The sequence below is a fragment of the Nilaparvata lugens genome, chromosome 5 (assembly GCF_014356525.2).
Source record: "Nilaparvata lugens isolate BPH chromosome 5, ASM1435652v1, whole genome shotgun sequence".
Classification (NCBI taxonomy): Eukaryota; Metazoa; Arthropoda; class Insecta; order Hemiptera; family Delphacidae; genus Nilaparvata; species Nilaparvata lugens.
The window spans coordinates 20,834,162-20,949,046 of NC_052508.1; the positions used below are offsets into that span (position 1 = coordinate 20,834,162).

At 34.0% G+C, this 114,885-nt stretch overlaps 5 protein-coding genes and 1 non-coding gene across 10 annotated transcripts; 3 read left to right on the plus strand and 3 right to left on the minus strand.

Annotated features, from left to right (window-relative positions):
• Positions 1-539: 539 nt before the first annotated feature.
• Positions 540-611, plus strand: Trnad-guc. The gene has a single exon. It is a non-coding gene; the product is annotated as a tRNA-Asp (tRNA).
• Positions 612-5,262: 4,651 nt separating this feature from the next.
• LOC111045499 (cilia- and flagella-associated protein 100-like) lies at positions 5,263-50,092 on the minus strand. Of its 3 annotated transcripts, none has more exons than XM_022330935.2 (4): positions 49,929-50,092; positions 10,080-10,770; positions 8,590-9,231; positions 5,263-7,615 (listed from the first exon to the last, which is right to left on the minus strand). In XM_022330935.2, exons 2-4 carry the CDS (start codon positions 10,764-10,766, stop codon positions 7,196-7,198), a joined length of 1,749 nt encoding a protein of 582 aa, XP_022186627.2. In that variant the 5' UTR covers positions 10,767-10,770; positions 49,929-50,092; the 3' UTR covers positions 5,263-7,195. The 3 variants fall into 3 exon arrangements, with proteins under 3 accessions (XP_022186627.2, XP_039283842.1, XP_039283843.1); XM_039427908.1 differs by having other exon boundaries at positions 10,080-10,774; XM_039427909.1 differs by lacking the exon at positions 49,929-50,092 and adding an exon at positions 11,146-11,430 and having other exon boundaries at positions 10,080-10,774.
• Positions 12,165-23,595, plus strand: LOC111045504 (PI-actitoxin-Axm2b-like). Of its 3 annotated transcripts, none has more exons than XM_039427913.1 (3): positions 12,165-12,430; positions 13,606-13,672; positions 14,608-14,865. In XM_039427913.1, exons 2-3 carry the CDS (start codon positions 13,606-13,608, stop codon positions 14,796-14,798), a joined length of 258 nt encoding a protein of 85 aa, XP_039283847.1. In that variant the 5' UTR covers positions 12,165-12,430; the 3' UTR covers positions 14,799-14,865. The 3 variants fall into 3 exon arrangements, with proteins under 3 accessions (XP_039283847.1, XP_039283844.1, XP_039283845.1); XM_039427910.1 differs by lacking the exon at positions 14,608-14,865 and adding an exon at positions 23,244-23,589 and having other exon boundaries at positions 12,285-12,430; XM_039427911.1 differs by lacking the exons at positions 13,606-13,672; positions 14,608-14,865 and adding exons at positions 22,241-22,307; positions 23,244-23,595 and having other exon boundaries at positions 12,364-12,430.
• A 3,340-nt stretch (positions 50,093-53,432) lies between the features above and the next one.
• LOC111045507 (probable RNA 3'-terminal phosphate cyclase-like protein) lies at positions 53,433-63,667 on the minus strand. Its single transcript, XM_039427914.1, has 6 exons — positions 63,367-63,667; positions 60,992-61,227; positions 59,992-60,162; positions 58,133-58,307; positions 56,354-56,603; positions 53,433-53,666 (listed from the first exon to the last, which is right to left on the minus strand). Exons 1-6 carry the CDS (start codon positions 63,497-63,499, stop codon positions 53,498-53,500), a joined length of 1,134 nt encoding a protein of 377 aa, XP_039283848.1. The 5' UTR covers positions 63,500-63,667; the 3' UTR covers positions 53,433-53,497.
• Positions 63,668-63,904: 237 nt separating this feature from the next.
• Positions 63,905-90,697, plus strand: LOC111045505 (transmembrane protein 62). The gene is given in 18 exon segments (XM_039427915.1): positions 63,905-64,539; positions 67,342-67,366; positions 67,369-67,452; positions 69,822-69,959; positions 71,098-71,215; positions 71,750-71,942; positions 73,988-74,130; positions 76,552-76,707; positions 77,456-77,603; positions 78,253-78,375; positions 80,861-80,942; positions 81,299-81,427; positions 82,243-82,361; positions 83,455-83,510; positions 84,283-84,379; positions 84,981-85,114; positions 86,877-86,974; positions 87,792-90,697. Coding segments are annotated over 18 exon segments (2,049 nt in total). The 5' UTR covers positions 63,905-64,341; the 3' UTR covers positions 87,800-90,697.
• Positions 90,698-93,940: 3,243 nt separating this feature from the next.
• Positions 93,941-97,883, minus strand: LOC111045500 (kunitz-type serine protease inhibitor HCRG2-like). The gene is made up of 3 exons (XM_022330936.2): positions 97,765-97,883; positions 94,904-94,970; positions 93,941-94,270 (listed from the first exon to the last, which is right to left on the minus strand). The coding sequence occupies exons 2-3, from the start codon at positions 94,968-94,970 to the stop codon at positions 94,080-94,082; spliced, it is 258 nt and encodes an 85-aa protein (XP_022186628.2). The 5' UTR covers positions 97,765-97,883; the 3' UTR covers positions 93,941-94,079.
• Positions 97,884-114,885: the final 17,002 nt, after the last annotated feature.

Sequence of the window (114,885 nt, forward strand, 5' to 3'; positions counted from 1 at the left end):
AAAGCTTTAAATATCAAGCTTTGTGTATCAAGATGAATACAATTGATCATAACATAATATGGAAATAAAATTGTATTTAGGAAATGAATAAACAAACTCTTAAGGGATAGGGTAAGGTATAATTAATAAATATAAAGATGGCATATAATTAATAAGCCTCAATTCATATCATTTTAGTGGGGTGTTTTAGTAATAAAAAATTATCTATTTTTGGAAGAGTATGACATTATTTTACTTTAAATATTTTATTATCGCTGTAGAAAAATAATTACCACTTTATATTCTGTATTGTGAATTATATTTTTGATATTTTGATGAATAAACTTTCATTGATTAAGTTTAATTAGCATTTCTATAATATGCTCAATAAATGGGATTGGACTAGAAAATAGGATACCAGTTTGTAGTAGGAGTACAAGTGAGATGCTCTTATCAGTAACTGCTTCATAAGAGGAGATTCATTGCATTAGTAATAAAATTCACCCCCTCCCCCCATTGCAACAATTTTTGAGAATATAAATTGGAATTGTCTAACGTAATCCTCGGTAGTATAGTGGTCAGTATCCCCGCCTGTCACGCGGGAGACCGGGGTTCGATTCCCCGCCGGGGAGGATTTTTTTGCAGCATTCTCCGCCCATTAACATAGTAACAAAGATGTTATAGTGACAGCCTTAATATGATTATGACGATTCCTTTTAACCACTCCTGACGCTTGATGAATCAAATGACCATTTGAAAATTTTTATTCCGACAAAAAGAGTCTTTAGCCATAAACTTTGTGTGCTGCTTTCATAGTAGAATGATAAATTCCAGTAATTCACAATCCATAAATATGAATTTTTAACAAAATTATTATCATATATTGTATTCTTTGACATTTTCATATATTCATTCTCGTCTATTTCTTCAGTGAAAAATTGAATTTTATTATTCACATATTATTTTAAACTTTGAATCTAATGCTCCAATAAACAAGTTTCAACAAAATCCATCTCTAGTTAAAATTTTACCAGTAGCCTGAGGTGATGAAAAACATTACCATTTCAATTAAGACATGAGTGTACAGAGAAATATATTACAACATGAAGAGAGCTTATCTTTCTGATGGAAAGAGTATTGAGGTCGGTGATGAAGAATTCATGAGCGATTTGTTGCTGGCGTTTGAATTGCAATCATCTGATTGAAAAGTTGGCCATGTCCGACGGAAGAGAAGAGAAAAGCTAGTTATGGGGGAGGCGGGTTGAAGCTGTAAAAGAGTGCGAGCAGATGGGTGGGTGCAGTTATGTGGCATTCGGAAGCATTGGCAAATTGAATATTCCTGTGAATATGACAGCCGCGGCCATGAAACCAGCTAGCTGCCTTTGTCGATGCGGATAAATTGTCCGCCAAAATAATAACTTGCCTGGACTTGCTGTCTGACGCAGCACATCGCATCAGTTGGGATGAGAGCGAGCTGAAATATCACTCGCGATTCTTCACCTGTCTCTCGCACGTCAAAAATTAATGTATCTCTCACTCGTGTCAGCCTCAATTTCTGCAGGAGGAAGATTTGTTCCCACAGGCTATTAGCTCAGTAATGTTTTGAATTTGAGTGCAATTGAAACGTCGATTCACATTATTTCGAAACATCAAATTGCTGAATGAAGTTCATGATTAAATCATCTACGATTTTTTTCAATCTTCAACTCCTGTTTTAAAAATATAAATCAAAACTACACCCTAAAAGCTTTTAATTGATCCTCAACTAATTCTGTTGATCAATGTAAATTATGATAATTAGGTTGTATACGCGTACTTATTACTTTCTTAATTACATCTCCTATATACTTACTGTAAGCGATTACTAGTGAAATAAAATATAAATCTTACTACCCTTTTTTTAGTAGACCTAAAGAAAAAAGTGCCGTTTCCCAAATCATCAAAATCATCTTTAAAGAAATAATAATGATCAACTGACACTATCGATAACCGATTAATCCCTTTGATCGTATTTTGTATTTGTAAAATATAATGCTCAAGCTACTTTTCTACTAATCAATAATTCCTTGAATCCTTGAAGTTTGGATAATTGCTTGAAGTTACAAGAAACTCTATAAAAATGATTCTTCCTTTTTTCAAATAAATTGAGAGATGTGTGAACCTCTACTTGCACAAGACAGTTAAAATGCCTATTGACTATGATGTTGTGTATAGAAAATATTACATTTTACTATTGTGTATGTGGAATACACGCTAAAACAGGAAAAAGTTACATGAAAAAGAGGGTTGAAAAGAGTGTGTTCGATGGAGATGAAGGTGCAAGGTTGGAAGGTCATCTGCAGAACTAATTCATCACAGATCTGATACTGGTACATGGTTTTTTCAGGAAAGTCTTGAATCTTTCCCTTTTACATTCACTCTTCCCTTTCACAAGACAAACCCCCCAACAGACTTGGGCTCGAGTTGTGAGTTTTACTTAATGAAAAATACTCATGTTGACGAGGAAGGCCAATTAAGACTATTTTTTAGTTTGTTTATTGTTTCAAAGAATATTCAATGGAGGAAGTGGTGGAATGAAACTTGAGTTAGTACCTTACTAGTGATTTTGGGAGGGTTGGACTGCGTGCGATGTATAATAAATCTTTAGCACCCCTTGTAACGAACTGTAGATTATCACCCTTCTCCCTGCAGTCAGCTCCACGTGCTGGCCAAAGGTATTGCAAAAGCTGAGAAATATGGAACTGGCTCCAAAAGTTCCAAGATATCGAACCGTTCAACCTTCCAATAATTACTTGGATTATTTTATTCATCCAAGTAATAAGCATTTTGGTATATGTGTTCTCCTGATCATTATATCTCCTAATAACCATGTTCTATGTAGAGAGATATCAGAACAAGGTTTCCAAATTCCAAAGTAATTTCTCAAACAGGTTGAGAGAATTACGAATTATTGGAGAATTACTCTGATACAGAAGGAAGTTCAATGATTTTTCCAGTCCAAATATATTTTGATGTTACAATTGAAACTGGAATGCATCCATAATACATTTACGTAATACATTCGTGATTGGTTTCCTAATAAAAGATAATATATTATGTATTATAATGTAATTTGTAATTCACTGCATTACATATCAAGTTCTGTCAGGTTATTCCAATATAATCACATTGCATCTCGTCAGCTTCAAATCTTACATTAATATACCTGATATTATTATTTAATTTTCCCCTAAAAAATGTACGATGAGCATCGCACAAAGTTCTGTATGAATTCAATCCAATTCTAATTTGAAATCTTCTCGTCTAGTCCAATTTCATGAGAGCTAATTTGGTCTGCGAATTCAGTATAATTATGGGCGAAATTGGTTTCCAGTTCATTGACCAGAATAGCAATTTTCTCTCCACTCCCACGCAGACAGAAATATTGAATGAATCACTTGGTGTCATGTTTGGAAGCTGGACGAAATGGCCAAACGTTTCAAGACAATCTACTTTTGAATAAAATAGTGCTAAAATTAAAGGTACTATTCGTCAAAGTTGGAAGAATAAATTATTTACGACGAAGGAGTGGCGGGTATATTCCTATATGGTAACCATATTTCATTGTAATCTGTTTTTCAATTGTTATTTGGTGATATAAAATAAATTGTCTTCATCCAGTAATTCTATTCCATGATGACATAAGAGAATTGCTAAAAAAATGGGGTACTACAACGGCAATTATAGCAAGATGTTGTTTCTATAATGTTCCACTATCGCCTTTTTAACTCCATGTACCTCCTAATTGGTTGTCAAATTGTGATTTAAATGGACGGTTGAGAATCTTCTATCATTGGTCGAGACTAGACACGTCCAAGTTCTCCATTCCCAGTTTATATATCCCAATGTCTAGTCTCGGCCACCAATGACAGTAGAACTCAGCCTTCATTGGTCAACAGATAATGGCCAATCGTAGTGCTTCTCCCTTCTTTCATACTAATTATACCCTGCTGATCAATGTTTAAACTTTCAGTTTACTTGATATTGATAATGGTGGTAATTGATAATACCAAAACTAGTATTTCTTACTGTTTTAATAAATAAGTGGTTTTGAAAATATGAAGTCGTTCTCATTTAATATCTACAACATCATCTTCACACAACACAGAAAATTTGTGATACAGTATAACATATCAGAATCAATGATTATACAGTAATTGATATTCTTAATAGCTTCCTCTGAAAATCTGGAACCTTTCCTGATAAGTTTGGAGAGTTAGGTAAGTTGTATCATTCTCGATTCACTGGAAAATTACTCGTTTCAGAAATAGAGAGTTGTATTTCAGAGATTTTCCTTCACTTGTACATCACCATTTATTATATCGGGCACCACCTTATCTACTGCCACAATCTGGTCATTCTAATCAATCTCACTCCTCGGTATGCATGGATACAACACTTTCAACTATGTTCTGAATTGAACCACACCCACCCTTTAATAATGTGATGTGACACCAACTGCAATCTTCAATCTTGAATCATTATCTTATAGCATACACAATATACCTACCATTCAGCTAATTGAAATGAAGTTTCCGTTTGCAATACTGTGCTCATTGATAATTTTTTCACAGTGTTAATTTGGAGACATAGATCAATTTACGAAATTTTCTATTACAAAATGAAATATTTTTTGAGGTCTTATGACTTTGATTATTCACTCTATTCTTCGCATGATTCTGCCAACAGTTCACATGACATAGCAGCAACAGTGATCTATATTACTGGTTTCCAAAGCAATTAAAAAAGTTTATTAAAAAAATCAAATGGTGTAAAATATTATGTGGATAACGTTATTCAAGATCTTACAAAACTCCTACATGGATAACTCTTTTTTGCTGCTGCAGAGCTGAGAAATGCGGTAATGATCATGAATCAGGATGAACGTATACCTGTATACTCACTAGTAGAATGCAAGGATCTAGGATGAGCATTTGAAATGAGCATAACTGTGTAAACCTAATAGCCTTGTAGAATACAAGGTATCATCCTCACACTCGAATATGACGCAATAACTTGATTAATGTACTTGTGGCTTAATGTACAGAAAACCAGTTGCTCGAAGGAATAAATGAATTGTGGTATGAAGTCCAGACTAGAGAAGAGCTGTATTCTACTCATATCTGTATGAAACCTCGCTCAGTTACCAGTCTCTTCCTCCGCAAATCGAATTTTATGTAACTAATATTGTATGCTGATTTACTCAACTGTTGTAGCACAACCATCACAAGTAATATCTTGGAAGCAATCATCATGAAATTTGTATACCAATAGAATACAAGGATGAGCATTTGAAATTATGGACGCAACACTGAAATGAGTAGAAAATTATCCTTTATTCAAACACGATTTTGTAATGATTCTAGTCTTTAATATTGCTGAACTATTCAAATTTGAAGGTGAATGACGTCAGTTCTTAATTTATTAACTGTATAGTAATAGCTGCTGACTTAAAGCACCGTTTATAGTACTACTAAACGCATTAAAATGAATTTATTACCTTTGACAAGCACAATACAATACTCGAGGACTGTCATACGAGTCTAGTATACAATAAAATGATACAGCCTACAATGCATTGAAATTTCTAAATGATTTTTCAACTGAACGACTACGTTTATTATGTTATTCCTTGACGTCTCTTTATATTACTTTTTTCTAATGTCTTTGTTGGGAATCAACTAAACGACAAATATTAATTTATGTTGAATGCTCAAAGTTTATATGGAAATTAGTGGCAAGAGGCCTTAATAATCTAAATTCTAAAAACTGTAATCTATAATCTATTATTCTAAAATCTGTAATCTATAATCTATATTATTGTTTTTTCTTACTCAGAAAGAACACACTTTGTTCAACAGAAAATTGTGCTCAACTAAGAAAATCTGAGAAATATCAATGCAAAAGAATAAATTTAAGTGAAACTACATTATAGCAGATGAGTTGCTCTTTTGAAAGTAGTATAAGGTTGAGCGCGAGTTTCTTACTTGACTCGCATTAACTAAGAATCGAACACGTTAATGCACCCTAATACGACTCGGAGAACTGAAGCCGTCGTCTTCTCAAGTGCCTTCCCGTCTCCCGACTCCTGTCTTTGGTTTAAGCCTCTCCAATAGGGACTCTAAGCCGCACCTTATGTTGTGTGTCTCAAAACTGATGCTCAACTTGAACAGAAGCCATTCCAAGATACTTTCACCTACTTGGAGACGTGTTTAGTGCTCAACTCAATCCTCAATGTGCCTGGGAAATTGGGTATTATGGAAATAGATCAGCTCCTGAACTTTGACTCGTACCAATCATGCCTTTTCATCTGAAATTCTTTTCTTTTTAGTCCTTCGCATTTCTTCCATGATTTTATGGCAGACTACAATAATTCATTATTTTTTCATTTTTTTGTCACAATATAATCAAAGTATAAAGTTTTTCTGTATTATATTTTTCTCTTATATTCGATTGCTCTTGACTCAATAAGAGGAGGAACAGTTCTAATATTATTGTAAATCTTCTCCTAGTAGTTTTGATGGACTTACTTCTTCAAGTTCTTTCTGATCAATCACTTTTTCCAGATTTCAGCATCCATTGTTTTCACCTTATTAAAAAAATCTATATTTGAATTTTTATATTATTATACAAATCACTAGTACTCTCTATATACATCTTTATCAAATACAACTGGTTCCAGCATTCATGCCTTTTCAAGTTTAGTTAAATCAATTCAAGTGATTTCTAAAATTTTTAAAGAGTTTAAGTACGGTAGTAGTAGTATTGGAAAACTTTATTAGAATATATTTGAATTGAATTGGATACAAATCTGAGCTATCATCAATTTACTGAAATTCATTAAAATGTTTTTAATTGAATTCATTTTCTAGATTTTTTATAATAATACTGAGGGTCATGCCCAGATAGGCTCTTAGACTTGTGCGCGGGTATGAGGAATGATGATGATGATGATGAGAGATGACAACTAGTTTTTAGGTAGTCGGAACAGTCGGATAATCGTCTCCTTCGAAAGACGATACTTTTACTTACATTGTTCTCTATTATGAAAAAAAATCGAATTGAATTGGATATAAATCGCAGCTATTGTCATAATCCATCTTTTGAAATAAAAGGACATGAATTTTGAGTATTACAATAAATGATACAATGAATGAAGATTGTTTCTTTGATGCATTCAGTAGCCAAGCGGGAAATAGAGTTTGATATCGTCGGCGTTGTCCCCCTGCTGCTTGTCGGTGAAGAAGTGCAGTTGCTCCAACTGCTGAGCAGTGAGCTCGCCGCGCTGCGGAGGCGGTTTGTAGGCGAGGGGCGGCGGCCGGGAGCGGAACATGAGGGTTCGGCGACGGTTGCGGACTGGCGGGTCTAGTGAACGCAACATGTTCCTAGTCAGCATGTCGAGGTAGTTGAGGCGTTGCCGGGCGGAGCGAGCCTGACCCAACTTGTAGTCGTGCTGCTTCCTGACCTGGCGCTGAGCCTCGGCGACACAGTCGACGGGCAGTGAGTCAAGCTCCAGCAGAAGTCGTTTGTATTCAGACTCGATGGCGGCCATCATTTCCATCGCTGTTAGGTCGGCGCCGTCGTTTGTGATGCATGCCTGCAAGTCATGCCAGAAAATATTACATCTAATATGATTACATGAAATCTAATCTAATTTAATAAAATTCAGTAGAACTAAAACAATCTCTTACTTGAAGGGATATGCGGAGAAGAGAAATGGGAGGAGATGAAGAACCAGATCAGCCTATTATAGTCAAAAAGTCATAGACAGAAGCGCGGTTGCCAAGTTGACCATCAGACTCAGTCGATCCAGCGCTTTCAGAGAGGAAACTAGTTGAATATTCACTAAAGACTATAGAACGCTGTTTGCTTAAGCACGACAACATCGCTGCTGCTGTATCCCTACTTTTCTCTACTCCATATATCCCTCCAAACCGAAAGTAGTTTTGATTCGACCACAGTGAAGCACACAATTTTGTGACTCATTCATAGAAACAACAAGAAATTTTAAAAATCGATGTTTTCAATGCTCATATGAGCGTAAATGACACTGGTTTGTGTAATATCGGGTGTGTAATAGTATATTATAGTATATTTATTTATATTCTTGATGATATGTCATATTATAAAGAGTTTTTTTCAAATTGGTAATGAATGAATTTAATTGAATATTTTCGAGTTACAATATAGCTGAACGAAATAATTAATTTTCTATTACAATCTTGGATTTGTCACATCTTCTCCAATAATGAAAAATGTAATGTTTCCGAATGCACGATTCCAACTTGACGAGAGGAAAGATTGAATGGTTTTATTATTGCTAAATACTTATTGAATAGATGTTTCAAACACACTAAATTGTTCCTTCAGTTCGAAAAACGTTACCTCGTATTTTAGTAGAATAATAAAACATTTTCCAAGTTAAAAGTTGGAAATTGAAAGTATTTCCCGGAAGTAGCATAGCTGCTTATCTTATCCACTTCTTTCATTCCCTACCTCTTTCTATCTCAGAATATTTGTGATGATAAATTCAATAATAACGAATTTGTAGTTTGATGCAAGAAGAATTACCTCATAGACGTTCTGGATGTGCGCATGAAGTAACAACCATTCCTCTCCTGAAACAATTCCCCGCAAATGGTTTCTGACAACGGAGCGTGTTTTCTGTTCGAGTTTGGAAGCGGTGGCCTCTTCCGCGCTGATGGCTCCCTCAAGCTCCTTGAGCTTTTCTTCCACCGCCTTCATCTCTTTGTCGTAGCGGTCGATCGTCGACACGAGCGCAGACTCGATGTCTTCGTTCGGCTTTTTGAAGTTTTCCGTGTGAAGGAGCGCGTTAAGATTCTGGAGTTCGAGGTCGCGGAACACGAGACTCAGCTGCCAGGGCTCGCTGAAAAACAGCGGCTTCTTCTCGTCTCTGGACTTCTCGGCGAGAAATGGTTCCAACAGCGATTCCAGAGAATTCGACAGACTCACAACCTCTTCTTTTCTCAAACCATTCTGCTCATCACAATCTTCCTCCCTTTCTCTATCATTCTCGATGTCGGGTTTCTTTTCCACGGTTTCCATTTCTTTAGCCATAGTTTTCTTCCAATTAGTAGGACTTATCTCGTAGAGAAACTCCTTACACTTATGACCTTTTGTCCACTGCTCTTCAAGACGATACATCTCACACTTGATCTTGGTCCACTCTTCCAGAGCCGAATCCAGTTCCACCTAAGTGAATGAAAGGGATGATATTGGAAAACATCATTCTAATCAATCATGTATTCAATTAATATTCCATAGTAATTGAATTGCGATGAATGAGACTCATGTTTTTTTTTTAATTTATAAAGTTTAATAACATAATATTGGTGCCCAAAAATTGTCACTACGATTAAATTAACACTGGTCATTCATAACAGACGATGATAGATAGAAAATAAATCTTTGCTTTAATATTCCATTTAATATTACGGAGGAAAATTGAGTTTGGATCGAAAATTAAAGTTTTGTTGGTGCAAGTTCGACTATACTATTTTATGTAGACCACGACTCATAGAAAAAATATGGGATATGAATTTCTGATTGATTCCGATTGATCAAAGAGAATACAATTGCTATAGAATTCGCTTCAATGTTTTGATAGAAGCTTTGAAGTAGACCAAGAAATACTTGAGAGTGATTATATGAGAGAAAATCAATGCAAAATATGGCGCACTCGAGAAATAATAAAATTGTATCAATTACAATTACAGTATGGTTGCACCCCCCTCCCCCAATAAGTCGATGAATGCACCCCCTGAAATTAGAATTTTCAGCTGCTTCCCCCCTTGAATGGAAGCCCCAAGAAATGGGTAGGTATTGGAACCCCCCTAGGTTCGATTTTGAAGTTCCCTAATAATTAATTTCAAGGATGCAGTCTGCGTCCGAACCCCCCGCCCTCTGTAGGCACCCTTGAGTACAATTTTGACAAAAAAAATTCATGTTCAAATTTAATTGATTCTATAACAAGAAGGTTAATAATATGATAGTTTAATAGATAAATGAAAGAGAATTTTTGAGATTATACTTCGGCTTACCTGCTTATTGACCTTTCCTGACACTTCGTCAGCTGCTTCTCTGAGCAGTGTCATGGACCTGTCATTGTCTCTGGCCAGGAACTCGTCGAACGACGCGTTGTACTCCTGCAGTCGACGCCTGATCTCATCCAGCGTCTCCTCCTCAGTTTCATGCTGTCTGTCTATACGGTACACCTCATCATAGATAATTCCGGTCTTCATATTCGCTATGAGTGCTTCTCGCAAGTGTTCGATGTATTTCTTGAGGTTGGGTGTTCCTTTAATTGGGCGTCCTTTAACGATTGTGAAGAACTGTTTGTCCATGTCCACGATTCCTCTCGGCGAGTCTTTGTCTCTGACGTCATCGACAACCAATCTTTCCGACAAATCCGTATCAAGACGTGATCGGTAGGTATGTTTTCTGTGCACCTTCAAACTCCTTTCAACCTTCCTAGAACTTTTCAAGAATTCCTCTTCTTCGCTGTCTTTCAATGTATCTCTCCCTCCAACCACCACATTGAAAGGATTTGTGTCCAGCTTTAAATCTTCTATCTTGTCCTTTCTGCACAATCGGCCTGACGTGAAATAGTAGATGGATCTCTTCTGTTTCGTCTTATGAAATAGCTGGTCAAGTAGTTTCGGTCTTTGGATTTTCACTCTTTTCTGAACAAGCTCTTTGGGTCGTTCATCTAAATTATTACTGTTCATCCTTCTATCTGAAACAAGTAAGATTATTTCAATCAATACAGTGATAAATCACAATACAAAAATATCTCTAAAAGTGGTCAGCCTCAAAACAGGAATAGCAGGCGATGAAGCTAAACTTATCTTATCGATAGCTTATCAGTACCATCACGAAGCCAATCGTTTCCAATTCAATATATATCCTGTAAGAGAGCATAAAAGCTATAAACTTTATAGTGAATTAGTACTAAATACAAATTTGAACAGAAATCCAATCAATAGCGGAAGACGTTCAATATCCCGTTATTGAGTTTATTTGTATGTTTCTACTGAATTATTCATATTGTGCTCTTCGCAAGTGCATTAAAGTTAAAAATAGTCAAGCTAAAGAAATCACTCCCACTCAGATCCGTCGCTCGTGTTTTGCGACGAGACAAATCCTTCTCCGGTGCTATTTTCGTCTGCAGCCGCCGTATTGTTGGAGGGTAACGTTCAATAATTGAGTGAAGCTCATCTCAGACGAGACAGTTTTGCGCATCATTTCATTTGTTGCCGCTTCGCGTGTATATACTGCTTGCTCCTCTACAAGTCAGCGCTTCATCTTGTCAGCTCAATCCGAATCTGCTCCATTATCAATGATGTTTCACTTCAAACTAGGCAGCTGAGTGTCAACTACAGTGCTGCCTTTGAATAATGTATTTGAATATTGGTCTAGATTTAAACATTGGTAAACTCAGCACGAGAAAGATTTCTTTGTTTTGTTAAGAATTAAGAGTAGATTGAGAGGGTCAACAGACTTTTTGTAACATTTAACTGATACATTCTCTTCTGAACAATTTTTCCTTTACATCTTTCAGAAGAATAGAGATTACGATATTGTTCATCAATGGCCAGGAAATACCCGGAACAATTTTTATATGTATCATAATTCCAAACATTCAATTTGAAATAGTTTTGATGATTAAAGAGCTGGAAAATTTAACATTTTGAATTTTAAGTGGCAGGTTTTGCTATGAAACCTGGGTAATGACATGTAAAGTGTTTTCTAAACATAATTAATACAGTGGTATTAACGATATCAAAGTAGTTCTATTTTTACTTTGGTGTGATTTATTCACAAAGTATGGAGTTATCAAGTATATATCATTTCTCATTTGAAAAAAACATCAATTGCATCAGCTTCTTCTTTGAACAGGCCTACTTATACACAATTATTTGTTTTTCAGATTGGTCCAACTCATAAGCATGTATGTCAATATCAAAATACTGTTGGCTACTGCAGCCTTCTATCAGAATGTGAATCACAGAGCAGGCAAAGAGCTCTCTTTGCAACCACCTGAAGAGGGAGACAGATGACTGTATAGAGCAGCTGTATAGAGCAAGACATGTTGAGGATAATCTACGGCACTGGATGCTTGCAATGTCTGGTCTTGCTTCGGAGACTCCCTTCAGGCGATTATTTTACTGAGAAACACATTCAACACTAGATCATTGAATTTTATATTTCCCTGTTCATTTTAATATTTTCTTGGAATGTTTGTCTTGCTTGAGAAGGAAAATGGAAGCAACTTACCCCACTTTTAACCTATATAAAAGGTACATCCAGCAAACCAAGATTCAAATCACTTTTGGAACGTTCATCTGATCTCAACTGCTCATTCCAGCTTCAGCTCCTCAAGTTATTCGAGGTTGGTGGTGAATTTTACATATTTATAGATTTCAAGCGTTTATACAGATTTTCAAATGTTCAAGTTTATTCAGAAACATTTCTAGCTCATTTTGAAAACTAAGAAGTTCAACAATTTAATGCTTACAATTAATTTCTAATGCATGTCTGAATCACAATAGAAGAAGAAAAAGATTTCTGCTATAGCAATATTAACTATTCTGGTTCCAGGTTCATTCTCATTTTTGTTAGTTTTTTATGTTCATTGCATAGCACTCATAAATTTGCAATTGAGAGAGGATATAGAAAGTATAGAGAATATAGGTGTTAAGAGACAATATAGAGAATATAGGTGTGGAGACTATGGAAGTAGATTAGATTAAGGAGTGTTGTAATGTGGGGTTTAAGCATAATTTTTTTGTGCGTGCTTCTCATCTATGATATGATAAAGGAAAGAATTAGCGGGTAATAAATAGTAAGTATTGATAAAGGAAAGAAACATGTATGGGAAGTTAAATTCACGAATTCACGCATCATGACGTCTGAAATAGTGGACTGATTAACTTAAAATTTTGCATATAGATTCTCAATACACCATGGATAGTGATTGGCCCATTTTAAATTTTTCAAGATTTCAGTAGGTCAAGTTTTCAAATAGACCCTTGCGGAGCACGAGTTACGTGCTAGTCTTCTCTAAGCGAAGTAATTCTCTAGCATTCATCATCATGCCTTTAGAGTTTCTTAGAACTCCATTTTGGACTATTTGGACTATTTCGATCTGCTCAGGGTGTCGAAATTGATTTTCATCTGAGCTGAGAAGAGCTTATATTAAATAATATTTACACAATTTCACCATACCACAGTCACACAGTTCCTTTATTGGACCGATCAATCACATTACCAGTGTGACCTGCTATTTCCACAACTTGCAATTTCAATTACTGTAGACTACACTTTTCATTCCAATTACATTGAATTTCAATTACTGTAGGATAGATTCATATCAAATTCCATATTAATAACTTTCAATGTAATGAATATTGGAAATTGCATGAATTCAACACCTGAAATCGATAAATTTATGCAATAGATTAGAGTTTGACATCCTGGCAAAATGAATTATGGATCGAATAGAATCGTGTTTTGATTACAAAGATTATTGGTATATATTAATTTAATTTTTTTTTTGCTTTGCAGATGGCCAGTTTCAGAGTTACTTGTTTGACAATCCTCATTGCATCTCTCGTAATCATGAGTGTATCTGGTGAGTAAATTGATCACTTCTGTATACTTGAAAATACATTACTTCATTCGTTTGAAATTATGATTAGTATCTCGCCACTCTATTATCAGATATTTTTACCTTTATGTTAATTTATTCATAAGTCTTTAATAAGAATACGTCTGTCTGGTTCTCTGGTATAAACTATAAAAATATACTTAAAGAAATTCTTTCGATCTTATCAGAGCATACCTTATCAGATTCCTATAGGCTTAAAAGAAAACTGACTAAGCATCATATAAAACTGAACAAATAATGGTTTCACGAATTATTTTTCAAAAATTCATTTAATTGTTATTGTAATTTTTCCAATTCCACTGAGTGTTTCAAATTCACTCTTGTAATGTGTTTCTCTTCACTCTCCTCAAATATGTATTTCTATAACCATGATTTAATGAAATCACGGTTGCAAATTTCAATCACAAAACACTCAATGTGAGCATTTGCAGCCTTCAAGAAATACATTTTTATATACTTGTTGAATTATCAGTAACTCACAATCACAAATGCCGTAAAAAGCGACTATATACCACAACACAGCACAGATATTGACCAATTGGATCTTAAATCACTTGAATATCATTATGATTACAATACCGTTATCAAGATATACTTTATACACAAATTCAGTCATGTCAATGGAAACTAGTTCTACTGGATGAGAACTTAATTATACAAGCACATTTCAAATTGATTCAGCTTTCTTTTCTGGATTTGAATTGCCTTGAACATGACATTATGATTACATATCGATCTGATTTGATAAAATGATTCAATGTACCCTAACTCAACTAAGTTCTCTCAGACTTCAAGTTTTGTATTGTGATACAGCAGAAACTATTCATCTATAATGCATTATGAATTAAGTGATGCTGAGATAGGGGTGATTGAATAAAAATGATTGTTAATTGTTGCAGCACATCACCCTCCTGGCTCCCCGTGCTGGGAAAAGGCTGAGAGAGGAAGCTGTAATGGCAAGGTGACCCGCTACTTCCACAACCATGATGATGACAAGTGTGAGCCGTTCGTCTACAGCGGCTGCGGTGGAAATGGAAACAACTTCAACTCATACCAAGATTGCCAGAAGGCATGTGCTCATGCTCACTAACCATCAATTCCTAGTCATCAATCAAAAATATTAATTAAAATTTTATTCTAATAAACTATATTGTATATAAAAAGTAAGTTGAAGTATTTAATTTAAAAAAATAGTATTAAAATTGAAGTATAAAGTAAAGTTATCCAATCTAAATAAATTTCAACGTAAAATATCTACTGCTTTCCTTTTTCCGTCCAATATCCAATTACTATTCCACTCACATTCATTTTGATACTCACCTCAAAGACTATGTCTGTTGCTGTATCTTACAGAGCCAGAGCCTCATTTTACAGCAAATGTTAACTGTGGAAAATTAACGCTGAGACTTTCAAATGAGGAAAAACAATAAGCAAAAACCAGAAGGTAGCCTAGAAGTAAGAATTGATTTCTATTTTGATTGATTCAAAAATAATAGGCTTTGTTGATAAAATCTTTTGATTGAAGTTTCACTTAATTAATTTCCCTAAATTATATTTTAACCTTAGTTTACGTACCTTAGCGGTTATTTGAAGAAACAATTATTCGTACATGATGAAGAAACACAATTAAACCTTTCAGGACATGGCACTACTAGTAAATTTAAACATTAATAAAAAATAAACTTGCTCCTACATTAACTACTGAAATAAACTTATAAACCTGCCCAAAAAGGGCGAAACATAATGACTACATCTTTACTCTCGTAGTGCTCCTAGCAAAGTGTCCTCCGAAACGTAATCTGGTCTCTCGACTGGGGAATCCCCACTACTGTATTTAGAAACAGGTCTCCTATTGGGCGAATGGAATCAATTTGACCAATCGTCGCGTGGCTTCTACAGCCTTTGGACCAAATAGTAACTGCAAAATCGGTAGTTTGTTATAATTTCAATGCTTGCTGTTTTCCAACTTATCGCATTTTATGTCGCGACAAGAAGGCTAAGTTTTAGAGATAATTCCATAATCTACATTCCTCGACGACTCGGAGCCACAATTTTTAAATATCTATCATGGGAAACTCGAAGTCATGGCCGTTCATAATAGAGAGAGAAAATAATTTATTTCGCTAACTCACTTACAATAATGGCTCTAGTCTATTGCGTATTAAATTTACTATTATAACTTGGGAAAAGGCCTAAATTAAAGACAGTGCCCGGCACACTCCCCTTCCTTCCGGTGTGAAACACGCAAAAAGAAATCTAATCAGGATATGTTACCATAGAGGCATTCTGTATGATTTGGAGAGTCGAATTTCTGGATTGATAGTAGGATCCAATTTGAAGCGGGCCCTCTTCAAAAGAAATCTCTTTAATCATTCCGAAATTCAGCAAAATGTATAACTAATTGAGATTCGTGGCAAGAGTCTTTAAAACTGTGGCAAGAGTCAGGACAAAACAATATGGACGTGTCCACCTTTTAAGTAGGCACTAAAGATGGACCGAGTATAATAATCTTGAATACTTCAATCACTTTATTGAGTCCCTGGTTATTTTCTTGGCAAACTCTAACAAGGGAAAACGTTTAAAAGACATCATAGTTTTAATTGGTTCTATGTTACTCTGCTGTTGTAAAATATGAAGTACGTTTGATCATAATAGTAAAGGATGAAACTTTTTCACTCTGCTGAAAGTATTGAAATCTAACTATCATTACTATAGAGTTGAGAGTGCAACATATTTTTAACAATATAAAGCAATTCAGTAGGCAATACTATTCTACATCGACTACGATTCAAAGATAATAATGGTTGAAATTGCATTATTAGATCAACGCGAGAGCTATATGACACAAGCGCGATTTTGCATTCCACAATCATGAGAAAAACACTTTTCATTATAATATTCTAGTAGGAAACCTCTACGACAGAACGCTAGTCAAAACAAAACAATGAGTGCTAGGTTTTAATCGACAATTATTTTATACTTCGCTTGTCACTAGAGTATTGTAATTTTCTCACTGCCTACAACTTCAACTGGATAAATTGACTCGACAGCGATCATGGTTATTTATCTCAAACTCAAAGTACGTGACATTTTCTCTAAACACTGGAAGAATAATTCTCAAGGCATGATTCAATAATATGAAAATTCAACTGGAACAACTATCTTAGCATTGGACTGCTACTGCTTGACTTCTGATTATCAACATTATTGAATTTACCAATACACTAACACATTAATAGACTACTATTACACTATTACTGATTCTCAAGTTCACTGACATTTTCAACCTTACTGTAGCCTCACATATTTCCCAACAATAAACTTCATATCAAACTAGTTTCAATTACTCTACTAGATCTCAAAATATCCCAACTTATTCACATGGAAAACTTGATTGCAATTTTACTATTCATCATTAAAAAATTTATCATTTCATTAAAGATTTTCCTATTTTTTTTTATTTATTAATTCTTTTGACTACTTATCTCTAAAGGGTCCTACTACTGTTAATTACCTCAATTTAATTTTCCCAACAAAAATTCTATTTCCTTTTTGACACGAATTTTCCTACATATTTCTACCTTATATCCCCATTTAAATTTTTAATCAACCTTTCAACTCTCAACTACAGAATAATTTAAACTCACGCTTAACTCAAGAGATTTTCCCTTTTCATTTCAAATTCAACTAGAAGAATCTCACTGTTAATTTTATTTTAATTTAACCTGTTCAGTTCTGTTCCAATATTTATTTCTACTTTCACTGATAACCATTTTAACATTACCTAGGTACTCGAAAAAGTTTCTCTGTTATTTTATTTGTATACCTTAACCAATCACTTTAAATATTCATTGTCTAAAACTTTCACTTTTCGTTACCATACCAAATTTCTAATCAACTTTAAACTCAATAATACCCCCTTTTTTTACCAATTATTACTTGTGTTTTTGCGGCTGACTTTCCTACCAAACATTAACGAACCTTTTGACTGGGCTTCCCTAAACTGCATTACGCTGATTGTTTTCCTTACAATCACTACGAAGACTCACTAAATATTCTAGATTTCGGTTTACGTTATTCTACTGACGAGCCCCATAACTCTCGAATGAACCAGACCGTTTACTAGATACAAAAAAAATCTTAGCTCACACCATCTTCGGTGCCTTTCGCTAAAATTATACAGTTCCACCGTACAAATTTGCAAGGTTAGTCACAGCTAGATTCCTTGATTTGTTACATGGACAACTATCGGGCAGTGCTCCGTTCTCTCTGGACACGGACCTACACTCGCGCCGATTACCTAAATTCAACAACAACACACACAGGCAGGACATCCCCGTGTCCTCCTCTAAATCTTGAGTCTCAACTAAACAAAAAAAAATTCCCCACAGTCTACAGGAAACGTTACCAACACAACGGATCTTTACACTATCACTACGCATGCCTACCGCAAAAATCACACCTAAAAAAAAATATCTCCAATAATAAAACTGATTCACCTTTTCGAGAATAAACATTACTGATAAAAGGACTTAACAACCTCATCTCAATCAACTTATTTTCATACAAATTCCCAAGGATTTGATTATTGTTTCAACTTTAATCTACAATATCTAATTATTTAGTTTAACATCTCAAGGCCAAAACTACTCATCAACTTTTCAAAACTACATATCAACAATAACTAATAAAACAGTTTCCTATTTATTCTCTGATGGCCTTCGATCTACCTAAACTTATCAAAAAAAATTTCCTATTTTCCTCAAACATTCTCCCATAATAATTTCCGAATTTTCCTAATTTACTTGGGTTGACCTTTAAAATCTCAATATTCACTTTCACTACTACTATAATGATATTCAACTACCAGACGTGAGACCAGAATACGTACGTTGACATTACAATAATTTCTATCATCATTCACGGAATTACAGAATACAAAAATTTTATTCAGCACTTAGAATCAGTTTTTTTTCGCCTATGCTAGTTTCTTCTACTAATTTTTATTCTACTGTTAAACCTTTAATTTCTCAAAACTCAATGATACCTAACTTTATCTTTAAGCACTTCAAAAGATTTTCATTTTAATGGATTTACTGAACTTAATAACTTCCCTATTTCATCTACAATTATTTAAACTTCAGAAAAATTGGAGTAGCAACAATAAATTATTCATTCAACTCCAAACCCAAAATATTGACAGTTAACACGTTCACAGAATGAATTATTAAGTATAGACTCAGAAAAATTGATCTAGTATGATTAGAGTAAGTTATGAAAAATTTAATTTTTTTTTTAGGAAATTTAAACTCCAGAGATTTAAATATCTCTAGACAGCAGAGTGGCCCAGTTGTGTGCCAAAGAAGATAATTTTGAATAAAATTTAGAATTTAGAAATAGGCCGACACATCTAGAAAATACCTGAGTCTATACCTAATTCATGCAGGTGAACGGGCTAGAGTCAAGAAAACTTCAATTAATCTTGCCATGCCTGATTTAATAGGTTTATCCTATAGAATAACACTACAATTTGAAATAATAGAAAAATACAAACAGCTTCAATAAACATTGGCAGCTAAAATCGAACAACAGAAACAACAATATCATGTTACTTTGTTGACATTCTTCATCTGATTCGGGGGCGCATTACTATCCCCGTTTAGATAGCAATACGTCACAAAACCAAACAAGATCAGTCATAAAATAACCAATCAATTTCAACATGAAATTACTCAAGAAAGAAAAAACCCGTTGAACCCAAATTTCGTCGATAGTAACCCATATAACCCATTTCATAATAATTTTGAATCCCCACTTTTGATTGACATTCTCGAATGAACCTTTGTTTCACTACACTGCACTTTCGTTGGTTTGTACGTTGCTTTATCGTCGGGGTTACAGTACCTTGTTTTTGGCGGTGAGCTTTTACCGGTTGAATTTGGCTTGACGGCGACGTCCTCTTACGTCCCTAGACCTGTCGTCTGAACGGGTGTCTTGAAGCGGTGTTACATAAAGTTGCGGAACCAAAGGGGTGGTAGTACAAGAAGTTGGTTTGGGACACACATGAACCGCTGTAAATAAATGTATTACAGCATTAATTTCTAACTCTTCCTACAATTCATCAAAAGCTAAAACAGGAGTTATCTATTGATTACAATTAATTAAATTCTCTCATTCTTTGAATCCTCATTTTATATAGATTTTTATCTTTAAACTACTGATTCTTTTTATCAGAATTAATGGATCTTCTTCACAAATAATTCAAATTGAAATGATGCTAACTTATATGATATTCTTCGTTTGGTTTGTGAAATCAAATATAATTTTTCATATAGTAGCTCGGCTAGTATTGTTGGAAACTTGTGCGCCAGCCAACTTTTATTTTATTTATTATTTATGAACTATAGGACACAATCCAAGTGTAAATAACGGGCATTCGCCAAAACTGCTCAGAACCTTAATTAAAAATGAACATTCCAGAGTTTATGATTTGATTTACCTACAAATACCAGTCCAAAAACTAGTATCAACTGAAATTATGAATTTATCACCTAATAAAACAAGACATTTTATAACACAATAAAAGAAAAAAATATTGAAAATTTCACTTTAAGGAAAGATAATGTTTGCCTTATAAGATTCACCTTTAATTAAATAAAATTAGTAGACACATAGAAAATAATTTAAATTGTATTAAAATTTGAACATTCATTAATATTAATTTCCTGGAGAAGAAAAACTTTCTTCTTCGTCTATTAAGATTTCTATCATAAAAAATTTACTAAATCATTCGACAGCCTTAATGACATAAGAAAACAGAGTCTGAAAAATATAAATTAAAAAATGTCATAAACTCAATATGAACATAATCTTAAAATTTTTATTCCAATTTAAAGGCTATCTTCCTGACTTTCAGCAATACTCTACGATAATATATCTCCAGGAACAATAACTCAAATGTAACGTAACTGAAAACTTTCTATACTTCTGTAGAAAAAAATTATAAGTATCTTCCATCACTAATAAAATCAAAAGGATTATTCTCAATCAATATTATTAACTTGAAAAATAACAGGCTTTGTTGATAAAATCTTTGATTGAAGTTTCACTTAATTAATTTCCCTAAATTATATTTTAACCTTAGTTTACGTACCTTAGCGGTTATTTGAAGAAACAATTATTCGTACATGATGAAGAAACACAATTAAACCTTTCAGGACATGGCACTACTAGTAAATTTAAACATTAATAAAAAATAAACTAGCTCCTACATTAACTACTGAAATAAACTTATAAACCTGCCCAAAAGGGCGAAACATAATGACTACATCTTTACTCTCGTAGTGCTCCTAGCAAAGTGTCCTCCGAAACGTAATCTGGTCTCTCGACTGGGGAATCCCCACTACTGTATTTAGAAACAGGTCTCCTATTGGGCGAATGGAATCAATTTGACCAATCGTCGCGTGGCTTCTACAGCCTTTGGACCAAATAGTAACTGCAAAATCGGTAGTTTGTTATAATTTCAATGCTTGCTGTTTTCCAACTTATCGCATTTTATGTCGCGACAAGAAGGCTAAGTTTTAGAGATAATTCCATAATCTACATTCCTCGACGACTCGGAGCCACAATTTTTAAATATCTATCATGGGAAACTCGAAGTCATGGCCGTTCATAATAGAGAGAGAAAATAATTTATTTCGCTAACTCACTTACAATAATGGCTCTAGTCTATTGCGTGTTAAATTTACTATTATAACTTGGGAAAAGGCCTAAATTAAAGACAGTGCCCGGCACAGCGGGTAATAAATAGTAAAGTATTGATAAAGGAAAGAAACGTGTATGGGAAGTTAAATTCACGAATTCACGCATCATGACGTCTGAAATAGTGGACTGATTAACTTAAAATTTTGCATATAGATTCTCAATTCACCATGGATAGTGATTGGCCCATTTTAAATTTTTCGAGATTTCAGTAGGTCAAGTTTTCAAATAGACCCTTGCGGAGCACGAGTTATGTGCTAGTTTTCTCTAAGCGAAGTAATTCTCTAGCATTCATCATCATGCCTTTAGAGTTTCTTAGAACTCCATTTTGGACTATTTGGACTATTTCGATCTGCTCAGGGTGTCGAAATTGATTTTCATCTGAGCTGAGAAGAGTTTATATTAAATAATATTCACACAATTTCACCATACCACAGTCACACAGTTCCTTTATTGGACCGATCAATCACATTACCAGTGTGACCTGCTATTTCCACAACTTGCAATTTCAATTACTGTAGACTACACTTTTCATTCCAATTACATTGAATTTCAATTACTGTAGGATAGATTCATATCAAATTCCATATTAATAACTTTCAATGTAATGAATATTGGAAATTGCATGAATTCAACACCTGAAATCGATAAATTTATGCAATAGATTAGAGTTTGACATCCTGGCAAAATGAATTATGGATCGAATAGAATCGTGTTTTGATTACAAAGATTATTGGTATATATTAATTTAATTTTTTTTTTGCTTTGCAGATGGCCAGTTTCAGAGTTACTTGTTTGACAATCCTCATTGCATCTCTCGTAATCATGAGTGTATCTGGTGAGTAAATTGATCACTTCTGTATACTTGAAAATACATTACTTCATTCGTTTGAAATTATGATTAGTATCTCGCCACTCTATCATCAGATATTTTTACCTTTATGTTAATTTATTCATAAGTCTTTAATAAGAATACGTCTGTCTGGTTCTCTGGTATAAACTATAAAAATATACTTAAAGAAATTCTTTCGATCTTATCAGAGCATACCTTATCAGATTCCTATAGGCTTAAAAGAAAACTGACTGAGCATCATATAAAACTGAACAAATAATGGTTTCACAAATTATTTTTCAAAAATTTATTTAATTGTTATTGTAATTTTTCCAATTCCACTGAGTGTTTCAAATTCACTCTTGTAATGTGTTTCTCTTCACTCTCCTCAAATATGTATTTCTATAACCATGATTTAATGAAATCACGGTTGCAAATTTCAATCACAAAACACTCAATGTGAGCATTTGCAGCCTTCAAGAAATACATTTTTATATACTTGTTGAATTATCAGTAACTCACAACTCACAAATGCCGTAAAAAGCGACTATATACCACAACACAGCATAGATATTGACCAATTGGATCTTAAGTCACTTAAATATCATTATGATTACAATACCGTTATCAAGATATACTTTATACACAAATTCAGTCATGTCAATGGAAACTAGTTCTTCTGGATGAGAACTTAATTATACAAGCACATTTCAAATTGATTCAGCTTTCTTTTCTGGATTTGAATTGCCTTGAACATGACATTATGATTACTTATCGATCTGATTTGATAAAATGATTCAATGTACCCTAACTCAACTAAGTTCTCTCAGACTTCAAGTTTTGTATTGTGATACAGCAGAAACTATTCATCTATAATGCATTATGAATTAAGTGATGCTGAGATAGGGGTGATTGAATAAAAATGATTGTTAATTGTTGCAGCGCATCACCCCCCTGGCTCCCCGTGCTGGGAAAAGGCTGAGAGAGGAAGCTGTAATGGCAAGGTGACCCGCTACTTCCACAACCATGATGATGACAAGTGTGAGCCGTTCGTCTACAGCGGCTGCGGTGGAAATGGAAACAACTTCAACTCATACCAAGATTGCCAGAAGGCATGTGCTCATGCTCACTAACCATCAATTCCTAGTCATCAATCAAATATAAATTAAAATTCTATTCTAATAAACTATATTGTATATAAAAAGTAAGTTGAAGTATTTAATTTAAAAAATAGTATTAAAATTGAAGTATAAAGTAAAGTTATCCAATCTAAATAAATTTCAATGTAAAATATCTACTGCTTTCCTTTTTCCGTCCAATATCCAATTACTATTTCACTCACATTCATTTTGATACTCACCTCAAAGACTATGTCTGTTGCTGTATCTTACAGAGCCAGAGCCTCATTTACAGCAAATGTTAACGGTGGAAAATTAACGCTGAGACTTTCAAATGAGGAAAAAACAATAAGCAGAATCCAGAAGGTAGCCTAGAATTAAGAATTGATTTCTATTATGATTGATTCGAAAATCATAGATTCTAGTCCAATTGATTTTATAAATTCTTCTTCTTCTTCTTCATGTGCCGTCTCCATGGCGGAGGTTGGCTATCATGATGGCAATTTTCACCCTGCTTACATCCATTTTATAAATAAAATGTTATAATCTTCAATACATCTTGATAGGTAGTAGGCCTATATTTCTAATTCTAATTAGAGAACTTCGAATTTAATGAGGACTGCTCTATTGCCCTATCGAGTTTTCAACAGTTCTCTTGATAAACGACTTTCATCATATTGTAGAATGAAATTTATGATTGAGGATCGGAATTTTCCTGGAAAAAATAATTTGATTTTGACGAGCTCTGGGACTCTTAATTATTTTGTTAGAAATTAACTTACTTGGTACTCAAAACTAAAGTTTTTAAGTTACGTATGAAAGTAGAGTACTTAAGTTAAGTATGAAAATAGCATATTATAGGAAAATAATCCGTTCAGGAGCAATATTGTAGCAGAATATAAATGAATGCAGTCAACTAACTAGTCTATATAATAAAATTACACAATTATATTTTGAATTAATTTTTCAATATTTATATATTGTTGACTATCATACGAGCAGTATTGTGACGTAAGCTTATATTAGCTTTTGAGAGCCTTTTATTATTGTATAGTCCAGGCGCTGGCTTACATTGAGCATACATGAGAGAGGCAGAGAATTTGACTTCGGATTATTGTTAGGGGGTCTTTAGTGTATATGAAACTCGATGTCGTCACGTCCCAGGGTGGTCGACAGATTGGGGGGGAGGGGGGAAAGTTGTAAAAAACGCGCGCTTATAAAATCACCTGTCCTGCAGTTACTATTCATAGTACAGCTTTGAATTTTTTCTCAATATTATGTACACATAACTGGCTTTTAATGTGGTCCTCTACATTTTTGCCATAAACCGCATAGTTTTTCCGTAAAAAAAATAAAATATCTCGAAAAATGTATTTTTTTATTATGGACTTTTTATTATTTCTCGAATATTTAAGTCGTTGGCCGACTTAGAGGAAAGGTTCTCAATAAACGTTGTAGGCCGTTTCTTCCTGAATCCAATGATATATATAGTTTGGGGGTTACGATCATAGATGCGGCGGTGGGAGGGGGATAAGTAGCACTGTTACGCTGCGGCGCGGTCCTCCCCCATGATTAATGCGCGTAGTGGACTGTCTATCACATCGCTCCTACTAGTCTATGCATTCAAATTATGTATTTCAGGAACGCTATCTTATGTATTTTCGGTCGCTGAACACGATTTTTCAACTCTCAAGCCTCAATAATTGATAATTCTCATCATAATATACAAATTATGGTCAAAATTACAAACTTCATCTCATTCTGCAAGGAAACTAAGAAATGACTGAAATAAACGAAACTTGGGTTTCAAGGAATATATTAAGATAGAATAATGAAAATATCAATATGTGTTTGTGTTTTATTGTTTTTATTTCAAATTCATTTATTGTGATGCGCTGCAGGCTAAATTATTAATTACACACTGGCCACGCTTACTTGATATAGTGTGGTCAGTTAATTTCCATAAAGTGTTTGTGGAATTTCTTAGTTCTTAAAGGTGGATATGGAATTCATCATTCATTTATTATCATAATAATAATTATGTTTAGTATGAAAGTTATTATCTTTCATGAATCTTCAGTTTGTCGTGAACTTTCGAGAATTATATCCAATATAATAATATATATGTGTCAAATCAAAATGAAATTAAAATTTTAATATTCATTCAAATTATTTCTAACAGTATTATTATAATGGTATTTCACTAACTTTTGATTGATTCATCCATTATGGTATTCCCGTTCAGACTGTTTTGAAATGGTAACAAGTTATTCAGTATCAAAAGTTGGGAATAGAATAGTTTTGGGCCATGCCTGTGATTCTTTCTCAAACATAATATTTATATGATTTGTAATTCAATCTACAAATGAATGAATGAATGTATTCCTGCACGTAGCTAACGTATGTTAAACGTATGTTAACGAGCAAATCTTTGCCACAGATTTAGAAATCAAGTCTCGATGGTTTGGAGAGCCTATTATTGGAGTGATTCTTTTACTTTGCTGCTTCTAGTACGTTCACTACTTTTGTTTGAATTTGGACCATAGACATGAAAAACAATGTCCACCTGTATCACTCCATCTTCATTGAGAATTTTCATGATTCTTCTCATCACAAAGTTTCTATAATCTTGCAGCGTATTGAAAGTTTTGAAAAGTGAAGTAGGAGTTGAATTCAGGAGAGCCATGTTATCATTATGAGAAGTTGTCAACGATATTTAGGGATTTAGTCAAATCCACAACTAGTTCCACTTACAATTTCATGGGCCAAGTGAGATTAATAGTTTTTTTTCAAATATCCATCAGATGTTGACAGAGATTGCGGTTATTGTAAAAATGCATGCTGCACTAAAACTTCAATGTTGAATTATCTTTAAACAGCTACCTAGTAAAAATACAGAGATCAGATCTTCTTGTTCTAGAATTAACTAAAACTAAGATTTTTTATTTAAGTGCATCGTGGAGAATGACAGAGCTCTGTTTTTCTTTTTTATAGGTGAGAATACACTTTTACAATTTGCCACAACTATGTTAAGATAAAAATCGTTGGATACCGAATAACTATTTCTTTTTACATTCAAAAGAGAATCACACATTTCTTCACTTGCTTCCAGACCATTGATAACATTATGCAGATTCTGTTTTCCATCAGAGTCTTGAAGAAAAATGTATGTTCTCGTGAGAAGGTTATGCTTCTGGAAATCATTCTCATCTCTCATTATTATTGTTTTACTTCCTTCGATGACTTTCTTCTCACCCTCCAGTGATATCCATAATGATGTCACATGTCAACATACTTGAACAGAATATCTTTGATGGAAGATTTATTTATATAGTAGCAGCCATTTTAGGAAAGCCTTTGAAGACTAGGTATTCCAATCACTCACCTATGAGTTTTAGATGATCGAATGAGGGTTTGTTCCAAAGCATGAACGGTTGTCACATTATTACATCTTCAAGGTTTCCTTTGACAGAGAGTCAATGTATTGAGTTAATGTTTCCTTATTGGAAATGATTTTCTACTTCTATGGGTATTTTTTCATATTTTCTAGATATAACACAGACTCCATTGCATAGTTTGTGTGATTGAATGAAAAAAGTATGGGATCTTTTCTCGACCAGTTTCTATGTGCAATACCAGAGTCCTTCCTCAAGAGCACGAATGCAATTGAAGATAATTCAAACTATGTTACAATAATCAGTCATAAATTTCAAGTAGTCATTGATTTTGCATTGTGATTCTAAAAAAAACTCCACAAATAGCTTCAGACTTCTTTCAAATATACGTTGACAATATCTCATATTTGAACCGTTCATGAGTCCTTCTTGTAGTTGTTTCATTGAATTGATTGCTTGCTCTCACACCTTGATTATACTGATCTCCCCTCAATAGATTTCTAACAGTATTCTCTCCAAAAATATTCCAGATTCAACAAAGCTATCTTCAATTCAACTTTCATTCAAGTACCATCCCAAGACAATCAGTCAAACTTAGACAGATGAAAAGTATCTATTCGTAGATATAAGTTAGAGCAAAGACCTTAAAGATGCATAGACTCACATGCAGCGCTAGTGTCGTACTTGGAATTGAAATCCGCCATTGAGGGGGCAACCCATAAGATTATTACATACCAATGCCACCTATGCCTTTGTGATCTATAGTATTACAAATAAATAATATATAATATCTCGTGCTAAAATGGCGGCCTTCAATTCAAGTAAGAGCTATCATGGGAAGGCATGGACATTGTGGGTCTATATCTCTTTAAGGTCTTTGAGTTAGAGAAATCAGTTGATAGAGAGTTGTATCTTCTTTGAAATCAAATATTTAGTTATATCACATGGGAGTAATAAGCATTATTTGTGATTCAACTATAAATTTATATGAAGAAAATACTTTACTCCTCTTACACGGTGCTCTATATGGGGTAGCCTATATAATTTGTTTAACTTACTCCATTAATTGACTTTCGCAATTCCAAAGTGATAATTGAACTAAATCGAATAATTATTGTCTCTTCATGAAATATTGGTTTTTTATCGACTGAGAAACACATATAGGATTCCTAAAAAGATGGTTCTTCATTACAATGTAATTACAAATAATAAAGTTTGTAATTTAGACCATAATTTGTATATTATGATGAGAATTATTAATTATTGAGGCTTGAGAGTTGAAAAATCGTGTTCAGCGACCGAAAATACATAAGATAGCGTTCCTGAAATACATAATTTGAATGCATAGACTAGTAGGAGCGATGTGATAGACAGTCCACTACGCGCATTAATCATGGGGGAGGACCGCGCCGCAGCGTAACAGTGCTACTTATCCCCCTCCCACCGCCGCATCTATGATCGTAACCCCCAAACTATATATATCATTGGATTCAGGAAGAAACGTCCTACAACGTTTATTGAGAACCTTTTCCTCTAAGTCGGCCAACGACTTAAATATTCGAGAAATAATAAAAAGTCCATAATAAAAAAATACATTTTTCGAGATATTTTATTTTTTTACGGAAAAACTATGCGGTTTATGGCAAAAATGTAGAGGACCACATTAAAAGCCAGTTATGTGTACATAATATTGAGAAAAAATTCAAAGCTGTACTATGAATAGTAACTGCAGGACAGGTGATTTTATAAGCGCGCGTTTTTTACAACTTTCCCCCCTCCCCCCCAATCTGTCGACCACCCTGGGACGTGACGACATCGAGTTTCATATACACTAAAGACCCCCTAACAATAATCCGAAGTCAAATTCTCTGCCTCTCTCATGTATGCTCAATGTAAGCCAGCGCCTGGACTAGTAGGCAATTTTTAGTAAAAAGCCAAAGTCATGAGATATAGCATGAAATTTATAAATACAAATATAAATTCCAGTACCCTTTCAAATTATTTTGTCTCAACATGTTTCAGACACTAATGCCATTTTCAAGTGATCCCGTGTTATCGGATGGGCACGTTAAACTGTCGGTCCCGGCTGAAGTATGACAGTCGTAAGGCCCATTGACGGCTCAAATTATATATTCAGGCGGTGGGACCTTCCCGCAAGGGACTCCCCACCAACAAAAGCCATACGAATTTACTTACTTCAAGTGATAAACAGAAAACAAAAAAATACATGAGATTTATGTAGTAGTGAGATATAGCATCTCCAATCAGGATTCAATATTATTAATCCTCCATATTCCAGATTGGATGAAAAGGGAATAATACAGTTCAAGTGGTGTTTTAACCTACTTTAAAAGTAGGTTCAAATATGCACCAGACTACATTTTTAAGAATTAATCGAGGTTTATGAGTGGAAGTGAATAATATGCAGCAGATGGGATGTACGTGCCCTAGATGAACAAGCCAGTTAGTAGATCAAGAATGGCTCACCATCAAATTATCTCGTAGAAAGTACATCTATCTAGAATAACCGCAGTAGTGCGCCAAAGTACAAGGCAGTAAAATACCCAGCAATTTCAACAGCAGTTTGTTCACCCTTCCAAGTCATTATAACTGTACTAGATTATCTTTCGATCATAAAAATAATTGAGATAGTTCAGGTGAATTCTATAAAAACGTTGAAAAGTAAGGGATTTCATGATGAGACGGCAACATTCGCTAATTTCATTGCGTGTCAATAATTTTGACTTTTAGTTGTGAGTAATTTCATCATTGGGAATTGGGAGTTATATCAAAGCAGCAGGAATTGATAACATTCAGTCATCGGTATACAACGTTAATCTTGTATATTGCATTTCTGAGTGAAATTTTCACATCTAAATAGTCATTCATATTGAAAAATGATCATTTCCTTCACCTCCTGTCAAAAGTGCTTACTTTACTCCCTGGAGCATGATACTAGAGTGTAACTTTTTCGCTCTCGGGAGGAAAAACCAGGAAAATCCCTAAAGCGTAAAAGTAACTCCATTTAAATAACATGGGAAGCATCTCTATTTTGAAAACGTACATTAGAAATAGGTTAGAAGGTCTAAGCTCAGATGAGGAAGCATTATATAGTAGTCATTAAGCCAACTAAATTCAATACCTCAACCAGACATTTGATCAATATATGAAATTTATGTTTGTATTCTAAAATTATTTACAAACTTCATATTACTATACTAAAAAAATGTAATAGTATATTTCGCACCTAGGGCCGAAAATGAGACTTTTCTGGCTCGAAATCGGTTTTCAAGTCCGAGGCCGTAGGCCGAGGACTAGAAAAGATTGAGCCGGAAAAACATTTTTGCCCATGGTGAGAACGTTATTTTTCGCCACACAGAAAAATAAACAATATATATATGAAATAATTTATTGTCTATTATAAGCACTTCCGAAAGCAAAAGTGGAAGGTCTATGTGGATTTGCTCTAGCAAATCTGAGGTAATCTGAATATCAGGAAATTGTCCAAGTATTTTTATTTTTTATTCTGATTTGTCTAAATAACCTAAAAGATTATGTTCAATTATGTAAGAGGTTGAGTTTAAACTTTTTATTCTTCCAATGACAATAAGATGATATTATTATAAATGTTTTAATTATTGAATGATAAACACAAATAATGAAAAGTTTTTGATCAGCTGTTTAGCACACTTGAAATTTGGCCAATCTGAATGTCAATGGAAGTTTAGGTTAGAAGTTCTATCCTACTCTGAAAATCGAATTATTTGAATAGTTTATAATAATATATATCTTATCTGTATTTTATTCATCCAAATAGAATGATAGTATATTATTGCAGAATACTTTATTGAATTCTAGAAGCATAAAATGATTCCGTTTATCCACTATGTTCCGTGATAAACGCAGTACTAGGAGGTTTGAGGTTAGATTCTATTATACTCTGAAAATTGAATTTGAATAGTTTATAATATCTCATTTGTATTTAATTCATCCAAATAAAATAATAGTATCTTATTGCAAAATACTTTATTCAATTCTAGAAGCATAAACTTATTCCGTTTCATAAACTATTTTGTAAACACGTTCACATCAAATCAGAATCAGCTGACTTCAAGGTTATTTTACAGCCCTAGGGCCATAAAAATTTTACCGGCCTGGCCAGAAAACAATCACTTTCGGCCTCCATATGACGCACGTAAACCAGCTCATTACATCCAAGTGGGGCGAAAAAATATTTTTTCCTCCACCTACTGTCTAAAGTACTTACTTTACTCCCTGAAACATAATACTAAAGTGTCACTTTTTCGCTCTAGGTAGTAAAAAACAGAAAAACTCCCTAGGGAGTAAAAGTGACTCCATTTAAATAACATGGGAAGCATCTCTATTTTGAAAACGTACATTTGAAATAGGTTAGAAGGTCTAAGCTCAGATGAGAAAGCATAATAGAGGTGTCTGTCATTGAGTCAACTGAATTCAATACCACAACCAGAAATTTGATCAACTCATGAAATATATGTTTGTATGATATTATATTCTTAATATTGGTAGACGATAAAAATTTATACAATTTTTAAAATATTTTATTCTATTCAAAATACCAGCCAACAAATATTTTTGATCTGCATTCTGCAATTCAAATTTGAACCGCGTGATCTGGAGTCAGCCATTTTTGGTAGCTCAGCTGATATGATTGTTACAACTTTGGCCGATAGATAGCGCAATCAGCAGTGCCTATCAGACGACCGGATTTAGGTTTTAGTTTTTAGGTTATGTTGTTAGGAAACATTGTCACCAATACGTAAGTTATTAGAATGATTTAATTTGCAGTTTCTATAAAAAATGTAGATGGAGGAAAAATGTTGTGTACATCACGAGCGAAAAATACTTTTTCTCCCTCAGGAAAATTGTTGCCCTCGGCTTCGCCTCGGGCTTCAAACTTTTTCCCTCAGGGAGAAAAAGTCGTACTTTTCACTCTAGATATACAAATAACTATTATATTCCATGTTATTCAAAATACCAGCCAACGAATATTCCTCATTAACTAATCAAATTTGAAACGGGAACTTCATCATAGTTTTAGTTATGGCGGCCATTGTTGTTACAACTTTTGCCGACAGATAGCGCATAGCACTGTTGGCGGAGAACTGTGATTACAAGCCAGCCCAGCTGTTTACTTTCTAGATTATGTTGTAGCACATTGTTTGGTCACGCACGTTTTTTAAATTTTTTATAAAAATGTAGATGGAGGAATAATGTTGTGTAGGCTATATCACGAGTGAAAAATGTTTTTTCTCACTCAGGAAAATTGTTGCCCTCGGCTACGCCTCGTGCTCCAAACTTTCCCTCAGGGTGAAAAAACAGTACTTTTCACTCTAGATATACAAATAACTATTTTTCTCCATGTAGTTGCAGTTCATCATGTAGCGGATTTTATAAAACAAATGAGATTTTCTCTATCAGGGTCATAAGTGACAAAGGAGTTGCTGCTATAGAGTCTAAATTTCTTTTATTACATAGTTGTCCTTTGTAAACAATATGCAATACTTGAGAGAGGAATTTTGAGGAGGATCGATAAGAGAGGGGTTTGAAAGTATCTTCTTTTCTTTTGAAGTTGACTCCAGTCATTTAAGTAGTGGTACTGTATTTCTACCACTAAGAGAGATATTTACCATGCTTATCAATCACTTTCCTTTTGAAGTTGACTCCAGTCATTTAAGTAGTGGTACTGTATTTCTAACACTAAGAGAGATATTTACCATGATTATCAATCACCACCAATAATGATGACTAATATGAACAATAATATTATTATTGATTTTGAAAAATGAATTTCTGCGACGTAAGAGACTCTTTACTTGTAAAATACTGTTTGTACACTTTATGCTTCCAACACATGCCAGGTTCTTAATAATTATAATTGAACGTGAATCCTTCTGCTATCACTCAGCAATATGAAAATAGTTTTATTAATTTTATCATAAATTTGATGTCATTTGGATAGTTCAATATTCCCTGATTTTTCATTCGTTCTAACATAGCAGGTTCAGTTTTAAAGAAACAGATGAGGGAAAAGTAGAAAACATATTTTAAAAATTAATGTTATTCAGTATTAATCACGGGCCACTCAATGGATATATCTTGGAAAATTGGAAAAATAGAAAAGTTAGTGAGAAAACAAATAGCTAATTTAAGAACATTCAACTTCAAGTGATTATCATCCTACCCTACGGTTTTCTCCCATTTATCAAGTGACAAAAAGAAACTAATGTTCAGAAAACTAGAACATTTGTGGATTGGGCATTGGGATAGGGTAACGTGATTGCAATCAGATCAACAAATCTTTCTACCACTCTGGAGTCCAGATTCAAAACTGCAGTAAATCGATCAGAAGTTCAATCCTCTAACTGAGGTGATAAATCTTGTCCACAGCTGTGGCCGTGGAGCGGTCCAACCGTCCAACTTGCATTCCACTAGGAAAGTACACACAATCTATCAGCTGTCAACAAGAATTACTACCGGTGCCGCGGATTTTTCCCTTCATCGATCACATTTCTCTACATTCTGTTTCGTTAACTTGTGAGTACCTTTTTGTAGTCTAGATAAAAGCTCTTATTTCATAATAGATTATGGAGAATACAAGAACTATAAAGAATAAAGGAAAAGTAAAATGATGAAGGAGACCAAATAATCTCCGGCACATATTGCACGTATATAATATTCGAAACTCTAAAGTAAAGAGAGTTCAAAGAGTTCATCTACAACTCATTAGTGAATAATATATTCAATAAATTCACAAAATCAATTGTAATTTTTTCCAAGGTAGTCGAATTTAGTATTATTTTTTCATTGGATTTCAATATCTAAGTATTATATTAGGTAACTATCATATAATTTAATACTGTTCAATTTTTATCTATACTCTACTTATTAGGAAATGAGTGGTGTCTGAGATACTACGAATCATATTTACAAATTAATCCGTATCAAGAACTTTGGTTTCCATCCTCAATCCTTTCATTAAGTCCCTCAATTTCCCATTTCCCAGATATAAATCACTCCTAGGTACAAACCCAGATATGAACCAAAGTTTTAAGCCAGATCACTCCCGTGCTATGGGATAGGCACGTTAAAGTGTCGGTCCCGGCTGAAGTATGACACTCGTAAGGCCCATTGAGAGCTTAACTTATAAAGTCAGGCAAAATTGAACTTCTGTCTGAGACTCACCACTAATAAAAATAAAAGCCTTACGAATGTTATACTATTCACTCCCATTTCCTCAGATCTTCAGATTTTTCATTGTTGTTGGAAACAGTAGTGCTCACATACTCCAATTGTTACAATTCATGATTACTTCCAAATTTTTATCCCAATCCGTACTCAGTAGGATTATAGCACAGAATACAATATGTATTCTGTGAATACAGCTGTATTTATTAAATTATAGTTATTTTAAAACCCGAGTAAACTTCTTCTATGTCCTTGATTCAGGGTTATTTTTGGGAATCTTTTCAACTATTTCTAGAGCCATTTCTAATGCGTCACTAATTAATAACTCACACCGTGCGCTCACAATCAGAGCAGTTGACTATGATGTCACTTGACCGCAGTGGCAGTATGTATTTCACTCCTCGACTGGCTTAAATAGAATGTCGTGGGGGGCGTAATGGTTGTTAAAGGGCGTCAAGTTAAGAGCATACCGGATATCCTGCTCTGGGTAAGAACTGAGTGCTGCAGCTGTTCTGTGTGCTGTGAGCAAAGGATGCAGGATTGACTCTAGGATTCAAATTTTCATCATATATCATAGCATTCTATTTAGAAACATTTAATAACATTTGACACGAGTTATTTATTAGAAATATGAAAATTCAGTTCTAGTTATAAGTTTCATGGAGTTGGATAAGTGCTGCAGAGTGTCACAGAGACAAGTTCTCACAGAGACAAGTAGTGTTTTTGAACGATATTAGTGTCATAGAGACAAAGTTCTGAAAAGACGAGCACTTCTGACACTCGAATTTTTATCGCAAACTCGATCCATTCATACTCAGGAGTCAGGACGTCTTCTTTTCAGTAAGTTTGACTCCTTACTTGGAAAAAGCAGAAAATTTACATTTCAATCATCAAAGAACAAGTTTGCAGAGCTTGAATCCTGATAAGTGACACAGTATATCATTCACTTTCTGGTCAGGTCTCACTAGAGTTCTTCAGAGCGTATCTGTTGATGTTTGAATGCTCCCATTCATATCCAAGCAATTGAGTGAGTGATACAGAGAGAGAATGGAGAGAATGCAGACTTCTACTTCTCATATTTCTCATCTGAGCCAATGATCCAAGTCTGTTATAGAGTAAGTTTGATAAAAGATGTTGGTTATCAGAATAAGTGACTTTAGACTGAATAAATATGGGTCTAGTTATAATATCGAATCGTTTCTATTAATATGCTGTTTATTATCTTCAACTTGAATTCTCTCACTTTACTACTACTTGTACGTACGTTCATATATTTTTTTCATTTCAAATAGATATTTATACATTGCAGAATCTCATTATTTGGTACTATTGATTCTTTGAAAAAATGAGGAATGAAATGGTGGACTGCTTGTCTAATTTCAATTATTTGATAACTCTGCCATTTACAAGTTGGCTCAACGATTGTTCAAGAACTTTTTGTGTAGTTGAGAAGTTGATATTGTGGTAATTATTCATATTGAATGAAAAAGACTAAGAAATTGTCAAAAAACCACTGATTTATTGATAATTAGAAAGACCGGTTTCGGTTATTACACCATTGTCAATCTCTGAGTTTATCAAAGACCGAAACCGGTCTTTCTAATTATAGATAAATCAGTGGTTTTTTGACAATTTCTTAGTCTTTTTCATTCAATTGTTCAAGAATTTTAAAAATATGAATCATAATCATGAATAATGTAATAGAAGTAGGAATATTTTCCTAGTAGTTTTCAGTTTCTTAAAGTTGAATCAATTCAAAGCCTTATTATTCATATTAGTGTTGATATGAATAGCATCTGTGATAATAGCCAGTTCATCCATGTGCTCTAAATCTCCGAGAATTGGGACCTCTCTGGATAAGTTTCGGGAAAGTTCGTCCCCGGAAAAAGGAAATTATTCCACTAACTCAAACCAAGCTGTTGAACTTGTGTTTTCTGCACAATCATTATAAGTTGGTTGCTTCCTGAAGACACACAAACACATGCACACACACTCAGCTTCCTTGATTGTGCCACGACTCACGAGCAAACTTTGTCATTTAATGTAATTCGTGTAGAATGAGATGTTCCGCTCTCAGCTCTTGTCACTAGCTTTGTTAGGGCCTACTACTTCTTGATAGATGTACTCAACTTTGTCACTACGAGTTGTTATTACTGAATTTTCCAGTAACTCAAGTACCGGTACAGTGAACAATAATTAATTAGTCGTCTCATGCCTACATGTTTCCATAATTTGCCAATATTCTATTCTAACTCACTGGATTCGAAGTTACATATTATTCAGTTCTACATTTTACAATGAAATTCAAACATTAATATTTTCCCTTTTCCAGTATTAAAATCCATTATTTTGTTGAGTGCTTCACTATAAACGGTTGGCCAGAAGGTGAATATGACTAAATATGTAGAGCGTACATAATAATGTCTCACCCATGAAAGAACCATTTTGAAAAGCTGAAACTGATGTAGTTAAATTGGTGTACTCGAAGCTTTTATTCAAGAATGAAGAAAATGTGATGAATCGGTCAACTTTCAGGTTTTTCATTTCTGGGATTGATTAGTTTTGAAAATTGGTTTCTCTCGTTATCAATAAATTAATATCGATGGTGATCCTATATATCGTGAATAATTATAATGCTGTGAAGATATAAATTCAACCAACGATCTATATATACTAACGTTATAAATAAATAGTATATATAGATCGTTGGATTCAACTCCACTCAAACATAGTTAGCGAAGACAGAATTGGAAAACTACTTTATAGTTGTGTGATGAGACTTATAACTAAAAAAGACAAGTGAGATTCATTTTTACGCCACTTCGCTATTTGAATCGTTGCTTGTTTGCCGCGTGCACGTGGAGTGGATATAAATTGAAGGAACTGTGGAGATGGATGAGTCCCCAAGGAAGACTACCTATTTCCGATATCATTATGGCTCACATCTCCTGATCAGGCACCGAGCAGCCTGTTTTTTTCATGAAACTTCGCTTTTACCAAGAAGCAGACGCTCTTACAAACAACATTCAATGAGGTAATGAGTGAAATATGCCAACAAATTTCCAGGTAGGGAATGATTCAGTCGTTGCAACCAACTATAAATTGAACAGTAACGTTGACTGATTACTCTATTAATTACTACGGTCCAATCACCGATGTCTCCGTTGATTACTGCAATATAATGGGGTGTGAGCCGGAAAGGGTGCTCGACTTCTCTGAGCTGCTGATTCAAATCCGTAGCATCAGCATCCAACTCTCACTGATTAGAAGTAATGAAATCAAATCGACGCATGCGCTTCGTCTGCGAGCTAGACCAGGTAAAGGATGATTCTATTATTCAGCAGCTGAAGACGGACCTGTTCAGCATTCAGCAGACATCGTCCCGCTTCTGAAAAGATGCCTGACTGCCACCGCCATAGACAAACAGCCCCATTTGCATAGCTGACAACCTCTCTAGGACGCAACCCCTTTCCACAATCCTCTACAATATTTCTCTTTACTCTTACTCGAGATATCCCTCTCTCTTCCATTCGAGGATTCACTGTAAAAGCCTTGCGAGTCCCAAATCCGCTCTATAAATTAAGAATACTAACACACACATATCTAGGTCAGAGAATAAATAGTGTTGCAGGCTTACATTGTAGAATTTATTGCCATGGATTTGAATTTATCTGTTGATGAATTGCACAATGTTGAAAATACTGATTGTCTATTCCTCCGGAGACAAAAAAAATTCAGTATTTGTACCTTAAATATTTGATGTGGATAATTCAGTACAGTATATAGAGCTCTTGGTTTCTATATGATTTAGATTTAATTGCTCTACAGACTAGACTAGAATGCAGAATTGAAATCACATATTTCCAGGAATATGTAAATTTCCAATTTGTTTGAGATCTGATGTAGTGTTTGGTCGGGAGAACATAAGTTTTTCTGACCGCCATTATTTGCTTGTCCATTTATTGTCGACCATTTGAAGGCGAACTATTTCTATCTATATATTGGAGCATGAACCATGTAAATTGACTCAAACCAGATAGATTGAGGAGATTTTGTGACTTGGAGGGAGAATAAGTTGAAGAGAGAGAGAGAGAGAGAGAGAGAGAGAGAGAGTGTGTGTGTGTGTGTGTGTGTGTGAGCAAGAGTGAGGAAAGATATATAGAGTGACAAACATAGTTATATGAATATATTAATATATCATACATAATACATAGATATAATCCTTTCCTTAGAATGGTGAGAATGAGAAGAGAGAGAGAGAGTGTGTGTGTGTAGAAAGAAAGAGAAGGGAGAGTGAAAGAGAGACAGTTGCTGCTTGAACTTCAATGTCAAAAGCGCTGACAGAAATATTCGAATATAACTTTGAACGTATGTGAGAATCTAACTAAACTTGATCCGTTTATTCGCACGTGCACCTAGAAATGCTGCTGCTTAGTACGAGAAAGCCAAGTTTGCTCTTGTCATGCCGCTCGAATTCTTGACAGAGTGTCAGCCGAATTTCGTCAAATAAGCTCACCACCTCCTCTGCTACTCCCTTGTGTGCCATGTATTTGATGGCTAGGGTAGGTTGTGAGGATAGCCCGAGTCGAGAAGAGCATACAACTTCAAAATGGCGGATGCATCAACACGATAGCAACTTGAGAGCAATATTCTCGGCTGTTATCAGAGAGAGGAAAAGAGAGAGGGAACCCTCCTTGCCTCATTAATATATTCACTATTCTCACGTGCAATACAGCTCAAACTGTCCCACTGGCTTCTTTTTTATGAATCTCACGAGAGGGCTAAGTAGCTTTAAAAGTTCAATACTGCATGCGCAATGTACGTGCAGATACAATTAGTTGAGCTAAAAATACAGTTCAAAGGACCTGGCAAGTAATTGAGAATTGTGTAGTAATTAGAATCATGTGAAGTTCGGTTAATCCAATGATCTGAGTACAATTTCACACAGAGTTCGGTAAGTACAGCTATTACTATTCCACATATGTTTTTTTGTGATTCCATATGAAAAATCTATATTTATTAGAAAATACCCCTTTTTCATTATGATTCACTTGTATAAGCTATCTCGAGGCTTCCCAATTATTTCGGTTTTCTATCTATCTTATCTATGGTAATGATTAGTATAATAACAATATAGAAAGCTGAACCATTGTGAACTAATTCTAAACTTCTTCTAGTCCTTCAAAAGTGAGAAAAATATAAAAGCAATTGGAAAGTGAGGGAAATAAAAAAGGTATTGGAATGTGAGGGAAACATGAATACTATTGAAAAGTGAAGGGAAATGTGAAATCCATTGAAAAGTGCTGAAAACATATAATTTTAAGCTTTCACCCTCTCATATTCTGAATCTGAAGCTTCATCCACTACAGTGATTCTAATTAGTTTGTCGAGAATGTCGCTTTTTTAATGGGACAAGCTGTAACACAGGCAAGCAGCCAATAGCAGCTGCTCTATTACAGTACTCAGCAAGCTACGAACTTGCCTAGCGCACATTGGTAATGTACAGCGGCTGTCGTTAATTATTGCGTTTAATTAAAACTCAGCAGGTGAGTGCCATTCGTGGACGAGGGTTGCAGGATGAGAGTGAATTTCAAAACAAACCATCCCCCGTGGGTGCCTTCCTGCTATCAGCGGTTCGCATCTTGCTAGTTTAATCTGAAAATATCCGCAACGAGTTCAAGCCTCAAGTTCTCGAGGCAAAGCGTAGAAATGAGATCAACCTTCCAGAATACTGAAAATTCCAGTTGATACTCGAGGCTGAAGACTCATTTTCATATGAATTAAGTCGGAATCAGAATGTTATCATGCTCCGATATTAATACTATGTCGAGAATCAATAATATTAATAGAGTTTATAATCTTATAGTGATCTCTACTTGGACATCAATATAAAATTAACAAGGAACCTTGGAGAATGTTCAAGACTTATAATAATTTAATTTTCAACATTTTACTGAGAGCTATTAAACTTCGATGCTCTGCAAACATTTGGAAGTAGTTTTTCCATCTTCTATCACGTCAATGCTAATAAAACTGTTTTCCAGTTGGCATTTTTGCAGGGGCTTTTGGCGTTTGTAGTAGCTATGATCGACAGTCTATTCTAATTCAAGCTCACAACACAATGACACAAAATTTGCAAAATTGAAGATTCGTTCGTGTGTAATATTCTGATTCACAGAAGTAGGGTTCCTACTGAATCCGTCTCCGAGAAGGAACATCTCAAGGAGCTCACAGAATCATAGCTCGTTCTTAAGCTGCCTTCAAGATAAAACAATCCGAGAGGAATAATTCCACAGGGATTGCTATCGAGAAAGGGAAACCCTTTCTGCTTTAAAAGTGACCTTTTCTATGCACTGCATTGGGCTCTTGATCTTGCTTATATCCGGTGTATCTTCTCCTTAACTAAGGCATTCCGCCGTTTACTTCTCTTAAGTATTCACCCCTAAGTCGGAATAATTGCTCGTATATCGTGGAGCTCTTAAGCCCTTCTTGCAGCCAGCGAATATTTAATTTGGAGGAGCTTGCGTGGAAGTCTCGTGTTAGAAATAGCAATGTATTTTAATCAGGAAATATACATTTACTGGGGCATGAAAAATATTGTTTACAAAAAATATTTTTACGGCTATATCTGTCCCAATTTCTTAATAAAAAGTCTCGCACTTGTTCCCAATTAAATTACAAAATAAGATGTCATCATTGATTCCAATGTAAAAATTTGAATCCACTCTAATTCACCACATGAATTTAAATTCATTGATCTTTTATAAGAATATACTCTTGTCAGGAATATAATTATGTACTTGGACTATTTAGTCAAGGCAATGAATGCTCAGAAAAGGGTATAGAGGGAAAATTTGGGAAGATAATTTTTGACCCCGAAGTTCTATTTAGGGTAGTAAGGAGTTGAATATATCAAAAGTTCCCACCCCTACCCACTGTGCTAAGGGGGTGGGGGTGGTTTAGAGGTACCATTTTTTGTTTCTCGCATAAAACTCAAAAACTATGTATCTTAAGGACTTGACTGTCATATAACAAATTGAAGCTTACATAATTTCCTACAATATTCATCGTACAATCGTCCTTTGTCAATTGGTCTATTGTTGCAAAAATGGAGATTTCACACTAAACACTAAAGCTGCTGAAAAAGATGTAGGGAAATTCATAAAAGTGTGAAATCATAGGCTACATCAAATTGATGAGAATTTAGTGCTCTATAAGCTTTTAATCAGTATGGATTTCTCCCATCTATTTTTGAAAAGTTATAAGGGCAAAAATGGAGAGAAAGTGGTGGCAAACGTGTTTTTTCAAAAATGTCACACCTTCAAGAGCGGATATCTCTAAATCTAGAGGAGATATAAAAACATTTGTACGATCAATTTGTTATATGTCAGTCAAGTCCTTGAGATACATTGTTTTTAAGTTTTATGCGAGAAACCAAAAAATGGTACCTTTAATTCACCTTTATTATTATTATTATTTTATTGATTTAATGATACAAAATTACTATGTAAAATAATTTGGGGAGAATCAACAGGCACAGCCATGGCTTACTTTAGATAAGTAGGCTGTGGCACAGCCCAAAACTGTTCCTCCCCCGAATTTTGATTCATTAAAATAGTCCAGAAAATAGGTTATGTTTTCTTCACTTTATAAAATTTTGTCTAATTTTCTCACCAAACACTTGAAACAATTATTTTTGAATTTAGAAAGATTAAGATCCGGATTGATAACAAAATGTCTTCTACTTAGCACTCAAAACGGTATCAAAAATAAATATTAATTTGAAATATTTTGTTCCGAAAATTAAAAAAATCTTCTCCACTAGAAGCACAGCTGTAAAATCTGAATTGGAATAATGTTTGTCAATCATCAGAGACAATATCTTTACTCTCTATGATATCACTGTGCATTGAGGAATATGAAAGAAATTCATAGTGTAATACCAGTTCATTTAATCTTTCCACCAATTACATATTATTTTCATTAACGCCTACTTTTTTTGATGAACCACTATAGATCGATCTCAGTTCTTTAATAATGGGATTGGATCCTCTTTTCACTCCCAAACCTACCCAAAAACACGCTCGTTAGTGAATTCTAGAACCTTATCGATACGTGTCCATTCTCAAAATAATGAGCTTTAATTTTTCAGAAAGAGAGTAAATTTCTTGTTTAATATTGAATTTATTTCATGTCTCTCTGAATCGTATTGGATGTATATGTGAATTCGAGTGGGAACTAAGATTAATTTGGGGACATTTAACTTATTAACTTCCACACGTTCCGTTGCGCCATCCAATTATTTGTCCTCTGTTTTTTTTGACGTTGGGAACTGTATCTTGATTGATGACACCTTAATTAAACTTCCATCTCTTTCCTCGCATCATCCATCCATTCACGCAAACAAACTTCAGACTTGACTCCTCTTAGTTTCTCATCATTCTTGCCTCAAGCCCTGATCTTACTTCTATTAGCAATTACGTTTCCAACACATGACAAATTTCGGACTGGACCAATCATTTATATATTATTTCCATCCAAAAAATACCAGAGAAGAAAATATATGCAATTCGCAATTATTACTCGTCTAGTGTGAAATATTTTATGAAGTATTCATACGTCTTCCCAAATCTGGAAAAACGTTTCTATAAGAAGAACGTTTAAATAAGAACTTAAATCATAATCACTAAATTCCTTTTGGACCTCAGTGACCGATATAGCCCATCAGATACTACTGTCAAAAATTGGAAATACTAATGAATAGGTATGATGATATTAAATACTAATGGGATGAATATAGTTATTTTCAAGTGTTATTAAACTACGAATTATGCTTTGTTATCTTTTAACAATGTCACACTTAAAAAAATGATTTACTCATGCACTGAACTGGATTGTTGTATTTGTGTTTATCGCTAGAATTGAAATAAAAAAAACTCCAATCAACATTAACTGATTCACAATAATCACAAATCAAAATTAAATGTATTTCATCTATTGTTAGAAAAAATTTCATCCTCTGTCGATAAAAACTGTTCAGTGGTGCCAACTATCAAGCTTGATTATTTATTTATAACTTGTCACCACTTTTATTGAAGACAATAATTGAAGTTCAGTAGGAAATGGATGATCAGTCGAGTAATCATTAATTGTAGACCTGTTACAATGTAGTAGGAAAGCAATGGATCATCGCTACAACAACAACCTTCCCATCTCCATCCATACAGTGAGTGAAGCGAAGTAGAAACAAGTAACAGTAAGTAAGGTATGCGACAATTATCGCTTGCAATAGGATAGAATTCTGTAATAGGCATGGCGCGGTCATTTGTAGTATCCATTCACAGATACCTGATACCCGGCTAGTCAATGATAATCTTCAAGAGCTCAATGATGGAGTCACATAGGTGGTGATGAGAGAGAAAGAGGGAGGATGGCAAAGTGGGTTTGAATGGCAACTGAGAGGAAGAGAGTGAGTGAGAGAGACAGAATGAGAGAGACAGAATGAGAGTGATAGAGTGAGATAGGTTGAGTGTGTGAGAGAGGTATAGTGTTTGAGAGAGAGAGAGAGTGTGAGAGTGACAGAGTGAGTGTGTTTGTGTATTAAAGAGGGGGGGAGCAAGAGTGAGAAGTCAGAATGAATGAAGAAGAAATCACAGTAGAGAAAAAGTGGAAGAGTAACAGAAGTCACCATAACTGGGAAGTCATAAAACAAGTCAAGCATGCTTTGAAGTATCAATCTCTCATTCAAGTACTCGCCTACATAAGTTTATCACCACCACTTGAAATCTATTAATGCTGCGGTGAAGATGAGAAAGAAATTTCAATAGATGTTTTACTGGTTGAGTAATATTTATAACATAGGTAGGATTATTACATAGTTTATGACTGATAAATTATTTACAAAATTGAAAAAATATAACAAAGGTTTAGGGTGCAGTACAAAATTTAGCTCATGTTAAACTACGATACATTTCCTTGAATATCAGTCAAGGAAATATATCAAGTATATTGATACTGTTGGTGATTTATCCAAGAGCGTTCCAATGATAGCCTACTAATCAGTAAGACGAGAAATTGAAAAGTCAGTGAAAACAAAAGTTCTTCCAATAAGATTCGAAAAGCATAACCCACTAGACTACAAATTTTCAGATATTTGAAAGCGGCTACTGATGACATAATGTCTTTTTTGGCGAGAGTGTACGCATCTTTACGTGCACATTTATTCATGCTAATGAATTCACCCCTGCATCTTCAATTGTGTAATATACGTACAAAGCTACAATTCAAGTAACATAGAATGATAATTCTATAAAGAATCAATTGCTACTCTTATCACTCTATACTTATATTATTGGATAACAGTTTTGACTAGAGGGTATCACAATCGATCTAAACCAACAGTGTAGTAATGATTTTCTTATTGGTCGTAACATTTCTGCTTTATTACTGATATCATGATAGCAAGAAGGAGCTTTGAGAAATGGCAAATTTATAGCATCAAGAAATTCTATTTCTCTATGTTTATAGTAAACAGTAAGCAGCGAGTTGTGATTCAACGCCAAATTACAAACTTGTAATAGATCGCCGACATAAATCGAAGCGATTCCAACTTCTAGGCGCTCACCTCTCTCGGAAAATTATTGCTTTTCTGATGACAAGAAGCAAGTTGGGCAACAACTTTATCGTAGCGCTTCATTGCTGGGCTGCAAGACAAGAGCTTCACGCAAAGTTGCATGCCAAACAACACTACGCATTCCTCTCATTGGAAAAGTCGATCCAAATTTTGAGCCTGGAGAAGAAGCCCAGTGTGATGGCTGAAAATAAAACTGGAAAAATAAAGAAATGATAATGAGCCGCGGAAGAAGACTACGAATTTTCCTGCTGAAAAAAGCTTCTTATCGCTTGTTGACCTAGATCCTTGAAAATATCAAGTTGAATGAGCTAGATGTTTCAACGTCAAAAAATCGTTTCCTTCTTCACTACACAAGTGATCTTGAATTAGGTGAAGATATCTAGAGGGAAAAAGGAATTAAACAAAAGCTTTTCTCTCACATACGTTTAAATGATACTATTTAAAAAATGTATTGATGAATTACACTAAGAATTAGTGTAAGAGGGAAGTGAAAAAGATGGGAGTTATTATGATGAACTGATGTTATTATGAGCAAGTATTATTACGAACTAGTATGATAAAAAGGTCTTATAATGTAAGCAAAATATGAAATGTTTGGGAGAGAGATAATGATGAAATCTGCATGTATATGTATTTTGCGGGAGGACGTTAACTCATTTTTTACATTTTGCTATGAACTAAACATTTCTATTCAGAAAACAAGCTGGGAAAATTTCTATTTAGGAAACAGGCTGTACTCCTTTAGTGAAATCGTACTTCGTAAGCTCTTATAGATACAGTCTAAATATCAATGGAACGAGTGTTCTCCAGGAAAGTTCCAGAAAAAAAACAAATTGAACAGATACGGTATTCTTCAACAATACGAATTTTCGTTATCACTAGCTTTTCAATTTCTCGTCTTTTGTGACAATGATATTTCATTACATTAAGAAATCAAAAATCTGAATCGAAGAATACCTTCAATCAGCCAGTTGCATGAAATCTATCGTGTCTCTAATCAATTGTGCAATAATCATGCAATTTAGTGATCAATCAGGACACTTGGTGGAAATTATTCTGATCAGAATCTGGATGCAAGTTCAGTTGAAATGTCCATTCCAATTGAGTGATGTATAATGAAATGCTTTCAAAAATAGTTCAACCGCAGTGCAGTACTTTTTATCGATGTATTTCTGTTCTCAGCTTAAGAATGGTGATGGCGAAACAATATTATTTAAATGAGAGTGGAAGCTCTCAGCAGGGTTAATTATTGGAAGAATGCGTGATAACTTTTAAAAATAGCTCTCGTTTCTGAATTTGATCGGCGAAAATTGTTGGAAAACATTTGGAGTGATATCGTGAGATAGGTATCATCCAGTTTGAATATCATTATTTTAAGGAATAGTATTTGTCTTACTTCGTTCTAAAGATTGCTATAACTTTCAACTTTAGCCGATTTCTCACCTATATTTTAAACACAGGTGTTTTGCCTACAAAATCTAGTTACTGTATATGTTTACCAAATCACTATCCTTCCTTCCTTCACTTTTATTTCAACTCAAAGGTTGGAATTACCTGGAATCTCTTAAAAACTATGTATACTCATGTGTAGTTTTAACCATATACTGTAATAATAATGATTCTTGCATGTGAAGTCTCACTTTTCTCCACAATATTGTGTCATTGTATGATACTGTGTCATTGAGTATGAGTATAAATGTGTCATTGAGTGTCATACTAAATGCTGGATATGAGCATAATTAATGAGAGCTGAAGCATCATCTGAATCTCAAGTTGTGTGCAATAATTAATCGGTTTTCATAAATTAGAATCGAGTCAGAATAGAATTTACTCCTCGAATTAATTTGTACCTTCAGCTAATGAGCTGTCACAGTTAATTATCGAAAATAATTGTGGTTTACTGAGTGAATATGATGGTGAACTAGTCAGTAATCGGATACAAACTCGATCAATATAATGGAAGCGAAGAGAGCTCGGACAACTGATTCTGTGGGGAGCTCAGCTGGTGGTTGGGGTCAGACTGGCTGGAGGCTGGAGGCGAGAATGGCCCAATTCTCGCTATTAATTCATTTCAGGCCACCCGTTGTGGCGGGGTAGGGAGGGTCATACTGACCATGGTGTCAGTTGATCAAAACTGGACATTGGCCAACCATGTACTCCCAGTGCTATTCCGTTGAATTAAAAGTGGCAATAAAATGAATGTAGAGATAACTTCAGAGCTTCCTCAAATCGATGTCTGATAGTGTTTTACTCTCCGTTTATTCTTTGCAGAGTTATCAATTTTCAAAGTTGTGGTATTCTTTTTGAATTACGGTGTATACTAATAAGAAATCACTTACCATGAGTCCGAATTAATTTGAATTTATTCAGCAAGTTTCAGTAAGTAAGTGAAAGAACTGCTTCCAATACAGGAACTGACATTTAAATCTGACAGTATATAGTATACTACATATACTAATCTCTACAATATTAAAATCTCACAGTTTATAGTATACTACATATACTATACAGTATATACAGTACTCTACTATACAGTAATCTCTACAGTAAGCTATAGTAAATAAATTGTGGAATTTGGCCAAAAACCGCCTACATTGGATGGTTGCAAAATTGTTGAAAAATGTTGAATTGTTTAATTGAAAAATGTTAGTAAGAATAATAATTAATTTGAGGAAAACTCGTGAATTTGATAATAAGAATCGAAGCGAATTGGGAACATCTCATATTGTTTCAACTGTAAGTATTTATTCCAATAATGCAAATTATTTGGATTTCCACACTTGAGAAATTTAACTTTTGAATGACAAATTTTGAACCTTCAAAAACGATTGCAACACTGTTCTAGAGACTGTGGTTTGTTATTATAATCCTCCATAAAAGTTATGGGTGGTATGGAATCGGAAGTTCCCACGAAATTTCATTCGGTTTATCTCCAAGTTGGTGCGATTACATGCTTGAAGTACTTTGAAGTTGGTAACGATACCTTGGAGATCTCTCGTATTTGCCCGAGCATGGAAGAACAACGATATTGCTCATGTGCTTTGACAATGTTGGGAGATGGGTCGCCTATAAACTAGAACTACTACCAGAAACTGAGCTCAAACTCACCGCTTCTGAACACACCATACACTGGGATGGCAGCTGGTAGGATGCTAGCCAGGGGTTAAGGGATCACAACCATCAAAGTACACTTTGTAGCATATTACACGCTGTCGTTTTGCATACAGAGAGGCTCAATTAATCACCAACTCCCTGATCATTACCACCAGCTTCAAAGCAAAATCCTCCCGACGTCAAACTATTCTGTCGATCTGAACATGATCACAATCATGCTGTAGGAATCTGTTGATCCCGAAGTAGATGACAAATTACTCAGAATGCACCGTATGAAACGCTATTCATTTTTAATGCAATTTCCATTCTTGCTGCAAAACGTCTGTTGTATTTACCAAGGTACCAAATACCCATGCATTCCGTATTCCGTATCAACGGAAAATTACTCCATCGGAGCGGATAATTGTTATCACGTACTCATAGATATTGTGATCCTCAATCTATAGTGAGACTCACGTTATAAAGTCAGCACCTGATTAACATTGGTTTGCTATCCTTACCTTTCATTAGACAAAGCATATAGCTCCATCCTTTTCTACTCCATGATTTTGCCAAATTGTTCGTTGACAATGAAAAACTATGTACCACAATTTTTCATCTCAATTAACTTATGAAAATTTATTATTAGATCATGAGAAGAGAAGAGATATATTTTCTTGACGAATAAAATATATTTGATCTTTATTATACAACAATAAATAATGATAATTATTATTAATGACTTGTATCACAGCTATCTACTATGGAAGGCGGTGGTAACAGAGAATTGGCAAATTGGTAGTCAACTGACTTTATTACGAGAATCTCACAATAGGTAGTTATTTAGTCATACAATTTAAATGAAGTCCCAAACCACGCCTACAAGTTGTCCCTTCTCCAGTCGGGGAACAGAGCAAAGGCAGCCAGGCGGCGGGCGAATCAATCAACCCTTTACTTCTACTCTTTTCAAGTCTAGTTGAAAGGCAGTGGCAGCCTCCCACGCTCTATCCTCATCCACTGATTGAAAGCAGTCAATCTGTCCCGTTGCCCACTCTCTGATTAACATTGATTTTACTTCTCTCTTCTTCAATTCTTCGCTGGTCGACTCCGTGTCCTTTTTCGTAATTATACAGCCATTCAAAGTGCTAGGCTCAACAGCTGGAGAATGCAGCTAATTAGAATGAAATGAATCCATTTCTTCCAATCAGCCTGGCTTTAAGGACTGGGTGGTAAACTACCGTACTGTACCCTACTCCTCAAATCTTGATGGAAATTTAGTCTGGAGCTCTCATTTTGATTTTTGAGTAGTTTTATCCCATTTCAGTAGAGAATTTTGTGGGATGATTGGTGTACCATTTTGGTTTTAGCACCACCGGCAACCAGAACCCTTCAAGCCTGCTGGAAGGAGGAAACTCAAAGAATAACAGTTTCTATTCCCTGAAAACAGCGGTTCAATAAGGATAAATACCTCTATCATTCCGAAAAAAATTTAGGATAAATTTTATAATTCTTAAAGAAAACTTGATTTAATTCACCACAATCAACATGCTTGTATTAATAGAATGGACAGACGTTAATGAAAAATGAAGATACTATGATTATTGAAGATATACTATTTTGAATTTCATTCGAATGAATAAATAATTAATAATAGTAATCACTTTGGATAGTTTATACATTCATGCGCGGAAGAAGTCAAGCGTGTTTGTACTCAAATTTATGTGTTTCTATGTTATTTCACATTATGTGAAATTTTAATATATAGATTAGCTAATACGAGCTTCAAATCTCCGAAGGTGGATGTGGCGTCATTCAACTTCTTGGTTTCTGCGCATATATGTCATCATCCCTTCTACAGTAGGTCTACATCCATGCGTCTGGAACGTGGAATTTTTAACAATAGATGAATATAGCCGGTGTAGCAAACGTGGGCAGTGAATCATGGTGTAGATTTATAGTGAGATTCATTTAAAATTGTCAGCATTCGTTATAAATATCAGCAATGACTCTAATCCAATTGATGCTGTCAGTTCAGAGTAAATCGAACCGTAGATTGGCCTAAATTACATTATCACAGTGATCAACAGTGTCAGTGATAAAAAACGATAGTGTGATATTAAACTTTAGGCGAAGTGAGATATTAGATGTCTGAATAACATACCGATTCCTTGGCCGGGCCTGGAATGAGATCGTCTTCACGGAAGTTCTCTGATGGGGTTGATTGGAATTATCACTGTAAATGAAATTTCTAAAGATAAAAAGAGCTTTTAAATGAGTGATTGAGATAGAACCAGTGAGCACGATCGCTATACTACGCAACTTTATTCATTTGGTTCCATGCCGTGCTATCGCCACTATGAAGGGGAATTGCTCACGGATCAATGAAACTTAGCTCTACTACAACTCTTGCTTCTCAGTACCTAGGAAACGAGAAGTCAGAGCTTACAGAATTACTGAGTTTTTGGGATGAATCATTTCAACAAAACAGTGATTCTATTTCTGGCTTCCATCAGTAGAATATCAATTACTATCACAAGTTCAAAGTTTTGAGCTCATTATAAACAGCTTCAACTGCGCAAAAGTCAAAGATTTAATTGGACATTGGAAAATACACCATGGAAAATGTGTAAGCTTGAATTAAAGATTAATAGATAGTTTCTTCTTGATAACTGAGATTTGGAAGATTTGTATCTCTTCTGCTGAGTATGTGTGTGCTGTAGCCTATTATAGTCCAAACAAAATTATTTCCGACTTGGAGGAATATGCGAAGCAGAAAATGGAGGGAGATCAGCCAATTACAGTGATGAATAGTCAAGGAAAGAAGCGCAGTTGCCAATTGGTCGATTAGACTCAGTCAACTTTTAGACTCAGAAACTACCTATGCGTATATACTGAGTGGGTGAAAGTCCGAGAACGGCTTAATATCTCATACACAAAGGTAATTTGACGGTGGGTGTGATTGGGGATCCTACTAAAATTGAAAATACTACTTTACTATGACTTCAAAAACCTGGTCCGCCATCTTCGATCCGCCATATTGAAAGCTTCTTTGTTTTTTTAAATAGGAAGGTGATCAGGCGATACATGATTTCGATAAGGAATTTTAAGAAAAAATGAATGGCGAAAACTGCGAATCGATATCTCAAACCGTTGCGAAGATATTCACATTATTAATCAATACTATTCAAAGCAGAAAGGGAAGAAAAAAGTACCTATGAGAACGGCTTAGTGTCTCATGTGAAATGTGATTTCGAGGTGGGTGTGGTTGGGGATCCAACTCGAATTAAAAATACTACTCTACTATGTCTTCAAAAATCTGGTCCGCCATATTGGATCCGCCATTTTGAATGCAACTATATTTTTTTAAATAGGAAGGTGGTCATGCGAGACATGATTTTAATACGGAATTTCAAGGCAAAACGAATGGCGAAAACCGCAAATCGATATCTCAAACAGTTTCGAAGATATTCACATTATTAATCAATACCATTACATCAGAAATGAAATAGAAAAGTGGTTGTCAAAGTTAATTTGATTAATAAAAGAAATCTGTTCATCATTTGTAAGCTTATATGTATCACTAATAATTTGAGATCAGAAAATGTGTAACAATTTTTTCCCAGCGATTTAAGGCTGCATTATGCAACTGCATTGTGCAACAGTTTGCAAAAGAGGTGAGGAATGCTGCTCAAAAGGATGTAGGCCTAATGAAAATTGTGGTTTAGATCATTTATTGTTGAATAGATTCAATTTTATTGTATTGTGATTTTCGATTAAAACGTTTTTATAAAAAACAATTACAACTGCTTATAAAATCATTGAAAATTAAGTGTTCGATATTTTTTCTTATTCTGTAATATTAAATTTAAAAAATATATAAACTAATTTTTTTGTAATGTAGTAGGTACTATTTATATTGTTATTTTTGATGTTTAGCATGAGATAATTAAAACTCATTCATCTTTTCCCAATACGCCTACAAAACTGTAACAAACTCACTTGCAATAGTTAGTTATTTACAGTGAATTGTGGCAAATTAACTGAGTCAACACAAGCACAACACATCCTCACAAAGAAGGGGCGACTAATTTATTTGTTGACCGCTACTCTGCCACCCACATCTCAAGTAATGGGGCTCTCAGATTCCAAGAATGAAGAAACGTAGTGCAGAGCAGCATGAAAGCATCCCTTACTAATGAAACAGGCACTCGCACTTTGTCACCCCTCTCGGCAGCAACCATAGAGTATGGACCCTCTCATGGTTGGACCATTACCATTGCCCGCACCTGGTCGGTCGGTCAACTCCACTAATGAGCTCCCTGCATCACAGTCCTCCGCTCTGCTCTCACCGCTAACAAAGCTACATAAAAATAAACAGCCCTTGCTGATACAGTAGCAACAATTCAAGCAGAATCATCAGCTATGTACTTTATGATGCTACTGTAATTCAAGCATGATAAATTGTGTAGAAATGTGTTCTGGTGGTAATGGTTTACTAAAATGGAAATCATTAGTTATTATTATTAGACGAGAATCCAAATAAATGCTGTAATTCACCCCGAAGACTTCTACTACTGCAAATATTGACAACAGGGTAGATGGAAATTCGATGAGCGCTACTATTCAAAAATGATATATTTCCATCTGCAAAGCATTAGTATTGTATGATACCCTTAGTACATGAACAGATTTTCATGAAATTAAAAATATTTGAAACCCTTAGAATTCATTCAATCAATCTTGCTTCAAATCTTATAAGTTCATAGATATGGAATTTTCCAGATCTCAATATTTAATTAAGTCCATATTTATTGTTGATTTAATAAATTTGCACTTGGAATTTTCTAAATAAGTGGTTACTCATGCTTTTTAATAAACAAGTTTTATTAATTGGAGTACAACTTCAAATGCTGTGCAATACCTAGTTTAAAAGTAATATCAAATTATAAGGCATAATTTAAAGTATCTTAATAATTTCGGAGCGAATTATTTGTGCTCAAATTAGTTATATTTCTAAATACACCATCACATAATTATAAAATCATTAATTTGAAGTTTTTAAATGAGTCAAATTTTGTTGAATTGCTTCCAATCCAGTAAGGATGAAAGTGAGACAAATCTGATACGGGATTTAACAAGGTGTTTTATTAATAGAACAAAGGTTTAAAGGTTTAGAACCTTGAAAGGCATGTCCATGTTTAGATTAGACTTATTTGATGAAGAATTAAATCATAAACGAATGAATAAGGATTGGTATGACTAGGAATTACAAGTCTTTAGTACAGTTCTCAGAGATACTTGGAAAGGCAGTAAAAGCCTATTTTTTCGTGAAATGGTACCGTATTAAAATTGTAGGGGTGTACAGAAGGGGGCTCCTAGTGAACAAAATTCCTTTTAAATAAATAAAAATATATAAATTTGCAAGATGATTATTATTTATAGATGGGGATTCAACAGCAATATTGTCCATGTTTCTAGTCGCACTTTAATGCTCTACAGTCTTATTCATATTGAAGGGCATTTCAAGTTTTGACAAAAAAATTAATTTTATAAAAACAACACAGTTGTTTTTCAATCAAAAACTTCAATCGAATTCAAGAATGATTATTTCATAACCGAGATGATCAAATTGAAGGGCAACCAACGAGAAAATAATAAAACCACATTGAAGAAATACTATTTTAATACAAAACATACAACAGAGCATAGTTTCCTCATTTTCAAGTTGTATCAGAGAATTTTCTGGTAACCAATACCAACGCAAGTCAGCTCAACTTTATTGACACCCAGCCTCAATTGATTGTCATCTTCGTCGAACTCATCTTTGGCTGCATCTCGATATGGCTCCAGTTGAAACATCAGACCAAAGAACTCTCTCAGATGCTGAAGAAACTTTATTCTGAAACAAATAAATAGAACAATTATTCAGAAATTCTAGTTGAGTTGTTTTATGATTCATGCATGAAACTACGAATGTCATGATTTTTACCGTATGCAAAACTAAGATGATTTAGTTTTTATTTTAAAATTTTTAAATATATTTTTGTTCATGTACTTATTTATTCAGTGAAAATACTTTTTATCCACCAGAACGATTTGAAATACAGAAAATAAATATTCAATTATCTCAAAATTATGATAAACTTTCTTTATAAATACAGAGATAAATTTTTGACTTTGAACATTTGTAGGATTTGGTACAGTTTCTACGAGAAAGATTTCATGGAGCAAACAATAATTATTATCACATTGATATTAAATTCAAACTAACAAACTATTAAACACAAAAACTTTCTTACTTATGTTGTTTGGTTGCACAAAGTGAAATTAGGTTAAATCACGAGTCACCTAAGCAAAAATGATACAGCCAACAATCCAACTTTGACTAGTTTAGGTCAAAAACCTATTGCTAAATAGCTAAATTTGTTCTAGATTGTAATTGGAATGATATAAGTACAGAAAAAATAATTACTTGACTAGCGTGCGTGAGATTGTTTTTAATATCAAAACAAAATTTTACAAGACTTAACCTATTTTGGACTATGTGTTACGTTATTTAAATTTGGGAGAGGAATAGCATGAGGTTACCTTATTTTTCCTCTCCCGATCATTTCGATAATGTACTTATTGTATAAATAAATAAAGAATATTAGGTGGAAAAAACTTGTCGACTTAAAGTGAATCAATTTTATGTTCTTCCAAGAACTTTATTATTTATTAATTCAATAACATAATAAAACTGACGGTAATCCTTGAAATTTCGCTTAACTAAACCAAGCTAAGAAGAATCAAGGAAGCTAAACTATAGAATAGCTAAAGCTATATAACAACTGGTTGATAAAATTGTGAGGACTAAAATACTAAACTGAAGCACCAAGAATGAGAATAAAACTATAAAATGCTCAACGTTTAACATAATTATTTTCACGTTGATCGTTTTCAATGTTTAACATATTTTTACTCACTCACTCAAACCATAGAGGTAAACAAAAGATAGGATAAGAAGGTATCCCATGGTATAGGACGTTTATGCTCCAAATTTCACTGTTAACTCATCCGATAGTCCTAGTTGTTTTTCGTGAAACTATGTGGCGCTAGTAGGCTAGCTACACACACATCGATTTTTGTTCGTACGATATTTTGCCGTTCTTATACATTTTATTAGATTAAGCAGATGATGTTTGTCAAGTTCCGTTTAATCTGATAGAATTCATAAGGACGGCAAAATATCGTACGAACAAAAATCGGTGTGTGTGTGCAGGGCTGTAGTCACTCATACTGTGCCGTTCTTACTACTCTCACCCCAACAAAACAGTAATAATATACAGTTTAGACGACGGTAATCGGCTTGAGTTAACAAAAATCGGCTTGAAAATTGAAACATAAACGACCTATACCATGGGACATCTTTTTACTTTCCTTGCCCTATTACCTACCATAGGTAAGGAAAGTATTGCTTTCCAAAAAAATTAAGGTACCCTAATTTCAAGTTTTCTATACGTTTCAAGGTCCCCTGAGTCCAAAAACATGATTTTTGGGTGTTGGTCTGTGTGTGTGTATGTGTGTATGTCTGTGAACACGATAACTCCATTCCTAATCAACCGATTGACTTGAAATTTTAAACTTAAGGTCCTTATACCATGAGGATCCGCCAATAAAAAATTCAATAAATTCAATTCAAGATGGCGGAAAAAAATGGCGAATAATCACAACAAAACCATGTTTTTCACGGTTTTCTCGAAAACGGCTCTAACGATTTTCTTCAAATTTATACCATAGATAGCTATTTATAAGCCCTATCAACTGACACGAGTCTCATTTCTGGGAAAATTGCAGGAGCTCCGTAATATTCTTGAGAAAAATGGCGGATAATCACTAAAAAACCATGTTTTTCACGGTTTCTCGAAAACGGCTCCAACGATATCCTTCAAATTTACACCATGGATAGCTATTTATAAGCCCTATCAACTGACATAAGTCTCATTTCTGGGAAAATTGCAGGAGCTCCATAATATTCTTGAGAAAAATGGCGGATGATTACTAAAAAACCATGTTTTTCACGATTTTCTCAAAAATGACTTGACCGATTTTTTTCAAATTCATACCCTGTACAGTTATTTATCAGCTATATCAACTGGCATGAGTCTCCTTTCTGGGAAACTAATGGGGGGTCCACCCCATCCTTGAGAAATGTACTTTGTAACCTCCTTCTCGTGCTGAGATAGGTAGGTAGAGCAGTTCATAAAAGGAACACATAGTCGAGATATTTCATCAGTAGAACAGCTGTTTTGACGACTTTTAGAAAAATCATCGAATTTCACAATTTACACAAAGGAAAAAGTACTCTGAAAACAATATTATATATACACATATACAGTTATTGTCTGATCGTAGTTTCAAATATGTTGCCGCAAATCGTCATTATGTTATTCCCCTAAATTATTCTCGTTTAAGAATGGGGCTTACAGTTCAATGAGCAAGGAAAGTTGTGTGAGTGTACCACACCAGATTTTTATGCTATCTTTTCTCTATACTCAAACTCTCTGATTGAAAGAAGACACTCGATTTGATTTGGATGATACTCACGTGTATGGTGTCAACGGGCCCATGACACACTTGGACACATCTTTGGATGTGAGCGCCATGTAGAGGCAGGCGAGTGATTGGAACGCCGAATCCACACAGCCGCCGCACGAGATCTCATCGAGCAGCGCATGCGCAGCACTGCGACCAATGTCCTCTGGCACCGAGTGACTTTGTGCCGCACTGTCCGACACTGAATCACTTGTGAAAATCACTCCGTCGGTCGTTTCTGCGTACAAACTGCCACCGAATCCTGTCCAACAAATTAGTGTTAGTACCGCTTTTTTAAATGTCTAAATAGAAGTAATATTGTTAAATCAAATCAAATTGTTCTTTATTCGCCATTGCATTTATACAGTATAAATAGTGTCATGGTGTCATGATCAAATTAAATAATAGTTCACAATAATCAATTGAGAAGTTCTTAAAATGAGTACGGGCTGATTGAAATTAAATGTCCTTCCAATTGTATTGTACAGCTTGTTGATAGTTTATTTATTGATTGACCAAAAAACAAGTTGCAAATATGTATCATAGCATTATAACAAAGATTAAAATATTATAACATATCTTAGTTGATTGTGATAAGATAATGTAAAAATTGTTAATTGTGGACCTTTCACATTTTTTCAAATGGGTTATTTTTTAGAATATGTTATTTATCAATATTAGAGAGAAAGGAACAGTTTTGGGCTGGAAACGGTTGATTCTAGGCCCTTCATATTATTTTTTTCACAGAATAAGTGATGGGTTATTTTTTGGAATATGTTATGTATCAATATTAAGGAGAGAAACAGTTTTGGGCTGAGCCTGACCCAAACATTTCATCACTTGTGCCTGTACCAATACTTGGATTAAAGCGTCACAAATGAAAATTTTCACTTCAAATGTTTCAATTAATAAATATGAAAATATCTTAAAATATATTTTTATTTTATTTAAGAAAATAAAAATATGTACACGTAATAGAAAATATGACATGTAAGTTTTAAAGATAATGTCTTCTGAATCATTTTCTGAAATGGGGGTGTTTCTGAAATAAGGCCTGAGTGTTCTGAAATATTGAAAAGGTTTCAACTTAAATAAAACGAAAGTTTAAAATAAGCAATAGGAGTCATAACATCAGTGAAAGCCATTATGATTTGAATATTATGTTTCAAATTATTCTATCAATACTGCATTAATCGATGTTATCGAAATTCACCCTTATTCAAAGCAATAGATTTTTCTGTAAAGTTATTCTCGTCCATATATTTAGGATTTGTTTTGTTAAACAAAATACGATGCTTTTAGTTTAATTTTGTACATTAAACAGTATTCACCATCATTCTTTTTTCACAACAGTTTACACTTTTTTCCTATTGAATTTAGAAAAATGAAATAGAATTGATTTAAATAAAGAGGAATAAATTTGAGTTTGAATAGGGCACAAAATGTGATAAAACAATAAAGTTGAAAATTTTATGAGATAGAAAGTTCATTTTCAAATAAAAATTGCGAAACCTCTTCAAAAATGTTGGTAAATATTTTTCTATTGAATTTAGAAAAATGAAATAGAATAGATTTAAATAAAGAGGAATAAATTTGAGTTTGAATAGGTCACAAAATGTGATGAAACAATAAAGTTAAATATTTTATGAGCTAGAAAGTTCATCTTCAAATAAAAATTGCGAAACCTCTTCAAAAATATTCATCAACATTTTGAGAAGAGTACAATGAAATATGATTTATGATTTTCTAATTCCTAATTCTAATGGTACATTTACTTGAATAGTTAGTCACCTGGCGATTTTCCAGCAGCCTGTCCCTTGAGATGGTCGACGGTGAAGAATACATCTGGAATGAAGTTGAGGAAGACTCCTTTGGCTGACTCGACCATCCTGTTGGCCAGAGCGGGGGAGACCCTCAATGCAAACATTGTTCCTCGAACCTTCTTCACCTTTCCCCAGTCCTTCAACTGAAAAATTTGACAGTATTTCCCAACATTATAAATCTATAGATTTGGCCCTTCAGGCGAGTTTTCATGGTAGGTTAGTCACATAAGATGCGTCAACCTTCGATAGACTAAGGTGGAAAAGTTGTGATTAGCATTAGACATGTGAATATGCATATAAAAAGTTATTAGCGATACAATAAAAACAATTAGCCTTGGCCCGGTTTCTTCAAGCTCGGTGAAGACGACATTTGTACATGGTCAAATAGGTGACATTTTACAACGAGTACATTAAAATATGATTTCTATGGCAATAGTGGCAAACCCTGCGATGTTTCGGAGGGGCAAAAAGAGAAAACCCAAGAGACCTGAGATGGGTGAAACTCCAGGCACAAATGTGGTCAAGAGGCTGAGTGAAGGGTGGCCGGGCGCCCTAGAGGTAACTTGGCCACCCCTTCCTCAGCGGTAGGACCTTCAAAGTAGGCCAGGAGTGGAACTCACGTAGGTCACGTTGACTAATCAGTCTGAAGAGACTGCCAAGCATATCACACTGGATTGTAACAAGCAACCGGGTGATGAATGGGATGTTAGTATAGGGAAAACTCCTTGTTCTTGTAAAGGACATAGGTATTGGTTTGCCTAACCAACATACTACTTGGGAGCACAATAAGCTTCGGTTGACGTGTGGGGTTCTTTGAACCTTTGGATTCTTGAATCCGTCCCTTCAAAAACAATAAACAATGATAGCTTATCTCTTTTCTGTCTAGGGCTACTTGTAATATAAATATAAAGAAAATGAGAATCTCAGTACCCTTTTCTTTAAAAAATATTTTATCACAACATGCCATTTTCAAGTGGCACTTGAAAATGGCATAAATGTCCGAAACATGTTGTGATAAAATATTTAAAAAAGGGTACTGAGATTTTCATTTTCTTTATATTTATAATGATAGCTTAGTCTGATAAGATGCGTCAAACTTTGATAGACTAAGGTGGAAAAGTTGTGATTAGCATTAGACATGTGAATATGCATATAAAAAGTTATTAGAGATACAATAAAAACAATTAGCCTTAGCCCGGTTTCTTCAAGCTCGGTCAAGACGACATTTGTGCATGGTCAAATAGGGGACATTTTACAATGAGTACATTAAAATATGATTTCTATGGCACTAGTAACTATCGATAACTCTAGTTCACTCCTGTAAAACGTACCCAGTTTGATCGTGTTTAAATGTCTTGACCGAGCTTGGTAAAACCGGACATTAGAATTTTAAACAAAAATTAATCAAATAACTCTTTGGTTTGCTTTCTTAGATGACGATATCATCCAGCTTATCTCTACTTTCTAAATTTATATTATTTCGAGAATATATTTTCAATTTCTGTAACCGGACTAACTTTGAATAAAAACGACGTCTTTTGAAAGCAATAGTTTTTAAAACAATTGGAGATAACATACTGTGGACTAACTTTATTCACAGTTTACAACAATCAAAAGGTGTGATATTTTTTAAACTTGAATTAAGATACTTGATTCATCAGAAGTCCATAATTTATTTATTTACAAAAATGCATACAGGTATTGGAACAACAGGTATTATAGCCCAAAACTGTTCCTGATTCAATTTTATATTCTATGCGATCATGGCATGATTCGATTATCCAAATTTAAACATATCTTAGGCTAATGAAATTAATATGAGCCTACCTGTATGGGTTTGAGCTGTTTTATTGAAGGACATACTAAGTGTATCTCTCCACCACCCAGTGGCTCGACGCCCCTCTTCTTAATAGTCAATTCAAGACCTGGATCGATTACCATGAACCTCCTGAGCACGGGTAAAGCGCCATGCTTAAATGAGTCCACCGAAGGATCTTTCTGTTGTAAAAACAAATATATTAGTACAAAGAATCTCTCTAGTTTTCACTCAAGACTCAGAATAATGCATTGATACCAATAATGATTATGACTAGTCATGCTAGGGAAAAATAAGATAATTTTAGTATTGGAGTAAAATTACAAGAAATAGTACGGATACTGCTGGAATTCAGTTGAGATTTCTTTGCCATTGATTTTGGGGCTTTCTATTTGTATGTATATTATACGAAAATATCACAGCACAAACTACTACTACGTACATCACAATATTTTGCTGCTGCACTACACATTATATTTGAGTTGTTCGAACCAAGTAGTTGAACCAAAATTGGGTATAATCGAGGAGACGTACTCACAATAATAAAACAAGAAACTTGGGCATTCAAAGATTATACCAAGATGAGAAAACCAGGGAAGTGTTACGAATCAAATGTACACATTGCAGCAAAAATTTTAAAGTTGGCATAATTGTAAGGTTTCGTTTTCCAACATCTCCTATTGTAGACAGTTGTAAATCTAAACATCCCGGTATTTCTGATACGAAATTGTTTTTTTTTTTTATCAAATACAACTCAATCATGTTATATTGACCAACAAAAATATATCTTTCCATGATTTAATAATACATTTTAGTAATTGATATGAGATATTCTGGTAGGTCATTATACTTCTACATAGTATACAAATTGTTGGCAACGGTGAAACATTGGCCTCTGAGCCATCGGCTTTGTCTAATGAAAGGATAGCGACCCAATGATAATTAGGTGCTGTCTTTATAACGTGCATCTTACTATAGAATTAAAGACTAAAACATTGTTGAAATGCTTGCCTGGTTGCAAGTGACGCCTCGAAGAACAATATTGAGAGGTTTTTTGCAGAAAGGTGCTAGCGCCATTAGTACTTCCAAATAGTAACCAATTCCCCGCAACTTGCAGCACTCGTGAGATAGAGTTCCTCCAATCAGAGCACCAGGAGAAAACGAGAATGCTGTTCCAGTTTCGCTAACTTCAAGCCAAGTGCCATTCGTTAGCTTGTCCAGCAAACGAAGAAGATTTGCTTCATATTCTGAAAAAAAGTTTCAAATCAAATGAAAACTAAAATATAGTGTCATAACTGATAACTTGATCCACATTTTCAACATCACTGATTTTGAGGAGAATAGCCTACTACAGTATTTCAGTCCAATCACTACCTCCGTAAACTTTGTTCACAGAGCAAGACGACTTTGTTCGGCTACAGAAGTACAAGTAGCTTAGTAATTTTAATAATTTCCAATATTTACATTGTTGGCCAGTACATTCATGGATGTTCGTGTCATTTTTATGTTAACATGAATAATTATATCAGGAGCTATAAAACAAATGTTCATAACAATGGTCAACAGACCACCCAATAAAATGATCAAATGATGGCAGTGTTGAAGATCATGAGTATTATGATTAAAGAAATCGTCTATTTAATGTAGACCACTGTCAATCAGCACGGGGAAACAGTCCCTCTCTCTTGACAGACGACAGCGTCGTTATTTTATATGATATCACGTAGTATCCTCTTCTGTAGCAGCAGAACGTCTCTGGCATTTGACGAATGGCCCCAGATCAGGATACAATACAGGGTTTGACTAGCAAAAACTGCATGGTATTGTATCAACAAGTGGAGATATATCACCCTTCATAGTTTCTTACACACTCCAAGGATGAGTGGCTCCCATGCCAACTTTGAACTGCCAAATCCAAGGAGAGTAACTGGAATATGATTATGATTTGTGCTGCCAAGAGTGCACATCAATTTGTGGGTTTCTTCTTCATTGAGAAGAAGCTTGATTGCAGCAAACCAGTCTCTTGCTTCCAAGAAGAGTGTCTGCGCTCTTGTCCTTGCTTCTGTGGGGCCACTACCTTTAGCAACAATGAACAATTAATTGTGGTATTGTTTGCAAAAAGCAGGATTGAATTCTGCTATATTATATCATTTATCATGATCAGAAAAAGCATAGGATCAAGCACCGGTCCTTTTGGTAAACCATGAGGCACATGCTTCTCTCTTGAGGTGACCCCCATTAACGTCGAGCGCTTAGCTCTAGGGACAAACTAATTCCGCTAGATCGCTCCAGCTGTACTATTCACTTGCTGCCCGAACATAGCAGGCGCAAAACCGTGCTTTAAAGGTACACATACCAGCGGCTATTATTGTGTCTATGAAAGAAGTTTAAGCATCAACTTTATTCATCAAGAACAGCGCTACAAGTTGCTATGAATTTGAAGTCTATAGAACAAACATTGAATGTGAAAAAGGAGTTTAAAATGCATAAAAATTTAATTTTTTTTTAGATTTTCAAAAACAAAGTTGACGTAATTTTTTCTATACTGAAGAGGAGACTTGCATATTTTTCTCATTTTTTTCTGACCAGTAGTTTTTGTAGGGTATGTGTACCATATGCCTCAAAAAAGTGACTTTTGAAGCCCTATTGTTAGCTAACAGAAACAGATAAAATTATTTCAATTGCATAGATTATGTTCTAAGAACCTGTCCAATAGATAAGAAAAAGAAAAAAAAATTGAAAAAAATTATTGAATGCACAACCTTAAATAAACAAATACGGTTCATCAGGTAATCAGCTGCCATGCCCCATGCTCTGCCCAGGAAGCCTATTTATAGACTTATACTTCCTGGTGATTTGGATACCACCTTTACAAGACTTTAATGAGTTCATACGTTTTTTAAATCTGACCAAATCCCAATATTACGTCTCATTTTATATTTGGAATTGAGTGATCCATGGTCTATTGGATAGAGTGCTTGCATAGCAGCATAGATATCCCGGGTTCAAACCCTCTCATTACCAAACGTTTTTTGACCAGATCACTCCCGTGTTATCGGATGAGCACGTTAAACTGTCAGTCTCAGCTGAAGTATGACAGTCGTAAGGCCCATTGACGGCTTAAATTATATATTCAGGCGGTGGGACCTTCCCGCAAGGGACTCCCCACCAACAAAAGCCATACAAATTTACATTTTCTCACTATATTTGGAATTTTTGAATACTGTATATGGATTCAGAATGATCATAATTATCTTGTATTTTATTTATGTATTGAGGTTGACCTTTTCTCTATTAATAGGCTTGATCCCAATGTTGGATGCAGAAGGATTCCAAGCATCATTTAAAATGGAAAGTTTTGCATGGAAAAAATGTAATAAACTCACCAGTTAAACCAGGATTATCTTCTTTTGCTCTAATCTGTGTTATTTTGATTGGTTTTCCGCTGACAACAGAAAGTATCAATCTCTGTCTCATATACTGACTACCTTTGAACTCAAGGACATTTTTACCAACCATTGTGATGATATCACTTAGTTTGCAAAATATCTAAATTTTAATTATTATATACTTGTAAATTAAACACACATTATTTACATCAAAGTAAAAGACAAGGCATTACAACATAACCAAAAAATGTACTTAACCTAAAAACCATGTGCATGTGCATGACTTTACTCCACTGCCATCATAATATTCACTTGTTTTGTAAAATTTATAAGTTGTAAAATTATTAACTCGATTAATTGAACTATTGCGATAAATATACTCTTGAATGACAAAAAAATATTAAAAAATATAATTCTAATTTAAATTTTGAAATATTTTTCAAAAACTAAATATAATATTGCAGCTGTTGCTATTATATTACAGCTGTTGTTGTAGCAGAATAAAAAGATGTACTCACTCAGCTGTTCGTGTTCATTGAGTTGAGAAGTCACAAGAAAGATTTTCCATTGCAGATTGCAGAATGATAACATTTTGAGACAACCTGACTTTACCACAAAGAGTGCAAGGAAGAACATTATAATTTGCTAGCCATGTTTCATTACATTCTTATTTAACATTTTAGTAGTTTACAATAGACAAACAAAGATTTTCCAGAGAATTTTTTTTCCCAACTTAATGATTTATAACTAACCAAGAATTATAACCTCTAAATGCTATGAAATTACAAATAGAAATTTTATAAAAGGAGTACTGAATCAAACATTATAAATTTTACTCCTTAGTCCTCGCCAGTGGTTTTTTTATTTTAACTAAATTCTGTGTAGTAGGCCTAATAAATATTGTATTACTATTGGTATATTTTACCCTACAGTTTAGTGCCGGTGGATAAATATGTGTGTGGTTATTAAATAATGAAGTTTTCAAAATTTGGAGTTTTTGCGTTGTTTATAATACTATTCATATCGATATTTATTGCAAAAGTTTCCAATATCATTACAATCAAAACTGACGCATGGAAAAAGTTTTTTTCAAAGAACAAAGGAAATGAAATATACAAGGACGAAATTAATATGGGTAGTACCATGGAACATCTTTTATGGTTTATTCAGGTAAGATAGCTTAATTTTCTCTTATTCTTGGCATCTAAAATCAAATTTTGCATAACTTAATACATTAAGAATGTGTGCCCACAGAGAGCAATCAGGCGTTCCAAGTTTCAGTGGTCTTGGAAGTATATAGTCTGTGATGACAATAATAAAAAGAAAGCGGGAAAGCTATTAATAGCTATTCACAACTTTAAAAAAAGTTAAATTATAAATTTACCAGCTTATAGAACTTACTGAGAGCTTACAATGGGTTCACCACTTGCAATACCTTCAGCGCCCTTTGAAATCGCCTTGCTAGCCGAAAGGTATCTTGATACTTACTTAATACTTGATATTCTCCCACTGGAAACGCGTTTGCGCCATGGTCGTCAGATTTTTCAACATAATGTAGAGCTCAATTTCCTGGTGTCGGTGTGGTGAGATTCTTTCCTCAAAGTATTCTTGTAAACTATAGTATGGTTTTGTTGTGAGGAATTTTTTTAGTTCATTTTTAAAGTGACTCAAATTTTCCAAAGTCTTCAATTCACTTGGCAAGCAGTTGTATATCCTAGCGCAGATATATTTGAGTCTATACTGGGTCAGTCTGGATCGTACCACTGTCACATGAGTGTCGTTTCTTCGTCTGGTGTTGTAGTGGTGATATTGCTGATTGCTCAAAAAAATATCTGGCTTCCTTCTAGTCATCAAACACGCCTCCAAAACAAACAGTGCAGGTAGTGTTAGAATGCTAGCCTCCACAAACAAGGGTCTACAATGGGCGAGGTATGATTGCCTGAAGATAGTCCTTATAATTCGTTTCTGCAGAAGTAAAATTCTTTCCATGTGTGGACTGTTTCCCCAGAATAGTACACCGTAATTTATTATACTATGAAAACAGCCGTAGTAAACATTCATGATTACTTCTTGATCTAGGAGTGGTTGAAGATGGCGCATCATATAGGTAGCAATTAGCTGTCAGTCTTGTTGAAAGGTTCTCAATGTGTAGTCGCCAGTCCAGGTTGTCTGATATGGATATGCCCAAGTATTTTGTACTCTCCACCACACTCACACTAGATCCCTCCAATCTCAGGAGAGGAGTACTTTCATATTTTTTCCTATTGTAGAACTGAAGAATTTTGGTTTTCCCTTTGTTTAGCAATAATTTATTTATATGACACCATTTACTCACTTCGTTTAAACCAGATTGTGCTTTAACTTGGAGGCTGTGTTTATTTTGGTCCTGTATTAAGTGGCTGAAATCGTCTGCAAAAAGCTATACATTTCCTGTAGTAACATTCTCAGGTGAATCATTTACATATAGCAGAAACAAGACTGGCCCCAAGTTCGACCCGTGCGGTGTTTATCGGTGTCGAAATAGTGGATTTATAAGCTCGAGTCATACCATCATGTCCTGAATGTCTTATACTGACAATTTGTTTTCTATTTTCCAGGTAAGTAGCTATCCATTTCAGAGGTTTTTCTTTAATTCCCTTTCTTGCTAATTTATTTAAAAGGTTTACATGACATAAAAGATCAAATGCCTTTGTCATGTCATAAAGTTACATATCTGTTCACCCACTTCGTCCAGATTTTCATATATTCGTATTAACAAGTCAAATATGGCACCGTTGTATTTTTGTTTTTCTGGAATCCATATTGTATGTTATTTAGTGATTTCCTTTTCTCCAGATATGGAATGAGTCGTTTTAAGAAGGCAATATCAAAGATCTTTGAGTAAACACTCTGTATTGATACTGGTCTAAAGTTTTCAACTTTACTTTTATCACCAGTCTTATATATTGGAACCACTTTAGATGTTTTAATTGCACTTGGAAAGACGCCCTGCTCAAATGATTTATTCAAAATACATGTCAATGGCTCTACTATAGTGTCTATACAGACACTCAACAAATTAAAAGGTATCTCATCCACCCCCGCACTAGTCTTTGAACCAATTTGAACAATTATGTTTGCAATCTCATCCTCAGTCACCGGCCACAAAGTAAAATCATTCCCCTGCATCTCACTGTCAATCACACTCAATTTCTCTCCACCCCGACAAGTCAATTTTTCAATTTCAGACATGAAATAATCATTAAACATATTAGCAACGATTGCTAATTCTATTCTGCTAAGAATAGTATTGATTAATGATGTGAATATTTCCGAAACGGTTTGAGATATCGATATGCGGTTTCCGCCATTCATTTTTTCTTGAAATTCCCTATCGAAATCATGTATCGCATGACCACCCTCCTATATAAAAAAATGAAGTTGTATTCAAAATGGCGGATCCTAGATGTCGGACCAGATTTTTAAAGTCATTGTAAAGTAGTTTTTTTCAATTTGAGTAGGATCCCCAATCACACCCACCGTCAAATTATCTTTGTGTATGAGATATTAATCCGTTCTCGGACTTTTCACCCATCCTGTATAGATTTCATGGTAATAAATTTCGCCTTTCATTATCTTGCGATAAGCAGTATCGAATACAATTTTTTGCTTCAGAAATTAAAAATGTAAATTAGTAAAATTCCGGCTCTCTTAACAACTGTATCAGTTTTTCTTTGAAACTGTTTGTTTGAAATACTTCTCTCCTTTTTTAAATTGAACATCATTTTTTCCTACAAGAATGGTCTCTATCAATTTCAGAGATAACTATGATATTGCTTGAATGTTTCATCTTCAATTTCAAATGTTTCTCATCCAAAAACGTAGCCAATTACAGTAATAAGTTTCTGAAAAGAATTATATTAAATATATGAAATTGAACATGAGATTTGTGTTTGAAATCTACTAAACCTTATAAACTATTCACTTTTTCAGGTATCCGATCTTCATATAAGCATTTTCACGACTCTTCAAGAATTTCCGAGCTTCAAGAATTTTGTGATCTAACTGTTGGAGTGATAAGGCCAACTGTTGTTCTTGCATCAGGTTTGTCTCATATTTAACCTTATTTCCTCATATGTTTGCCTCGAAAGTAACCTTATTAATAAATTGTAAAATATAATTATTTAACCTCTAACTTTATTATATTGTTTATTCAGAAAAAAACCATTTACTGTGTTGTTGAAAGCTGTTTCGTTTCCTCAATTATTGTTTAAACTGTTATCTGCTCAATTAATCTTTTCTTGATTAGCCTACTTATGATTCAATAGTCATGGATTCTCTAGAGTATATATGTTTACTCATGATTAACTTTCATATATTTAGGCTATATAAAAAATTAATTGTTTTGAATGAAGTGAATATAAATTTAACACATTTTCGGGTCGTTCGACTTTTCTTTCCTCTTATTTTTGTTGTTCTATTGTACGATTGTTATACGATGCACAATTGAACTTTGGAACCTTTCACTCATTGTTACTCCTTATTGTTGTTTGAAAAATAAAACTGCCTTTCAATATCGTAAACTATTGCATTGCATTGCATTGTTTGGACATGCTATCAAACAATAAAACAGATGAAAAAGAGTAATATTTGCGGAGTGACTATAAAATTCAAATGCTAGCTGCTTTTGTTCTTGTTGAAATATTAAACTTATATAGAGTTTCAATTGTCCATTTATTTAAAAAAAACTGTACGCTTTAGTATGTTGCGGACATCTATAGAACATGTCATATTTTTTTCTATGAATAGATTGTTATCAAAGAATGTTTTATCGTTATATCGTTGATTACTTAGTTAAAAGTAATTCAGGTTTAGATTTAATCAATATTTTTAAATTACATTCAAGAGCTGTACCATAAAACAGTATTTTATGTACAGGACAGACCTGCTTCCAAGCTATCAAGTCATAAAGATAGTTGACTCTTCTAATGTATGTTTTCTCTGTTATGATATTCGTGTGGAGTTATTGATTAAGACTGGTTGAGCAAATGAGAGTACAGTCAAGCGCAGAGTTAACCAGAGCATCGAACATTTAGTAGAACCGATTTTTCTACGATAAGGCTTTTCCAACTGGGTCTTGAGTCACGTTTTCAACACAGTATTCAACCTTCCAGATTTCAGGACGAATTTTATTGAAGAGATACTTGGTTGTATTATAAAGTTCTTGTTTTATGAATTGAAAGCTATTCTTGTTTTTATAATAAGGAAATAGAGATAATAGGTGCAACACTTTTACACTAGAATTTTAATTGAAATATATTTCGGGTTTATGAATATAATATAAGTATGATTATAAAGATTTTCCCATAAATTGTTTATCAAAAAATTATTGAAAATAATGCAATATTACATTAATAATAATAATTCTCTTGATATATTCAAAGGAACTTTAAGTTATGAAATGAAAAATTAAAGCTTTTTTATTCTTTATTATAACGAAAAGATCAAGGATCACGTAAATGGCATTCTTACAATTGTCTCTCTTTCTATTCAAATATGAAATATAAAAATTTTCAATGTTAATTTTTTTAACCTTGCTCAGAATTCTTGCTCTCAGTGTCAAATCCTCTGAACAGAATCAGCTCCTAATGATCAGTTTCAAATGTAAATGAGACTGTCATTTATCGTTATGTTTAATTACACAACATTAATAACCAGAAAGTCTCATTTCGGTTAGGATTAAATGGATGTATTCAATCACTCTCTCTATTGAAAATAAGTATTATTTTCTATATTCTTAATAAAAGTAATTCTTGACTCCTAATTCAAGTTAGATTACTTTTCAGTCTTCGAACTTCAATCTTGCTGATCTCCATTGATGTTACTCAATTCGGGCTATTGTATTAGAAGTAATCTATTAGATAGTAAGCTATCAAATTTTTATTGGAAATTTATTGTGAAAATTGATTAATGAACGTCCTAGTTTTTGAATGTAAATACCTCAAAAAACATAAGTATTACCATAGACAAGTATTATAATATATAATAATGTGGAGCTGTTATATTATAACAGTTCCACATTCATTGATTAAAGGCTGGATCTTTCAGTAGCCTTGTCAAATTGTCAACATTAAGTCTGATGATCCAACTGTACAAACTTGATTCATTGTTTGAATTCTGCTCTTTGATTACGTTTGAACAAATAAAGCCGCATCAATTTTCAACTTGCCTTACATTGTATGAAATTTCAAGTTGGAATTTTTCATCATACACTCCTGACCTGTTTGACACATCTCAAGTCCTTCCTTTTTATAAGTAGCTGTGAATTTCGAATCAACAAATGAAATATCCAGTATTTCCATCTCCAAATTACTTTGAAAATATTGAAAGGTGATTTTAGATACCTTACCTTCGTCTAAATGCATAGACAATTTTTCTATATCCGAATATATAAATCTCCTGATTTTTTTCAGGTGATCTCACTGATGCCAAGCAAGATAATAACATTGGCTCTAGTCAATTCGAAGGAGAATGGATTCATTATAAGAATATTCTTGATAAATGCAAGGTTGCTGAAAAAACAGTTTGGCTGGATGTGAGAGGCAATCATGGTAAGATTTATAAACCAATAACTCTCATATCTCATCCATAACTCTTGCATTAATAGAACATTTCATGAATATTATATATTTTAAATTTAATCATTTTAATCGGACAGGAATTTTTTTGATTGGAAAAAATTCTCTATGCACTTACCAAAACTATCAACTGATAGATTCCCCAAGTTGTAGGTGGATTTATCATTTATTGCGTTCTGTTTATCACTAGTGTGATAAACACCCTTATACAGAGTGTCCCACGAAAGGTGTAACAGCCGAAAACCATAGATTCTACATTGAATTTGCTACAAAAAATGACCAGTAAAATTTTGTTAGTTTTCGAGTTATTTAGATTTTTCGATATTATTGAAAAACGTCAATAACTAGAAAACTATCAGTCAAAATCGAATTCCAAGGACATGGTTGGGAAGAGGAAGAAATTTCCAATAAGATTCATATAATTTTTCCTTTGTTTGACGTTTTTGAACTTTTTATGAGTGTTCAAACTGTTTGAAATTTGGCTTTGAACTCGAAGAATGTACTTTTTTCAACTTTGAACGCTCATAAAAAGTTCAAAAACGTTAAACAAAGGAACAAATTATATGAATCTTATTGGAAATTTCTTCCTCTTTCCAACCATGTCCTTGGCATTATATTTTCACTCATAGTTTTCTTGTTTTTAACGTTTTACAAAAATATCGAAAAATCGATATAACTCGAAACTTGAGGTCGATATAAGAAAATTTTACTGGACATTTTTTGTTGCAAACTCAATGTAGAATCCATGGTCTTCGGCTGTTACACCTTTCGTGGGATACCCTGTATAAACTTGGAAATTCCCAGTAAATTTGTTGCAGTTTGAGCTGTCTGTCCAATTTGTTTTTTTGCTGATGATATTCAGTTATGTCGTTTGCAAGGGTGATGGGAGATTTACTTCTATTTTGAATGGAATAATGTTCAACTGAATTTCGCGAATGAAACGACATATTTTTTCTAAAATACAGTAATTTTTTCCAGTTTAATCAATGGTTAGTATATGATTGACTTCATTGTATTATACATTTGTTGGTTTATACATTCTACAGTTTCTCTTATGGTCTCCAAAAAATATTCTAGGGTGATATCTATTATTACCGTATACGTTTTTCAGACAATTTCAACGTGCGAGGTCCCAAAGCAAAAGAGAACTTCTTTCGAAACTACTCAGTGCAAGGTCCAACGAATCCTCACTCATACATTCATCAAATAACAACCAAGGACAATGATAAGCAAGTATATTTTACTACTATCAGTACCAAATACGAATTAAAATACCAATATTAGTAGTATATTATTAATGTCTATAATTAGAGATACCGATAAGCGGCAATTTCCCTATTTTGAATAAAGTATTCTGTAGGCTACCTACATACTTAGACTTCAGATTCAGTAGGCTCTCAATTCCAAAGAATTATATCCATTGAAGATTATAAACTTGGAAATAATGAAAATGAACTTTATTTACTTCAGAATTTATATTGCAGCACTACGGTATATTAAATAATAATTAATTAGGCGGAACCAACTAGTGCAGGAATGCGAAAATGGCAATGTCATGTACATTTAAGATCCAATTCCGTATTCCCGTAATAAGTGGCCGCTACTTATGTTCCTCTATGTAGCGTACTTTGAATAAAAGCAATTTCCACTCTTTATACAGAGAAGATTCTCAATTTTGATCACCATCACTGTCGACGTTGAAAATACTTATTTTGTTGTGGTAGCTACAAGTATTGATGTTGAAAATGTTTAATTGTGTGCAGGTATTCATTCATAGCGTTGGACGCTTGCTTGGAGCCGGGTCCGCGGCGGCCTTTCAATTTCATGGGTGTCGTTACGGCACCTGAATTCGAAAAAGTGAAAGCAATCAGCCGGCAGGCTGTTGGTAGCAACATGACTGTTTGGTTTGGCCATTACCCGACATCTTGCATTCTTTCGCCCAGTAAGGATGGAGGGGTGAGTTTTATAAATAGTTTCCTCACTTTTTTGTTCTGGATTATACGTACATAAGTCCCAGGCTTGTTCCTGGGTAATAGAAGGAAGATGATGAAACAATAAATGAACTGTTATATAATTTTAGGTGAGACTCATTCGAAAATCATTCGAACCTTGTACTCGAAGCAACAACAAGTGATTTTGAAGCTCATAAATGTAAATTAGTGTCACTAGACTCTTACATTGAGTAAGAAGAGCACGTGAATAAATACATGCCGGTTGCATAAGAGCCGGCTTCTGTGCAACCGGGCGGGCCTATGTATGATGCTAACTGCTGGGTTGCCCTCTGTGGGTTGGGGGAGCTTTGAGTCGATCATCGTACTCAAGAATGTGTTGAAAACCAGAATTCACCCACAGCATCCATGCTTGTCGTAGGAGGCGACTAAAATGGACCTCAAGGCAACTCCAGAAGTTGCCTTGCCTTCAAACCCACGGGATCTGCCCCATCAGGGCAGTTTCGGAGGGGCAAAAAGATAAACCCATGAGACCAGAGATGGGTGAAACTCCAGGCATAAATGTGGGTCAAGAGGCTGAGTCGAGGTTGACCGGGCGCCGGCGCCCTAGAGGCAGTTTGGCGTCCCCTCTCTCAGCGGAAGGACCTACAAAATGGCCAGGAGTGGAACTAACGTAGGTCTTGAGGACTAATCAGTCTGAAGAGACTGCCAAGCATATCACACTGGATTGCGACAAGGATTGCAACCAGGTGATGAATGGAATGTTAGTATAGGGAAAAACCCCTGGTTCTTGTAAAGGACATAGGTATTGGTGTGCCTAACTAACTTACTAATATTACTTGGGAACACAATAAGCTTCGAGTGACGTGTAGGGTTCTTTGAACCTTTGGATTCTTGAATCCGTCCCTTCAAAAACAATAAACATTAAACTGCTGAGCTAACAAACTTTCACAAGAGAAGAATAACTTGAAAAGCTGAGCGTATCACAAGATCTCCCAAAAAAGGTGCTTGCTGACCAATGGTTATAACTTTCATGTTTTTGTGGACTCACTGTTTGAAGTTTCTGTAAGAATAATGTGAACATCAGCGTGCGAATCGCATGACGGCTACAGGATCGGAAGAATTTTTAAGCCGTGGTTAAATGGTTCAAATCATCGCAGTTATGTGATTTTCAGTGGTATGCACAAGGCTTTAGCATGATATGTCGGGCTATGCTAGTTTACTAGCTTCATGTCGATGATTACATAAATCAGTGAGAATATGAGCATATTATATAAAGAAATATAATCTTGATCAATTTTCTTCACAAATTTCTATGAACTTTTTCGTAAGCTATTACATCAAATAAATTAAACTAAATTGTGTTTTGGCTTTCTAAAATCAAAAGAAACTTTTTCAAAATAAAATTTATGTTAAAATCAAGAATACGGTAACTATCAGAGTTTTCCGTGATGGGAGATTGTGGTCAAGTCGGCGAAGTGGAACTTCCTACGGGACTCTCCACAATCCAAGCCATACGCTAATCATAATGAAACTATCTTTTGCAATATCAAGAGCATAAAAAGCATGGCTTAAAATCGACTAAATCTTTATTGACAAAAATAAACCATTTTTTGAACTAATATGATAGAATAAAAAAACTATAATAAAAGATAATTTGTTGTCACATTGATTTGGAAAACCTCAAGTATTTCACATTTACTTTCTTTGCATGCTTTATGATTCACTGTTTTTTTTATTGATGGTTTAAATGTAAATATTCATGCCAGGAGGGAACCTCTCACCAGAGAATTCCTAATCAACAAATAATAGCCATTCTATATTTTGTACTATGCTTTATTCAAAAATTGACACATAACGTAACAACCTATATTGGGTCTGTAGTAGCATCAAAGGAGCAGGGACAGTTTTAGCTCCAGAGCTGTTCATTTCTCCGAATATAGTAATTGTACATGATGAAATAAATGAATGAATACATCAGTCATGCTGTTGAGTGTGCGTGCGAAAACGTGCTTTAGGTTAGTAACTAAGTGCAGGTGTGTTTGTGTTGAGGTGAGGTCCGTGATAGGCGAGACAGGAGTGGCCTACCTGTGCGGCCACCTGCACACTCTGGCGGGAGCAGTGCCAAACATGTATACGCTACAGCATGCCGGATTCCTCGAACTCGAGCTCGCTGACTGGAAAGATAATCGAATGTGAGTAGCATCTAGAACGCCATACTACCATAGAGAAAAGATAGCATGAGAAGATATCCCATGGTGTAGGGCGTTTATGTTACAAATTTCTCGAGCCGATAGTTCTATAGTGAGGTCCACGTTATAATGACAGTATTTGATCAACTTTAGTTTTGCTATCCTTGTCTATTATTCGACAAAGCCGGTGGTACTATCCTTTTCTAGGTCCAGAACTATGCCGATTACGTTTTTTACAGTGTAGAAATATAATTAATTAATGCAGAGAATCGGCATCGCTATTCTTCTACCTTTATCCACTGCCATTATAACGTGGACCTCACTATAGTATAAGAGTTCTACTATTCGAGTTCTAGTATTAGAAGCTATGTGACGCTGGTAGTCTCTCATACTGAGCCGTTCTTACACTCACCCGGTCAAAACAGTAATAATAGACAGTAATCGGCTTGAGTTAACAAAAAATGAATAATGAATGAATAATGATTGCCAAAAACAATAAATATTTTCATAATTAAAAATAGTCATTGAAATTCAATATTTTTTGGTGTGACTGGAAAAAGAAGCCTTGAGCTCCTGCCACGAGTTCTAAAAATAAGAAATACATTTTTTATCTAATAACATCAGTACAAATGAAACAACTCTGTTGATAAATGATAATCTATGGATGTTGAATTTTATCAATAATCCAAGTACTTGATAAACAAAATATAAATGCACAGACAAATAATATAATAATTTTCGAGTTTTAATAATTTTTACACAATAATAAATAATTGATATTGCCAAAATTGGCAAAGTGATTCAGCCAACTCAGTTCTCAATTTTAAAATAATAGTTTTGTTTTACCCAAGATTATATTAATCTCAATTTTGTTCTTGTTATGTTATCCTTAATAAAGTCTTCTGGAATTTTATTTATTAGTTTATTACTCTGATATTCAAATTGGTGTTTACTAGATGTTAATGAAGTAAAAAAATATTGAAAGCATTCACTGTAGTTGAACGTATATTATAAGGGATTGTGCGATGGGTGAATTGATGTGTATTTTTATTAATAAAAAGAATTAAATTTGTCACATAAGTTTGACGTAACGCTGGTAGATCTATCTCTTCAAATATTAGTCTGCTGGGATAGAGTCTGGGTCTTCTAAGCGCAGCTCTAATAATAAGCTTTTGTATTATAAAAATATTTTTAAAATCGGCTTGAAATTTGGAACATGAAAGACCTATACCATGGGATATCTACTTATGCTTTATTGTCTCTATGATACTTCCCTATAGTGAGATTAAAGTTATCAAGTCAATGGAAATGATAGGTCGGCAGAGTTTTCGATTCTCTTTTTCCACGGCCTTATTTTCACGGCCAGCTGTGAATCATCAATGAATTAGTAATTCTTTAAATCATTTCTATGATAAATAGTAAGTCATTCGTATATATCTGATACAATACCCATTGTTGATTCTTGCTAATATAGATCAATTATGTCTCAAATATTAATATAGTGCATTCACCAAGAAAAAATATCTTCTTTTCATTAATAATAATAATAAAGTCTATTTCCATTAATATACAAACAAGTAATCTAATAAATAAAATGTACATAATATTCAAAAATACAATGTATACAATTTACTACAAATATAAATAAATTGAATTTTTTTCGGAAATTAACCTCAACTATTGGAAACCCAGGTACTAGAGCAGGTGTAGTAGTAATACGTTAACTTTAGAGTGGGATCATGTAATCAAACATTTCCATAATTGAGATGGGATATTCTAAAGTGAATATTTTTATAGTTCATCACATTTTTATTCTTAGCCTACACACGATTTGTCAACGTGGTGGAGCTAGGAAATGGTAGAGCTATTTGCTTTGTGTAACATCAGATAAGAAGACAAACCAATATTAATGAGGTGCTGACTTTATAACGTGAATCTCACTACTGTATATACTTTGACAACTTGGCCAACAGGTCGATAAGCGATTTCGATGTCAGTTCTATTTTATTTTTATGAAGATAGTCGATAGTTTTTGAATTTTAAAAATTTGGGCTAATATCCTTCTGAAGTTTAATCCCGTTCATTGTATCTGGACTCTACTCTATTTGACTCTATTTGGATTCCTTCTGAAATTTAATCGCGTTCATTGTATCTGGACTCTACTCTATTTGTATAAGAATTCAATTTAGGTATAATTTGCTATTTTTTATCTTTTTTTATAATTTCACCAACTCCCTCATTTCTCACCAGCTCTCTGATATGTGCCTTTTTCTTAAGTACAACATAATAATAATTTCTATTTGTTATCCTATCTATGTCTTTCCATAAATTTATTACTGGATACATTGTGCATTTTATTGCAGAACTGTTTTCAATTAATATGACAATATCAATAATTCTATTTTGTCGTTTGCATCGCTCTAGGTTCAGGTTGGCAGCAATTGATCATGACATTTTCTCGTTCATCGATATCAAGCACAGAGATTGGCCCGCCATCTTGGTCACGAATCCAAAGCATGCGCTCTTCGCAGCTCCTGGCAAAGAACCACTTCATCGAATTGAACAGTCTACACATATCAGGCAAGTGCTTCTACCTGGACGGAGAATTTGTTTTTGTAATGCATTATAAATACATTTTCTCTTAAATAAATCTACACTTACTGCAAGCTTATTATTTTCATTCCAAGAAATTTTCCATATAAATGCTATATATTACCATGTATTTACAACAAAATACAGTACAGAAATTTAGGATGAAATAATCGATTTTGCGAGAAATAAGCACGGTTGTTGAGTAAAATGATGATTTAAATGTATATTGAAATGCTACATACATGCCTACATCAGAAAAATGACCCTTAATATAGATAGCAAGTTGTTGCTACGGAGAGCATTGGGCAAATCATACTCATAAATTGATGGGTTCGAGTATACATTATTTTGAGAGAAGTAGAGCTTTTTTAAAACAAAAATTCTAATTTCGCCTTTGAAGAATGTCGCCAAGAATGCTCATCACTTCATAGATATAAAATCAATTTTTCAGTTCTTGAATTTAATATTAAATTTAGTTTAACCAGTTCAGATAAACTATTCACATCTATGAACATATCTCTCTCATCTGCCTCTTACATTAATAATTGAATTTTATCAAGCTTTTCCAATAACCAATCATAATATTATTATTCAGTTCGATTTTTTATTGCTTTGATTTAAAAATTTAAACAAATTTGCTTTCTAATTATTATTTAATTTATGGGTAGAAACATTATTAGCTCAATATTTTCCTCTTATATTATTCATTGATTGATTAGTTTTGTTTTGTTTCCAGAATACTAGTTTTCTCTCTGTCGACCGTGATTAAAGTGAAAGTACGTATCGACAAGGGGAAATGGGGAGAGTGCAACCACCTTGATGCTCCTCTTTTCACCTTTCCCTGGCAACCTCACATATATAGTCATGGCCTGCATCAGCTAGAGGTAAATAAAGTAGAAATGATCTCTGCAAAATATTTCAACTTTTCAAATCATCTTTACTATTCTACTCACTTTTCTGAACATAACTTCCTTACAAGGAATGAACTTTACTGCTAGTATTGTTGAATATACTGAACAATCAATATGATTGATTCAATAATTATTACACCTGATATGTGAGTGTCCATAATACTCATATCATGGAGGGCTGACTGAAGTTCATGCAGCTGGAGAAGAGGCTTGACAGTGGCTCCATGCACTTTCTTGAATCTATTAGTATTTAACATATGAAGTGTAAAATTATTATTGACCTTGGCCTAAGAATGCAGATGCCTATATATAATAATTATTTAACACGGTATTACCTGATAATATTCTCAACAAAAATTGTTGAAAACTTGCACCAATCTGAATTTCTCAATGGAATATTAGGCTTCTCATCTGATGACAGAAATCATATTAAAAGTAATGCCTCAATTAATTTTGTCTTTCGTTTTTGTCTTATTCTTCAGATTTATTTCTCAGTTAGCGTATTTATCTCTAGCAATAAAGATTACAATAATGATTAAGAATAGTAGTATTTATTTATAAACCAAATATGACTATGCTGTGATCAGTTTTTTTACTGTTTTCATCTATGTGGTTATTGCAGGTGTATGCTGCAGATTTAGACGGTAGAAGTAAAGTTATTTCCCAGCCATTTTCACTGGACGGTACTACACTAAGTTTTGGATTCATGCCTAGATTTGTACTCATGGGTCATGTAAATACACTAGTAAGTAAAATAGTTCCCAATATATACATAGCTTTTATATCGGTGATTAATTTTCAAAACTAGTAGAAAAACTGAGATATTTAAACTTAGATATTAATCTGACTTGAACACCTAAGCTTATTATGCAACCATAATACAGTATGTAGTATATTATGGACGTCATATTGGGTTTATATACTTGGAAGTATTAACATGTCAAATACATTATAGAAGTAAAATATTATAAACTGATAATAGTATTGCTTAAAAGAATGAATCTTGTCATATTGTCACTTGAGAATTTTTCATGGAAAAGGAATTATGGAAATTAATACCACTATACCGAATTACTGGAGTCATTTCGGAGGCTAATAATGTACACACCAACAACATTCATGTTTTATCATTATGTGACTTAACATTAACATGATTGACATTAACATCAACATATTGACTTAACATGTTTTAACATTATGTGACCACATTGCTCGAAAAATGTGGTGGTTTTCTATCATCCTGTAAATACTATTCATGTTGACCTTTACCACCTCCAAGTTATTCAACCATGATTTCTGAGAAATTACTTTTCCTGATTAAAAATTAATGCTATCTAGTGGTCACTAGGTTCCACTGAGGTGCTAAACCTTAAATCGACCATTCATGATTGATTTGAATAAAAATTATCACCAAATGAGTCAAGACTTTTGATTTATTGAAAATTAGTAATTGGAGGATACTTCAGTAATACCTTAAACACTAGAGGCTGGTTTCCGAGCTCGGGATTTAGCTAAGTTCTAGACTTTAAACAGATGGAGTCAGAAAATTGGCTTTCCGAAACGGGGCGTAGTAGCAGCTTTTATGACAATCTTTATTTTCTCATTTCTATAATTTGAAACGTTTTTCCTTGACGAAATGAAACATTCCAAAATAATTCAAAATAGCTGAAACTTTATACTCTTTTCTCTTTAATTTATTTTGTGTTCAATTTTCAAGTTTTTCGAATTTTGATTTAAACGTGGACTGCGACCACGCCCCGTTTCGGAAAGCCAATTTTCTGACTCCAGCTGTTTAAAGTCTAGAACTTACCTAAATTCCAAGCTCGGAAACCGGCCCTAAATTGTTCAATTTCTGAGAATTTCATAAAATTTATTAAATTGTTATAATCCATTCTATATATAACTGATATAATCCAAGTTTATTTCTCTTTGAATGACACTGATTATGATAAACTATAAAAAATATAGCCCCTCGCGTCCCAAAATAGTTTTGAATAATATAATAATGGAACAGGTGAGAAACCTCAAATATCTCGGCTGTGATGTATCCTATGACAGAGAATGTGATATACCTCAGAAAATAGCAAACTTTAGCTCAATTTGTGGAGTTATTCACCGAAAATTGAAGGGTAAGGCCAGAAAAGAGACAGAGATTAAGTTCTATAGGACAATGGCCATCCCTTTAATGACATACGGTAGTGAGGTATGGACAAAGACCAAGAATGATGACTCACGAATTCAGGCATCAGAGATGAGGTTTCTGCGCAGCATTCAAGGATACTCGCGACGAGACCACATAGGAAGTGAAACAATCCGAAGTGAGTGCAATGTGCAACCACTAACAGAAATCATAAAAAAATTCAGATTGAAGTGGACAAATCACCTGCGCCGTATGTCACCAACTCGTCTTCCACTACAAGCTTGGAAGTTGCAGTTGGATGGGTAAAGAGACGTCGGATGACAGAGGAAGCGGTGGACACCGGAACAGGCTTTACAAGCCTAGTCCATGATGGTTGATGATGATGATGATGATAATGATAATGATGATAAAAATATTTTTATATTAAATTTTTCATAATTTTGTTTTCTATTATCTAAAGTTATGAGGGATTGTTAAATCGTGTTAAAGGTGAATATTTATTCGCCTTTCATTCTTATACTATCATTAAAATCCAGCTTCAAGACCTCTATTGCATTCTATCAACAATTACTGTACATCGACAGTTATGAGCGCAATAAAAGTTTATTGCCTGAGTGTTCTCTCTATTTACTGAAATTGTTTTTCCGATAAAGACTATTCTCACATTGTGACTGTAGTTCAGTCAGATGCTTCACGATACCGTTATTCTATGATGGTTCTAATAGTTCTCATCTTGGATGTAAGAAGTTAATTTAATTTTCTGTAGTAAAAACAAAGAATCTGATCTGATGATTAACGCAACATTATTACTGTTTATATCTTATTCCAACTGAATTGAATCCTATTTTGTTATTACATTATTAAGCTGAACACACACTAGTTCTAGGTGAAGAATGTGACAATTGATACACCTATTACGATCACCTAATCCAAGATATGTGAAATTGTCTGAGAATTGTAATTAAAAAATGTACGTTTGCAGAAATTAAAATGTTTTCTTGAACCTCAATGAACTATTTATTCGTTTCATGATTTATTTTTTATGTATTCACAGAAAATTTAATGTGTTTAATTTGTTTTTCTGTTCTAGTTCCATCTATTATTTGGTTTGTCGGTCGCTGGCTGTGTTCTACCTCTGTGTATATTGCGTTGTACAAAGAAAGCCATTGTTGGTGAGTAATCTGTTTGGTAAATTACATTTCATTTTCAAAGTTGAATATTTCACTTTTTATGCATTTTTTACTTTCATTAATAATAGTATACTTCAATTCTTATCTTGTTTATTATCAGTATCTTGAAAATGACAAATTATTGGTTTCGCTGTAAATCAAATTCTGTTATTAACACAAATTGTGTCGTTTATTAGACTTTGATGCCTTCACCATGGAAGTATGCTTTTCTAATTGGAATTGCGTTACTATCATATATGTTTATTATTTGTAGATATATTTTCAAACTTCACAACTATTTTCTACCATTAAGATTTATTTTTAATAATATTGTTCAATGCTTTGTCTCATATTAATAGGAAATTACTTGGCATGCCCAAGATTTCGTGTTAGATTCCTGCAGCGTCTACTGAGAAGATGGTGGATGCTATCCAATGTAGATACCTTTTACTATGCATTCATCTTATATCCGCTGTACATCGCCGTTGGTAAGCTTCAAAATTCAATTATTATTAGCCATTAGCTTTTGTAATGAATCCACAATTCTCTCAATTGCTCTTAGTCATATTTAAAATACATGCATTACTTCCAATATACTATTAATTTATCACCTGCTAAACCTTTTCTCTTGATGGAAGATTTCAATTTGAATTCTCTATTTTTTGCTCCACTTCGCTTCAAAATTGCTTGTAATCTTTTCCTTCCTATTTCCGGCTGCTTTCTTTGTCTTTACAAGTATTACGCAATAAAGTTAGCATTAATTTGAATTTTTAAATAGTTGAGGTAAAAAAGAACAAAACTTGAGTATGAAAAATCTGATCTGTCTACGATTATCTCGTTCAATTATTTTACATTGATGGATAAAATGCTATCAGATTTACAAACTAGTGAAAACTGAGAATTCAACTGTGATCAAGTAAAATAGTTACATAGTGAGGTTTATTCAATACACCTTCTCCCCCACACAAATTTCTATTATATTTTATTTAATTACTCGTCTAGCTTTAGTTGTTTCTAAATTCTAAATGAATAATATGTCTAATGCATGTTTTGGATGTTCAGAAAAAACATCTTGAAAAGAGACTTATCATGTATTCATAAGTTAGTATAAATATTGCTCAATAAGTTCTGTAAGTTGACATTTCACGTGAAAATGTACAGTATAATCAATCACTGAAATGAATATTAAGTTACATTCATCTGATAAAAATGAAAGTATGTTCTACTTTGTTTTACTTCTGTCACCATAGATTGTCATTATTGTAAAGTTTCAAATACAATAAAACATTCTATACTTTTACAGGACCTTGGGCTATTGGGGAAATAATTGAAAATTATATTGGAGTTATTTTCATTTGGGGAACGTTTGTGAATCAATCATATCTTCCAGGCTCATTCACATATGTCTATGGTTTTGTACAAGTAAGTTCAAGTTGAAAATTCCATCTACTACTGTATTTATATAATATTTAATTTCAATGGTAACATTCAAGTCTCTAATTTTACATGGACCTATTCAAATTTAAATTGATATTCTCAAATACTGAAAAATTTGATTGCTATAGGAAGAATGAATGTAAAAAATAATGTAAATCCACTTCATATAACAGGTGCTTGGAAGCAGTAATAGTATCTTACGTAACAAGGATGGGAAGGGGCCTTTTGCAGGCGAGAATGATGTTTCTAGTCGAGGCGTTAGCTGAGAAGAGAATTTCATTCAAGCACTGCAAAAGAAATTCACGTCCAAGTAACGTACACTATTTTTTGTCATAATAATCTAAAGAATAATAATTGAGAAATAGAAAACATTACCTGCTTGTGCTGAAGTTACTACATGCATTCTATAACCTAGTTTACAAATTCGGAATTAGGAATTTTGTTGAAGTTGACAAAACTTTCTTTTGTCATAGTCATTCAATCTCAGCTGTTTTCCATACATGAAATCAAGCCGGTAAACAGCTGTTTGCAGAACAAATAAACATATGATTCTCATTACAGCATACTTTTCTGTAATGAAACACAAGCAGGTAATGTTTTCTATTTCTCATTATTACTCTTTAGATTACTAGACAAAAAATAGTGTATGTTACTTGGACGTGAATGTCTTTTGCAGTGCTCGAATGAAATTCTAGTCTCGGCTAACGCCTCGACTAGAAACATCATACTCGTCTGCAAAAGGCCTCATCCCGTCCATGTGACGTAAGATACTATGACTTTGAATTATTGGCTTGATGTTGGTGAGAGGAGGGATCCTTATTATAAAAATGCATGAAAATTGAAAAAAAATCTAATGAGCATAACTCAAGTTTTGGCTTTGTCAAATAATTATAATGTAATTTGTGAAATTGCCATATATACATTCATTCATCTCCGCAAGGAAAATTCAACAATATTTTATAACCAACAGTGTGAATAAGAAGAAGATTGATCGATACGGTTTTTAATCAATAGACTTTTACTTTGTTTTAGCATTTTTTTTAAAGACTAAATTAATATCTCAACTTTTTTATTGCAGCTATTACTCTTCCAATTCCCGATGATGACAGACATATCCTTCATACTTGATGGGAGGTACAGTAAGCTTTCTTATTTTTCGTCACTTTCACATATCAATCCACTACTGTAACTAAATCATAAGGAAATGATCAATGTAATGTATTTCACCCCATCTCAGCTAATGTTAATGAAGCTCAATGTGCGAATAATTCAAGTTATATTCATTACTAGCAGGTAACCCGTGCTCCGCAAGGGTCTAATTTAAAACTTGGGCAAACTGAAAACTTGACGTGATGAAATTTTGTAGAATTTAAAATAGGCTTATAGCCATCCTCGGTAAATTATGAATCTATATGCAAAATGTCTAGTTAATCAGTTTAGTAGTTCAGACGTGATGATGCGTCATCATCCACGATTGTCATTCGTGAATTTCCTATCCCGAACGTTTATAAGGCAATTATTACCTTTATTATATTATAGATGACAAGATATCATTCAAGCAAGACAGGTGAATGGATTATTTCATCATTGACAAATACTCTAGAAGGATTAGCCCCTGTTGCACAAATGCCTGTTGAGTGTTAATCGTAATTAAATGCAGTGAGAACCAATAAGAGAAGACTGCTTTTCGAACAAGCTTCTCTGATTGGTTCTTGTGGCATTTAATCATGTTTAAAATTGAACAGGCTTTCGTGCGACCGACAAGGCAAGCGACAGTTGCCCGGTATTACCTTAAGTCAGAAGTCGGACTTGAGGCTGGTTTCCCTTGTTATTAGCTATTGCTCTACAATCATTGAATATTTCTTTGAAAAATATTTTGGAACTTATAAGATTTTCTGTTTTGCAGGTTAAATTACAAACAAACTAACTCAAGGAAAGGAATAATTGCAATGGTTGGTCGGCTGTGGAAAATGTTTCCTTTTGTAACAATTGTGATGATACAGGTAAGTTTACATTCTATCATAATTAATATACTGTAATATTTTATGCTCTCCGTCTTACATAGATCAATTTCCTCACATTCAACATACAAATTTATATGAACATGAATTAGAGATTAAAATAAGATTTTATTTAATATCTGATGAATCAGAAATGAAAAATTAACTTTCATTTTGACTTATAGATTCGGAAGTTGATACTACAATGGTAGTAGATGATACCTTAATTGATACATTCAGTGGTAGATTTGTGCTCAACTCCGGTCTTTATTTCCTTATCGTAGTATTTCAAATAGAATGTCTCACTTTAAATGAGAAACTGTTTCTATACTAATAATATTATGTTTCTGTTATGTAGTCAAATATCGAACCGAAATTCAAACATTATCAATTATATTCTTATGCGACACATAATCCATAAGATGTATACTTTTTTAAAAGTAGTTGCCGTTTGTTCGGATCATACCTGAAATTGATGGTTCATTTATCTCTCATCATTATCATGCTCGCACAAGTGTAGTGCTCATGTAGATACAAATTCTAGTTTTGTATTTCTTCCGAACGCTAATGATGGTAACCTGTTTGTTTCTTTTTATCTTTTCAGGTGTTTTTCACGTATTGCTTCTGGTTAGAATATGGAAATGCTTCTCTACTCTTTGGACCTCTTCGTTCTTGGTCGATAATCTATTGTCTTTGGTTATATTACAAGGCAAGAACAGTTCCTGAAGAGGAATTGAGGTGAGCTATCAATTTATTAATGGATTTTCTGTCTAGTAATACTGTACCTATGATACCTATCACTTTCGTTTGTCAGATTTTTTAATATCCTAAAAAGTTTATACAATTAAGTTATGAATATTTAAAATAAATATATTTTCAATGGTTATAATCATAACTAGGCCGATTATCGTTTTTATTATTGTAAACATTAAAATTTCATTTTGTTCACTTTCTGAGTTATACTAACTCCTATTTAGTTTTACCTTTATTTTGCCTATAATGGTAACTTCCACATACGTTTTCCTTGGGAGTAGGCCTACCATTTTCTCTCTGAGGTAATATTGTTTTTTTTTTTTTTGTTTTTTCAATATATTGTTGTTTAAATGTAATGCATCCTGAAATAAAGTTAATTTATTTATCAATTTCAAGAGATTATAGTATCTAATAAGCAGAAGCCCTTTTACATGCATCACATTTTTACTTTCCTTGCCCTATTACCATAGGTAAGGAAAGTATTGCTTACCGAAAAAAATTAAGGTACCCCAATTTCTAAATTTCTATACGTTTCAAGGTCCCCTGAGTCCAAAAAAGTGGTTTTTGGGTATTGGTCTGTGTGTGTGTGTATGTGCGTCTGTGTACACGATATCTCATCTCCCAATTAACGGAATGACTTGAAATTTGGAACTTAAGGTCCTTACAATATAAGGATCCGACATGAACAATTTCGATCAGATGCAATTCAAGATGTCGGCTAAAATTGTGAAAGTATTGTGAAAAACAAGGTTTTTCGCGATTTTCTCAAAAACTCCTCTAACGATTTTGATTAAATTCATACTTGAAATAGTCATTGATAAGCTCTATCAACTGCTACAAGTCCCATATCTGTAAAAATTTCAGAAGCTCCGCCCCATCTATGCAAAGTTTGATTTTAGATTCCTAACTATCAGGCTTCAGATACAATTGAAACAAAAAAATCTACATTGAAAACATTGAGCATGAAAATCTCTACAAGTAATGTTCAGTAACATTTTCACCTAAAATTGAAAATAAGCTCGAAATTTGAGAAAATGTAATTATCCAATTGCAAACTGTTGGCAACTGTTGATTCTATTAATTGATTCACTATGGAGAGATAGCAGACCTCGTATGTCTCCAGCGTTATTGTCCTGTCACCAGCTGGCTCAGATCTTTGTTTATATTAAGTAGACTTGAGATGCGCGTGAACACTAGCGTCAGGTGATCAATTCTCATAACGGCAAGGAAAGTTGTGTGAGTGCGCCACACCAGATTTTTCAATATTAGTTGATTCCAGAATGATAGCATTAATACATGTTTTTCTAATTTGTAATTATTATTTAATAGTGCTCTATTGAAGATGAAAGCCTAGTTTTCTGATTACAGTGTCGCAATACGCATCATGTCGTTATCCATCCAACTTGATGCCTTTATAGGCTGGGAAGAACTCGCATTCAATATTACTAAGTTTGCAACTATGATATTAATACTAATCATAGTTATAATCAGAGTGTAACCTGGACACCAACAATTTTTAATAAAAGACGATGATGACAGTTTTTTACCCATTTAATTTTTTTTCTTTCACCGTCACTGTATCATCCTCTGTGTTGACTCAAAAGGCTAGGCATGCGTATGATGCAATTGAAATCGAGCAGTCAGATTAGTTGATACTGTGTACACCTTTCACAATTTCCCAATGTGTCTTGATGCCTTTGAATAATGTCCATTGCATTTTGTATAATTGCTTATTATCGGGTTTCAGGGATGCTGCCAAAACCCTTTATTCCAGTAAACCATTCACTGTTACCATAACGGCCTGTGAAGGAGGTGGAGAAAATTCAACTTCAGAAGCTCTCAAAAGTAAGTATCAATGCTCTGTCGATACCTTCATTATTTATATTATTTATCAATGTTGAAGTAATTTGAAGTGTAAAGGTAGATTTTCGTTGATGCGGCTCAGCAGTCGTCTGCGGCTATAACTAACTATTCAAAATATCAATCATTTGAAACTAGGGAAAGAAATTTACAAAAATAACAGAAACCATTCACTATTAATATCATTATAATATTAAATAGAATGATATCACCGTAGTGAGAAGCTCACATTTATCGTTTTGAATAGTTCCTTTTTCGACTAGTTACAGCCGCAGACAACTGTGGAGGCGCATAAACGAGAACCCATACAGTTTTATTCCCGATTTTTTTCAAAACATCATATTATTGTCAAAATAGAATAATCTCCAAATCTTTTCCTTAAAATAGAATAACTTCCTCTAAGTTACAAGACATCTCAGTCTTGAGAAAGTTGTGATACGCCAGCTCAATATTTCACTATGTGAATAGCCTTCACCTCATTAATAACCTACCAATTTTCTATTTTCTTGCAAACTAATTTTCCAACTTGTAAATTTTGTTCACGGATTTTTACGGATTGATATCTGGAATATTGTTATTGAAATTATCGAAGTGAGAAAACCATATACATTTCAATTTCTGATGGCTCTAACTATCTCACGAATAAAATTGTTGGGTGAAGGAATTAAGTACAACTCAAATGAACAAATAATGTTTGAAAAAGTGATCATGGTAGGCAGAAAATGATGGATAATTTGCAAATACAACTTCACGGTGGTATCTATCAATAATGTAGTCTATTCAGATTTTTATTACTTTTCAGCTCAATAATTCAATCAGGGAGTTTAATGGAGCTCTTCAGCAATCTGTAAGAAAGAATCAAATTAAAATCTATTTCTACCAATTGATGATTGATGTTTGTCTACAACTTCCAATTCTACAATCGTTCGAGGATTATAATTAGAAACAAAGTTGTTGATAATAATCAGTAAAGGTTGAGAATATTTTAAAATCATATTGATACTTTTATGTGTGTAGTCATTGAAATCTATTTTTTTATTGTTGACTCATGAAATATTTACAAAGTAAAATTTATTATTTTTTTAAATACGAACCATTCCCCTTGTTTTTGAGTTTGAATTCGTATTTTTGCGAATGATTATTGATAATTATTTTACAGTACTGTGTTTTGTAGAATATCATGGGGTAGATATTTCAATGCTTTATGAATTTATAGTTTCTTATGTTCTATTCTCTATTAATTATTCAACTGAAAAAGAGATGATGCATTTAAATTTGTTGATATTTAGTAATTCAGTAATTATTGTTACTTCGGAACTGTGAAGGATAATGTTCAACTATTATAATGACAAGCTATTTTTATTAACTTAATGTCTCACTTTGTGATGATTATTCAATGTTTTTAAACTCTGATGACAGACAATGTATCTGAGGTTTTTCTCCTGGTTTTCAATGCAGAAGAATTTCTTTTTATGTCTATTTATTTCAAAAGTACTTATTATATATCAATAATAATGATGATTTCATAGCTCAGCTTGATTGTTTGATACTTTAATTTTAACTCCATGAGATACATGGGAGCATGTTCGTATAATTCTCAACTTGGATAGATCCTTTTCATCCAATGATCATTAGAAGATTCACATCAAAAGATAATACCCCAAAATTGTCTCCAAGACTCAAATTCTACGTCTTAACCCATAGTTTTTATGAATGATGGACCCAGTTTGAAAATTCATATATTTACTAAAGTAGTTATCCAGAATGAGCTCAAAATAATATAATCAGACGAGTTTTCAATTTGAGGTGGAGACACACATGGACATTTTCAAAAACAAAAAATTTCTCACTGTTCCCTCAATTTATATTTATGCAAATCTCATGTTTGGCTTTCAAAAACCTCAATAGCTTGCACAAAAGGAATGGAACTGTAAGAGAAACTAGAACTCAAAATTTATTATTTTACCCAATGCACAGAACATCTAAATTTGAAAAGGTAGCACTATACAGAGCAATTAAGTTTTTCAACCATCTCCCAAACGAAACAAGAATAATAAAATTCAAAATCTAAATTCAAGGAAAAAGTTTTGACCTATTTGACACATAAAGCATTTTATTCAGTCCGAGAGTTTTTAGATGACCATTGACAGCTTCTCTTCCTGAGATCCAACCCATTAATACAAGGTACTTAATTCAATGTTATTGGATTCAACAAATAGCCCTATCTAAGCTGTTAATTAACTTATTCAAGGCCTCCAGTGTGTGTTTTAGTTCTAGTTCTAGAATTTTTCTTTTATTTGTGATTAATTTATTAACTGTAATTGATTATGTTGATTCTAATATCTATATTGACAAAGCAGAAATTCTCTACATACTGTAAATGTGATTTAAAGAATGTAATTGCTAATAAATAATTTGAATTTGAATGAACAATCTTTATGTCATAGAAAGAGAAAAGTCCAAGTTTTTCCAAAATTTTTGGTTTGTATTAGACTATACAGCCAAGATTAGACTATGCAGATAGCCGGGTGGGCAATCACCGGGCATTGTTTTAGACTAGAACAGCCACTTTACTGATGCCGGTGTGGTCACCAGGTTTGGCAGCCAAAATGTGGCTACCTGTATGGCTCCCCTTGTGCACAGTTGAGGAGTGAACGACCTCCCGGGAGGTTGCGCGTCCTGGTTCACTAGTGTTATAGGGACACAAGGTAATTATCGTAAAACAATTCGGAATTTTCTCTTTCCATTAGTATACAGATTGTTCGTTTTGGATAAGTACTTAATTAAAATGAATTCTTAAATATGGGTCCATCATTCAGAATAACTCTATACTTTATTTAACTTTGAGATTAACTGAAAGTAGTTGTATTGTGAATAACCTAATATTGGTTCAAGACATCGTGCAAAATATTTTCCTACTTTTACTTCTCTTTAATATTGATCATTTTTTCGGTTATCTCATAATGAAATCACCATTAATTATTACAATAACTTTTTAAAGTATCATTACAGAATGGGTTTAATGGATGTAAAGTAAACTGTTATCCTATGTTATTTTTCAATAATTCCTTTAATTGTGCAAATATTGCTCTCAAATTCGCACATTATTTGGTCTGACATATTCACGTTTTTCATTGATTTCTCACAGTTGTTTCTCGAATTCGTATCACCGTCGTGTGTTTTATTCTTGGTAGATCATTTGATCAGTCAGTTTTGGTTGTGTAAGCCTGTGATGTTTTGTTTTAAATGGTGCCATTTGATGGTACAGTATTGTGGTAAAGAAATATTAAATTTTACATTAATTATTAAATTAATAATTACTAATTAAAATAAATTTAGTTTATGATTGCTTCTTTAAAAATTCATTTCTCTTGTGCCCAACTGAAATCCAATCATTTATTAATAATTTCCAATAGTTAATTCTTGTTTGATCGTGCTAATTCAGTCGTTCAATTCACAAAAACTTGACAGAACACGATATTATCCATTTGCATTTAGTGTTGTAATAATGCACAAAACAAGATAATTGAAAGGTTTTTAGTAAAGAGTCTTGTCTTTTACCTTAGCTTAGACAACCCTCAATGAATGTAACTTGTATTCCTTCATCTAGTCGTAGGCAAAAGAGTAGAGTTGTAAAATTATTTTAAATCTCATATTTGTGATATATTTTTAGACAATTTATCCAATAAATATATGCTATTACACGAACTTCGTTGTAATTTGTTTTATTTTAGAAGTATCCTCACATTCAAGGATTCAAATTGATTATCCTATGGTGATGAATTCTTCTTCACTCCATATCCTGATCACAACAGTACAGACAGTAATATTTACTGTATTATTGTTATTAAAATCCAGTAATTTAGTTTACAACATTGATTGTATTATATTGGTATAGATTCAATATAAGCTGGAATCGATTTTATTTTACGTTGTATCAATCAAAAATATAAATTATTAGTATGATTTTATGACAATGATAACTTCTTGGTAATTATCATCTGAGATTGGATTACGTTATCTCAACTATGCAATTGAATTTCCTGCAATAATATGCTAGTTGAGATTAATTGAACATCTCATACCCTATACGTCATAAATAATGAGTCACAAAAATTTGGATTGCAAACAAATTTGCAAAATTTGGTTGTGAAGTAAAACCAATTCAAAGTGTTGAATTTTTACACATTTTAATTCTTCATTTGATAAGACGAGAGTAAGAGCATACATATTCCTGTTTTTTCATTCTATTGTTAGAGTAAGAAATTATTAAGAATGCTTGTGTCAGAGTGTATAATTTCTAACTTTGTATGAAGATTATTTAGTTATGAAAGTAATAAAACTTGAAGAAAAATGTAGTGGGAAATTTGGCAACTAATGATGACCATTTATTTGATAGATCAATATTCTACATGTATTTAACTGTTGGCTATTCTATACAATCTATCCTATGATGCAATATGAAATTATGAAAAATCTAGTGAAAATCATTTTGAAATATATATTTTAAAATCAATGAATTACTCATTTGAAAAAGTGATTAACGTACTAAATGTTATTGAACGTTGAAATAACAATGATCTAGAAAATAGTATAGATCAAAGTCATGAAGCTATTTCACTGTTGGTTGTTTTCTACCATCTATCATTCTTCACGAATTTTATTTTGTTACATTCGGCACGCCATTTATTGTATCTATATTTTCAACTTGCCTCATGCCCTTTCTCTTGCAACATCTTATATGCATGCCTTGGAGTTCCATATTATACGTATGTACGCTGTAAGTACTGTATAAATTACCTTATACCACAAAACTTAGTATCTCCTTACTACCCAAATTAGGTAGTGTGGTGCAGTGGTATGACTTGATGCAGCATGCCTCTCTTGAACAGTTGAATGATGTGGATGACGCGCGTGACACAAATGGAGTGCTATTTACTACAAATTGTTGAATGGGAGGCGCTAATCGTATATATAGGGAATACTGACAGTTGAAGTGAATTACACTTACGGCTCTTGCACGTTATTGGCCATCATGCATGTGGTCTGCTCTGCTGTGCATTGCATGTTCATGACTCTGTCACGCCGCGGCAGCTGAGCAGAAATGCATTGTCACCCAGTCACGTTTGCTCGCAATGCAAGACTCCTCAGTCCTCACACGGTTCCGTTACACATTCTTCTCTTCCTCTATCTAGTATGTCGCCTGTGTGTGCGAGTGTAAAGAACCTGACATACTACATACGCACATTGAAAAGCCAAAGCTATTAGTTGCTGGTGGGCAAATAGTAGCCTACCTGAAGATGAGATTTGTTCACTCAATACTAGCCAGGATTTGAACTGCTACCACCGTTATTATTTATCCAAAAGTTTATACTTTTTAAATCTAATAAAGTATGTTTATAGGGCTATATGTTAATTAATATAGAAATAACTACATAGGACCCTTTTCTATATTAATTGAACTTTTTATATGATTTGATAAGAATCAATATAATTACAAATAATGAAGTTATGCACTATTTGTTCTATTAGCCCTTATTTCTACAATAATTAATATTGATTACTGATAATTGATTATAGGGAATTTTAAACTGTGAAATCAACTTGCGATTCGTTTATGATACTGTATTCATGCTACAAATTTGTTTTTTAATGAGTTACCGACCTCAACGTAAATGAATTGTTCAATGTTACTGAAATACGAGAACAAACTCATTTTTTTTTTTTTTTTTTTTTGGGAATCGTTGATGAAATGAATTAATTCAGATCATTCATTTATGCTGTGATGGAAACTTAGAAGCATTCAGAATTTTAACTCCAATGATTCATTAATAAATTCAAGATGAAATAGTTTATTCATTACAAATTACCACATATAATAAAATCCGTATTCTATATTGTCTTTGATTGATATTAATCATAGAGGTTTAGTAAGGAGATATGTCCTGTTTTCATTTAGCGGTTGAGTTGGAAGGATAAGAAGTAACCTGACGTTTTCTTGTTTGTTATTACGTGGATTAATTTCAAACCATATTATTCCTTAGAGTGCAATTCTTCATTTGAATGAAAACTCACCTTTGAGAAATACCTATCCAAACTCAATTTTCAAATTGGTCGGGAATGCTCAATCCAGGAACAAAAAGTAGAACTTCTTTCTTGTACTATTTTTCCTGTGATGTTAAAAAACGAACGATTTTCTCACGTATTCTTCGAGGTCATTGTTACCTGTACGATTAGCAAACAATGTTAATCTGATTATTTCCATCATTCTCTCACGCCAGTCCTGTGATTCGAATGCTCTGCTCTGCACCGTCCATCCTCTCATTTCGTTCAGGTTTCCACGCTTCACCATTTGCCTCGATGTTGCAGTAGGACGGGTTGCGACGGAAATTCCCTTGTAATTATTACAATGTGCCTGAATCGCTGCCTGATTATATTGAATAACTTTGCATTAAACAATTATGAACTTTGAAACTTGGAAGTAAGATTTTAAAACATGGAAAACTCAATTGAGTTTCTACCATCCAACTATCTCAAGTTTTTGATATATACAAATTAATGTAACTACTATATCTGAATAAAAAATAAGTGATTTTGTTGGCTACTGTGATATCACCTTTCACCTATTGATACCTATATAGCTACCAGCTCTTCATTGGTATTTTAAAAAAAATAGATTCTTCAATGTTGTATTCCATCACGAACTGATTACTATTGAATCACTTTTTGCTATTAAATAGAACGACTAGCAGACAAATTCTTCAATTTTACAAACATGAAGATGGCGGACCTGCCGAAAGATCTCGTTGTCACAGAAAATGAATAAATCCATATATTGAAGAAATTTGACTGCGTGTCGTTCTATTTAATAACAAAAAGTGAAAAAATCATATCTATAAATTACGTGAATATTTGGGTGAGAGGAAAGTAGTTATTGTTAAAATAATTTCATAGGTTTTTAAATAGATTTTATTTGAATTAAATGATTTTTTGAAATAGCTCAACTTGAATAGGAGTTTTTATATACAGTATAGTACACATTAGAATGAGATTTCAATCAATATTTTAATTGATGACTAGGAGTCGATGATTAATGAGCATGAGCACATGCCTTCTGGCAATCTTGGTATGTGTTGAAGTTGTTTCCATTTCCACCGCACCCGCTGTAGACGAACGGCTCACACTTGTCATCATCATGGTTGTGGAAGTAGCGGGTCACCTTGCCATCACAGCTCCCTCTCTCAGCCTTTTCCCAGCACGGGGAGCCAGGGGGGTGATGCGCTGCAACAATTAACAATCATTTCTATTCAATCACCCCTATCTCAGCATCACTAGTACACATCTGAATTCACTAATACTGAACTTTAGATTCCAGATGAATTATTTCTGCGATATCACAATACAAAACTTGAGGGCTGAGTGAAGTGAGTTGAGCTTGTGTTCATCGACCCATTTTACTAAATCAGATAGATATGTAATCATAATGACATTTTGAAGTCATTTTAAATCCAGAAAAGAAAGCTGAATCAATTTGAAATGTTCATATATCATTACAGTTTGTGAGCTACAGAGTTGCAAGTTCATGAAAATGTATTTCCTGATTTTTTTTCTTTTTTATTATTAAAGTGTTCTTCCTGTATTTTGTAATGGATGAAGATATTCGCAAATTATTGAACACATGAATTCACACCTTCATTTATGTAGTGGAAATGGACACATTAGAAGAGCTGGGAACACGAACGAGAATGCTATATGTTTGAACAGCAATAATTATTATCGTTGATCAGTGTTCAGTACACTAGTTATTAACATTGAAATAATAGTTATTGGACTGCCTTGTTTTTTTTCAATTACTCGTGGAGACCAGAGCTACCAGATTGTATTTTTAATTATATAGAGAATGAAATAACTTACCAGATACACTCATGATTACAAGAGATGCAAAGAGGATTGTCAAACACATAACCTTGATGCTGGCCATCTGGAAAACAATTCAAAAAATATATATTATAGAATCTGGTTTTAAATTATGTGATTATCAACTATAAATAGAATATATAACTTTTTCAAGTGCTGTACATACTTTTATTCTGCAAGGGTTTCAAAAACTGTCAAGCTTACAGTACTGTACAGGCGAGAAATTTTCCAATATTCATTGCATAAATTACTACCGTAGTAGTTCTGTGAACAGTAGACCTCGCACAGTTATAAACCACAGCCTCCTCTTATACTGTCCATCAGAGTAAATCCTGTCTGTATGTCGTGTAGGCGAGATATCGGTGTGAAAACGGCTAATGGCTGTTGGGGTTGGTGTATCAAAAATGCTAACATCAAAAGCTAATCTCCTTCAAGACATACTGGCAACAGGACAGCTCCAGTTCAAAGCAGAGGTAGTTCGAGAGACAATACTACAATACTATGTTATTTTAGTTATTAATTGCATGCGTTATTGCAAGCAATCAATAGTTCATTTAACAGTGCATAAAAATTGCATTCAATGAGGCATGCAATTTATAGTCTACACAGCAAATGATTTTTTACTTTCCTTGCCCTATTACCATAGGTAAGGAAAGTATTGCTTTCCGAAAAAAATTAAGGTACCCCAATTTCTAAATTTCTATACGTTTCAAGGTCCCCTGAGTCCAAAAAAGTGGTTTTTGGGCATTGGTCTGTATGTGTAAGTGTGTGTGTATGAGTGTATGTGCGTCTGTGTACACGATATCTCATCTCCCAATTGACGTAATGACTTGAAATTTGGAACTTAAGGTCCTTACACTATAAGGATCCGACACGAACAATTTCGATCAAATGCAATTCAAGATGGCGACTAAAATGGCAAAAACAGGGTTTTTCGCGATTTTTACGAAAACGGCTCCAACGATTTTGATCAAATTCATACCTAGAATAGTCATTGATAAGCTATATCAACTGCCACAAGTCCCATATCTGTAAAAATTTTAGGAGCTCCGCCCCATCTAGGTAAAGTTTGATTTTAGATTTTCAATTATCAGGTCTCAGATATAATTTAAACAAAAAATTTTGAGTGAAAAAGATTGAGCATGAAAATCTCTTCAATTAATGTCCAGTAACATTTTCACCAAAAATTGAAAATAAGCTAGAAATTTGAGAAAATGAGATTATTCAATTGCAAACTGTTGGCAACTGTTGATTCTATTAAATCATTCACTATGAAGAGATAGCAGATCTCGTGTGTATCCAGCGTTATTGTCCTGTCACCAGCTGGCTCACATCTTTGAATAGTAGACTTGAGATGCAAGGGAACACTAGCGTCAGGTGATCAATTTCCATAACGGCAAGGAAAGTTGTGTGAGTGCGCCACACCAGATTTTTAATAAGTTACATTGAGATATTGAATTGCATGCGTCATGGCATTCAATTTATTATCGACTCGACAGCTGATTTATTTGATGAATAATTCTATAATCTGATTTTTACTCTAATATTGGCGTATGAAGAAGGCTCCTTTTTCCTTTTATATTATCCTTGAAATGCAAAATTTCCAAAAACCTTGTATAAACGTCGACGCGCAATTTAAAAAGGAACATACCTGTCAAATTTCATGAAAATCTTTTACAGTACCGCGTTTCGCCGTAAATGCGCAAAATATAAACATTCAAAACATTACGACTTGAATCTTAGACCTCACTTCGCTCGGTCAATAAATTATTTATGTTTTTAAAGTGGTTTCGTTAGCACATATTTGTACATAGTAAAATGGAATATTCTTATTATTTAGCCTAGTATTACAGTTGTGACTCACCACAAATTATTTTTTATTTCACTGCAACTTGGTGAAAATAAATATTGGATTTCCATGATTTTTCATTAATGAATCACATCTAGGCCCTAGCTTGTGACTACCTACCAGAGAGAATAGCTCTTCTATCCTCTCTGGTGACAATTCTGTACTGTTACTGTATACTGTCATGTTACAAAACAGTCACTCATTGTGATCCATAGACCAACAAGAAAATATAAACTTTTTGGCGAAAAAAATATAAAATCACTGGTTAATTAACGCATATAATGCACAACTGGTTCACTAATTATACCAATAAAATCATATTGTCCTATTTAAAGGATTGCTCCTTTCTAACTTCGAATTTTGTTAGAATTTTGTTAGAATTTTTTTTGGCGAATTTTCTGCATCTGTGAAAAAAGATATCAAGAAAATTCAAAGGAATAATTTCCCTTGCTGGACAATCCCAAGTAAGGAGGCTATTTACTTGTGCGTGGGTAGTGAGATAAAATATGAAGACATAATCTAAATCCGGGTCTACACTGAAAAAATGTTCGACAAACATGTTCGTTGAAACAGTTTAACTTTATTATGTTTGATAAACAATGTTTGCCCGTGACCAGTGTTAACGCATCACGAAACAAAATATTTGTAATATTAGGAAAAACAGTAATGTCTTGTTTGACAAACAATGTTTGTCCAATTTTTTTAAAATGTTTGTCCTTGATCCCCTCAACAAACATGTTTGCCGAACATGTATGTCGAACATTTTTTCAGTTTAGACACAGCTTCAAATCCATACATTTGTCGAGTTTCGAGCTCACAAATGTTCAGGTATCATTCTATTAAATAATTTTGATACCGGAAAGCTTGATAAAAGGTATAGATAGCCGTTTTAAATTGGCAAAAAACATGCAAAAGAAACCATAGTTTGTAAAATAAAAATAGTAATGTCAATATTTATTATTGAAATTTAGAAACATTGTGTTATATGAGATGAAAAATTTAAACCAACCTTAATATAGCTGAGAGCTGAAGCTGAAATGAGCTGTTGAGATCAGATGAACGTTCCAGAGTGTTTCATTCCTAGTCTGTAGATGCACCTTTTATATTGACTGAAAGTGGAGTAAATCAATATCATTTTCCTTCTCAAGACACAGGTTCTGAGAAAATAGGAAATTGATCAGGGAAATATTAAATTCAATTTAGAGTGTTCCAGTGCTTCAAACGTTTCTCAGTAAAGTATTTGCTTGAAATCAAGTCCTCGGCGCGATATCAGGCCTTGCAAGTACCGGAACATTGTCCTCAACTTGTCTTGTTCTAATAGCTGCTCTGCAGTATCAACTATCTCCCTCTTCAGTAGATTGCATTGCGGACTTGTCTGCTCTGTAATTCACATTCTGCTAAACAGAATAGGATAGCTTATAGCTTATATTATTGACCGAGCGAAGTGAGGTCTAAGATTTAAGTCGACTGTTTGGCATTTCTCTTAATGTTTAAATGTTTATATGTTTCGCATTAACGGCGAAACGCATTTATAGATTTTCATGAAATTCGACAGGTATGTTCCTTTTTTAATTGCGCGTCGACGTATATACAAGGTTTTTGGAAATTTTGTATTTCAAGGATAATATAGAAGGAAAAAGGATCCTCCTTCATACGCCAATAGAGTAAAAATCTGGTGTGGCGCACTCACACAACTTTCCTTGACGTTATGAAAATTGATCACCTGACGCTAGTGTACTCGCGCATCTCAAGTCTACTATTCAAAGATTATGAGATAGGTCGATAGGCTGGTGATAGGTCGATAACGCTGGAAACACACGAGGTCTGCTATCTCTTCATAGTGAATGATTCATTAGAATCAACAGTTTGCAATTTAATAATCACATTTTCTCGGATTTCAAGCTTATTTTCAATTTTAGGTGGAAATGTTACTGAACATTAATTGCAGAGATTTTCATGCTCAATCTTTTTCACTTGAAATGTTTTGTTTAAATCGTATATGAAGGCTGATAATTGAGAATCTAAGATCAAACTTCACTTAGATGGGACAAAGCTACTGGAATTTTTACAGATATAGGACTTGTTGCAGTTGATAGAGCTTATCAATGACTATTTCAGGTATGAACTTGATCAGAATCGTTGGAGCCGTTTTCGAGAAAATCGCGAAAAACCCTTTTTTTGACAACATTTTCGTCATTTTAGCCGCCATCTTGGATTGCATTTGATCGAAATTGTTCGTGTCGGATCCTTATAGTGTAAGGACCTTACATTCCAAATTTCAAGTCATTCCGTTAACTGGGAGTTGAGATATCGTGTACACAGACGCACATACACTCAAACAAACACACACACACACACACACACACACACACACACACACAACACACACACACACCACACACACACACACACACACACACACACACACACACACACACACACACACACACACACACACACACACACACACACACACACACACACACACACACACACACACACACACACACACAATTTAGAAATTGGGGTACCTTAATTTTTTTCGGAAAGCAATACTTTCCTTACCTATGGTAATAGGACAAGGAAAGTAAAAATCAGACTATAGAATTATTATTCATCATAAATCAGCTGACAAGTGATTGCACAGAAGTGTGGAGAAGCCAGTCTATTGCTGTGTTTCCATAAGGTCTATAGTTTCAATCAGGTACTTGTGGATGAGAATACTGCGTGAGGTCTACTGTTCACAGAACTACTAGTAGCTTTATTGACATACAAATTGGGCATATGAGAGGGAACCAATCTGGGGAAAAGCAAACAATAATGCATATATTTTGTAGACCTGTTTATGATAGAGTTGTTGCAATAGATTTGCTTTCAAGGGAATGCTTTTGTAACCTTGATGAAAAATTACCCCGTCCAAACAGTGGCATGAAAATCAATCTAGTAGGCTACATGATAATCCATATATATTGGTATTCAGGAAAATATCTAGTTATTTATATTAAAATACATGAAATTCAATTAAAGTGAAAAATAGGCATATCAGATAGGATAACCTATCAGATAGAAATTCAAAATTGAACCTTTTCTGTTGATAGCTTAATTTAAGCGTTCCAATGAGAGTGACAATAAGACTTGCCCCTCCATATGTATAGAAACTGGTTAGCTAAGTAACCAGTATGAAATTCCAGAGTCACTTTTTGTCATCGCGATCGGAAGCAAGTGTTACACTTTCCACTCTTTCATAATGACTTGTTCTTTCTGATCTTATCATAAAACGAGCCCAGATTAATTTTGCTAAAAAGGATTAAAATTGGAAAGTTATATTGAAAATGACATCTCAACCTCTGTAATTGGTCTGATTTATTCCAGTATTTTAGTACGGTGGGTATTAGCAAAAACTTGATGATACTCAATAACGCTTTGAATCTCTGTCAGTGACTCCCTCATCAACAGTTCTCAGTTCTTAGTAGTAGATAAATGATTATTGCTTTAAATTTATCATTTCTCTTGGAGCCTGCCATGAGTTTGTATGCTATCGTATCCAATATTTTTGGTATCCAAAATAATATTTACCAAAAATCTCTAAATAATTTGTTACTGAGAAATGTAATTTTTCGTATTCCCCAACTCAGTATAGAGGACTCAGTTATGAAAAGTTTTGAAATTTGAATTTAACTTCCTCATTTAATTTACTAATTTTATTAACAAACAGAATATTTTTATGATAAGAGAGTAACATTTCCAAAGATAAAAATGATACTCATTGCATTGAAAATTAGACCTACTTTAAATATGGTAATCATATGCATCATGATTGAATTGGTTTGAAAATACAAATTAACTCCCTTGATAATTATTGCAATATTTCATTATTATCCATACAATCACGAGAAATATCATAAATGGGATGAAATTCTCTACCACTCATAGCATGAGCTTTCTGATTATTTTATATTTTTATCTTGCCTTATTTCTCATCGCTTAACATCATGAGATCATGACGCATTTTTGAATGCAGAGAAAAGCCAATCAAAGATTATCATCATGGACCACGAACATGATACATGCTTCTACAACATTATAATCAACCAATAGTCAATTTTCAATAGCAGGAACCCATTCACTTTACTGATAAGTAAAGTTATAACTTACTTTAAGTAAAGTTACTGGTAAGTTATAACATTTGAAAATGGAAAATACGAAGTATGACACCTAGTAATCATAGCCGATCATTGTATCAGTTTCACTCGCGACATCATGCAATAGCAATGATTCGAGGTGTGCCAATGCCTTGCCGTGCCTTGCCTGGTCTGTCGAATTTGTGATACTTTGACCCGAGGCAAATACTGTACTTCTTTACTATTAGAAAGTGGATGTTTCCGTGTCTCCAGTTCGATCATCATCTTCATACATTTATACTTTCTCAACATGCCACACACGCCGAGTCCTTTTTTATTCCTCAGTACCACCTCTCCATATTACAGTTTATAGATGCAGTGCGTTGATTTAGATATCGATTTTTGAATCTAAAAACTCGATATCGAAATCCTCCTTTGCAAACTGAATTAGTTTCATCAAGTTTTAATACTGAAACGGCGACTTGCAGACTATAATAATTTTGAAAAAGGATTAAATATCTACTCACTGACTGGAGCATGCTTTTGAATCTATCTATATATATAAAAGCGAAATGGCACTCACTCACTCACTCACTGACTGACTGACTCACTCACTCACTCGCAGAACTAAAAATCTACCGGACCAAAAACGTTCAAATTTGGTAGGTATGTTCAGTTGGCCCTTTAGAGGCGCACTAAGGAATCTGTTAGATTTCGTCTCATGTTTTAGCCAGGTCACTTCTTAGTTGGTCGTCCATCTTGTTTTTGTAGCATTTGAATCTACCGCTGCTACAGTCCGCCGACAACTTTCTCATGTGTCATGCGATCTCTGACGTCACAGTTTCATTGATCGCTTGATCGATAGTAGCGCTAGTTGTCGTCTGCTTCTTTCAATGTTTTCTAGTTTAATATTCGTCTATAAGTATTTTTGAATTGTATTTTCATTGTTTTTGAACCTCCTTTGGTATACTTCAACAGTCACTTCAACCTCAACACCTTCAGTTCGCTTAATATCGATTTTATATGTTCACTTCATTCGTAGAGTTTGTGCTCATGACTGCCGTGGACGTCATGTTTCCGCTTTTTGGGCAGTTCCTGTTTCTTCAACCAGCAAGCAAGAAGGGTCACTTCTTTTGTACAGTCATACGATGTAACATCTCAATTTAACGCGTCCATCTTTGGAAAACTTTATCCATTTTCATCATTCATTATGTCCTAGTTTGTGTGCTTATTCAAGAACCATTCAACGCATTTTTCATCAGTGAACGTTTTTCAACCATATTTTCTATGAATTTAACTTACCTTTCGGGACTTTTCTACTAAGCGTCCTTTTTTGCAATTCACGCCATGCTTTCTGCGTACAACGTTTTTCAATTATTCATCACATTATTATTATGAACTGTAAGTAATTTCAACATGAATTCCACATGAACTTTCAACAATCCTCAATATGAACTTTTGATTTATTATTTATCACTTCAATTTTACTGAGCATCAGTACACACTTTTAGCGGTTACATTCATTCATCTTGTATGCTCATAGGAGATACATTTTTCAACTTGGGAAGTCTTGTGCAAGTGCAGCTTACCTTATTCAATATTTCAACTCAGAAATTTGCGCAAGTGCAGTTTGCCTTTCATTGTCAACCGCTACTCATTTTTAGCTACTCAGTCTTAGCTACTCATCAGTTATTTAGTCGAACTTTGTCAATCTCAATTCTTACTGATGCCAGTGATTTCATTCGTCAAGAACATTTTATCTCTTTTTTTAAATATTTATTCACTGCAATTACATCAACTTTAGGACATAACCTCAAACATTTATTCTACGTAACTCATGGTGGAACCTTTTTTCCAATTAACATTCAACCATGAAACTCATTCAATTTGTGAAGTGCCCATTCGTCGTTATATTCATTATCAATTTTAATATTGGAACAGTCTCAACTTTCAATATCTCAACGTACTCAAATCAAGTTCTCTTCCGCATCGGTCATCGTTTATCAGGATATAATCAAGATATCTTCATCGTTCAACTTCTATTAGCCCAGCAGCTGTCTGCAACTACAATGTACTTGACAGGAGTCAAGTTCCATCCTCGGATTTTGAGTCACCGTAGGCCTATCACTTTGGCATCACATCATTAATTATTCAGGGAAGTCTTATTCTATTATTCACATTTTTGTACTTACCCTCTCAGAGGCACTGTGTTTACTGGTAGTCTTCATCCCATCAATTTTGTTCCTGATTAACTTTTATTCCTAAATAATAACTATTTAAATACGATCAATCATTCAATTTTTTATCTTCTATTATTATTATTACTTATGTGTTCTACATATAGTAATATTCCCCATGTAACTTGACATGCGTTAAGCTGTCATTTCCCAGCCCGCTTATGTAATACAATATGCTGAGCTTTGTCTCCTTTCAATATTGTATTTGGTATTTTTCAACCTTTTCTATTTTTAATTATTAATCGAACCTTCAGTTCTGGACAGACTTTCTGCTCCTTCCGCTTACATTATAGCCAAGTTACTATATTTGTCCTCTTTCAGTGTTACATAGTCAACAGCTTGAAAGCTTCAGGTACGATTGGATTCTACCTAAACTGAATTCCTAGTTTTCATTTGTTGTGAAATTAGGTAATTGTTCATATTCATATAATTTCTGTTTTTTCTTACCTTTAAGATCTTTTTTCAAGTATTCATTTTTAAACATTGCTAAATTTTGTACTCATTGTCATTATTGTTCTATTATTAGTTTCAGCATCAATATACTCTTTTGTGTATTTCAACATTAACATTGATATCCCAACTTATCTTTGTATTTTACTCAATCTTTTGCGCTCACAGAGGTAACATCGTTTTGAAACATTGTATCAGTATTCTTAAACGTACTAGCAAAAAGTCTAGGTACAATAAACTACTTGAGTGCATTACTAATTCTTTTATTTTCATTACAACTACATTAATTTTAAGCATTCCAATAGTTACATTCAAATATCAGCATTACATACGGATAATAAGAAACTTATTATCTATTATTCTTTAATTATTAGTCATCATTATTGCACTACTTTTGTGCGTTTTACTTGTGCTCAGACGCACAGTAAACCAGAGGTATTTTTTCGGATCTACACATTCAAGGTTTGTAAATCCGCTCATAGCAAATAATGAAAAGCTGTCAGTGCCTAGATCAGATATAGATCTCATCTATACACTTTCACAGTCCACTACTTTGCAGATCGGCCTTACAACCCGGTCTACTGACAGTCAACATTATTTTTTGGCAATATTTTAACTCTAAGGGTTGTTTTTAAGGGTTTAAAGTTCGTCTTTTAGCATGTATATTCTTCTCCTCCCAATCTCTTAATTATAATTGAAATTTTCATATCATATGTTACTATAGAACTATAATCTAGATAGAGCACGGTATGTGGAAGAAGAATCTTTTGGCAATATTTTAACTTTAAATCTAAATACCGTGAGATAGAGTACCTCTTCAAAACAGTTTTTAACTGGCAACTAAATTAATAATTTTGTCAGGTTGGCATTAAGTTGAGTTGACTTTGTTAGGTTGGCACCAAGTTGAAGATTTAAATGCATTTATCGCGGAAAAATTGATTGGGCACTGCTACTTCAATCCTGGGAATATTATATTACTAGCCGTCAGGCTCGCTTCGCACGCCATATCCGTTTAGCCAGACGTTTAGTCTGGACCCCCGACTGGATTGTCCTAACATATGATAAAAATGCTCAAATGAAAAATGCAGGCGAGCGAAGCGAGCCTGCTGATCTTCTTGGACGATCCAGTCGGGGGTCCCTTGCTAGACGGATATGGCGAGCGAAGCGAGCCTGACGGCTAGTCGTATAATCGTATCGTATAGCCTGACGGTAGTCGTATAATCGTATATCGTCAACTGTTCACAATGTTATGATTTATTATTGTTTTTATGTTGGAAAGCAACATACGTAACATGTACCTATGGTAAGTAAAGCTGCGTTTACACCGGAGTTAATAACACAAGTTTTTAACATTTTTGTTGTCAACTGATGTTAATTACAAAAGTTAATAACATCATGTTGAGTTGCGTTTACACCGGAGTTGATAACATGAGTTATTAATAAAAAATTGTCAACTTGACTGAATCGACAAAAAATTCTCTTAAAAAAAAGTTGATAACTCGTGTTTTCAACAGAAAATTCCTTGTTATTAACAAGATTTATGTTATCCATCGAGAGTCGGTAAGTTTTGTTAATAACAATATCTTCCCCGCAATCCCCTCGCCCAGCATCCCTACAGCATAACTACAGCTGCAGAAAAAACACGTGACAAAGTTATTAACTTTTGTTGATAACAAAACTAGCAGCCGAAAGGAAATGTTATAACTTAAGTTGAAAACTTTTGTTTTAAACTCTGGTGTAAACGCATTATAATTTATTTACATTGGATCAGATGAAGATCATTATTTTAATGATCACACACATGTTTCAATTCAAATTTGAAGACAATTTTTTGCTTTTTATTCCGGCTGTTATATCATATGAATAGTCTCGTTAAATGAAATCATATGAAAGTCAATTATATTGATAACAAGATCTTGTTAATAACAAGGAAGTTTCTGTTAGAAACATGAGTTATTAACTTTTGTCAAGAGAAATTTTTGACGATTCAGTCAAGTTAATAACTTTTTGTTAATAACTCGTTTTATTAATTCCGGTGTAAACACAGCTTAACTATGTTATGAATAAATAATCAACTTTAATATATTCCTTAATTCCTTAATTCCTCCTTCTACATCCATGACCAGGGAACTGGATAGATGGCGTCGAATGGTAAGATGACAGGTCAAACTATATTGTCCTTGTGAGCATTAAAATACTCATTGACTGAGTAGAATGGGTTCCTCTTCAGCCAGATCTCAACTCGGTTTTTAAAAGCAATACCCTGCAGGTTCTTCACACCAGCAGGCAGGTCATTGTATAGGCGCAGTGCAAATATTGGGAAGGAGTCTTTTCTCTTGTTGGTTCTGCAGCGAGGTATGTCAATGTCAAGTCTCCTCCTTGTAGCGTGCACATGACGATCAGCCCTCAGCACATGACTGCCCTCGGTGTCCTTAACATGCAACAGACTCAACAGTATGTACTGGTTGAAGACCGTAAAGGATGCCCAGGTCAATGAAGATAGGCCTACAGTGCTCACGATGCCCTGCTGAGGTGATCACTCGAAGTGCTTTCTTCTGGAGCATCAGCACACTCTTGCAGCCCGCTGCATGCCCCCACAGCAGGAGTCCATACAGCAGATGGGAATGGAAAAGGGCAAAGTATACCATCACCATATCACCATATCTTTAGTATAGATATTGGCCAACATTTTGATCAGTCTCCATCGCCGGAATAAATGAGAAAATTTGAAATTTAGAAATTCAAAGAAATTTAAACTTGAGTTGAAAGTTCTGATATAATTTTTAATACCAGAAAAATTATTATCAACCTATAAATATGATATTAAATAGATAATCATTATATAAACATTACAATGAATGTAAAACTATCAAGGAGAACAAAAAGAGATAATTTTTTCTGTTGTACTCATGAATATCTCTCTTCACTGGAGAATATTTCATTTCATTATAAAATTGGGGAATGAAGATCTATAAGATATAATCACCCATGATCACGGAAAAAATTATAAATGTTCATTTACTCACTGACTGGAGCATGCATTAGTCGTAATAATCTCTCTTTTATCTGAGGAATTGGACTATAAAGAAACCACAATCTAATGAGACAGCAATATTATATAATATTTTTATTATTTATATTTAGTATAAGCCTATACTGTAACAAGGATAGTTAGGCTTAAACTGCTGTTATTTGGTTGTAAATGACTTGAAAGCGAGTAGGTTCCAAGCGAATTACTTTGAATCAGGCTTGACTGCTAACTCCTGACAACTTGTACGTCCATTCCATTTGCTCGGTAATCCTTTTTTGCATTGCACCGATTCTAAATCGCCGGAGCCTATATATTGTGTCTTTTTCGCGAAGGTTTTTCTATACTTTCTCCTATCAACATCACAATAAGATGTAAACTCTGTTGGAGTTCGCGTTAAAACTCATGCTCTACGAATGAAATGACAGACATTTTCTTTTATATTCACCACTTCCTAGAGAGAATATTTGGTTGATAATGCCAAAACCGCTCGCTCGGGTAAGCATTATAATTTTAAAGTAGAAATGTACCGTATTGTAGCATTTCCGTTCATAGCGTAGCAATGATATTTTTTATATTGAGATTGAGATTCAATTAACATTTTGACTACGGTACTTCTTACATACATTATAGTTCTCTGGATTGCAGATTATTGCAACCTTCGAAAACTAATGAAGAATGAAAAAAAACTCTCTCCCTTATCAGAGTAACACATCAGTGGTCATAATAAAGCTCCTTTCGCTATTGTGCATTTAAACTGTGACCCTCTATACAGGCCTATTAATATAAACATTGTGACTAATAGAAATTTGATCTTTGGTCACATAGAATTTTGCTGTGTTTCTCAAATTCTAGTAAAACAATATTCAATTACTTATTCTATATTTTTCATCAGGAAAGGGGAGAATAGCACCTAAGACACTCCGATAATATTGCATAAATTACGTGCTCTTAAATAATACACCCGTGTAATGGGTAACTGCTCTTTGGCCAAGTTTATTGCGAATTCAAAGTTATGTCAATGCTCCAAAGTCACTTCCCGATTGTTTGGAACCCTATTCTTATGTTTTGAAACTATTCTTCTCGACGTACCTACAAGTCTATGACTAAGAGAGAATATTTTCCTCGGAAGTTACTAAGTTGGCATTAAATCCTCCAGTAGTTTCTTATTGTAAGTTATTCTCTCGACACTTTGTCGTCACAATGTTGTCGCAAAAATGTTTTTCTTCAAGCATTTAGATTGCTGAACTGCTGTATTATGATTTTAGGAAATAAGTTTGAAATGCAAATTAAATATCTCAGTCACATCAGTGAACACGGTCCAGCCAATATTGCTCAATCGATTCACTACAGTAAATAATCCCTTATAATCGACTCAACTCAATTTTTTAGTGATTGGTCAATCTTCTCTAGAATCTAATCCCAAAAACGACTTAATAACTACGACCAACCGCAAGCACAAGGCAACACTGCTTGTTTTGATACCTTTCTCTTCTTTATATTGCTTCTGATATTTACGTACGACATAGAGGATGAGACTGGGACAGAGATGAAGAAACATCAAATATTACATCATGATAATCATAATGACAATAATACTACTCAGCAGCCTATTCATGGCCTCTCGAGAAGACATTCTCTATCTTGATTTGGTGCAACACTATCATCGTCTACTTGGCAATAATAATACGTACAAAATTTGCCTCCAACAATACTTTCTACTTTAGGTTTGCATAGGTTTTTATTATTCACAGCCATCTTCTCATGTGTTGTTGGTAGAGGTAGATGGACGGACCATCATGACCGAATACTGCGCATATTGAATATTTTTGTTCAGTAGGCTGTGAATTTTTAATAACATTTTAAAGTACTGAATACTGAGTTTTCAATAACAAGTGCAATGAATAACACTACCACACTGCTTCCAAGACTACCATTTAATCATGAAGCTTGAAGGTATTGTTGTATAGAATTGAACGTATCATGGATAACCATAGTAGGTATCTTAGATCCTGATCATTTTGTTGAAATAATAGGGTTTGAACTTTTGATTTTCATTGATTAAATTTCTTCATAAACCTGTTAATTGAAAATTTAGATCCTGATAAACGCTTATCTAAGCGCAAAGTACTGGTATTGAACGAAAATTTCTTATAGTACGAGTATTATTTATTTTTTCCAACATTATTTTCCAATTCGCTTCAAAGAATTTCTACCAAGCATTGTGATCTGTAAAAATTTATTTTCGAAGTGTGGAAGTGTAGTTGTTGTATCTATAATATTAGGCCTATTTTCACTCTTAATACGTACTAGCCGTCAGGCTCGCTTCGCTCGCCATATCCGTCTAGCCAGGGGGCTCCGCCCCCTGGACCCCCGACTGGATCGTCCAAAAATGAGATCAGCGGGCTCGCTTCGCTCGCCTGCATTTTCCATTTGAGCATGCTTCATTCCATCAGAAAGTCAAAGTACTGAGAAAACGCAGAAAAGCTGAGAAAAACATTGGAAAAACGCTGATTTTGGGCGTATCTTTGACGTTATTTCAAGTTCCTTCTAACACAACATTATTATTATTACACCCCAGCTGAGCTTCTGTAGTAAATTTGTACAATTTCTGTTCATTTGTTCTCGATAAATCTGAGAAAAAGCAAAAAACGCTAATTATGGGCGTATCTTTGACGTTATTGCAAATTCCTTCTAATACAACATTATTACACCCTAGCTGATCTTCTGTACTAAGTTTGAACAATTTCTGTTCATTTGTTCTCGATAAATCTGAGAAAGAGCAAAAAAAAACGCTGGAAAAACGCCAATTTTGGGCGTATCTTTGATGTTATTGCAAATTCCTTTTAACACAACATTATTACAGCCTAGATGAGCTTCTGTACTAAATTTTAAAATTTTCTGTATAATTGTTCTCGATAAAGCTGAGAAAACGCTAAAAAACGCAGATTTTGGGTGTATCTTTGGAATTTTTTTCAAATCCGTTCTTAGTGCGCCTCTAGAGGGCCAACTGAACATACCAAATTTGAACGTTTTTGGTCCGGTAGATTTTTAGTTCTGCGAGTGAGTGAGTCAGTCAGTCAGTGAGTGATTGCCATTTCGCTTTTATATACAATTATAGATAAATAGATACTAAGATGTCCTAATACTATGTAGTCTTCTATTCCGTAGTTTGCTGGAACTACGCGTTTGTTTTTATTTGCGTGTGTGAAGATTATTCTTCTGTATTATTTAAAATACTTTGAGAATATTAATAGAATAGGAAAATAGGCAATTGAAGAGAAGAATGATTTTTGCAATCAAGAATATAATACAAAATTATATTAGTCGTTTACAATATTTTGGAACCTTGGAAAAAAGAATATTTTTTTAAACACAAATCAATCAATCTTGATGCACGATCTATCTCCCATACCTATCATCTCCATAACGTAGCTTAAAATTGAAATTTCTATTTCAATTTGACATCTCCTTCGCGTCCCCTTGAGCCTTGAGTGATTTGGCAAAATATTATTGGATAGGCCAATCATGAAGAAATCATGACTCCAGACAGAAAATTGAACAGTGATTCTGAACTTTCTTTAAATATTTCCAACGGAATAATGCTTTATGCTTTGCCCTGTCATATAATTCGATTCCACTGTCTTTGTTCGTTCTCCATTTCTTTCTCTCCACCTCATCTCTTTCACTTTCTCTATTATTCTTTTCTTTCGATTTCGTTCCTTTGCATAGTATCTGCTTTTGACTGTAGTAAATCGCACCGAGCAAAGGCGAAAAATTAAGTAAAGATGATGAATGCTACAGGATTCATGAGTACAGTGTACAATACTTCCTAGCTGTGGAGAAAGTGCATTGATGCGTTTGCATTAGTATTTCCATCCGCAGCTTCCTTATTCGTACCTTCGAGAAAGGAGGCCTTGTTATCGACGCAATGAATATTCCAAATTTACAGGATGGCTCAGGTCAAAGGTGAGTCAGGTGATCCCTCATCATCCAGTTTACATCATTTCTCCAAATTGGAAAATCTCTTTTTGCCTCTTGACTATGAATGCTAATTTTGTGAGGAACGTGACCGAACCACAACCAATCAACCAGCGCAGCCGCAGCATATCACAACTAAGAAAGTACGCAACAATAGGCTAAACTATTACCAATAAAGGCCTACTTGCAATAATTCAAGAAGGTTTAATAGGATACGAGTTCAGATGAAATAAAAATGTAATTAGAAAAGAGAAGTGATTGAGAAGCGTACAGCTCCCAGGCTGATCATCTATTTCTCACATTCACTATTCACATTCCTATTCATCTACACCATTTATATTTTACATTCACCAGTCTTCAAATTTTATAAAGGATGAAAACTGGCGATCTACCCAGTGACTCCTCTGAGAACAACTCCTCCCGCTTCATATACGAAAACAGTCATAAAGACGCTTCAAGTGAAAGAGCTAACCTGATGTATGCCTACATGTTCTACTGCTCATACTTTTATCATCATAGTACGGTACCGTAATTCACAGTACTCGACATGAATAATGTTTTTCAAATTTATCCGATACTTCAACAGGAGACGAACGATTCAGATTCAAATTTTTGTTGCATCTACTGCAAACTACTGGAGAACAGTAGCTTGATGTATGGTTTCAGGTACACGGTGAGTATGATATAGTATACGGGATATAAGATCTGAATTTAATAATAGAACGCTTCAACGGTTTTATGAAAATCAAATTTCAATAGTCTGTGATTTGTGTAAGTTTAATTCAACACATAATGTTTTTTGTTATAATATATTCGAAAAATTTTAAACCAACTATCCAATATCCAATTGAAATTCTAAAGCGATTTGTTTGGTTAATGGCCAATAAAGAGTATTCTATTCTATTCAAGTCAATTGAATAATATATTTTGAATAAGCACAGTTCGACTAATGGTATACTTCACCTTTAAACTTTTCATCAAATAAAGGCTGAAAATTATCTGAAAATATGTTTCAATAAAGCATGCTAGGAGATGGTGGTCAGATAAAGGCGAATTCAACTACCCTTGCCTAATAAATTATATAGAGCTACGTGTAGTCTCACAAATCATTTACTGGAGGTACAGTCGTTATTGCTGGTACACTGGCTATATAGCTATAAATGCACTGATGGACGGTCTGCACCTGACTGGAGCGCTTATCCCAAGGGATAAGGAGACGAGCAAACGGCTATTACCCAGTAATCGTAATGTCTTTCTCAGCTCAAAAGTCCAATCCTAGCTCCTAGTAGCTTTCTCTGTGGTTTTCACATGAGAAATAGACATGGAAAAGAACCTACAGCCTTCTGGTATCACTATTTTGAATTTTTTTATAGCAATTTTTATTAATTTGAGATTTTTTTCGCCTTTATGCACTAAAATTCTCTCGAAAATAGAAGTTCCTTTTTCAACAGCAATTCATGTTTCTTCTGAGGAATTCCTTCTCAAATAAATTTTCGAGTTTTGTTGATCTCTTAAATCCTATAATACTTTTCTTTTTTTCTGTAGGGCTACTCTTGATTAGAAATCCAAGTACCCTTTTAAAATTGTTCAATCATGATTCGACCATATAGCATTATATAGTTTATGCCATAATTGTTTTTTCGACTTGATAATGGCATTATATAGCCGAAATATGTCGTGATTGAACAATTTTAAAAGGGTACAGTACTTGGATTTTTTATTTTATTTATATCCTATAATACTTGTATATTGGTTTCTATTCGCTTGTGCGTATGTTTGGTGTTGCTGAGTGAAGATTTCCATCACAGACTCATCTTTTCGGTGATTCCAATAATCTCCAGGAATATTTTCATATTTTACTCTCGAAGAAATCATATAGCTTATTCTGATAAAAACATTTCAAAAAAGAATACACTGTCATATCATTACTGGCAATGGAGAAATTCCAAAAATCTTATCTCTGATTCCTAGAATATCCTGCACAATAATCTATAGAGAAGCCTATTTTTCGTTGTCGTTCATGATCTCTTTCCACTTTCCAGTTCTATTATACACTGAAAGTGTGTCGAGGCTGTTCCACTTGCTCCTCTCCATCGGTGGCTGATATGAGCAATTAAGAAAGTGTAGTTGATATCATTTTTTTTGCCTCGTAGATGTATATCGTCGTTTTTTGCATTACCGAAAACGCAGTGCGCCAATATAGCTGGTGATTATGCTGGCTACTCACTAATTAATTGCACAATAACCGAGTTATGCTAATATAGAGGCGACTATGAGAATACGGTAACGGATCATCAAAATCGGAATGAGTGCACAAGTACAGATCATTAGAGTCTTGCTCCGTAGCTGAAGGCATCTTCGCATTCGCACACTAGAATGAGGCGTGGGAGATTAATGCCCATGTCCAACTTTATAGAGGCTAATCTAGATGATATCAGTCAGTCTTATAACTGGCACGACGTCATTTGAACTAGATCTACGATCTGGTTATCAGTTTCTAATCTGTTTGAAAGTGATGGCTTTTCTCATTTTTCAATTGACATTTAAATACAGTATCTGTAAATGTGTCACATCTCAAATGAAAATGTTTTGAAAACTGTATTGTGCATAGGGATAGGAAGTATCACCGAGTTACGTAACGCTCTAGGACTCAATAACTGGAGGGAAGGATAGGACTCTTATAACTATAATTTCATTATCACGTTCTCTAAAAGGAGTTAGGGCCTACCATTATTTCTTAAATTTGCCTATCTTTGTACTACGAAATTTAGGGATGCTAATAGCATAGAAAAATAGAATTGTCGTTCATCTATTCTATCATTGCAATCTTATTACAAAAAATCTAATCTGTCCAACTAATCTGTTTCTTTATGCTAACTCAAAGAACATTCAGTCATTCACAAGACATTGTATTGAAGGTTTATTACAGGTGCATTGAGCACTGAGTGAATTTTATCCATACTATAATAAAGGAAAGAGCTGGCATACACATACAGGATAGAAAATTCACGACGCATGTCACGACGCCTTCAGGCGTGACGCATCATCACGTCTGAACTACTGGACTGATTAACTTGAAATTTTGCATATAGATTCTCAATTCACCGAGGATGATTATAGGCCTATTTTCAATTATTCAACATTCCATTAAGTCACATTACAGTTTGTAAAGCTATTAATAAGTCCCTTGCGGAGCACGGGTTACCTACTAGTCTACTATTAGCCTATGATAAACAATGAATTGTTCTTATGATTATTCAACATCAGTCATTTTAAACATTATCAAGCGCACCATTACGTTACGTATCCTACGTGCAAACGTGTAACAGCTCATTTTGTATTAATGATAACTTGAAAACTTTTGTGATGAGATGGAGGCAAATTCAAGTAGTGAGTTTGGAATTCATAGGCAGGGCAAGCTCCACTGTCTTCGACTGTATGATTCATTGGCTGCTTTTGTGATAGCAACAGTCAACAGGCGCTGCATTTCACAGGAGTAAACAATCCCACCTTTCTAGAAGAAGACAGAAGAGTTTCCTGTCCTATTATGCCTGAAGGAATGCTTGGAGTATTTAGCATTCCAGAACTCAACAGAGCGGAAGATGGAGCCCTTAACATTCTTGTAACAAAAAATCCACTCTATTGACTCAATGTAGCAGTTGAAACATTCATGTGAACTCATGAATATGAAATTGTAGTCTTTTCTACCTGCAGCTTCTACATTTTGGTTGCATGTTGTTCTGAACTTCTACATCTTTGGAGAAATGAGTATTTGTTTGTGAGTAGACTGAGAATCAGGAGTGCTATTTTACAAATAAGTTGAAGAATTTGGTCTATACTCGTATGAGAATTTTAGAGTACTCGTTTCATATTGGAGAATGTGAATCTCAGATCACTTTCCAAAATGAAAAATCACATACCGGTACAGTTCAGTGAGTATAGAATGTAATTAAATTATATTCCATACTCACTGGTACAGTACCGTAACAAGTTTTTTATTTTATGAAATAAGCACAGGATTCACGAACGGAAATATAATTAGCCTATTCGAGTTATCATTTTTAGTCTGAACGCGTATTCAATTAAAAAAGTTTATCATGAGACACTCCTTGGATAATAATAAAAAATAATTCTTCTGTACAGCATTCATAAAACGTATAGGCGGCACTTGACAAACATAATATTATGAGCTTGTTTGGTTTTACAGGAAGCCATTCAAACGGTGCATTTCGGGTCAATGAAGTGATCTGATTTTTCTCTTTAGAGATGATATCCCATTAAATTTAAGTAAGATACTCTTATCCAACATCCCA

Excerpts from the sequence above, each read along its gene's own strand:
- LOC111045499 (XM_022330935.2), bottom strand. The coding sequence starts at position 10,766 with ATGAACAGTAATAATTTAGATGAACGACCCAAAGAGCTTGTTCAGAAA. Across the intron at positions 9,232-10,079 it reads CAGGAAAGGTCAATAAGCAG|GTGGAACTGGATTCGGCTCT; the intron begins GTAAGCCGAAGT and ends TCATTCACTTAG. Across the intron at positions 7,616-8,589 it reads ACATCCAGAACGTCTATGAG|GCATGCATCACAAACGACGG; the intron begins GTAATTCTTCTT and ends CATGACTTGCAG.
- LOC111045504 (XM_039427913.1), top strand. The coding sequence starts at position 13,606 with ATGGCCAGTTTCAGAGTTACTTGTTTGACAATCCTCATTGCATCTCTC. Across the intron at positions 13,673-14,607 it reads CGTAATCATGAGTGTATCTG|CACATCACCCTCCTGGCTCC; the intron begins GTGAGTAAATTG and ends TAATTGTTGCAG.
- LOC111045507 (XM_039427914.1), bottom strand. The coding sequence starts at position 63,499 with ATGGTTGGTAAAAATGTCCTTGAGTTCAAAGGTAGTCAGTATATGAGA. Across the intron at positions 60,163-60,991 it reads GAGGCGTCACTTGCAACCAG|AAAGATCCTTCGGTGGACTC; the intron begins GCAAGCATTTCA and ends TTTTTACAACAG. Across the intron at positions 56,604-58,132 it reads GGCTGCTGGAAAATCGCCAG|GATTCGGTGGCAGTTTGTAC; the intron begins GTGACTAACTAT and ends TTTGTTGGACAG.
- LOC111045500 (XM_022330936.2), bottom strand. The coding sequence starts at position 94,970 with ATGGCCAGCATCAAGGTTATGTGTTTGACAATCCTCTTTGCATCTCTT. Across the intron at positions 94,271-94,903 it reads TGTAATCATGAGTGTATCTG|CGCATCACCCCCCTGGCTCC; the intron begins GTAAGTTATTTC and ends TAATTGTTGCAG.